This window comes from Lepisosteus oculatus, chromosome 3 (assembly GCF_040954835.1).
Source record: "Lepisosteus oculatus isolate fLepOcu1 chromosome 3, fLepOcu1.hap2, whole genome shotgun sequence".
NCBI classification, from domain to species: Eukaryota; Metazoa; Chordata; class Actinopteri; order Semionotiformes; family Lepisosteidae; genus Lepisosteus; species Lepisosteus oculatus.
In genome coordinates this window covers 59,900,671-60,044,849 of record NC_090698.1, presented here as the reverse complement: position 1 = coordinate 60,044,849, position 144,179 = coordinate 59,900,671, and the positions used below count along the sequence as shown (strand labels likewise).

The following is a 144,179-nucleotide window of genomic DNA, read 5'->3' as shown; positions in this document are numbered from 1 at the left end:
TAACATTTCAAACCTGTTTGGAAAGATAAATTTCAGTTTATTGCTCCTCGCTATTGATTGCTTAAAACTCTTGCTACACGCCATTGCTCACATTTGAAATTTTACATAAAAATGCTGTCATTAGGCCCTCGGCTATTTCATAGTGGCTGCATACTTAATTAACCATATCTAAGGAGCTGATGGTTGCTTTTTCTGATTTGTGATCTGTCAACCTTTTTCCACTGCACATTGCACCCAATAAGCTCATAGTACAGGTCATTGAATAGCTACTGAAGTATTTTTATCGAAATACCTGAAGGACAATTTCAATGCAATAAAAACGCCTGTCAAAGTATCTTTTAAGAAGAGATTTTGTGCATTGCAGTAAAGAAAATCAAAATAAGAGTGAATGTGTGTTCCAAAACAGTACAAATTTGAAACATTATGGTTTTATTCCAATTATCTCTTAATTATCATGATGTAATTCTGTGAATTTATAATTGTGCATTGAGATTTCATCTCTGCGATGACATTATCTTTTAATATTGAGTGATTGTTGTCCATAAGTATAAAATTATTCCAACACAGTTTCTTTATTAGTGCTACAATAGATGCCATTATTCATGTAAGCTGTAGTGGCATTTGCAAATAAGCTAGTGCCGCTCCAGCAAAGAAATTATATTGCATTTCCTTCATGAGTCTCAAATTCTTTCAAAGCCAAGATAATGTCTTAATTTCTAAAAATGAGGGATGGATTTACAGAATTGTTTCCTTAAACTGACACATCGGACCTGCTAATTTGATAAGTGGTTCTTCAGAGGAGCCTTTAAATAGAATTGTATTTGTGTAAATAACAAGGTTATATACAAGGTAACATTAAAATAAATACCATCAAATTAAATGTAATACTGATGGCACAAGGAAAAAAACTAGAAGCACACTATCTAAAATATTTACTGAGTGAATAGGATATTACACATACTATATGTACATCTAAAATATTCAATCAGTGAAATAATCTGTCATCTCGACCATATCTTTAGAATGCATGGAAAAGTGTTGGCTACAATCTTTTAAAAGCGAATCAACATTCATAGTATAGAATAATTTATAAATAATTATCTCTGTAAGGTGCCTCAGCCAGGTACAGAATTTCAACCAAAGATTCAACTGTCAAGACCAAGGAGATTTCAGGACAACAAGGATAAATTTGTATAAAGGCACAGATCAGGACAAGGGTATAAACACATTTCATACACCCTTAATAACTCTTTGAGCAGGGTAAGGTCGATCATTAAGAATGATGATTGTGATTATGGATATAAAACCATTTCAGAGGAAGGTTCATGATACACAAAGACTGAAAAGCACCTTCATTTAAAATATGTACAGTGGATGTATATCTGAGTGGATATAGATAGATTTTGATTCCAAGTGGAACTGAAAAGAAAATAAGCAGTGAGCCCATGGACAGTGCTGTGCCAGTGAAAAGTTGGAAATTTTTAAGAGACAGGAGATGGTCATTACAATGCCATTCTATCGCTCCAGATGAATGAGCCACAGTCTTTATTCATAATGCAGTTAGTATCCAGGTTAACAGGTATTACATAGGAAGCAAGGTAAAGGAGATAAGAGACAGTGACACAAAGGGATGATTAACATGGTGTAGTTTGAATGACTTGATTAGGTTTGAGAGCTGATGTTCAATGAGACTGGAAGGAAGTGGTGATAATTGATTTAATATAGTTAAGCTTGGTTGATGGCAAATGGTATCAAAAAGGTTAGAGTCAAAAAGACAATCCTCTGAGACCCAAAACAGAGAAATTGCCTAAACATTCTCTATACTGAAGAGGACTCTGACATCCCAAAAACAAAAGAGTCAAGGATAAAAAAGCTCTGGCAGGGGGGAGCATCAGTGAAAGAAAATTATCCAAGAAATTAAGAATGGAGGGGAATGTCTAAATGGAGGAAATTTCTGTAAAAGGTTTCTGAAAGTATCAAGAAAGCTTTGGGCCAGTGTCGTAGTCAAAAGTAAGATGGACTATAAAATAATAATTATTTTGCCGGTGCATCCTACAAGGTGCCTGAGGTTTTAGAGTAGACAGTCATAATTTTAAGGGCATTAGCAATGATGGTTTTAATGAGCTGAATTTGCATTCTACTGCTTTGATCAGTTATAATGAGGCTGATGAGGGTGTATGGCAGAGAGGAAAGACAGAAGCAGGGGTTATATTTGTTAATGCCTCGAGCAAGGAACTTACAGTACTATGGTATGAGATTGTTAAGGAGGCAGATTCAACCAGGATATATATTGGTGGCAATACTTAATAAAGGGTTAATTCTGAAGTGAACAAAGGACAAAATGGTAATAAGGGAGGCAGGGAAAGTAAGCATCAGGAGCCAGATGGGCTCCTGTGGAACAGGGAAAATGGTACTCAACAATCCCATTGATACAGGTGGTTAACACCTTGAGCCAGAAATCGGGAGCTGAAAGAAAAATGATGCCTCTATTGAATTCAGATGATGTCAAAAGATGGGGCGCTGACCAGAGGAGCCATTACTGTGAGGCAGGTATTTACAAGGAAAGGGCTATCTAGTTCACAGGGGAAGAAGGTCTGAACCTCAAGCTATTGCTATTATATTGTTATCATGAATTATAATAGACACAAGAACATACTAAAGTAAATGAAATACATAAACAAGCAAACAAATCAGAATTGCTGCTCGTACTTCCACTGTGTAATTAATTTTTGAGTGATCAATAATTTTTATTACACCTGAAATTGGAAATGATTCTATACAAGCCAGGAGCTTCTAAAAAGTTCAACAACTGAACAGTCAGTTAATTCCTTTAATGAATTATTTAAACCTACTGTACTACAGTGGTGTAAAATGCATGCCTTCATGAGTGAAGAGAAGTACAGTAGGTTAACTCAAAATCTGATTTTCTGAAATCCAGCAGATTGTTTTGTGAAGAATGTATTTCATAATCTTAATTATTCTTATTTTTAGACTATTAAGATTTTCTATATCTGGCATTATTTGCATTCCTTTTGATACTGCTGTTTTGGAGAAAATCGCTGTGATGCTGTAGTTATAATGCTTACTTTAATCAACCTTGAAGTACTTTAACTGTAAATTTCCCTCAGTGCTTTATGTGAAATTATGCAGTCAGAAAACCTTGTTAATATTCATTGTAGGAGGTGGTGGAGGAGGAGAATGACTAATAGAGCAGCAGTAGCAGTAGAAGTAAAACCAACATTTTGAAAATCTCAACACCATATTTTCAGACATAAAATATAAAAATCACCTTTCTAGGTGAGAACAATCTAGTGTAAGGTCAGGAGTTTGGGTGTGCCCCAAATGGGGACAGCCAATGGCCATGTCCAGAATCAGTAGAAAGTTAGTCTTTGATAAAAAATGGAGAAATATGCAGAGACTGCACTGCCTGCACTGTGCTGTGTTGCAATACATTTAACACAGAGAAGGGATCAGTGCTACTAAATTTTACTTGGGTTGCCTGTGAGATATGTTTTTAAATACTCATACAGTATATTTTGTTTAATAACTTCTCATGGAGAACATATTCAAGTCCTTTTATGAGTAGAAAATAGCATTTTTTTTCTATTGTCCTTAAAAGGGAAATGCATTCCCTATAATAACAAAATATTTTCATTGCCCTTATAGAAAAGTTCTACAAATTTCGAATTATGCACAAAATCCCAAACCTTGTGAAATAACTTTATTTGCCATGTTGTCGCAACCCCTGGTCTCACCACGGGCGAGATTTCCCACAAAGTGTGACGCTATGCAGCCCCATCCTGCTCACTAGTCACCGTGACGACTAGGGTAGTGCAAAGTACATCACGTCACTGGAGGTTTGTTGTCTCATTTATGAGTTGCAGAATATGGCGCTGTGGATACCTGGAAATTTAATCTATTTTGTGCTTTGTGATGTAGTTTGGAGGTTTTACAAGTTACTGTGTACATTTTACTTTTATTGTGGTTTGAAATACACTCATCACTGGTGATTATTTCTAATCCCAAAATACAAAAATGATGTTGCAGTTCCTGTAATATAAATAATGTTGTGCAAAGCAGGTGTGGATTGGATGATTAATATTATTTTTAATTTTGTCTTTAATCTTTTCTTAGCAATACTGTTTATCCTCATGTATTGTGTAAGTTTAACAAATGGTGGAGAGAAGCAAAATGAGGTGTGCTGGCCCTTGAGGATGAGGTTTAAAACCTACTTTTCCACAAAATGTATTAAACAAAGATTGTGTAGGTTAATTCAGTCCAGTAAACAAACATAAAACAAAAGATAAAAGTAGCTTCGATGCAGATTATAGAATCTTTTAGGAAATATTAAAAAAATACCAGCTGCTTTTACAGCAAAAAGTGTTTATGTATGTAATAGGATATTGTCATTGTCACACCACCTTCTTTTTCAACACAATGTCATGTGTTCTTATTCAATTCCTCTCTTCCCGTTTACTTCAAACAACATTCCCTTCTTTATCTCTAGCCTCTCCCATAGGAGCAAACTTCTCAGATACAGTATGTATATCTCACAATTATTTGCAAAAATGGCCATTGTGTAATATATTATGTTGTACATTAGTTTCTTAAACATACAATATTTTAAACATTTATCCAATCTGGATTGTATACATAATTTTGCTTTCTCTGTGAAAGTGGTCTCTCCCAGCTGGATTACCTTTTCCTTTAGGCAGAATAAAGCCACCTACTGTATTATGGTATTGTTCTGGTTCTTTGAGGTCTTTCACACAGGAAAAAGTATGTCTGTTGTTTTGCCACAGAGAACAAAAAAATCAAATTTATATAAGATAGTATTGCATTTATCCGAAAAAATGATTGAGTTTAAACAAAATAATTATGGCATTTATAGGAGATAGTATTGTGTTTATACGAGAAAATGATTGCATTTAAAAGAAAAATTTAATTTGTGAACAATATTGCCTGTTATATTAATATGGAACAAGTAATAGGTTTATTCCATGCTGAAAAAAAGAAGAAAGAGAACACAACGTTTCGGCCGTGGAGCCTTCTTCAGGTGTGAGCTCACACCTGAAGAAGGCTCCACGGCCGAAACGTTGTGTTCTCTTTCTTCTTTTTTTCAGCATGGAATAAACCTATTACTTGTTCCTTTGCAGCCTACGCATGCTGACGCAGCTACCCACCTGAACTGTTATATTAATATATTGCATTATACAGTATATGCAATAATATTGTCCCATGCAAAGTAACATTGACTTTAACAACAGTAGAAGATCGTCACACTCCTCCTTTTGGGAAAAAATAATCTAAAGGAGCCCGTGTTCTGTCTTTTGTGTATATGAAGTACAACACTGTATCAGCAAGCATTCCTGGGCTAAATGCATATTGTTTTCTCCATTTCTGTGACAAGCAGAAATTACACAGCTTTCCAAAAATAAAAACGTATTATTGATGTGAAACTGCAGAAACATCTGCTATATATGGGTTTTTGCTGACTCTTTAAGCATTGAATGGAATACATCCATGATAACTTGATTGTAAGACTTAATATCTACTGTTGGCTTACTGTTACTGTAATTGTTGGTCACTTGTTAAATCTTTAAGCACAAAAAACCTCATAAGCTTTTAGACTACAGTATGCTTACATCAAATACATTTGAATTTGGCATTACACAGCAAAATGCAGGAAAGTTTTATTTTGAAGGGAGAAGCAACAGCTTGTGTGTCCATTTGCACAGACATGAATGTAAATAGAGTAAAGCCAAACATAAAGAAGAAGAATTTCAGGATGGCACACAACCCGTTATACAGTTTGTACATTGTTGGATTGCCATTTAATGTTACCAACAATAACAGTTGGTATACTGTAAGTCTTACAGTCAACTCATCGGGAATGTATTCCGTTCAATGTTTAAAGAGTCCGCAAAACCCCATATACAGTACATGTTTCTGCAGTTTCACAATAAAGGATTAAATTCTCAGAGTATTACATACTATACTCTACCTATGCTTCTTCTTGCGGGCTAAAATTAGGAAGCATTTTCAGTCAGAAACTGGATGGTATTGTAACGCTTACGGCCGACAGGCGCTGTGTAAGAGCCGGCGTACCAGAGCGGGTGACGTCACCGCCCTTCCCTGTGATAGCAGGACCACAGCTACTGGGCTGTGGAGAGATCTCTCTTTGGCTCACGGGGCTAGGTCGCTGCAGAGAGACGCGGAAGTCCCGGGTTCGAGCCCCGGACGGTGCAGGGGCCGACCTAATGCGGCAAGGGCGCCCGCCTGAGCCCCCGTTGCGTTACATTGGTGTCAGAAGCGGGGCGGGATAGCCCTTCGCCGGGGACGGCGATTTAAGCGGGGGAGAGTGTAACGCTTACGGCCGACAGGCGCTGTGTAAGAGCCGGCGTACCAGAGCGGGTGACGTCACCGCCCTTCCCTGTGATAGCAGGACCACAGCTACTGGGCTGTGGAGAGATCTCTCTTTGGCTCACGGGGCTAGGTCGCTGCAGAGAGACGCGGAAGTCCCGGGTTCGAGCCCCGGACGGTGCAGGGGCCGACCTAATGCGGCAAGGGCGCCCGCCTGAGCCCCCGTTGCGTTACAGTATTATACTTTATTGTACTGTACCACTTTAGATTATATTCTTGCATTTTGTCTTGACCTGTTGCCAGGTCGTCCCACTGGGGATCACTTACTGTAAATGCATAAATTAGTGCAGCATAAAAAATATTGTACAACTGCACAATGGCTTAAAGAGGAGCTCCACTTGCTATAATGATGTACAGTAAGTTAAGTAATGCCAATACAACGTGATCATGCAATCGTTATTGTTTTATCTTACCTTGAGATATTTCACTGGATTTCATAATTAACTTCCACATTTAGCTGCCATTCATTCAGGCATCTTCTCTGGGTTTTGCAGCAGCAACAATATAACTCCTAGCGATTACCATAGATTTTATCCTTGTAGTTTTCCATAAAGAGCTATAATTCATGGTTACTGGATTCAGATGCACATTCTTTTGCTGTGGTTTTTCTGATGCATATAAAAGATTCAATGTTACATCCTCTTTCCCAACTGAAGAACAGCATGAACTCGCAGTTAGACAGGTTGTTTAAGCCTAATTTACTTTAGCTGGATAACTTAAGACAGAGTTTATCTTCATGAAGTAATCCTGAAATCATTTATGAGGTCAATACAACCCTGATAACCTGAGAAAATCCTGAATTAGTTAAACCTGTTTTGTGAAACAGCCCCAGCATTTGGTTGTCTAGGTATGTTTATTTATTTTTCCAATTTTTAATGGCATGGTGATGACTGTAGGACAGAGCCTGCTCTGTCACAGTCATTAACAAGGAATTGATTCAGCATAATATCAAATGCTCATAATAGGATACTGACTGTTTAAGGATTACTATTTCCCTTCATTACATAAATTGCTTTACTTATGAACCTAGTGGACCATAAACAATAGACAAAGCCATTTAAAATTACTCTAATGAGTTTGTTCACATATTTGTAATGGTTATCAGTACACCTAACCAATGTAAAATAGATTAATGAATTATGTAAATCTAAGATGTAATTTATGCACTTTTGTACCTTACATCCTTTCCCTTTTCACACTCCATGAACTGAGGCCACTTATGAATCAAATGTGTAAAAATTAATTTATGTAACAATTACCACAAGTCACAAATACATTATCACCTATTAAGACTCGCTGTTTTGTAAAAAAAACTCAGCTAATACAAAGGAGTTCAGAATAATTTGGAGTATACTTTCTGTACAGTATGTACATTACAAGCATAAGGCAATATTCTTATAAAATAATGAAAAAATGATATAGACATTTATAAAAGACATGTAAATCTATTATTGCCTTTACAATCAAATGTCTTCATGTAAAATTAAAAATAAGTTATACAATTTTTTAAGAGGGCTGTACAGTTCTGGTACTTGGAACCCCTATATCTGGAGGCTTTCAGATGACAGGAATACATGTGGACAGACCTGGGATTTGATCAGCTGTGTCTGTATAAGAAAGTTTTTTACTCTCTTTCCCAAACAGCTCACAGACTGACAGGATTCAGTGTAACAAATATCATCAGACACCTCAGTGACGGTGTTCAAATGAACATCCCAGGCATATTTCTGAGTGTCCTGTTCCACACAGATATAATTAACCCTTAACCTTCAATACCAGACAACTAGTTTATTTCTGTAGAGTCTCTCAATGTCTAAAGACCTACTGTATAAAATTGATTTTTCAAAACTCACCACACTAAAGCAACATAGGAATACCAAAGCTCCATCTGAGGTAAATTAGAACATTTACAGAATATGATCAGATTGCTCTAAGATGTACTATGGTAAACTATTATATTATTTATATTATTTCTAACTATTGTAAGGCCACCATGGGCGTGACATGGTTAGGGATGGAACTTCTTGTTGGGACATTGCATCTTTCCGGGCCTGCAGCTGTCAACACAGTCAACAGTGACTTGATGTGTGACAACTGTGCGTGGCCTTACAGGGGCATAAATAGGAATCACCTGCCTGCCTCAAGAATGCTGGAAGACAGAAGAGAGCTGGCAGCACAGAGGGAATAAGCCAGGGAGTGCTCTCCTGCAGTAGTATGCTATGAGGTGGATTGTGTGTTGAGCAGGCAGGTATTCAGCTAGGCTGGCAAGAGTGTCAAGCAGCTGGCATTCAGCAGGGCTGGCCGCTGCGTGTGGGTTTTGAAAGCGGCTCTGGTGGTGCAATGTAAGGAAGAGCAGACTCACAGACCATGGAGTGCTCTGGCAACCGCATTGGATTTTGAGGGGCACAGTCCAAGTCTGACTAAGATCTAAGAGCAGACTGGGGGGACCAGGATTGCCCGCAGCTGCTGTTTGCATGTTTTTGTGTTGTGAAAGCACCAATGGTGATTGGTGGGTGTCTCTGAAAGTGGTAAAGACACCTGCATGCTGACATGAAGGCACAGGGCAGCCAGCCTTAACACCAGGTGAGCTAGTGTTAAGTGGTAAGGCTCTAGAGTTACACTGAGGAGCCAGGTGCTCCAAGTTCAACCACCACGAAGATAGGTGCACTGACTTTAAGACATTAGGGAGCTGGGAGCTCCAATTCTAGTAGCAGACATGGCCGTTGCCATGTCAGACCGCCAGTAAGATAAGGGAGGCAGTAGAGCAAGACTGGCCAAATTGGAATGATTGAGACTCAGGTTTTCCACTGTTACTACCTGTGAGCGGCTAGTGTGCGAGACAGCTGCTTGTTCCCATTCTTTGGCATGTTCTGAGTCCGCAAGTGAGGGGGCAGGGGCTCAGGCTGTGTCAAGCTTAGCATGGAAGAGGCTGGGACTGATGCTGAGCGAGTGCCGAGTCAGTAGAATAGTTATGAAATGCCATCGAGGGTGGCGTAGCTTGGCAGACAGATCTCTGGGCCTGGGTGACCGCAAGCAGAAGCCTCAGCGATCTTCAGTCCAGCTATCACTCAGAAGGAGCATGAAAAGAACACGAATCGGAGGCAGGGAGGTTAAAAATGCCAGATGCTAGAGTATTACCCTGGAAGAGAGCCAAATACAACACTTTTCTCAGAGGAGAGTTGTGAAAAGGGGGAAATTAGCTCAACTTAAAGCAGAAAACTTGCCCAGGGGTCTGTGTTGAGTGTGGTGACGGCATAGACCTTCCTGGATCAGGCAGCAGTGCTCACCACTGTGCCACCCCGGTGCAAGCCGTAATGGCTCAAAACTATATCTCATATTGCTCTGCATTCAATGGCAGATGTGGTTTCAGAGTCCGGTAGAATGATTATGTCAAGTTAAACTCCCCAAACTCTACAGGATTTAGGTTTTGTGAGGATTTAGTAAAGTAAATTTCCCTACCAAATTATTAATTTTAAATTACTTATTATTACAGAAGTAATAATACAAAAGCATGTCTTTCAAGAGGGAAAAATAAGTCATTTAATAACAAAGGTCACATTAAGGTCGAGGACGAAACATAATACTATAAAACAGATTATATGCACACGGTAAGGCTTATGCTTTTAATCCATTAATCAGTATCATTTTGAAGTCAAGCATTCTATAAATGTAGGGATGGATAATAATGTTATGACAACAGAACTTTTCTTATCAATACCACAGACATCCCTCTAATGTATTTACATTTTTTGTACATATTTTATCATGTTTTACATTATATTATTGCATATCCTGTTGTTACAAAAACATGATTGTTTATCATTATAAACTACTTGGGTGGCATTTTAACACTAGTAAAATATGCATAACTGAGGATGATAAAACACTGGATGAAGAAGAGGGAACCCTATACACTGCTCCATGCCACTGCATAAGCTGTTGTTAGGCTGCCAAAAAAGTTAATTTTATTGCTAAATTTTAAATTAGAACTGGATGTAGCTATCTAAATCATTGTTTTTCTGTGAAACATTGTTTTTCTTGAGAACTCTGTGTGCAAGAGTGAATAGATCTATCACTCTTGCCAAATCAGAATGTTGAAAATAGGATACATACTGTAATTGTTTGCCTTAGACTTGATGTGATATCATTGCTATACACCTCATTTAGGAAACAATAAAGCACCTATCCTTTCTGAAACAAGAAACTCATGAATTTCCTACTGTTTCACTATAGCTTATATAACCTCCCAGTTTAGTAAAAGTAAATGTTATCTGGAAGCTTTTCATTTCATGTTGTCATGTTTTCTTGGTATCCAAGAATACATTTTCTATTTTTCTGAGCTGTAAATATTGCTTGAAGTGATAGTATTTAAGAAGTGAAAGGTAGAAGTAAATGAATAATGTCATTGTATTTCATACTACTACTAATAGTTGAGTAATAAAACAATGTGCTATTATACAAAAAATGATCATTTTTATTTGCACCCAGATTAGTCTGTTAATATTTCTCTTGATTTTTTTTTAATGAGAAAGCTACTGTTTGTTTCTTTGATTGGAATATTTTTCATAATGTGTTATTTCAATTCTTAAATAGTCATTTATTCTTAAACAATAAGCATCTATCAATTGAATTTTATGGATCATAGGAATAGTCATGCTGACACAGGTTTGAACTATATGCAATATGCAATATGCAGCTTTATGAATAAATATAATCTGTTCCAAAAAAGATCATATGAAGTGTGCAATTTATTAATATTTGCTTCCACTAAATCTTTGAACGTGGACATTTGAGATGGGTTCCATAATTAATCTCCCTCTGCTAAAATAAAGTTGGTAAGCAGGGAGTTGACCATGTTTGTCAGCATTTTCTTCAAGTTGAACACTTCCTCATATTTTTACCAGTACAATTGGAAAACCAGATCCAGACTAGTAGCCATCTTGAAACATCCCATCTACTCAATCTTTGCAAGGTGTCTCTCCAAGGATACCCTCATAGTTACCACTGTCTTGTTGGTACAGGCTTCACTGATGTGTCCTTTCACATGACAATAAACCATGAACACGTATTGATGTACTGTAGTTATTAGTGAGTAGCTATGATATCTTTGCAGCTAGATGTAGGATTCAGTATTTCAGAGTTCCCCAATAATTTAACATTTGTGTTGTGTGAACATGTATCATGCAAAAAAATTGATTCAGGTTGACTTCCCAATTTTGCAGAATGTTAAATTTGCAGTGTGCCGTGTTCTAAGAATGTCATGAAGGAAATTTCATGAGAGATATTAAATAGTACCCAGATCAGATTATAAAATACTTTAAAATCATAATGAATAGACTAATGATTGCATAAGAACATCAGGTTGCAACTAAGATCAAAACAGAGACTGAAATATCCATGGAGCTCTTGCTTAACCCTTTTTTCTCTATCTTAACATATATACTTCCCTCTCTTTAACTTGTCTTATCAGCAGTCAAAAACCCACAAAGTACACCTGACAAAGACACATGCAATTAGTCCTTTGAAATCCTCTGAAGGGAAAAGGCTCAGTCATAATCATTTTGCGCATAGATGTAGCTTCAGATTCAGAGACAAGAAGTGCATATTATAAGAATTATTGTGTATTGTCTTTCTATTCCATGATATACTTATAAATATGTATATAAAATACTGAAATATTGTCTTTCACAGTATTGCCAGCATATAAATGTTTCAGTTGCCCTCAGTTTCAATTTATGTCCTAAAATGTTGTATGAATCACAGTATAAATCCCCTTGAAATGATTTTGCTCTTTGCTCTTTATGTACACACAAAATTCTCTTTCATGAAAAAAACACTTTCCTTTTTTTAACTAAATAGGATTGCTTTAATGAAACAAAGTGCTGTCTTTTCATATCATTAGATGTTTCTTTTCTCGTTTTTTACAAATGTTATAATTGTGAAATTCATAATATGGTAATATACAGTATTCGTAAAATGTAATATTTAGAACTCACCAGAAACATCAGAGAAATAAAGATCACACTTAGAACCATTTTGGTCATTTTCTTAGGGTGAGTATCACCTTTGTTTACCTTGTTAAGTAATGCTTTATAAATATTCTAAAGCATGGTCTAAGAATTAAACCATTAGCTACCTGTTTCAATCTATTAATAATGGTTATGTATATAAAACCTCCTACAGTGTGTTTCTGAGATATGTGATATGAACATATAGAAACAAATATTATGTTCTGTACTGTTCAAATGAACTGTGTGATAGAAGATTAGAGGTAAAATAGGAAGATTTGAGAATTCTTATTTTAATGTTTTAGTTTGTCCACATTAATTAGTGAAAATGAATCTGTCTGCTTCTTCCTTTTTGCTCTGCGAAGCCAGCAACTTTCTTGCCTTGTCCCATTGTTCTGCACATCACTGCTTAGTTCAGAGTAATGCCAATTCAGCTGCTTGTGCATTAATAGAGTTATACTCTAATTTCATGGACTCTTAATTCCCGGAGTTTTTTTATGCTTATGCCTGCACAATGTTATTTTTCCGACTTTTTAATCTCCAGTTTCATCCTTTCTAATTGTTTAACAATATGATTATTTTTGGAAGAAAGAATCCTATTAGATTTCCCCTAAGAAATGCATCTAGAGAATTCAAAACAATAGTAGGACACACTTCCTTATCTTGGTCTTTGCTTCCAGGAAAATGTGTAATTGGTAATTGAAAAATATTCTAAAATCTTTATCTCATAACATTAATGTGTTAAATATCCATTTCCTTGAAGATTAGCTAGAGGGGTCTTAAGTTCAAACAAAAAAACAATGGGGTGTAACCTGATACTATTTTAGGCAAATATTCACATTAAAGAGATCATGCCAAAATACCGTATGACTTAAATATGAAATATGATATTCTGAGTAAACTCTAACCACTGGGTGAGTGATTCTCCAGAGTGTTTGTCAGATATGAGATTTATAAGAGTGGGATACAAGGAATTTTATTTATTGATCCTACTTTTTCTTATTTTTCTCTTAACAAAATTGTACATTATCCACTGTTCTTTTACCTAAAACAATTACCAAAAAATACTAATTTCTCCCCCATCCCTTATACTGAGCCATTTCAGAAATCTCTACTAAAACCAATTATTTCATTCTCGGAAACTATTGAATAGATTGTCACAAAAATTCACCAACAGATACAAAAAAGTACAAAACTAATACAAAAGTACAAACATGTACACTATATCTTGCACTAACCACTGAGTTATCATGCCCTTAAAATGTAGTTGGAAGAGAAATTCAGAACTGGGTAACTGTAATAGTGAGTAGGGCAAACAATGAGGCACTAACGACTAGTATTATACTTTGGTGTCCCACAGTAATTTTACATAGGCTTTCAAAAAATGTTGACAATAGATATTTTTGTAAATAATGTTTTAAATGTAAAATGTATAGATTACACATATTATACACATATAAAGTAATTTCCCTTATGGGATTAATAAAGTATCTGTCATATAAATTCTAGCACTCTGCATTCCATTACAGTGTGATTAACTACATGTACTCTATAAAACATTAATACTTGATTTTAATCTATACTAATTTAGTCATTGATAGCTTTTATTAATATAGTGTTTGACCACTAAGTATTAAGTAATATGTGATTATTAAAGATGTATTACATTATATTCATATTGATTCATGTATTATTTACATAGTGCATTCATAATCTTCAGGTGTAATAGACTTTAGTGTTTAGGGATATCATAAGATACTGTTGTTGGTGACATAATTAAGCCATGCATGTTCTCTTCTAGCACTAGAAATACTTATTAATCAAAACAAATTAAAGATGAAGACTTAAATTTGTATATTTTTTGGATTCTGTATTTAAATCTGAAGAAACTTCAGTGACTAACAGGATATGACTTCTTAATTGTCCTTGTCAGGTTTACTAGCTGACAGTCATGACACTTGCTGAGCAGAGCTGACATACCAAAAGCTGGATTATTTAAATAAGTATTGAATGTGCTCTGCAAACCATTTCTTCATGGGGTGTAAATCTTCTCATAATTAATCCTAAAGCTAGAAAGTCAGGCTGGAGACATTGTTTATTCTGGCATGTTGTCTGTATTTTTATTTATTGGGTTTTACTTAAGCAACAATCCTGGGTTAATGATATCCAAGTAGGTCAAAATCTTAATACATTTTGGAGTGTAACAGAAGCAAAAAATGTATGAACTTTTATATTACAGTGATGTGAATATTACATACACTTAATGCTTGTACATCATGAGCTTTTATCATCAATACATTTTGAAGATGCTGACCTACTTTATTAAAATGTAAATTGAATACAATGTCAGCAAGTAAGAGACATTGTATGTGTTGTATGTGTTTAGATATATACACATATAGATATACAATTAAGCACTGCCACTCAGATTCTGAAATGGTTAATCAATAATTTATTAAAATGAGTATCTAATTATAATGACACTCATCCCAACAATTTGATTTTAAGATGGTTTAGTGAAGTAAAACTTCACTAGGTATTGTCCAATTCTTGTCCTGGAGAGCTGTGCAGGGTTTTAGTTTTTATTCCAGCCGAGCTCATAATGAGATAAACCAGCTGGGACTGGCATAAATGGACTAATTTAACAACTTCTCCAGGCTTTTCAGGCACTGCAGTTTTAAAGAGACCGTCCAGGACCAAGATTGGGCACACTGCTTTAGTTTTGTATGCTTAAGCCTACACCTTCATAAACATACAGTATGTCAAGTGGTGTAGGGTTAAAATAATACATAATACATAATAGGACACTATACAGTACGTTAAGAATTCAATTTTATAGATCAAATATAAATATACCTTTTTAGTGTATAATTCACTGCATATCCACATTTTAATAAGATAATCATATTTAATAAATATAGTTGGTATATGTTGTATTTAGATTTACTCTCTTACACAGATGAAAAAATTAATTTTAGCTGGTACTGAAGCTGTTTTTTTGTAATGCAAAAATAAAGCAGCCTTCAAAGCACTCTATTTTTGAAGATATCCTACTGATTCCTCTGCCATACAAAAAGGATAAAGTGATTTTTAGGTGGCATTGCAGGTGGGGCTTCCAACTTTAATGAGCCTCTGATTTGTGATGCACTTGCAATCAAAATATGGTGGAAGAAATAAAAAAATATTGAGGAGTTGCAGAAATGTTATGAATTCCCTCATGAATCAGTGAAGGACCAAAGTCTCAGTACGATGGGATTTGGTTCAGCAAATTGTGGAACAAACTCTCAAGAGATAAACTTGGTTTATACTATTCTTTACATTGTTTTTCCCAAGAAATACATTGCAAGACATATGCATCTTGTTGTAGGGAAAACCGGTTCAGGGACGCCAAATATGTAAGAAAAGTGGCTCTCTGAAGGCACCAGTTCTGTAGGGTTTGGGCATTTACCGAGACAATTATTAATTGTAGCAGTAAATCACAAAGTTGATTCTTTTGATGGCTTTAGAATCCAACCATGCGACATAACTCAAACAACGCGCACACACAGGTACTAATACAAGAGGATACATTTATTAATACATAGAATATGCATATAAACCTAACAGATCTTATCGAGAGGGTTATCAGAATACAAAAGATATATATTCAATCAGTTACAAAGAGTTACACATATCAAGAGGACATACGTTCAGTATATCATTCATTTAGACCGTTTCGTAAAGTGAACTTGGTTACAACTTCTATATTAGATACTCAAACAAGTACATAACTCTTAGGAATTAAATTTATATCAACTGGTTTGGATAACAATTGAATTCTCGAGCTGTAATGCATTGAAGTTGAATACTCATCCAATCTCTGGGGATTCAGATCTCCTGCGGGCACAAAGAAACAGTTGCAGGCTGTTGCTGTCCAATCCGCGCTCTCTGGCTACGTGCCAGGCTGTGCTGTGCGGCTTGCGATGGTGCGCTGCTGATGCTCACTGTTGGCTTTAACTAGCAAAGTTTGTGCACAGGAGAAAAGATGACTGTGGGTCCCAGCAAGTCAGGAAGAGGACCGGTTCGTTCCTGATGAAGAGCTAGTTCTGAATAGTAATTCAGCTGTCCACAGTTCCGACCCGTTCACGAGGCCTGCTGCTGGTTACTCTCTGGCAACCTCTACTCTAGACTCTTAGAACAAAGGAAAGTTCTGGCACTCGGACACACTGGCCGTTCCGTGGTTGTCCGGGCTGAGTCTCAGGATGGTCAGGAGGCGCGCTGCGAGAATGTCCTGCCCTTGGGAGCCTTCTGCTCCTGGGCCGTCCTGCCCTGGAATTCTCCTTTGAATTCCCTTTAGAATTGTTGAATCTGAATCTCTCAGGCTCTCTGTGTTGCCTGTTTTTACCTGGAGGAACTTCAGCTCATTGATTGGCTGAAAGTTCCATGGGCATCAGAGTCCCACGTGGGTTACTCGGCCCTACCAGTCCCTGATTGGTTGATCAAGGCGAGATATGAGTCACTTACTCCTGACACTTAGTAATGCAGTCCAGATATCCAACTGGCACTCCCTAGACAGATAGGCGCCAATGGATGACCATTGATCATGATAGCCAGGCTTAGCTAAGTGCATCCCCCTTTGGGAGCTGTCCTTATCAAAAGAAAACATCTTGCATGAATTTTTCTCTGTGGCTGCACCACAGAGATGAACAGAGAAATGGGGCCTCATTTGGGAAGGCTCAGAACACTTAATTCTTTCTTATTATTAAGCCTCGCCGCTACATTGTTATTATCATGAACTTTGTCCATAAACCAAAATAATGTATATAAACATAAATCAAAACAATCATCATCAAATTCATATGCATTAATAATAATCAAGCTTTACTAAATTTATGAGGATCTGCATAACCTGATTTCACATAATAAAGTAATGCATTCATAATACTCATGTCCAGCAGCATTTTATTATTTATATGTATTATTATGATGTCACATCCAGCAACACAAAATGGTGCTCATTCAGTTGCAGTTCTGCAACTTTCATGTTACAGCATGCTCCATGAAACATGCCTGATAACTATGTGAATAATATTCAAAGAACAGAGGAAGCTATCATTTTTCCACCTCACTGCAGACATTTATGATGAGTTTCAAGGAAGGAGGAAGTCATTCAGCCTATCTAGCTGACAAGAAAATCATTCAGTCCGTCTAGCTTGTTTGGTAGTTATTAGCTGATCAAGAATCTCATCCAGCCATTTCTTAAAATAATCCAGGATATTTGTTTTGACAACACAGCTGGGTTCCATAAACCCACAAACCTTTGCGTTAAGAATAGTTCCACATAATTTCCAATTGTCTCCCTTAGTTTGTGATTTACTTTGAATCCTGAAGAAGCCCACAGAGTTGACTTGAAGTACCTTCAAGGATTTTGAATACTTCCATCACAGTTTTCTGCTTTGAACACTAAAGGAGCTTGTAAATCTGCTTCAAGAATATTTTTAAAAATTTTGGCACTATTCCCTGCTGATTCCACACCTATTCTATCCCATTTTACTTCTCATAAGTTCTGTCACACTCCATTATAGTTGTCTTAAAATTATAAACCTACATCCCATCCAGAGTGCATCCTGCCTTGCACCTGTTGCTTGCTGGGATAGGTTTCATCTTGCCCATGACCTTCATTGGATAAAGCAGATCAGAAAAAAGGATGGATATTTTGTACATCTGCAGTTTCGAAATATACTTCAAAGTATATCATGTTATTATTATAATTCCTTAAAGGCTCTCTGACCTGTGCTTTCCTTAATCTATCTTCATTGAAAATATTAGATCATTCCAGACTCCCTCTCTAGTTGGCGTGATAAGCTGAGTAAGGAAGCAATTGTTAGCAATTGTTAATTTGTCTACCAATTCAGTTTCAGCTGTTGCCATCCAGTTCATGATAGGAAAATTAAAATCACCTATTATATAAGACTGCATTATACTGTATATGGATTGGGCAGTCTGTAGCTTACTATATATATATTTCTGTATGTACAGTATGTTGTATTGATTCCAGTTCCATCATGATCACATACTAATTAAGTAGCTTGTAGGCACAAGCATTTATTTACCTGATCCTCTTATATTTTTTCCCTTGAGTTGTCTTTTTGGATCTATTCCCTGTGTATCTGATCAGCACATTTTATTCGGACCATCCAATCTTCCATTACAGTTGAACTGTTTCTGTTTTTATATATAATAGTTCCTAACCCCAAACCTAGGCATCTGGGGTATGACTGGTATCCATCTCATTTAGATGTAATTTATTGTGTCTGTACAGATGTGTCATTAGATTGGTTTTCTGAAGCAGAACAAGTTGAATTCCTCTTCAGCACACCATGTCCTTGGCTATGTGTTGCATTTTAGAGTCCCTGTTTTGAAGAACTGTACAGGTATGATTCTGGAGAAAAACAGTTTTAATCATGGTCTTTAGTTTGTTACCTTTCCTGTTTTCTTTTGTAAATTAAATATGATTCTCTTGGAAAAAGGTGCTGTTTATACCAACATCATTTTTCCTAACTAGAACAGCATATTCAAGGTTCTCACATGCATTTGCTAGGAAACTGTCTACTGTTTTAATTAGCTTCAGGGGAACAAGATCAGGGAAGCAGCTTAGTGATAATGACCCAAGGTAATTTATATGTAGTCTTCCTGAAAATAAAGTCTCCAATAACCACTACATCTCCTTTTTAGTTTTTGGTTACACTGTCGATATTTAAAGCGGATCTGATTGCTGTGTGAGTTTAAAAATTGTTTTGTTGGTCTCCTAGAAGGTGCTACTTTGATTTCCAAAATATCCTGTATGAAAGTGTCCCATTTGTGCCTTGCTTACATTTTTCCTAGTGCAGTTCTTTTTAAAAAAGACTTATTTGTACTCTTAGTAATGCAAAGCCTGTTTTCAGAAAATGTTTAGATACACATATGAAAACTACATATCATTTGCAATAAAACAAAATTGTATTATGGAACACTGCTGATTAGTTATATATCAATAAAGGGATTGCAATAAAACAACAGTAAGTTTTTATATGACATTGAAGAACAATGTGACCGTTTGAGCCCAAGAAAGGGTAAAAGTTGGAATTTTTAGAGTTTGTAAAAATTTTACATTACTTCATGAAAATTTAAACTAAAGCTTCCTACTAGCATTGGATCCCAAGGAAAAGTGCTTCATTTTTTCATCCTAAAGTCCCTGGACTAGGCTGCTACTGTAAATGACTGACTACCCAATCATGCAAACTGGATTTTCCAGACTCGTGTCTGCAGGTTGGGTAATTGTGATAATTTTGGAGCTTTGCTAGATGTTCAATGAAAACTCCATTCAATTGATGTGTATGCCTGTATCACATATGGAAAATGATTCTTTCTGAAGAATGGACAATGGCTAAAGTATATTTTTCTCAAAAAGTATTCTGTAAAGACGAAACCTAATTTTACTCTTTCCTTTGCATCAGAATCAATTAAAGTGAAGAGGTGAGCATCCCCCAATGTATGTGGGGGATTCCTGTGATTCCTTTTTTTTTTAAACAGAACTAATTGTGATCTTCTCAAGACTGAAAAATGAAAATCTATCCATTTTCTACCTGCTTTATCCAACAGAGGGTTGCAGGGGAGCCAGATCCAGTCCCTCGTGGGGCATACACAGACATGAACAAGAACACTCACACCAGCGACCACTTAACCTACCAGTATGGCTTTGGACTGTGGAAAGAAACCAGAGCACCCAGAGGAAACCCTCTTGAACATGGGGAGAACATACGAACTCCACACAGACAGCACCCCAGGTCCTAATTAAACCTCAGCGTTGTGAGAGAGCAATGCTAACCACTGTACCACCATGCCTCTCTATAGTATTTCTTATATTATTATTAGAAATTTGGAACCCAATTTGGAATTAGTTTTGTTTTTACAGTATATCTTAGCTTATAGTGATGACCCTTATACTCTCACAGGGAGAATGAGGAAGCACAGACAAGCTCCTCAAGTCATGTATATTCTAACCATGGTACGGGCTCTGGGCAGTACAACTTAGGGTCAGCTGGAAGAGAGTCGCATTCCTCCTAATGTCACCACCAACCTACCAGTACCTAGGGAAATGGATGAATCACTCATGTTGCTGGAAACTGAGAGCCCTGACCAATTAATCTCAACCTTATCTCTGGCAGTGCTGGACCGATTGTGCACAAGTGCTTGGAGAATCCGGTTACAGATGTCCATTGGCGTGACCCAGATTTGAACTTGAGGTCAAATCAGGATCACAGATCTCAGCCTGCGCTTGAAGCAAGTGCTGTTACAAGCCAATTGAGCCACTTGGGAGCCCATCATTATTATTATTATTTAAATACTCCAAATGTTCTTTAAGTGGAAGTCCTATTGATTTTGTGGTACTGATAAAACAGCCGTAAATCATTTTCCTTTCAGCACTTTTGATCTGTTACTGAAAGATATTGCTCACAACAAGAGAGTGAAATAATAAGAGACAATAATGTGAAGAGGGAGGATGGTGCAAGCGGAGTATGTGTGTGAGTGTGTGCATTGATCGTGGTTTGTGTGAATCATCAATGTATGAGAACATTCCAGAAAAAAAAAGGAATTTCCTGAGGTAACTGTCCTTGACCCGGCTCTTTAATCGAGTGAAATTTCATCACTTTATCTAATATCATGCTTCATGCTTCAGGCTCCCAGCAATTCTATTTTAGTGTGGTCTAATGGGCAGCTGACACATCCAATCAGCACCAGACTGTATAATATGTGCTGACATGCTGTGTGGTGAGCACCCCATTGAGAGCTGTGTATTTGTGCCTGACAAGGGAAAAAAATTTCTACCACTGGAGTCTCTCAAAATTTTTTCCAATCTCAGTTTTCAGGCCCTTTGCGGGCCACACATTCCAAAAGGCATCAGTATAATCACACGGGATCCAGTTACTTTTTCTGAGAAGCTGATGTGCAGTCCTGGTCTTAAGGTGTAAGGCTGTGAAGGCAATAGATATGACTGTTTGAAACATAATGCCTCATGAGTGCATTATCGAACATGTCATACAGACTACATCAGAGCATGTTTAGAGTTCAGCCGTAAATTTTGTTTCAGTGTTATGAGGCACCATATTTGCTGAAAGGTAAAAATAGTAGCCCTCCAGTTGTAAATTATATACTGTAGAACACTATCAGGCCATTTTGTTCTTCAATGTATATTAATTTTTATGACAGTCATTTGTTTTATGTGTTGCAGCACACGTTTACTGAATGATCTTAACTTGTCATGATATGAATTTATCCAGGTGCACAGTCATTTACAAACAGTAAAATGTAACAGAATGCCAATGGCTTATTTCAAGCTGGAGCACATAAAGGTCAACGGTCACCAGTCTGTTAATGAAGTCAAGAGGAAATATAAGAATAGTGGTTAGAGGAAACCTATTGGAAGGATGTATTTAAACTTTGCTGACACACTGTGCCATTCCGTCATGTAGGAGATAAATCATGCCTAAATGCATTTTTTTGGTCTACAGTAATATTATTCATATAACATGTTTCCTATTCTCCTAAAGATTTGCTCCACCTGACAAAGTGGAAACACTTATAATGATGCGCACTGCAACATATATATATATGTATGTATGTATTACATTATATAATAAATCTGGTTCAATTATAGAATTGCCAGCACTTCCATTAATGTACAAAAATATTCCTTCATTAAATATAGATTAGTCAACCTGTCTCTTAGTCCAGAAAATTACCAAAGAAATGAAGCAATCTTTAGAATTTACCAGTACGTGGCAGCTAGCATTAATGGAGGTGAAATGTGAAGGTGAATTTAATGTGTGGTGAGTGAGTAAAGGTTCCATAGATATATACATTTATTGTTTCACAGGTTAGCATTGGTCAAAGACCAATGCAGTGGTGTTAACACATGAGCCTAACAGAAAGAAAATAAAAGAGAAGGTATCAAAACAGATCAACATTTAGTGTTCTGCTCCTGAATGTGTTACTTCTCATACGCAAGTTAACCCTAACTCTCTTAGTCTCTATTTCTTATTTGATAATTACATTTTGTATTTTTATAGCAAAAATACAGGACACATCACATAGTTGTTCAAAGAACAACAGCCTGACCATAAATTCTAAGACTGTAGATAGAGCTAATTCAGAGATTAGTAATATGAGCATTTTACTTACTACTAGAATACTTACAGTATGTACTACAGAAAACTATAGAATGTGTAAATTTAAAGCTAAAAATTAGCTCCATCTTTAACACCAGCTATGCTGTTAAATAGGATACCCTGCCTGATCTGAAGAAACTATGGGATGAGATCAATTACTGTAGCTAATAACTATCAGCTAACAAATGGCACAGAACCCTTCCAAACATAATTGTTATAGCTGTTCAGTGGGTAGACTTTGTTGAGAATAGGTGTTATGGACACCGCTACACAGTAAATTTGGTAACTGTGATTAGCAGATGGCTAAGCCATTGCCTTTCTCAGATTACCAAGAACTGCTAAAGAGACTCAAAGCTCACATCACCCTCTAGCCAACAGACAGTGGAAACACTACCCTGTTTGCTAAAGCCTAGGTTCTCCTGTAACACCTGGCAGGGTTAAGACAGTTTGACCTATATAAAGCTTACACAGATGTTGGTTTTTCTTTCTAATACTGTTTATGAACATTTCATTGCCTAATTTGTTTTAACTTTTACTACTTTACCCATATACACATACAGTAGCTATCGTGCTACATTATACTCCTTAGGTGTTTGGACATGCAATTCATTTTAAAAAAGTTTGTGAGAATCTTAATGTCCTTGAATACTGTCAGAAAAAAAGTTTGTTTCAGTTCATAATTTAGACCTCAAAGTCAGAAGAATCTAAATTACGTAGATCTCGGACCGTCAGAAACTAATGGGATGATTTCCCGTCGTTTTCATCTTGATTCCAGTGAGAGATTTGAAAGAGGCATTACTAGAAAAAAGATTATGTGGTTTTTATTAACCCCTACTGTAACAGAGATTCTGCATTCATAAATTAATGAAAAATATAGATGAGTATTTCCTACAGTTATGCATTCAAAATCCTGAGGAAAGTGGTATACATTATGAAAAACACTCACACAAGATATCATTGAAATTCAGGCTCATTAAACTGCAATAATAAGAAAGAAATCCTGTCTGGAACATGTTGGATAAACCTCTGCTTTATACAGTATAAACTAAGAGGTATTAAGAGAGCACAAAATTAGAGTCGGAACAAATAGCATTTCTCACATTTTGTACTGCCTTTCAGTATAGTTTAGAAAACATAATTTCTTACAAAATACCACATTTTATTTCACAGCACCACAATGTGATCAATAAACCATGCATATCAGAAAGCTTTAAAGTATAATAAGTGCAAACTAGACCAGGGTCAGGTCGTGGAACCTATTTTAAAGAAAAAGACGTGTGTTCTAGAAAAACTAAATCAATGGCTTCTAAAAAAAAAGAAAAGAAAGAATTCATATAACATATTAAGGGTTCTACAATTCTATTGTATAAAACTAAAGGGAATTCTGTAAATTAGAAATTTAGTATTACATAATTGCTTTAGATTTTTTAGTGCACAGACGTAGACCATATGCTAAATAGTACTTGATGGATTTATTCATAGTACAAAGTTAATGTTTTGCAATGTTGAAACAATACTGCATTTATTTCCTTGGAGGGTGGATCTTAAATGTATGTTTTTGCACTGCATTTCTGTTTAATAGGACCTTTTTGGGAGATATGTACAGTATAAAGACAGCTGACTAGTAGCAGTTATATTTTATGTTTTTGAAGCAGACATACTGTATTCCCTTACAGCAAAATGATTCAGGAATACACTCAATTAATAAAACAGGTTTATTAAAACACTTGCATTTAGTTAATTCAGTTCAGGTTCTATTCCAAAAGGAGAAATAATTACCTCTTAATGTTGTTGGTGTATATATTCTATATAATATACAAGAACACTGATTAATTCTAGCCTTATGATCTTTCAGGAAATCTATATGATATGTAATTGATTTAGTTGCAGTTACAATTTTGTTATATATTATTGTTGTTCTCTGTAGTATCTCAACAGATGCATGTTTTCTTCTTAAAATTTAAGCAGCTCTATAAGTCTCTTCACCACAACACTAACATCAACCTGCCTCCTATTTATGAAGTAAAATTACTCACTCTTATGTTCAGCCTTAAAAAGGGGGAAAATACAGGCACACAAGCATAATAAAGAGCTCAAATGTAAAGCCATGTATCAACTGGAGAACTTATAACAGCCAATAGTTTTCCAAAGCTGAAAGTGTTTGAATGGGTTGACACAGAGGCTCATGGTAAATACACCAGGTCCAGCAGAAACAAACCCTGTGCAAACAAATCAAGCAGTGTAGAAATCCTTTGCTGAAGATGATAGGCCAAGTCCTTCACACTGACACCAAGCGTGAGCCAAGTTTTCATGTACTTTGATGGCTGACCTCCAGCTTCTGACATATTCATTATATTCCAGTGTGCTGAGCGCAGATTGCATTGAAGTGATGACAGCTACAAGACAGCCAACGAGGAATAAGGACATTCTGGCAACAGGTGGCCTTTCACTTGTACTGCAAAAGTTAATCTAGTTTATCATCAAAGTATATTACATTCAAGGGAATGTCATGATTCGAGAGTTCAGGCGACAGATCACATAGAGGAAGCATTCTCCCGTGGAATGTGACATTTTTTGACCAAAGCTTTCAAGCTGCTGCTATTGTTTATGTTTGATATTTTAACAGCATACAGTTCCTTTGTTTTTGAAGGGAAGGATTGAAATGTCACTTTCACTTGTCGCATGCTAAAACGTAACAAAATGGTGAAACTAAGGTGCAGAAAACTAACAATTTAAGAATGCAATATCATAAAATTATCTTAGGAAATTAATAAAAAAATTGGATAATTTCAATCATATTATGAATAAATTTGCATGTTATGCCATTTTTCATCTAAAGCAAAGCAAAAGCACAACAAATGAGTTTTAGTTTGCATTTCTGTTTCCATGTTTCCATTTTTAAGCTTTTATTTGTAATAATTTGATGTAGCAAGCCTAAAATAAAAATTCCAAATGGTTCCTTTTCGGCATGGCATAGCTGTGCAAATAAAAATTATATAATATTTTTACATGCCAGAGGCCTTAAGAATTTCCAGCATGCCTGGTTGTTTCTTTTCTTTTTGTCTGTGTTAAAAAAAATAACACCTGTAGGATATTGTTAATATAGGCTATTAAAAAATAGAACATTCTCAGATCTCAAATGACTCCCTTGTGAGTCAGACTAATCTACTTTTTTGCACCAATGGCAATTTTCAGTTTTGTTTTAATTAAGATTAATATGTAAGCATTATTGACAGCCGAGAGGTATAATAAGAAAATGTTATGCTATAATTGGTTTTACAATTGATTGCATGTAAACTGAAAAAAATCTTTATTAGGTGGGTTTGATGAGCTGGAAGGGACTTTGGAAGTATTCATTGAAGAGAAGCATTCATTGTCTGCCTACAGTATGTACTGTATGTACAAAGTATAATGCATGACTGCTCGATCATTGTTTATGCTTAATATACTGTATAAGAAAAAAACTTGGAAGTGAAAATGTAGAAGATTTGCTTTCTTGGTTATGAACATCAAAAGTTACGGTATTCGCAATACTACTATAACTACTTCTACAACTACAGCTAGTACTGCTACTACTCACCTCTTCATCTGACCTGCTACAGTATGTATTGGCATCCCATCCAGACTGTATGCGTCGGGCCTGTTGCTTGCAGGGGTAGGCTTCACTTCCCCCCAAACTGTGTATTGGATAAAGTAATTAGAGAATGGATGAATCAATTTATTGTGTTGTCTTACTTTTTAATAATCATATCCACAGACATTAAATGATTTTATACATAACACTGCAACTACAAAAAGAGAAATTCTATGGGAGTCTACTGGGAACAAATTTAGATGCAATATTTCTTTCTTTAGTAAGGAGTGTATCAGCTGAGTATTGCGAGAACCGTTTTGCTGTGGCATTTCACAGCATTGGTAATGATATTTCTAGGCAGTCAACTGAATACTAGGCATAAATTGTGCCAAGTCAGTCTGTAATCTGACACGTGAAGATGACCTTTCCAGACCTCATTTGAAATGTTGTATCTGTTGGTACTGACTGAGGTGGTTTGTCCCTCACTGTCAATGTCCCCTCCCTTAAACTGTACCAACTTAAGACACAGCACATGGGGAAACAAACATGCAAAAGGGCTCAAGTATGAAAAATATGGTTCAAAAACTAACTTTGCTACTTTGGTCTGTTGAATCGTTTACATTACTTCATGAAGCAGAAGCATGTGAGTGAAACCTTTATAGGTTCTAGTGCAAAATGGGTGTTGCGCTTATTATAATTATGACAAGTGTTGTTTATTGCCACATGTGTATCTTAATTCAGTAAATGCTGCTAGTTGCAGCAAAACCAAAAAGTAATTAAAATGTATTGAAAAAGGTTTGCTCAAATGAGAGGTTATCCATTCATGTCACTCCTGTTTGATGTCTGAGTCACACATACTTTATGCAAGAGATAAAAAGTGAAAAGAAAATAATATGACCTTACATTTAATCTTGGAGGATAGTGGATCCAGTATTACTGAGATCAGGCCATGTTTCTTGAATTGTAATATCAAGGCTTTTGACATTTAATATTAGCCGAAAAAATCTGAGGTTATATTAGAATTATATATTTTTTATTTCTAATAAAGAAAGTTGATAATGTAAAACAGCAAAAGATTTATTTTACAGATACTTCGTGTGACAGAATTAGGTTATGCCTGTACACTAATATATGAAAAGGCAGCAGAAATTTAACTGTTGGAATAAGAATAGTATTGAATTTGAAGAACTCTCAGAGGCAACATAATTTTGTTGAGATTAAATTAAATTCATTTTAAAATTAATATTATATATTAGTACCTTTAATGAACAGGATTTTTTTAGCAAAATCATGAAACGAACATACTGTAATGTTATTTCCAAGGACCTGACAAAAATGTAATGCACCCCTATGAGATTCAGAAGCTATTTCTATTTTTATGAATTGGAAAGGGGCAGCATGGTATTATTGCTGCCTAACAGCTCTGAGTTCAGGGTTCAATTCCTGGAGTGCTATTTGCATGGAGTTTATTCTTCTCCCTGTAATATCTTTAAATATTCACATGGATTTTCTCCAGGTGCTCCAGTGGAAATGACCAGCATCTGTGTATTTGCCCTGTGATGGACTCGCTAAACCTATGAAAAACCTGAATCAGAAAAAGTGGTTAGAAAATGGTTGGATGAAGATGAAAGTGTATTTCACACATCTTAAAAAGAACAGAAAATCTAGATTTGAAAATGTAAGATATCTTGAAAGTACATTTAAAGATTCCTGGAAAACATTTAAGAAATCTGAAAATATTTAAGGATATTTACAAAAAAATATATATATTTTTGATAAAATATATCAAAATGTTTAAACCTCTTTATACTGTAGATGTATTAAAATATACTAAGATCTCACTTGATTTTTTACAGGTGCTTTGCTTTTTCATTTTTGTTTTATGAAACAAAAATTGTTGATATATTGGCTTAAATTATTTTGCTCTTCAATTATTGTGTTTTTCAATTAAATGTAAGGTTATCTTGTTTTCTTTATTTTGTAAAGACTTGTGTTCAGTTCATTCAAATCAATGTCAAAACATAGCCTTGCTTTTGTATACGCACAATGTAGAATGTAGAATGTAGAAAGACATTGACTATTCTTTTATTTAAATCCCTCTTGACCCCTGTTTGCTAGATGCATTGTGAAAGTATTTCTAGACATATTTACTTTATTCCTCCTATGCCTCCTGCACCATTTTGATCAAAGTACAATATTTGAATCTGGTGGTACTGCTGTTGCTTATGAAAATAATCAAAGCAATGGTTCAGACAGGCAACTCACTTTGACCCATTAGATTCAAGATAATGTAATTCAAGATACACTTCAAAGCATAAACATGAAATACATTCAGGTTTACCTTAATGCCTATGAAAGGAATCATTCAAGTTTGATAAACTAGCTAATTCTTTGATACTCAACATTCAATAACAAGAAAAAATATTTAAATTTTAGCTCAGTCTAACAACAGAAAAACTTTCTTGAGTTTCCCAGTCTCACCTTAAGAGAAATGAAATGTAAACTTGAGAACATTCATGCTGTTTCTATGAATAATTTAAAAAATCTCCTTTTACCATATCCAGATGATGCCTTATCATCTTGGTGCACTACAGAAGCATTCTTAATTTATTTAGTCTTATTGTATTATAAACTACATGCTTTGTTGGCCACGTTATTACCCCAGTACAATGAAATTACACATATCTTACAATGACTTTACTCACCATGCTGTATGTGATATATATATACTGTAAATAATCCCTTATTTCTTAGTTATATGGAACATATGGGAAAGCAATATAATTTATAATATACTGAACTAACAGGGAAGAGATCATTTCCCAATGTGAGATGGACACATTTAAAAAAAATACAGTTTATACATTAAACAGTAAGGTAGAACAAGAATTTCTCAGTTTCTCTCTCTCTGCACATTAACAAACAAGAAGCCATATCGAAGGCATAAAAAGCAACATCCCATAGTGGCAATAAATGTGAAAGAAATCTCTGCAACCACTCAAAGGAAATGTCTTCCAACAGCAGCCATAATTTTTCAGGTTAAGTGAAGTTCACGACTCCGACTGGGAAAATAAACCAGTGAACAAGAAAGCTGCCAGCGTCTAAAAGGAAACCTTCTTAATGCCACTGCATCACCCAGTTCCAGTAAATTACATATGTACACTTATCACTGAGGCAACGTTATACAAGTGCTCAAATGCATATAAATCAACTTTACTATACAGGTGTCGTGGGGCCTCAAAGCCTGCTGGGGGATTATGGCAGCATTACACACTTACAAATGTTCATGTGTCAATAGCAATGAATTATTAAAACCTTTTTGGCTTTTCTGGTCCAAGACATAAAGTAAATTATAAAGGACTGGAACTGTGCTGTAATTAGTGATCAATTAGAACTGACAACAGTTTGAAAAAACAATTTCGGGAAAGCTTGCAAAGGCAGTCACGTCACCTCAAATTTATCACATCTACTGTATACAGTATGTACTGTATGCTATGATGTTGTCTCGGTGGAATGTGAATTTCTGTGTACCAAGATATAATCTAAAACCGGGACTGAGCCAAGAAGCATCATCTTCTTTAACCATACTGTGATTATGATTATGTGTATGTGTACGATGATTAAAAATAACATATCTGTTTAGCTAGTGAAATTAGAAGGGAATTTAATTTCTGCATATGGCAATGCAGGTTTATTGCAGCATGATGTTTCATGGGTCATTTGAAAACATATGCATTTGAAAAGCTTTATGTTGAAAAAAATAATTTCTTGTTTGTCTTCCCCAGTAACACGAGTCTTACTAAAATTGAGAGTGGGAGCACCAGGGGTCTCCAAGTAAATCAACACACAAATCATTAGCTGGAAACAAGGCATCCTCCAGGATTCAAGGAGAGTCCTGATAAGGGAGAAATGGGTCAAGTACTTTGATGTCAAAACGAAGTACAGACGAAGACGTGATAGAGACCTTGTACATGTAGATACAACATTTTAAGTACTGTTCTAAATTAACCTATTGTGCCACCTTCAAAGTTTCTTCTTGAAAAAGTCACTTTTTTTTGCCTGTCTTTTCTTGTCCCATATGACACCAAAAGTGATCTGGAGTTTTACATGAACGTTTTACATAAACGGACGGAGGTATAGAAAATAAATTTCCACACTTAAGCAACTGTCTCGATTTATTATGCACAGAGGATGCAATTCTGTCAACTATACTTACATTGTAAAAGTTAATAGAATGACACAGATTGTACATCCTTCTGTTGCCTGTGACAAATGAGTAGTAAAACAAGCATTGCAATTGTTCAATATAGAAAAGCATGCGAATCTGTCAGAGAGAATGAGCCACAACAACGTCTGCAGAGAATAGTGGGAATACAGGAAAATAGGACAATGTGGAAATGCCAAACAGACACATTCTCAAATCCGAGCGGATTCACTAGGCTTCTGAAATCCCTAAAACAATCTGTGAAAAATAATTTTACAGTATCCAATGGTTTATACAGGTACATATACTGAGGGACATTAAAACACAATTAATGGGCATAGGAATCAATAAGATTTGTGTATTAACCTTTCAGTACATAAACATAGCTGATGAGTATACTATACAGAAGCTTCATATTAATTTGTGTATTTATGCAGAAATGTTGCTGTGAAAAGTTTTTCATATTTTAGATATTTTGTAATGAAATATTTACAGGTGAACAAGTCTTTTATTTAACAATATTTCTTAACCTTTAAGGTTGTCAAGATAGACAATCAAAAAACTGAGGAACTGGATTAGAATATGGCAGTCGTTTTACTCCAGATAACCAAGTCCTAGAAAAAGGAACACAAAGAGGACAGGGGCTCTGGTCTATGTTTATTGACTGCCTGTAAAGTACTGTAACATTAAAACATGTATGGGTCACCGATGGCAAGGAACAGCTGTACCTTGATATTTCCTGGCCATGGTGATTTTACCATGGAAAGTCTACGAGATACTGACCAACCTACATGTCTCTCATAATCTTGTGGGGGAGCTGTCTTGTGTTGCTGCACATAATAACTGTATATTTTGTGGTTGAGGATCATGCTGTTGAATATAACCTGCAAGAGCTTAGCTTAGACCATGTTGGGTCATCAAGAAAATATTTTTTCAATGTCTAAACCCAATATTCATGAAGGATATAACTATATAACTCTGATTGCGTGAGGGTGAACATAGCTGCACTGGGAAATTATTTTTAGCTGTACAGTATGTGTCTGCCAGATTAGAAGGAGGACTAGTCTCAAGATGTTGTCCACTTACTGTATAACTGGTTAAGTGAGACAGCACCTTAAAATACGTTCTGCAAAAAGTATGAATTATTCTTCCTCCACCAAATGATCTAATTTTACAATTTAATTGTATACAAATTACACTGCCTGGTTTCATTAGATACAGGAAAAAAGGCATCAACAACTAGCACTAGCAATAGCTTTGGATGATTGAAAGTGATTGCAAAGGTCTTAAAGACATTCTAATACAATGTAACATATGGGAAATAGCTACTGGGTGGACACTAAGATTGTGTGCAATGGTCAAGGCACTGAATTAAGGCAGATTATTGCTTGTGCTTCATAGCGACCTGGAAAGATTCAAAATTAAATAATATGGCATTAACAGAAGCACATGCGCAGTCTCAGACCTCCCACATCTTCCAACATCTCATGTTTACACCATGATTCTTCTTCCCATATTTGCACTGCATTAACTGCAACAGAAAGAAAAAGATAATCCTCTACTGTCACTACCTCAACCATACTGTACATCTCCAATTTGGTCTTGACACTAGGGAATATTGCAAAGTGAATCACACTTCATCAAAGAGACATTTCATACTGAACAGTAAATTTACTGTAACACAGACCTGAAAAGAAATTTGCACTAGTTTGCCTCTACAGAAAGAGTCAAATACTGTATAAAAGGCAGAATCATCCAAAGACACTGAGTACTTGTTTACTTATTGTAAAGTGCTTTGACCCAAATTCACCATAAAACATACTTAAAATAAAAAGTGATTGACTGATTACACACATCTGTTTATTTTGTAAATAGCTCTACTGCTTGGGCAAAAAAGCCTGTGGTTTGTAAACTGGAGTGGATTATTGGCAAACTGCCATATTATATACATGACTAATTTTCAATTAAGAGTGCGGCTCATGAAATGAGTTAGTTGGAAGTTAAGTTATATGAGCAGCTCAGACTTTTAAATAAATAAGATGTGTAATGGCAGATTAAGCCTAATGGAGTAGGCACTTTGGAGCTGGCTAATTAGACTGTGGTTTACATATTAAAATGGAGCAAACAATGCTAATTGGAGCATCATGCTGTTAATGGAATGGAAAGGTATAATTTGGAATAGTAATCTTGATAATTTCATCAAGCTGTCAATGAGCAAAAAAAGTGGAAATATCTGCATTTTAAGAAAGGAACCGCAATTCACTTGGGATTATCTTTGAAAAGTCTTATTTTTTGAATCAACTAAATTTACTTGTAAGCTTTAAATTAACTTGCTATGCATTATTTTGATGAGAGAATTATTTTGATGTACAGCATATTCACAGACTCCCCAATGTAAATAACATTTTTGCAAGTATGTTATGGATTAAAAGATTTGATCATTTTAAACTTCCTGTTTTTTTTTATTTTTGCTGTTATGTATCTGGAGTTGCTCATTTTGAAAAGCAGACTATCAAGGTAAAATGTAAAAGAAGAATGTACTAATGTGTATGAATGAATGGGTTTACTTTGGTTTTGTTATCATAACCACATGTCTGGCTGAAACACACTCAGTATAATGAAATTAATAATAACCTTAAATACATCTCAAGGTACTCTGCAATAAAACAGTCAAACAAAAGAGAGAGGTGTACACAAATTGAAAAGCAGATCAGAATCTCCAGTGTAAAAATGAGTTTTAAAGCATAATTTGAAATTGCCAGTTTACTTGGAAATTTTGATGTGGAGATAATTCCAGAGCAGTTAAGCAACAGAACAACAAGCACAGTCTCCAAGTGTTCAGAGCATTGCACTGGGATCTTAAAGGCCAGAGGATGAAAAATGCAAACAATGTCTTGATGTACAGAAGGTTAACAGTTCACTGATGTGGTCAGGAGCCAAACAGTTCAAGGTCTTACAACATGAGCAGCAGCATTTTGAGTCTTATTCTGGAAGCCACAGGACGTCAGTGCAAGGAAGCTAAGACTGATTCATGTACGCTCATGAGTGTTACTAAGGGTCCGCATCTCAACAAATGAGTTCTCAACATGCTGCAACTTAAGAGGTTTGAAAATACTAGCAAACATTTTATTAAAATAATCTAATATACAGTACAGTATATGCAATGTTAGAGAATAAAAAAACAGTCACATTGAATATGAACATTAAACACAAGGTCAAATGTAAAAAGTTAGTTGCTAATCTATTTTTAACATCCTTATAAGCATTGTGACAAAGAGGATAGTTCTCGATTAACATCAAGTGTCATCAGCATAGATATGGCATAGCTAAGCAGAATCTGACCCAAAGGCAACATATAAATGCTTAAAAGAAAAGGACAAAGAGAACCGAACCTTGCAGGACACCAGATGTGACCAGCTTTGTTGGGACAGAACAACAACTAATTTGAAGAAATTCATTTCTGTCAAAATATTTAAATGCTAAAAAGCAGTTCCAGTAATAGCATAACCCTCCATAACCTATACAGAAAGATTATATAAACAACTGTGTTAAAGGATTTGTCAGATAGTGTCCAAGGCCCAGATTGGATAAAAACCAGATTCAGGAGTCATCAGAAGACCATTACCAGCCCTAACAAGCTGCTTTTGTATTATCCATTGATCTGAACCCAGACTAAAAATGCTCATACAGTTTATCTGCAGATATGTGAGCTTGTAACTAAAGTGCAACATCTTGTTCCAGAACCTTTTCCAAAGCAGTTTTCTCTTTGTTGTTTTAAGTAAAGAGAAATGATTAAATGAGACTAGCAGGGTCTGTAACAATAAAAAAGTTTAAAAATTAATCATCCATTTCAAGGCTTTGACAGAGACTTTTCTTATTCCTTTAAACAAAAGTAGAGAGCTAAATGGCCAACAGTAGCTTTTAAATACTGCTCTTCTCTGAAATATTTTCCATTTTACTGTACGTCTACATACAGTATTTTCTCACATTGAGTAAACTGGTAGCTGATACTTCAAAAAATCCTTTGTTTTCCAGTGCATGCAGCCCACAGCAAGGTAGCAAGTTTCTGTTAAAGATTTTTTTTTTACAGTTTCTGACAGATGAAAGCCACCATTAGGTTTAAGAGCCTACAAAAGAACTGTTAACAGCTACAATTATTTGCTGAACTTGAATTTTAATGGAGCTGAAAAAAATGTCATCTTTTATGAGTAATAAAACTGTGGCTAATGCAGAAACTGGTCTTGAATAATAAGACATAATTTGAGCTTTGCATAATTCATTTTTATATAGTTTAATCTATGCTTATCATTAGGCTCTGCATACATGCTGATTCCATATTAAATCGCAAGCTAGACAGCTCTTTCAAAGCACTTCTGTGCAATCATAATGGATTGCACATACTTAATAGAGATTCCTGACCATTCACAACTCCAGCCTTTACCTTCATAGTTATGTATACACTCATACTCAACAAGTTACAGAAGAAGTCTACAGACTTAATAAATGTGATGTCATTTTCACCTGGTCGCATATTTAAATCTGTAACTAAGATCATGTTTAAATTCTTCTAAAGAGGTCAACATTACGTATTCACACAACTGTCAATAACAGGTTTTCACACATTGAAGGGTGATGTATTCTGTAATGCTATATTGTTATTTCTTGTGATTATGATGCTTTACTATAAATTGTGATTATTTTATTTGGGTCATCTGGGCCAAAAGCATCTGCTGAATAAACACAATAATGATTGCAGGTATAACTTTATATATATATATTAGAGTCATCTTTCATTTGCTAAGATATATAAAACATTGATATGATATTGATATGCATTCACATTTTGTAATTTCATATTTTTCATCTCACTCTGGAACTTGAAAGTATAATAAGCTTTTTTAAATTAACAAGTGTTTCTATGAATTTCTTTTTTAAATGAATACATACAAAACTAGGAATTCTTTCAGCTTTCAAAATTTGGGGTAGAAACACAGTGAATGATAAAAGTACAAATTCTTTACTCTGTTACTGTGCCATCTTAAAGTGGTCAAAATCAAAAGATCGTTACAAATATGATACTCCCTAGTCTGAGGATAGAGACAAAAAGTCATTTTTGCATAGGACTTTCCTTCTTTAAAAGTCCATATTTAATATAAAAATATTATAGCCTTACATTGGTGCTCCTTTATGCCACAATAGATTTATTGTTTAGTTGTAATCTGACTAACCAGCAACCTCTAAAAACCTATAATACAGTTTTCTTGTAACTCAGACAGAAAATCATTTACTGGAGCTTGAACTCCTGATTGCTTTTGACATTTTTTAGCTGAGTTTGAAATGCACTTCAAACACCAGAAGGTAAAAAAGAATCCCATGGGTCATGTTCCATTCCTCCTGGTTCGAGAAATAGACATGCAGGTGTATTATTTAAAAGGTTGTCAACATAGGCTGCTGAAGATCATTCCTCCCAGCTTAATCTAATATTTACAATGTATAGTTCTTATCAACACTGCTAGACTGCTTTTAACCCCCTCCCATCTTTGATGTTGTAAACAAACTTTCAGATACAGTACCCTACACATATACTGAGACTGCAAAATCAAAACTACTATTTTTTTTGACAGTCTAAGTTTGTATTTGGGATTAACATAAATAAGTACAATCTTTTTTTATTTTGGGTCATTCCATGCATGGATTTGATCATATTATAACAAACATTAGTTATGTTAAGCCCAGTGACAATAAGTATTGGGATATATTTAGTGGAAAAGCCAGTATTTGGTTGCTTAGCCCTTTGAGGCACTAACTGAAGTCCCTTTGAGCTCACTAAATTCTTTTCTGCTGCAGTGCCTATGCTTTAGGTGTTCTGACAGCACTTTTTTCTTTTCTTCAGCATGTAAAATGCATGCTCATTGAATTAAAATCTTTGGATTGATTTGACCAGTTGAAGATTTTCTACTTTTTTTTCCTCCCCTTGGGTGTAACTGCCATATATATTTGGGCCATGTTGCCTTGTGTTTTACAGCCACATAAGTATAAAAGTATTTTTTCTGCATAAACAGACATCATGTTTAAAGAAAAAAACAGAAATAGTTTTGTTGCTGCCATCTTTAGTTACATTATCATCAACAAATTACAAATTAGGGGCTCTGTGCCTGTGGCTGGAAGGTTGCCAGTTCGTATCCCATAGCTGGCAGAGGAATCTTATTCTGTTGGGCCCCTGAGCAAGGTCCTTAACCCCAACTACTCCAGGGGCACTGTATCAATGGCCGACCCTGCGCTCTGACCCCAAGCTTCTCTCTCTGTCTGTGCAACTCATGGAGAGCAAGTTGTGGTATGCGAAAAGACAAATTCCTAATACAAGAAATTGTATATGGCCAATATAATGATCTTATCTTACGTGAGCCAGTTCCATGAGACAAGATTCACAAGCTTAACAGATGAGGTATTCTTAGGAGAATCTGCATTCATTATCTCTACCACACTCTCTACCACACCTTGCATAACTTTGGTAAAGGTTTGTCTCAGCCTCATCTACTCCCAAACTTTTGTTCCAAAATTCTTTGGGCTTAAATTTATAACTCTTAAGCAAATTTGAATCCTTTCTGATATTGGTGCTGATGAGAGGATTACATTTTGTGGTGTTACGTTTGTAACTCTGCTGATCCAGGCTGAATTTAATTTAAATGTGGTGATTTAATTGACATTTGACAGCAGTCAGAATTTCACAGTCACCTGTACAATCTTACTCAAGAAAAGAAAAACCACCATGAACTCTTCATACAAACACCTACTGTATGCATCAGAGGAAAATGGCATTCAGGACATCCTGCCACAACACTCATTTTCTATCAGTGTATGTCAGTGCTAGCTCATAATCATGCTTTCAATGTTCTTCAAGTTAGAGCATCAATGTTGCACTAAATGTTGATGCTGTTAAATGTTACCATAGCTTCAGGAAAGATAATGGAACAGTAAAGTCCAGGAATTAGAAAAGCAACAAACGACTATTGAAAGCGACAGCATTTACTGTGTTTTAATGCATCTCTCTTTATATATACTATACTGTATATATAGACGGATGTTACTTCTGCAAAAACCAATGGAACAGGAGTTTATCTAAAGGGGGACAACAGAAGCAGCACACACTCTGAGATGGGAGGAGATGATCCAGCACTCTAACACCTACACCCCTGAATCAAACTTGAGAGAATCAAAGACAGATAAGTTCAGCATGACACCGGTCAAATATTTTAATTTGAAGGAGAATTATGGATTCATGACTTGCCCATTATTTATGTGCAGATCCGTCAGTGATTACTGATAAATGATTCCCTTTAAGAACGTACTGTAACAAACTGGATTAACATCAGTTTTCCCAAGGCAAATGGTCTGATCCCTCACTTCTTATGCATCAGTCTGGTGCTCAAACTGGCATCATTTGTTTCTGGAGAGCATAAAGAAAAATGCAGTCTCATAAAAAAAATACATGTGTTTTTAGATGTATTTTTTTTTATTCAGCAGTGCCCATAGCTGTACTGTAGTAATGCACACCTAATCAAATGGAAGACCAATAATTTAAAAAAATGTGAACAAACTTATACTCTAGTGGATCAGAACATGCAGTTCTGTTGTTAGCAATACTGCACATTATACCTTTGTTTGCTAAACCAGGCAGGAGAGAAAACTGCCAAAGGGTGTCATAAGTTTGAGTCTTTCTTTGCTATAATATGAATCGGCAGAATCGGTGAGTGATGGCCATTAATGATGGTGAAAGTGTTAAAAGTATTTTTAGAAAAAAATGCTAGAAGAAGCAATTTTAAGACTTTTTATAACTCATATGTATGTTTTTTAAGAATAATAAAGATCTTGAAGTACGATTTCATGAACTATAAAATGTAGGGTAAAAGGGCCATTTCTTTAGATGTGTTGTTCTTACGATGGGTGTGAGATTACTGTATTCAAAGGTCATAAATCAGAGAATTTTAAACATCTTGAAAAGCAGACCCCTCATAATAATGTGATTTTGATACACAAATGTTTGGTACTTATCTAGTCTATAACAGAGCCTATGTTATACTATACTATGGAACAAGTAATAGGTTTATTCCATGATGGAAAAAAAGAAAGAAAACAACGTTTTGGCCGTGGAGCCTTCTTCAGCTGTGAGGGCTCTATGGCCAAAAAGTGTTTTCTTTCTTCTTTTTTTCAGCATGGATAAAACCCATTACTTGTTCCGTTGCAGCCTACACATGTTGATGCAGCTACCTACCTGAACTATATGTACTATTATTATAGATTATGAATTAGGTATTGCTTTTGAAGCGAATGTCATTTTTTCATAAAATGTACTGTAGATGGTTGTAGGAGCTTAATATTATTTAGTTTGTTATTCTGCAAAAAACATTATGCTTTTTATATAATATATAAAATATATAAAAACATGACACGTCTGGTGATTAGAGAAATATTACTCAACTTACAGTGCTTATGAGAATGTTTGTACTGTCTGTAAACTGCATTTTGGTCTTATTTTGGATGAATGTAGAGTCATCCAGAACAAGAAAACATTAGTTGGATTTTAGTATTTTTTAATCTATTTATAATATAAAAATACCATGTCATTAAAAAGACCTCCAGCAAACTTTTAACCAAACTACAGTTGTAAATATATCTTGCCACTTTTTTCTCATAATATTTTATTTAAATTAAATAAGAAAATCCATCTGCAAAAGATGGGTGAGATTCTTACTATTGCACAAAAGTTAATTTTGTAATGTCTGAAATGAAATATCTTCTGACTCATACAGTACACAAGTTTTTAATTCAATCAGCCTAGTTCAATCACTAAGGATGTTTCTTTGCTGAGTAAAACAAAGTAAAAACAGTACTGTCATAAAATATCATAATCATAAAATAAAAAAGGTAAAGGAAAGTACCTGAACTCAAAACACCCATGGTAACTCCACAGAGATTTTTAATAAATTGAGACACAGACTAGAAAAAACAGACAAAATGCATGTTGTATTAAAGAAACAATCTAACACCTAGCAACAGGTAGTTTCTCTTATTTTGTAAGCTTACAAGTTTCATTTCTTCGTTTATAAAATATTATTCTGATCAACTATTCAATACCAAAGCAGAATCAGGAGAACCTACTGAATAATTGTTTAATCATTACATACAGTAGAAAATCATTAATGAACAGAAAAAATGATGTGTAAAAAGGTCTTCAGGTAACAGTGAAATTGGTTAAAGTAGTTTTTTGAAGAGGATGATCATACATTGACAGGCATATGCAGAATCTTAAGCAAGACATATGTATTTGTTTTTTTCTGCTGACTTAAATATGTAAAATGTAACAAAGCTTTTCTAAAGTTCCTCTGTACAGTTGCTAAATCCAGTATATATGCACATCTGATGACCCTTAGTTGGGTATTTTGTTAGTGCATTAGGTAGTTAATAAATACAATATTTAAAATGAATGCCGTTTTTCTTTTGCCCTATAAATGCAAAACCCTTTTTAGTTAGTACTCTAATCTCACAAAAATATTCCCTAACTCTAAAATGGCATTAGGAAGAATGATGTTCATGATATTCCATATTGTTTCAAGGAGGAATGTTATTTAAGAAAGATGGGAGGGAAAGAATAAGGCAAGATTATAAAGAAAATGCAAATGTATTTCCTACAGTATATTGGCTGGACCAAATCACAGAGCTTCACTAATACATTACATTTTGCAGCCCAAGCTTGAATGGCACTAATACTTACGTTTCACTTTCAACAAATTTAACCATCGTTTAAAGCCATTAATGCTGAGCAATTATTTCATTGTTTTATAACAGAAATGCTTGAATCATCAAGCATTAATTTCAAACTAAATGGCTTAATTTGTTGTGTTGAAGAAAAAAAATCAATTCAAAATCAAATATTTTCTGCCAGGGATCTGACAATCCATATGTGTGAAAATCCTACTGTCCTTCTAATTAATGGGACACCTTCTTATAAGTTTAATAATATTAGATCTTTTTTTTTTATTTTATACCTGCCCAATTTGGAAAGTTGATTTATTCTTTATGTCTCGATTCACTCAGCACAGCTTACCAGCAGGGGACAGTGAGGATGGGCAGACATGCTCCTCTGACCCACCCAACCATCAGGTACATTCATCTTCTGACTTACTGCAAGCTCCACAGCGGAGACGTGGCACATCTTGCACTGAGGTCACTGCAAGCCTGCAGGCATCTGGCAGGCTGCAAGAGCTGCCATTTCAACAAGAGCCAAGAGAGTCCTGGCCAGCTAATCCTACCCCTGTACCAGGTCCCACTCCCAACTCGCTATTTTAGGAGTGTTGGTCACAGTCTGTTAAGGCTCAGATTCTCGACATATGGACTATGGAACTCATACAGGGAAGGCCCCAGCTCTCAGTTCAGGATATACAATAGCACTCGGTTTTCCCCCAGAATAAAAGCAAAAATATTTAATCATGCTTTAATAAATAAACAGAAAATGGAACATCTCAAGTACTGAACTTTTAGGAATTCACTGCTTTTTGACATAAGGCATCTAACAAACTGACAAAATAGCAACATAAAACAATAATTGCTCAGCAATTATTGGCACTGCGTGGCCAATACAGCTACATTATGCCACTCACTCAACAGAAAGAGTTCTTCTGATAGGTTCTTCAGTAAGCTATTTAAATAAGATGTTTGTATGCATCTTTAATAACTTCTATTTGAATCATTTTTATATATTTTAAGTGCATCTTTCTCATCCATTTGCTTTCCCTCAAGTATTCTGTCCCAATTTGCAATCCCATTTTATTCTCCACAATATAAATGGTAAATGTGTTGTTAGCATCTTCCTAAGACTTAACTCCCTTACCTTGTATTGGCACTCAAAGTCTGAGACACAATAGGTTGGTATGATTTTCACTTCTTAGCTGAAAGCTGTTTTGATTTCTTGTACAGTATATAGGCATATTTGCCCTAGTGGGATGAAAAGCATTGCACATATCATAAAACAAAGTATTCACCATATGAGCTAGAGTCATAAATTATAAATGTTTATTCACATAAGGACCAACAAAGAACTTGCAAAATTTTCATTCATGTATAGAGCTGAATGCTAAATACTGCAATATGTTAAGTATTTACTATTATCATTAAACCATACAACAGCATCGATCACTGCTCCGGCTGGGTGCTGTAATGTTATTTACCTGTTTCTGCCGATTTAAAAAGTGAAGCTAGAGTCACAAACCAAAAATATTTAATCCATACAACCTCCAAAAATGAACTGCAGTGCTGTTTGTGTCACTGCACATTACTGAAGAAAAACAAAACAAAAAGAACAGTTGATGTTGCATCAGAACTATATACATTGCAACTTTTAGTATCAAAATCCTTCAACATTGCAGTATTCTCTCAAACTTTTCAGACACAAAACACTAAGAACTTGGAATAAATTTGTCTACCACTTCTGGAACTCAAGTAGACAAGTCTATTGTAAACTGGATATTGTGGCTCTATATTCTAATATCAAATGGAGTACACCTAAACCAATACAATATATTACCTATATTAATGGTTTGATCTATAGCAGCAAAGGCACTGTACATCAGCAGATCCACAGACTTGGTTCTTTTAAGCATTCAATGCACGTAGTGTCCAGAAAAGAATATTTACAAATAAAATGGCAAAGAATATTCTGTTTTTTTGGAAAGGATTCCAAAGCAAGGTTCGTAGCACATTAGCCAACAATCCATGACTGCAGGGCGCTAATGATGATTTTGTTAGTATTCACTGGCTTCTGTAATTTGTGGTCGGAGATCAATTCTGGGTGTGGGAAGGCTGTCTGGGTTCCACGGGCATGAGTGTAATTCACAAAGCAAATCGATCGGCATTCCCTTCCTTCTGCTTACACTGTATTGTCCATGGTCTTTAATAACTGGAATGTAATCCAAATGGGCATTGCTGTGTAAATATTTGGCTTCTGCAAGAGAACAGCATTTCCTGCCAATGTCTGGAGATAATACCATCCTTCTGCAAAACTGAAAAGACAGGCATAAAGAGAGGTTAACAGCCAGTTATGCATTTTAATCCAAAAAAGGTGTAAGTAAAAGAAGCATTCCGTTAAGCATCTTATTGAGCTAGTATATACTTAAACTTTGTATTATCTAAACTGTACAGGCCATCATTTATTTCTTTCATTAACTGAAATATTTCTAAAACAAACATGTTGCATGTCTGCTTCATGTTGTGGATGAATCATATCTCTCAAAATGACAGGGTGGCGAGCTTATAAAATATCCTTCCAATACAAGATAACTGATCTCTATTTCTTAACAAAATGACTGCTGTCACTGTAATGGTTTAACCTTCATTTGATGATTAAATGTACTACATTCTAAAGAGAAATATAATACTTTATACATTAATTTAACTGAATGCAAACATTCAGAAAGACAGACACACAATGACTATATATAAGAAAATGTTGACATTAACACTTTTTAAAGACTTTCATATATATGCAGAAATAAAATGTGATAATAAACAACATTAAACACCTCACACTGTTGAGGAGTTTTACTGAACTACATTATATCATTTCTGAAACGAAGTATTGTAAAATGTGTACAATTTGGTAATCACACCTACAAAACAAACAAATAAACTACTATATTTAATTGCAGTGATTCTCAATCTATGGTCTGCTTCTTGTCCAATCAGCACACAACTGAGGCCCATCTGACACCATGTTAAAATAATTCAAAAGACTGCTGCATGGTTTGTTGAGTAATGCACTTGAGTATAGTTGTCATGTTGCATCAGTGTCCTGTCAGCAGCTGGGCAGGGCAGATGAGAGAAAATGGATCGCTTTGTTGTTTGTGGGGAGAAATGACATTCAGGACCCCTCAGAAGCCAATGAAAGAAAAAAGGAATCATAGAGGATATAAGCACCACACCCTGGCAGTAGAAAGGAGGAATGAAAGGAATGAACAAGATGACTGGAGAAAAATGTGTGCAAATTTAGAAAGAAACAGGAGGCCATTTTGGCAATAAACCAAATCATTCATAAGTTCTTGCATGGAACAAGATACCCCTCATGCTGCTGAAACTGATACACTGGCTTCTTCCAAGAAGTGGCTAGATGAGAATCTTGGATCAATTAGCTACTAAAAAACTAAATTAGTTAGGTGGGCCAAATGGTCTGCTCTTGTTTGTAAAGGATCTTATGTTTGTTTTGCTTATTATGTTATACAGCTCAGACCAAAAAACTGAGTCCAAAACACACAATGCAAAAAGACATCTAAAGTCAAAACAAATAACCATTTTTTAAGTGAAATCCAAGAAAAATCTGAAATCCCTGAATACAGAAAGTTTAAAATTAGTCTGCTTGAGAGACAACTAAGAATGAGCAGAAAGTGAGACCTTACAGAATTTCCCAGATGATTCCCAAATATACAACCCCCCCATAGCAACTACTATCTCTTTAGTGATTTGAGAAACAAAAACAAAATCATAAAATCATTTTTTAAAATATTCAGTTAAGTAGTAATATTTTATGCTGTTTGGCAAACGTGATGAAATGAGGGTTCTGCTAAATTTAGTTGTTTCTTTTACAATTGTTGGAGGTCTGAGTATGACTGCTAAACATCAAGGACTAGTTGTCCAAATGATAGATCAGACAAATTTGTTAGTATATCATTACAACGTGCCTAAAAGGCTCCGCACAATTTGTTAGAAGACAGCAGCATGAACTAAATAATGGACAAAGTTATTGAATTACTGTAACTAAAGAAACTTATTTGAAGGCTGACCTTCACTTCCATCATCTTATATTGTACATGTGAAAGTACAATTAGGCTCAGGTAAGGCTCTTCAACAATTTGTCACATTACCTCCAGAAATTGTAGAACGTTCTCTTTCTACAACTAAAGATTAATATCTTGTACAACAAGACAAAAGTTTCAAGATCTGACATTAATAGGGACTTTTTAACAGTAAGTGTTTTGTTTTGTCAACTTAAAATGGTCTTGTTAAACATTTGCCAGTATCCACATGGAAGGTACTGTATCAATTTGATCACAATGCTGTCAGATAACAATTAATCATATTTTTTCCTGCCTACAGGTTAATAGCTACATTTGTTACATTTATGGTACACATAGAACAGGGAGAATTACACACAACCCATAGAGGTAAAAAGTATATTGTGTTCTAATTGTATGTCATCTGGAAAGATGTGTGGATAGATAGCTAAGATGAGATAGAAAGACACAGTAAAAGTGAGAAAGACATGTTCCCTTTCCAGGTAACTGGAAGAGCTTCTCACATCTTCCAAGGAAAAAATATGGTTAATGAATTTTGTTTTCTTCACAGTCGGACTCTGAAAATGTAGCAGAATCCAAACTTCCAACCATATCTAAGCATTAATAATAATAAACAGTAATAGCAATATTAAATTAGGAACATACCTTTTAGTTGGTACCTTAATCAGCTGTATCCAATTCCATTAAACACTGGTTAGAAAATCTCCTTAAAAATAAATAACTGAATCTACTGTACAGAATGAATGTGTGTTCAGGTCGTGGAGAATAAGCCTGGTTGGCATAATCAGTCCATTCCACTTTGAAGATTTGGTATCACAAGTGTGTGCTGTACATCCGCAGTATCGTAGTAAAGTAAGTCAGGGCTCATGTAGTGGATTCTTTTTTATACAAATTCTTGCTTCAGAAAGTCCAGTCTTAAAGAACAAATATAACAAAGTGCTTCAGCAGGAGTCCTCTTTGTATTCACATCCTCTGTTTAATAAATAACTTCATAAACTGTGGCCTTCTTGTCCCCAGAGCCTGTGACAATATATTTATCATCCACAGAGATGTCACAGCTAAGTACTGAGGAGGACTCCTTAGACTAAAAAAAAAGGAGAAAAAAATTAGAAACAAGGCATATTGTAAAATGAAAGAAAACACAGTGCAAAAAAAATAATTAATGTCTTTCATATGCGAATGATTCATCTTTTCTTTCTTCAAAGGGAATAAGCAGAAACAGATGTTTTCAAACAGTAACTCGATCCCCCAATAGCAAACTTGTTTGTAGACTGCCAGAAATAAATGATTTAATAGATTATTTTCTCAGTGGTTGCTGGCAATTGCTCCCCTTAAAAAGTTAGTATGTTCAAAATATTATCTGTAATTCTTGGCAGGTCTAAAAGCCTTAAGTGGTTGCAAATGCATGAGAAATCATAAAAGTCTTTATTTTTCTTGGAACGGCACATCTACCCAGGCCAGCTCTGTGGAATCAGGGCGCTAACAAATTCACAACGTTTACAGCTTCACTACACGTGGTTAACATTACTACATTTTTATTATTATATTTATTACATATCCATACAGAGATGCTGTATTTGGATTATCAAAGTTTGCTTTGTAGATATTAAAAGTCCTAGCCACTAAACAGGCAAAGTAATGAAAAATAAGGCAATTCCACAGACAGTATTTATTTTTTGCCAGTGACAGTAGATATGATCTCAATTTTAACACTAGAAATGTATCAACAGATGTGCTGTAACTAAGCATAAGCCCCTTTGCAGGACTCCTAAAACTTCTTGGAGATTCTATTTAATTTTGGCAAAAAAAAATGTATTTTGCTCAGGTTAGTGTCTTTTACTAAATCTACTTTGTTAATAATTTCTATTGGTGGGTCTTTATCCAATTTTTTGCCAGGGGACAGCTTTTTAAGAACCTTTTTTTTTAAATAAGGACCCACAGTTCAAATACAAAATCCTGTGGTCTGGAATTATTCGAAATCATGCTACAATTAGAAACAGCTGAACTCAAGTGTAACAGGTGAACTGCTTATCCCTGACGAAAATGGGGAGCACAAATGCACGTTATAACTTTGTAGATAAAAAAAATTACAAATCATTAAGTATCGTTTCTTTCACAAATATGATGTTCCTTAATTTTAAAACATTGAGAACTGGTAAAGAAAATACAAAACAATTAACAAAACACTGCACATCATTAAACATTGATTAGAAATTATGCATAATATAAAAATACAATGTTCATTTTTTTAAGAAGTCATCAGACTATCACTGGAAGGTTATTTTCACATTTGTAGCCCACTGTTGTCCTGCACACGTGTGCATAATTCTAAGCCTTGGTCCAAATTTATTTCAACATAAAAATGTTATTATTCATAAGGGAGCTGTTTGACTAATTATGAATAGCCTAAATTGAATTTCATCAGGTCTCAGAAAGCATGCTGAATTTAGTTGAACCTGCAAAGTAGTCCTAATTGATGATCAAATATAACCAGATAAGTAATTTAATTTGTACAAAATTCTTCATCACATTGCTCTGTAAAAATACAAGAAAGTATCTGGTTTTTAAAACTCATAAATTGCAATGCACTTCCAACACCACTCATTAAATGGTGTTTCGGTTTTTTTTAAAAAGATTAAGCTCAATAAGATAATATGGTTTGCTTATTGCAAGTAATAAAGACAACATTAGCACAGGGAAAGAACTGGAAGAATTATTTGTGTGCATCGAAGTCTTCCCTTTGTTGCCTTTCATGACACCAAGTAAACATCACACCATATTCAAAGTCAGTATGATAGTTTTTTTTTTCTTTGAAAGATTTATAATGTCATCTCTGCCACACCATGTTTCACCAAATGCAATCTACAATCTGTGTGGCCTTAGTAACCTCAATGTGTTTCAACTCACTGACAGCTCACTGCAGTTGATAAAGCTATGCCAAACCTACACCTGTTGTTTCTACATGAGACTAGACATTTTGCCATTTAAAAAAAAGGCAATAATACTAATTTTAGATCATCACAACAACATAATTGAAACCGCCTTTTGTTTCTATTACAAAGTCATCAACACTGTGTGTTGATGTTATTTTTACCCATATTAATTTTGTATCGCCAAGGTTTCCTTTGACCCTTCCAAAAACATAAACGTTGGTGCCAAGACATTACCTGCCCAAGACGCCTGTATTAGTACCTTGTTATTTCACAGTCCACAGTGACACTGACTCAAAGCCATGCAGCAATTTGACAAGATGTGCTCCAAAGCAGCTTTCCTGACTCACAGTGTCATTATCGCTTCACCCCCACTGCTGCAAATTAGCTGGTGCCAGCAAGAGATCATAAACAGAATGCAGACGAAATTGCTTTCTCTGCAGCCCTATTTTCCAGACATCTTGCCAGAGAAGGTGTCACCATAAGCCCTTCCCACTAGCTGAAAATCAAAATTATGGAAATAACAGCAATGCTAACATTCATATAACATTCACAAATCACACTATAGTCTCATTAATTTCTTATTTGTGCTTCAGGTGTACTTACTTGGAATATACTTGCTCCATATGGTGTCCGCCAGGCATTCAAAAGGTTGTCTTTACCAGTGCTCACAAACCACTTACCTGAAAAGCAGTGGGATAAGAAAAGAATTAAACTCTTGCTCACACAGAATGTGCGTAGGAATTACGTGTCGAAAGACTAAAAAATACATGAAAGTCAAGCAGAAATGTTTCTGTTCTTAACAAATAATAATGTCTCTAAAGCTATACGAAAAGATTAATTTGAAAAATATGCATTAATATGAGGGTTCAATAAAGGGGGTACCAATGCAAAGCAAAATTTGAAACTGAGTGAAACTTAAATGATCATGAACATGAGAATCCGTTACGTTTATAGAGGCAAAGGTTTTAAGGTATTATTCAGTTGACTAATAAAACATGAAGGTCAAACCTGGGCAGCCTATAGTATATTAGTCACAAGCAATCCAACTGGAATGCATTTAAATACTCTAATATAAGACTCCACTGGACTATAACTATGTCTGACATTAGCCATTTAACACTGTGCTGCGATTTGTCTCAGGACAGAATAGCCATAGATATTAAAGCAAAAAGCCCAGACACAACCACCTCAGAAAAAAAAACAGAAAAAATTTAAACATATGCTGTAGAACAGTCTTGCTGTAGACCTTCTAAAAATTTAAACCAGCTCTAAGATTATTGAAAACCTTATCTCTTTTGGAAAAGTGGAGAGAATAAGCTGTAACTTGCTGAAGCCCATTCTTAGTTCAGCAGCTGTCCTTCAAGAACTTGGCTGCCTTTGATCAAGGGAAATCAGCAATGCTTACATTCTCCTGGTAAATCCCAGAATGGCATTTATCCTCAAACAGTAAAGAGAAAACAGAAACCTCCACATCCTCACCACACTAATTTACTGATGATAAAGTAATCCAATCAGCTGCACAACACTGAAGCGCTGCCAGAGGTTCATTAACACCTAAACTTTCATTATCTCAAAGCCTTGCTTTGTAATTCTGGACTCTCCTCCTACCCAACTCTCCTTCTTTATACGCTATTTAATTTAGTGAGGATGCAGTTGCTTAAACAGTTCATTGATGAAGCTACAGTTAAATGGCCTAAACAAAGAATAGTATATAATGATATGCTGAATAATAACTGTCAATTATTTTCTCTACATACAATATGATCCTGATACATACAGTATACTGTTGCACAAAAAAACCTAACCTAATAGGTCTAATGGATTTAATTAAACTTGACATGATGGCGTTTCCAGCATGAAACATAACATACTGTTAAACTAAAAACATTGCAAATCTAGGATCAGCTATCACCCAGACTGTGATATACTCTGGACAGACTGCTGTAGAAAGTTCCACCGCTCTGGAACTACTGCCAACCAGGTCAGGTTGGCAGGTGGCAGTTGTTTCTTGTTGCAGATACTGAAGTGCTGGTCCCACAGATGATCTACTGGACAGGTCAGCAAAAAAAGCTGGCCACAGTTTTCATGAAGTTGTGCCATTGTAATCCAAGCACTCTGTGCTCTTGCAGTGTTCTACTGTAATCGACAATTCCAGAATGACTTTCAGGAATGGCTGCTGACTCTAAGATTCGACCAATGTATCGCCGAGCAGTAAGCTTGCGCCCTCACTTTATCTGCCATACAGGCATTGTTGTGATAAAGGAGATGCACCAATTCCACTGTCCCAGCGGTTAGCTTGAGCTATGTAAGAGTCACCATAATCAGTACGAAACCTCCAGCCACGTTTCATCTTCTGTCAGGGCTTTCAAGGGCAAAACAGCATTCAATAGTGAATAACTGTTGGCTCACAGGAGGCAGCAATTTCATCTTTCAGCTGTCAACATGTTACCCCTGAATGGCCTCTGAGCATGAAGTTCATTTTGATGCAGATGGTGCTGATACATGGGTTATTTCTCCCCGAAATATTTCACATTGGAGCTACTGCAGTCTCAAAATGATAACAGATGAATCAGATGGACCAGGGCCAAAGTGGCTGCTCTGTCTTGCTGGATATGGTCTGTCCCTTATAGAGCTCAATTTCTAGTTCATTTGGAATAGATGTCAATGGTTGAAGAAGAACATATCATTCTCCGGGCAACTTTGCTCACACATTGCCTTCAATCATGCCAATAACCAAGTGTTCATCATTACCCAAGCTGGGCATGGTTGCATGTTTTGCCATTTTATGAATTCAATAAAACCATGTCTTTCAGAATGGCTTTAAATGCAGATTTTAATCAATTTTATACTATTCTTAATCTTTGGCAATTTTCTTGTGACCTTCTACTACTTAGCACCTGGAAGTGTTCATGACTTGAGCTCCGTATATTATGGTTCCTTGGAATAACTACCTCATCAGGGAACCTTTCTACTCAAATTTGAACATACAAATTAAATTCCTATTAGGCGGTTGATATTAAATTTTATTCTGCTGTGTTTTTACTGTGCAGCAGTATAAATAAAAAATATATAAACCTTTAATACTCCACAGAAAAAATATTAAACTTAATTAAAAATGCATATAAGCAGCTAAAAATAGATCCTGCCAGATACACACTTGTATTACAAACTATCTGCAAACCGTTCGAAATGTGAAGTATGTGTAATTACCACAGTGGGCAAATTTGAGTGACAGAACGCAGCTCTCGTGGAGATGCAGCTGGTACTTGTCTGGCTTGGTGACATGCAACACCTCAACATTGCTGTTCTCCATTCCCACAGCAAGCCACTCGCCAGTGGGGCAGTACCCCAAAGAGAAGATCTGCAAAACAGAAAATAATAATGGGACTCTCCAGAGGACCTTCATGTTTCAGTGCACATCTAATAAAGCCAGTTATAGGAAATGTATTGTTAAACAAGTAGATAGCTGTGTCAGTATGCGTAGGCTGCAAAGGAACAAGTAAAGGTTTATTCCATGCTGAAAAGAGGAGAAAGGAAACACAATGCTTCGTCTGTGGAGCCTTCTTTGGGTATGAAGAAGGTGTCACACCCGGAGAAGGCTCTACAGCCGAAGCGTTGTGTTTCTTTTCTGCTCTTTTCAGCATGGAATAAACCTTAATTTGTTTATTGTTAAACAAGTAAGAGTTGTACCACAAAAAGAAGAGGCACACAACTCTTGTGTATACTATGTGCAATCAGTAGTTCACACTATAGCAGATATTTATTTATGAAATATTTAAGATGCCATTAATTATTTACACAGCTCAAAGGGACAAGATTAAACAATTTATATTAAACTATTTTATCAAATTGTGTCTCAAATAATGCTACCAAGTATTTTCTTCTGAATTTCTGATCTCCTTTAAAAATTTGTGGGATATACCTGTTTTCTACATTAATGCTGAACATGAAAGTGATAAATGTTGAAACAGATTACACTGCAACCAAGAAATGGAAATAGATTCAATTTAGTGAAAATCTCATTGGGTTTTTTTTGAATCACTCAAATCTTATCTTTGCATTTACAATACCTTAGCTGATTTATCCTCATCACAGTTAATAAGAAGCAAGTGTAACAATGCATCCAGTGTTAAAACGTCATTATATTTCTATTAGTCACCTCTGAAAACATTGTACTCATCTGTGCATCAAATGTGGATGAAAAATTAACATGTTGCCAGTTTTAAATGACAGCTGAACTGTACTATAGAAAAAAAGAGCTACATAACACCATTCCATACTAAGACATTTTTCAGCTGTTAGCAGAATACTCCAACATCTTGAACAGATATCAACTAAATTCCTAAAGGAGAGAAGAAAATTCAAGGGAATCTAAAGCCTAAGGCAAAATTAAAGTTTTTCATCTAATATACTATAAGGCATTAAAAATGCAACAAATAAACACTGGAACAAACAGCATTTATTATGTTTTGTAATGTGTCTCAGTAAATATAGACATGAATGAGCGAAAAACTGAAATGGTCTATATGCTGTTATACCATGTCTGTCAGGATTGATTTACTCTCCTGTTTAGTTGTGTTTTTCCCTTCATACATAACAGTTCATAACAGATAACGCTAAATTCCTGTCAATAAGTGACTTGAAATTGAAACACAAAAGGATACATTTGTAAAATAACATCTTCTTCCAATGCCTGTAATATATCATGGTTCAGTTACACTCATTCCCAGCCTAGGATTTGCATACGAAAGTGTACCTGTGAAGTGAAATCGTGCTGCTGTAGCTGTCTGCCTTCTCTCAGGTCCCAGGACCTCACTGTGTTGTCCAGGCCTCCCGTCCACAGCTTGGTGCCGTCATTGGAAATATCAATACAGCTGGCTCCATCCGTGTGGCCCTGGAATTGCCTGATAATTCCAACACAAAAACACAAATACAGAAAAATGCCTTGTCTTTCTACACAGAAAGTAAATGTGCATTTCCTAATGGAAGAATTGGACTTTGCAGAGTAAACAGGGAAAAGATTTAACAAATAAAATATCTTTGTGGTTTATGATTCTTTTGAATCACTTTTATTTGGGGGGCATTATCTTCCAGCTTACCTATTACCCACTGCCCCTCCCCCAAAGCCTCATCTCTCACCCACCCAACCACGGGCGGGCCCAGAAATCCCCATCAGCACTACTAAAGTGCAAGATCAACAAGACTGTGATGGCATCCAGCACACCAGTATCAGACAGCCCTTGGTGTAAGAAATACAATATTTTTATCTTGAAAAATTGATTCAGATACAGAAGAGCTGTGGAATCACAATGATATAAAGACACCATTATACTTAAGGTCCTCAGAAATTCCTTCCCACAGGAAGCTATGTAAAATCAGAACATTACCTTAATGTACAATCCCCAGACTACTCAAAATATTCTTTTGATGGAAAGTTGAACAATGCACCATCACAATTAGACACCACTCCCGTCTTTCAAACTCAACAGAATCCAGAACATAAAAGAAATGAACTGCAAAACTATCTTTCCTCTTCTTTGTCATCCACTACATGGATCTGGGTAATGTCCCATACTAGTACTCCAGCTCTCCCTTTTGCCCCCATCACAAAAAGAATGAGAAGAAAATATTAAATAATTATGTAATTATTAACGATATACCCACTTACAACTGCAAAACAATATTGAAAGAAAGCTAATGAGTCCAAGCAAATCAAAATCAGATTGCTCTTTATTGGGAACCAGATCAGTGTAACTCCCACCCCCCCACTGTAAATCAGTAAATTCTCCAGAATCTGTTGGGAAAATAAACTATGACAATGTCCATTCACTTCTATTTATGACCACCACTTAAAATGACTGTTCTGTATTGTGGGGCAGCTTGAAATTCAGCTAGTGGGATTTTAAAAGATCTCTAGGAAGAACCTCCATAAATGTAATGAGGTCTGTCGGCCTCAACAGGAGACTGCAGGGACAAAGGACAGACCAGCTTGGGAGCTTCTTCTGGATGTCCTGGTAAGTACTGTATTATCTCCCTCCAAGCCTTAGGCAGACTGACCACTTAAATGTTGCAGCGACAAGATCTGTCCTCAAAGTGATTTATTTTGTTCTGAAAGACATGTTTTTTACCCTGTCAAACGTCTACTTTTAACCTATCAAGGCAGTAAGCTTTTCCGATCACTTTAAACTGGACAGTGAAGGAGTGCCTAAGAGAATGGAGGACTATGCTGCTCTCATGCACTGGCTCATTGATGAGCTTATATCACATAGCGTAGTATCGCTTTGGGCAAAAAGAGCTCCCTTGATCCAGAACCACCAGCTCCAAAATGGATTTGTTTAACACACTGGATGTCTAATGTAGTATGAAGCCACCCCTTTCCTGCTAGTTGTCATTCAGAGGTAAATAAAGGGAGAGGATTCTACAGGACATTCAGACAAAACTGAGCTAGGGGGGAAAAATAAGAGGAGTGAAGTGAAATGGGACCCAATATCATATTTCACTTACTTTAAAAGCAGTGTGGGTTATACTTTAAAATAATATTTGCTACTTGGTCTTGTATATTACAAATATTATACATTTAGAAAAATACAAACATTTAGAGAACATTTTGGAGCTCTTTGTCTTAGGGTGAAATTGAGGTAAAGCAGTGAAATGCATTAATATCCTGTATTTATTACAGTTCAAGTGGTGAAATATGTAACAGATGGAAAAAATAGGAAACGCTGAATTGTCAACACCACTTTGGGCATTCATGTGCAATCAAGGTCACTGGCTACTGCTGCCAACCCTGTCATGATGGCTAAGTCAACAGACCCGGGAGAAGAGGTCAGCCAACTGCAGATATGGCCAGTCTTCAGATGGGCAGGCTAACAGTGTGGCTTCCAAAAAATTGTACACTGTCGCATCAGCAGAATTTCTCACAGAAACTTGATGCAGTTAAGCATATTGAATTCTGCAGACCTCCACCATACAACAGGAGGAAAGCAAATGCAAATTAAGCTTACAATGGAAATTCTGCTTAGAGCAGAAAAGAAAACAACTAAAAAGGGCAACTTGCATAGTTTAATGATTGGGGGACCTTGTTCATCCAACAAAGAATTACTTTGCCTTCAAAATTCTCTGAAGCTGCAGTGTGTTGGAGGAATAGAAAATTAGTTTGTTTATATGGCAAAATCATTGAGACATTCCAAGAAAAAAGCATATGATTACAAAAGGGTTTCTCTACAAACAGAAAAAAATGAAAAGGCTATGATCAACAAATTCAGCCCTAAATGTAATAAGATCAAGAATGCTGCTGAGTTGGAGATCAAGAAAAGAAACTGCCTAGTCCCATGGTTTTGTGTTTCGCACATGCAGTCACCAGAGGAAAAGACTGATGAACTGATGAACTGTGTACAGGCAGGTAAGGATGGCATCAGCATTTTTCGATTAATGCTAAATTAGTCAATGCAGAGCAGCCTCTAAGACGGAAGATGAACCATGGATATTCCATGTAAAGAAAAAAATACATTACCGACACTGTCCATTCACTCCCCTCACGTCCAGCAAACCCTATCTCCAATATGGTCAACTTTCAGTTTAAGGCAGGAGGCCTCACCTGACCAGAGTCTGGTTGTGAAGGTCCCACACTGCGATGTTGCCATCACTGCAGCAGGAGAAGCAGACCTTCGAGTCGGGACTGATGGCCAGCGCGTAGCAGGCGGGAGCCGAGGACGTCAGCTCGGCCTTAATGCGCGGGGTAGGAGCTGCCAGATCCCAGATGGATAATGTACTGGCCTCCCCACCAACAATCAGGGTGCGTCCATCAGGGAGCAATCTGCAGGAACGGATGTAGTTATCTCTGTTCTGTGGAGACAGGACCCATCAACAGATTACTCACGAGGAAAGAAAAACAATATTAACATGAGTGCAGGAATCCATAAAAGTATTGTTTTCCCTCCTTGTCTTAATGAGGCATTTACATTTATGACAATGATAGAGTGGATTAATGCCAGCAAGGAAAAAAAAAAGACACTCACACAACATAAGGGAAATGTTTAAACATTATCTACTTACTCAGCACAGTAAGACATTTAATCTTAATTATCATCACAAAGCATAGACCCAAACAAAATTCTAATACAGTCACAGTGGTTATAAACATTCTATTTTTTATTCACAAAAGCATTTGATTGAATGTAAAAATGTACAAGATATGATTTTAAAACTGAATTTAGTGGCAATAAAAGAAATAGGGTTTTTGTTGTGTTCCCAGACAACTGTGAAAAGCAATCCCTTAAGAGTTATTCTAGTTACAGTCACATTTTACTCGACAGCATATGAAAGGAGCCTCCTGTTTTTTCGTTATTGTTTTCATGTTGGCTTTGTCTAACAAATCTTTCCTGCGGCCTGAGGTGTACATGCTATTACAAATTCAGGTGCCAGACGAGACATTTTATTGATTTTATTAAGAGCGGGTTCTATCCATCTCTCCATCTGGCAATGGGGATGGATGGGCTAGCAGAGCTGACCCCAGGACACCATATTGACTTACTGCCAAGACATCTGCCACTAGGCTGCAACTCCATGCCAAAAACAACGCTGAACCTAGACCCTGGCTCAAGTTGGTAATTCACACCATGCTGAGAGTTTTAATTTTACTGGAGATCTGAAAACATGTCATCAGAAGCCCTTAATAACAGTAAGAACCATGCTGCTGCAGGTAGCATTGGTGCAACAGTAGGTGGCGGTCTTCGCTTTGGACCAGACAATTTCAACAAGGTCCTGTCTACTTGGTCATTAAAGATCTCGTGGTACTCAAATACAAAACAATAGGGGATGTTAACCTTGGTGTCCAGGCTATATTCCACTCAAGCCTTTCACAATCTGGTCTACCTAAAACTCCCCTTTAATTCAACTTGAGACGTAGTTTCCTGTATCTTCCTTTATCTGATGTGCCCCAAAGTGAAATCACTGAAATGGTGCTGCTCTTTCCTAGGAAAGTAAATGGGTTCTCCTCTACATGTAAAGCGGTGCTTAATTTGGAAATCCTGAGGAAGTCTCAGTCTTCAATCGGAATGGTAGAGAGCAGATATTTGAGGGGCAACAGAAATACTGGCAATGGTAACTGATGTACATAATTATTAATAACAATGTTACTCATTTTAAGTATATTTTCAAGCCATTACTGTCAATAACATTAACTAGGTTAACCTTAAAAAAAACTTTTAAATTAGTCATTTCAAATGTCACAATCATTTGCTAGAAGACCTACTCTTATTTTTTAAAACATTTCTCTGTCAAGTCTGTAGGATTTCAAAACCCGACTGCGTGACCACCCACTAGCCTATACTATATACAGCCCATGGGTAATCATGCTTGCAAAAATATATCTGGGATAAAATTCTATTCCTTCTTTATGTTCATAAAACCATGATATAAACACATTTTTGTTTAAAAAAAGGCATGAGCAGGTGTGACATAGTCAAGGCAGTTTTTTTTTACATTCAAATGTGTAGTCTCATGTAGTACTAGCCAGATGTTAGCAACACACTGTACTTTTCTGAAATAATTTTCTTCTCATTTCTGAGGGGATGTAGTGTTGAATGTTTGAGAGTGCACTACTGGAATGCAAAATCCATCCCGTATGAATTCCCACTTAATTCCTGACAATCTATGCTGGAGGGGTGTGCAGTAAAACATGAGGCTCCAAGTCCTGTTCTGCTGTGTTGTTTTATTTGCTTCATTTCAAGTCTTTTATTGAGGTATTCAGACACACTGCACAGTGCACAAATATATATTTTTTGCAGAAACGTAATGGTCAAGTCAAAGAGTGACTGTCTTTATAATTATTTTAAAATTGTAAACATTGTAATTTCTTTCATGTCACAAGACCAAGTTCTGTAGTGGTGCTGTCCTGAATCCTCAAAACTCTCAAACTGAGAGGCCTGGGGCCGAGCTCCAACACAAAATTAAGCACAGTTAAACAATCTGTGATTCTTTGGGATGAAAAGTGCTATATAAAGTCAATTAATTATTTATATTACACAATAAAATTACATATGGCCCTTACTGTACAAATAATAGTGTTAAGAATCTAATACTTTTTTAAATGCATTTAATAATCAGTCAGATTCAGGGTTTATAATAGGTAGCTGAAACATAATCACATCCCTATAAAAAGTCTATTAGCCATTCTAATTCATAGTTGACCCAGCCAAAAACATAACTTTTAGTAACTTACCCATGACATTAACTATTAGCTTGGCTTATCCTAACACAGCAATCAAGAAGAAAGCCTTTTCCTTTATATTATATGACTTTTAATTGGATGTTTTTCAGCTGAAATACAGTTAACAGATTTAAAATTGACAGTGCTTAAAGGTGAGATCAAAACACACAGTCTTATGCAAAGATATCAAATCATATTTAACCTAAATACTAAAAAACACCATATACTTTTGTATTTAACAACTAAACTCGTTGATTACCTAGTAATGTTATGTACAAACATTTGGTAGGGTAAACTAACACTTCTGTATGTTTCAAATAGGAGTTAGAACCTTCAGAGTTACTTATGATTCTAAATTTATATTAAGTGAGACAGGACGTGGCATCTTATTCTTATGGAAATAAACATGTAAACATGTAACAAGAAACCTGCATAAACACATCCTCTATGTCCTAAACATACTTTAAGACAGCGTGTGATAAATGCAGATATGTAATGTATCATGTGTAAGAAATACCACAGGACTCCATGCTATTTTCTTTTACAAAAGAGACCTTCGGAATATATAGCAGTTAAGTGTAACCACACCTATGTATTATGGGCACAAGGAAAGACACTGTCTGAAATTTAAATGGTGTCTAGCTATGTAATTCACAGTTTGTTTTTGTTCTGGGTTCTCCAAACAGCCTACCAGGGAATTCAGACTTTTGCTCCCCATGAAGTTAAGGTTGGCCACACCTTATTCCTTTTTGGGGTGTGGTTTTGTTCTTAAGAGTGCCTAAATTAAAGTTTAGGATTAAAAGGCTGGAGCCATGAGTGGGAGTTTTGGGTGGGAGCATGCTGATGTTATCCTCCTCATTAGCAGCAGCTTTCCAGCTAGCTTGTGTGGGACCACCATTATGCCAGTGTCTGCCTTGATAATCCTGTGTTCTAGATTTAGCTACCTTCATGTGCCAGTTCAGTGGTTGTAATAAAGATAGTTACTAAACACCAGCTGAGATGTTATTCTTTCATTGCAAAGGAATGAAGCAATATGGTTAAAAAGCTAGAAATGTATTGGTGTTGTCCATTAGGGTTGCAGAACAAGAAAACAATTTTGGTTATTGCTCTCTCTATTTAATTCAGCTTTAATTCAAACCATTGTCATTTGTTGTCACGACTAATGTATTAAAACAGACCATTCCATGGCTCCAGTTTCAGTACTACAGTAATACATTCTTTTAACAAATATTAATTATTTACTTTATAATACTTCTTTTTTTTTAGAAAAAGAAAATCCAAAATGACTGCAATCCTTGCACAAACTGCAGATCTGTCTGTTAAAACACCAAGGGATAAAGATGGATTTTTAAGAATTCTTATTAAAAGAATTCTTGTATAAAAAATAGTAACCTTCAAATAAGTCAGCAAAATGATGTTCAAGTATGTATATACAGAAATGTATTGTACAGTTATATTTTTAAAATCATCACAAAACATCCTCTACTCTAACTAGATCTTACAACTGTTACAAATTTACAATATCTGAGACCTCTTTACATTTCAAACACGTTCAAGTTTGCAAGAAGTCTTAATTATGTTCTATTAACTAAGCAAATCCACAAAATTGACTGAATTTCTCTTAAATTAGCACATTTTCATCCCCATCATTTATGCTAAAGCAATAATCTGTTCTTAATGTTATGATGATACACTGGTATGAAAAATTAACACACACAACGCATTCCGCATTTCTTATTAAAAAGCACTTCTTGAACCATCCTTTCCTCTTACACTGCTGAAAAGGGAGAAATCATCACACTTTCTGCCGCTTCATCCCTGTGCTTTCGGGTTCTGCTCCCTTTCAACCACTGTTCACATCTGTTAGCCTCAACTGTGCTTTGTGGTTCTGGCTTTCCGCTTTTCATCTTGCATCAGCTGACTGCCTGTGACCTGCCTGCTGCATATTCCTTTCACAACGTAGGCAGGGCTTTTGAAGCAAGTGAGACAGCGTGCACGACAAAAGAGGAAGGGCCTGGTCTAATTTAAGCTGGCATCTCGCCACATCACTGTAGCACTCAGCAAGTACTCACCAGGCAGTCCAGCTGAGACACTGGGCTCTTGTTGCCAGGGTGACTGATGTCCCAGACCTTCACACAGCCCTTGCCGCCGGTGTACACGTGTCTGGTGGGGTTGCTGATGGTAACGGCGCACACCACCTCTCCGTGACTCAGGGTGTTGATCTGTCGGGCATGCCGCGGGATCCCTGGGCCAATCAGAGCGTCGGGAGGGAAGGGGACGGGCTGCATCTGGCCATCGGCACTCACATGAAATGAATAAGCTCTGTGGGTAGTGGAGAGTGGAGATTAAATCACAGGGCATGCAAAGGCAAACCTGCAGCAAAAGCAACTTTCCATTCATTTTATTGGAAGGATCCCGTCATTCTCCAACTTCAAACTGAATCAGTTCACAAATACTGGCAGATCATTTCTGAAGAATAATGTGTTAAAATATACTATATCAAATGGAGAAATGTCAAGGACTATTGAAACCAAAAATACAAAGATATTAAAGATGGTCTTTTCAGAAGTGACCACATATGGAGAAATAATCTAAAAGATGTAATTAATAAATGGATGTATGAGATTTTTAAAATAAATTCAATTGGTAATAAGGTAATTATATTCACCACCTTGCTTTAACTATCAAAGACAAAGAACGATGAAATACAACAATGTAACAAGCTGACAATGCATTAACAGTTCACAATAGTTTTTTTTACAAACAATTACACAGTTTACTACAGTAGATACACTTGCCCCTGGAATCTGAATTTATCAGAATTCAAAAAGGACGACAGTAAAAACTCAATTGCAGACAGATACACTGAATGTACTTCATATAGGTATTTCATTTTTGGAGATCTGTGATTTTTCACTTCCTTAGGCAAGTATTTTTATTATTCCCAAATGCAGACTAAAAGAATTAAAGATCCAGTAAATGCTTCTTAACTCCTGCCAGCTTGCACTGAGCGCTGGTGGTAACAGAGTGAAAAACAATTCTGGTGTGCCTCAAATGCTCAACATTTAATGGCTTCTGGCTTTAGTAAAGAAAAGAATGCCTTTGCATATTCTGGACATGGAATACGAGCTGACTGCACTTGAACTTATCACATAAAGCATGTGTTTCTTCATCAGCTTGTCAGTCACTGTTGTGATTATTCTCACTGGACCAGGCTCAAGCCAAGACTACATTTTTATGAAACCAGTGCAATGATTTTGGTTACATCAATTCACTTCTAAGCAGGCTTTTATTCACATTACAGATCAGCCACAAATTATAGTACAATATTCAGTTTGTTGTAGACTAGTATTTTACTGATCCTTCCCCTTCCAAGATTTTTCACACTGTTTAAAGTTTCCCTTAGCAAAATGGAAAAGGAAATTCTATTGGAATGTATGTCAATTTCTGTAAAGAAACATCTTAGAACATGAGAGTCATAGCAGAGGGCCTTACAACTTTCTGCACTGTAGCATAAGTCTTACACAAAGATTGACTTGAGATAATCCAAATTTAAAATGTTGAGAAAGGCTTTTATTTATATATATCCTACTACATAGCTGAAGAGAATGTGCAGAAAATCAATTTTGCTCAGTACCATATCCGTCTATATCAGTCTCTATTCACACATGGAAACCCTTCAACTGACAATTAGATTTTCAAAATGAATAAACTATAAAACAAGATACTTACGGCTTTCCCCCAGGGATTCCTGACAAATTTGGAGGGATCCCAGGAACACGCATGTGATGATGTGGATCAAAGCCAACCTGCAGTGAGTAGAACCAATGTCCAATTTCTGGTTTCAAAAATACTATCTTAAGTTAAAGCACACTGGGAAAAGTGCACTCTCATGATCGAAACTTCACATTCCTTTGTATTTTACATATAATTTAATGAAGATAAAAGCACCTTTAATAAATAACAGAAAAAAACAAATTAGAAAAAACTGTTTTATATCAAACAATGGCTAATGGATTGTTACATTTCGGCACAATCATTTCTGAAACAAACTTTTGAGTTGGAAACTGCCATCATATTAGTTTATGACAGAGAAATAAGCAGGTTACTTTTGACAGGAATGGAGATTCCACTCAAACATATAAAGAAATCTGTTAATAGTGGCTATATTGATTACTGGCAACATCTTGCATTTATTATTTATTATGTAATGTATGTCCACACTTGTTTATAAGTGTAGAGTAAATTGGTGACAAAAAGAGCACACAACACCAATTTCACATTATATGACTTATCCCAAATTATTTTAACTTTGGTTGTTTGTTCTGGATATAAAACTACAAATGTGGTCATGGTGAAATCTTTAAATATATGTATTTTCTACAAGTATTAGGGAATGTACAGAAAGATAATTGCTGCTTATTATTTTCAGATTATTTGTTGTTCAGTGTTTCTTTGCTATCTAAAGGATTAATGTTGCTTATAAAAACTGAAGTATCAAGAGAAATATTCATCAGTTGTAAGCACTGGGATGGGCAGTCCAGGCCCTGTAGGCTGCTGTGTCTGCAGGTTCATTCCAACTCAGCTTTTAACAGCCTAAAAAGGATTGTTAAGCTTAACACTGTTCAGTTTAAAGGGACCCAGGAAACAATTTCTCCCAGCTCTTCAGGTGCTGCTGCTTTGAAAAGAAAACCTGAAGCTTTTGGCCCTCCAAAACCAGCAATGTCTATCCCTGGTAGCAGCACAAAAAAGCCTGTACCAATCAGTTGTAGATACAGATACAGTTCATTTCTAATTAAAGAATGCGACTGTGTTTTGCATTCTACTTGGATTTAAAGCACTATAGCCATTAGAAACACACAAAACAACCAGTATGTTTTCTGTACGGTTTATGAATACCCCTCCATTTTCTAACTTTTTCATCCAATTCAGGGTCGTGGGGGAGGCGAAGCCTGTCCCAGCAAGCATAGGGCACAAGACAGGATAAATCTTGTAGGGGACACCAGTCCATCACTGGGGACACACAGGCTCAAACACACTCACACCAGGGCCAGTTTTCCCAGATGTCAATTAACCTACCAGTACACCTTAGAACTGTGGTAAGAAAGCGGAGTATCTGGCAAAAAGCTGTGGAGAACATACAAACTACACACAGATAGCACTCAAGGATTTGAGCCTAGGGCCCTAGAGCTGCGAGGCAGCAATGCTAACCATTGCACCACCAAGCTGTATTCCAAGAAACCCAGTTTAGTATGAATGAAATTCTCCATTATCTATTACTGAAAAATGAAAAAAAGAGTAACATGCATTATACATATGGCCAAAATGAGCAACGCAATCTAATTCTCCCACATTTTTCAACTCGATTTGTCAGCTTTCCTCCAGCTCCCATAGATCTGGGTTCCTGGACACTTACCACCTGTGACCGGCCGTAGGCGGCTGCTGCAGCTGCAGCGGCTGCAGCTGCGCTCATCTGAGGAGAAATGTTGTGTAGGCCAGCATAGGCAGTCCCTGGGCTGGTCAGCTCCCCGTTCATGCCAGCATGGGGCACAATGCCAAAGGGAGCAGGGTAAGGGCAGGGCACTGCCATGGGTGCCCTGAGACCAGGAGCTGGAAAGGGAATGTGGGGGGAAAAAAAATAAGAACTAGAACATTTACCCCCCCCCCCCTCCACACACACCCAAACAGCACAGTTCACTGTGTTTCCGATGTTTTAGCACATACATTAAGCAATGGACTGTCAGTTTCCATGTGCTCTCCTAAATGCTTTCCTAGGGTAGATGTTTTGGATTTTAGAAGTTGCCACATCACTGGAAACTGTAGCTATAGTGTGGTCAAGGCAGAAGGTTTTCGTAAAAAAAAAAAAGAACAGATAAACGATTCTCCTGGATGATACAAAAATAGCCCTCATCTTTCAAAGCCCAACCTTTTCCACATTAGTTTCACACGTATGCAGAACAGACTGATGTTGCAAAAGTCAAGACAAAACTTAACTTCTGAGTTTAAAAAACTGTCTACAAAACACCTGAACCTTCTCGAGACCTTAAGCTCTTGGATGTCTAACTTATGAACTCTTCTTTTGCCAAATATAACTCCATGCTGCTTTCTAGAATAAGGTTCTGAACACAGAAATATATTGCTAGGATACAAGAAAGGTTATTTAATAAGAAAAAAAAGACTAAAAGATTTATCTTCTTTCATAATGAAATCTTCAGAAATGTAAGGTAAGTGAACTGATGTTCTATTTCATTTTAGTTCTGCAATGTTTTAAGCTTCTTATTTTTTTAATATATTTTCTGCAGCCAAGTTTTAAAATATGTATTTCCTTCAAATCATAGTAATAACTAACTGCATGTTAAGTAAGATCTTATCATCTTGTATATTCTTTTTTTACATAAAACATTCCTTCTTTTTTACATTAGGTCAGTCAAAATGTCAGTTAATCAAAAGTGAATGAAGCGCTAGAATGTTAAAAGAAACCCAGAACAATTTTAGAAAGCTAAGATGAAGATCCTTAAAAATTTAAGTCTCCTGCTCTTATGATACTTGGTCCCAGATGAATTACAGCTGAATCAATGCTTTGTTGGAATTTATTACCCTGTATTAAAGAAAGGCTGAAAGGCCAAGTAATTTACATACATTTAAAGATGCAAACTACAAAGTTTTCTAATCAAAGACAGACTAATCAAAGAATGGTTCATTTTTACATGAAGTGGAGGTAAACAGTACTCAGGCATTAGTATTGTGTGTAGTGGAAGGAAATACTGATCTGTTTTTGTGTACATTAAAGCAGTAAGAAGGATTCTCAAAATTATTACAGGAGTTGAAGTAATGATCTGGGACACAACTGAAATTAACTATTCTACCATCCTGGATGGGAAATCTGCCATCATTGGCACATACAATTTATGATCACAGGATTGATCATTGGGGGATACAGACCAACAGCTACTTGGGAAAGAGACAACTCTTTTGATCATCTTAAAGCTCGACTATGTGCAAATAGTGAGAAAGTATGGACGGTTAAATTCAAGAAAATGGAGGAATTTTGTTCATCACAACTACTGCCTTCAAAACTATTTATCGAGAAGAGGCTTTCTACTTCAGATGACAGTTTTCTAATGCCTTGTGGAAATGCAGCAGACATTCTCTACTGCCAACAGGCAGTTAATTTGCACAGCTAAGCTGCTCCATTATTCAAGCTTGCAAAGCAAGAGAGCAGCCATACAATACCCGACGCTTTCTTGTTTTAATTAAATAGCACTGAATTCATCTAAGTACAACTTTAGCAAGCTGAGCTTTCTGTAATGCTAGACAGGTTTGCCAGGAAAGCTGGTACGCGTAACACCCCAGACAGTGGGAGAACGCTGCCAGTAGCTTTGTAACCCTCTGCAGCTTAGCAAACACTGAGCTGCTTTTTTTTACCTAATGGGTCAACTCCTGGTGGTTTGCCAGGTACAGCCCTCAATCCTGGGGTGGAATTGCTGCCTGGAGTTGGAGCATCTGAGCGTGGAGTTGGTGTGCTTGACTTCGATACTGGAGTGGTAGATTTCTCATTCTAAAAAGGCAAAACAACCAAATAAAATCCCAATATAACAGCCTTGATTTGGACATTTGATAAAGTGGAATTTTTCTATGTTAATCTAAACTCACATTAACAGCACTGTGATCACTGATGTGTTTTTTGCATTTTGTGTATAGGTACAGTGTACACTTCTATTAACTACAGCTATAATGATGCCTCCCCCCAGCCAGCACTTTGATTTGTACTTAATCACCTCTTGTTCTTAAATCGGTTTCCTAACAGGACATCCTTTAAGATTTTCTGGATATAAATGAGTGTATTATGAGCTTATCTAGAAATAATGCTATCCACTTCACAATACTTGATGAGTCAAAAGCTGTACAATAGCAGTACATTAATTTAAAACAACAGCAATGTAAAAAAACAATTAACTTAAAGTACCTCTGAAAAAAAGTGACTTAACAGAGAACATTTAAAGACAGCAGATATGTAACAAACCTGCTGGAATAAGTCATAAGGGTGTACCACATAATACTTAGTCTAATGTTGCTGAACTTACAAGATTAAGCTCTTTGGATTTTGAAGAGGGTGTACTACTGGATGAAGCAATAGAGGCTGGGCTGATGGGCGCATCTTTCTTGATCAGCCGGGTCTTATCCAGTCCGTTCTCTCTAGGCGAATGTGCTGGGCTTCCTCTTGGAGAAGCAGGATCCTGAATCAAACAAAAAAGGGCATATTGCACAGAAGGGAAACACCATTTTCTGTGCTCATGAAAAAAACTCTTCCTGCTGCATTTCTAATTTCTATAGAGGATTTCCTTAGATATTCACCATTTAATGCTGTGTTCATTCTCAAAACCTCACAGATTTTCACAGATTATAATGCAATGTACAAACAGTAGTTTGACCTTTTTTCTGCTCTGTACTTTAAAAAAGGATTGGGTCTTAAAAGTAATAATTATTAGCATACCTCATTGGAAACATCAACAACCAAATTGTCATCACTCTTTTCTCCATCACTGTCCTAAAGTCAAGAAGAGAAAAAAAAATTCAGTCCAGCACTCCTCAGACCATATATGCAATGTCTTTTTCCCTCCCTCATGTCATTTTGCTACACATCCAAACAAGGAAGTGAAAACATGACATACTGATCTAAGACTCCTGTCTGGTTTCCATTCCCCCTTCAGAAATCAAAATTCATCTACCGTGACACTCACATATCGGGTTGCCAAGTCTTTGTCATCTGTTTTCTGTTTCTTGCTATCCGAGGAGTAATCTGTCGAGTTCCTGTGTTTCTCTGTGGCTCTGAAACTGGCTGAAGGTGACACTGAAGAGCTCTGAAAATGAAAATAACTGTAATTTAACTTTTACCCACATACACACCATGACATACCTACTGTACAATGGCGAACAAAACCCTCAATTCTTGTTGGTTTAATAATTTCAGAGTGCAGTGGAGATCATCTGACAAAAAACATGGAAAATCAAACAAGTACATTTTGAACTTTCAGAATTCAGACATGGAAGAATAATTTGACTACAACTAATATAAGAACATGAGGCTGAAATGTCACTCCTCATTAACAATTGATCATGCAGGTCGTAATGGTAGGAATATTTTCATTACCAACTATGGATTAAAAAAAGTACAAAAAAGTTTAAAAAAAAGAAGTGGATTGCTGCCATTACAAGCAACAATATCAAGATAGTAATAATCTCTTCAGACAACTGTTTTCTTTTTATTATAATAAATGTATTGCTCCCTTAAAAAAATGGCTTTATTGTAAACACTTGATTTTCATGTACTGTATGTTACGGTTTACAGTGTTTTTTTCATCCTCACATAACTAGCTGACAATCTTATAAGCACAAAACAAGTGGAAAACAAAAAAATATGATTCTTCTACAACGACAAATTGCAAGATTCTGTGGCAAAAGAGGACAAAAGGAAGATTTCTTGAGCACAGGCCTATGGTTGTAGACACTTCGGTCTGGTTGACCCCATGCAGTCTTCTCTGATGAGTTCAAGTGACAGTGAGTGGCTTGGCCTCAGCACCCAGCGATGCTGTGATTTAGCTCCCTAATAAAGCTACACTCCTCACTTTCCTGTGAGCCAGATAAAGAAGTTAATTACTGTGGAAGCTGACAGTGTTTAATTGGGCCATGTGCCAACAGACACTGCCTCCAGCCGAGCAGCATTTCAGGTAGGGGGCCATCAGAGTATCTCTATGAATCGAAAAATGCTTTGAAATCCTTACAGGAAAACACAGCTAGGAAGCCAGTTATGATTAATGACAACACAATAGTTATTTTAATTATTTAGGTTTTGTTTTAATACATGGCCAAGTGTACACATACTCCATGCACATTTAGGAACATAAATGCTCTCTGGTACAGTTCCAAGGTTGCACAAGGCTACTGAATGCTACCTTGCTAGACATCCAGACCTATTGGCAATTCAACAGCAAGTTTGCCTTGAAGGATAACAATCAGGGTTACATTCCCTGTGAGTGACCAACCCCTTTTTCACTCTGGTGCAAATATTTTTCACCCAAAGAAATATAATAGAAATGCATTTGATGTGTTTTCTGCAAGCAAGGAATTGTCAAAGTCCACGTATATTTGAAATTTAACCATATTTCATGTAGTTAAAAAGCCTCACATGTGTCTCTTTGAGGCATATTCAGAATAATCTGCTATTTGCAATATGTGCTTTTCATCCATAAAATAAAACTTTTTTGCATTATATCTCAACAAATGGTGAAGCAATGATCTGGGGTATATTAGATTAATATGCTAATTCAGCACTTCCATACTCAGGAGGTTCTGAAGTAAATTGCTGAGTGTGAGTGATGGTTTTATTCAATTTACTTTAATAAAAATAATTATATTTGTACTTTTTAGTGTTTATTAGTCCAAGCTAGCTATGGTAAGTATAAAAACAGATCTAGCACTGGTAAGTAACGTACATATCAAATAATAATTAAAAATACTAATATTACGTCATTAAGATGTATATGATAGTAAAATAATAGCTTATTATTTAAAAAAACTAGATATTTTAATCTTTTTTATAGCTCTTTCATGTAATATAGACACTATGCACAGTTTGCAAGCTATTTTGGCTAAGCCAAAGTTACCAGGGTCTAACAGAGAAATCTTTATGAAAAAGGACTGGCATATCCCATAACATGCTGTAAAAACACAGAAAAGAAGTCTCTCCTGTTAAGCTGAAAGTTAACATAAGGGAAAAGGTGGATGAGAGGAAAAAAATCCAAAAGGAAAACAGCAAGGGATGAAAAATTACAGTTCCTTAGAAAGAAGTGCACGGGAAAATACTGCAAGCATTTTTTTTTACTAACAGCTGAAATGCTGCCAAGCAAAACCAAAAATCAGGACATTCAAATCACTCACAATATATGTACCCATTAACCTTCAACAAAGTAATAAGCCCATAAATTAAACCCTCATGTAAGTCTTTCATTAACATGAATCTAAATTAATTTAATTACATAATGACAGACTCAGGTGCTGCTTGACTACTGTTTTTCTGGAGCTCTGCCAGAAACAAAGAATATAATACTGCATATACTACCCATATTTCCTTCCCTGTTTACAGCTTTTTTAAGATAAGTGAAGAACTAGGTTCTGCATAAAGGATCCAGTATGATAGGCCTCTTGACCATGTCACTGAAAGGCCTAGACATTGCACTGGGAATAGAAATACTAAATGGTAAGATGAAAGACAACCTTGAGGAAGTCATGACAAAAGAGAACCCAAGTTGCAAACAGTCTTCAGTTATAAACAGTATTTTCCAGCAATGAAAAAGGTTCATGGCTCAACGGCTCATACAATATGAATAGCAGATGATGTGGGCATGAAAATACACAGACATATTACAACATTAAAATACGCAATATTCCAATATACAGAAACACTCAAACATTTAGAAGAAATTCTTTAATATTAAGAAGATATCCACTTTAAAGCATCAAAAAGTATCATTTGTACAAAAACTTGCACCATACACCATACAGTTGTCTGATTTTTTCTGCCATAAAGTAACTGTGCAGGTATATCAGGGTTAAATACAATCTTCTTTGGACAAACCAGAAGTACTTTTTCTTCAATTAGAAAAGCAAAAGCCTGCTTTAACCTGCAAGCTCAGTGCACCAACACATATGTATGCATAAGGTATCGACAGCAGCAACCTCAATTTTAAGAAATTTATAACTCATGAATAATAAATCATTTGAGCTGCATTTGCAAAAATGCCTATAGCTTTTGTATAAATAAATGTCATCTATCACAAAGAACTCAGTGCTGAGAAACTATAGTAAATTCTAACCACAAATCCTAGGTAGGAGGTTCATTTGAAGGAATATCACTCCTGTTCTATGGGCTGAATTATTGTAGTTAGGATCCCTAGATGCAAGAAGAGTAAGGAAAGGAGTAGTTACAAAGACTTTTAAAATTCCAAGAATTTAACAGTTTTTTGTAAAAATATATACAGGAATTTCATAAAGTGTAGGTCATCTGAGGAAAGAAAACATTGGAAATCTCTGGAAAACACCAGTCTGGAGCTTAGATTATTAGGCCTGGCTACTATCCATCTGGAATTAGATTTTTTTTAAAAACAAGCTAAGAATATAAAATTGTTTTAAATACAAAAAGGTTTGTGTTAATTGTCCCACTCCTACTTTTCATTATAAAGGGCACTTCACAAAGTATTTCCAGTTTAAATATGACAAAACTGTTTTAGATAAATATTTTGGTGGCTTAAATAAAATCTTTGCCTGCATTCTTGTGAATTACTGCAATAAGTCTGGGCTACACTAAAGACAGTGGACACTCAAAAAATGAGCTAATGAATCATTAATGCTCCTGCTTCACTAAAAACCATAACTCTTAAAAAGCATCATTACTGGGACAACCTACAAAACAAGCGCACTAAATCCAGTTTAACTCAATCTGATGTATCATATATATATGTAATGAAACGGTAGGCATATCTTTCTGAAGTGCATTTAACATCTTGAATTAGGTTATATCACATCCAAAATTAATACTTATTCTGGTGAAGGTACAGGCCCTTCTGCCACAGGCATTCTTATATCACTGTAAAGGACAGAACGATTAAGTATTTAAAAAAACAACTAAACTTTGGCTCAGGGATCTGGAAAGGCTTTTGAGATTCAATCAGAAACCTTTATTTCTAGGTGTTTAATAGTGCTTTTCCTGCCATGGTTAAAATGCAGCCACTGTAATTCAAGAGTAGTGGCAAAGACCTCCAATCAGAAAGCTTGCTAGACTTCCAGAAATCAAACTGCTGCAGCAGCAGCTGTGGTAATACTTCAGTAGCTACAGGCTGCAAAATGGTTAGCTCTGGGAGACAGCTGATCCCAAGGGAAATGGCTCCTTAGATAATAATGCCACACAGAACAAAACGGTCCACACATCGAGCTCCTATCACGTAGGCGCCATTTTTTCCCTCCAAATGTAGGTCGCAAACACCATGGGAACATTTTTCTTGTGCTATCTGCGACCTGCCTCTTTCTTGCAGACAGCGATTGAAAGCAATTACTGGGTTTCGCTCAGCCTGAGCACCCCCAGAGAAGGGACCGAATCTGATTTATTCTTAATAGCCATGGACCATTGTTGTATAAGTGTGGTATCGACTACATTCAGCACCAAGTGGCTAGCTTCAGCGCCATGCTTACATCTACCTTATCCACTGTTGTTCACAAACACTAAGGTATAGATTGAATTGAATTCCTAAATCATGAATTGGGATTATTGGAATTTTCTGGTAAAGGAAATGTGAGCTGCAATACATCATAAATTGACAAAAACTCAAAGGAAACAGAGTTTGAGCTACATAGGTTATAAAATTCCCTTTTTATTATCCGCTGAGATATATATACTTTAGGACTATCTGCAAGCTTTCAGATAACACTACAACCATCTATCTAAGTTAATTCATAAAGTGAGTGTTCTGTGATGGAGGGGATGTGGGTGTCAAAAATGGGTCACCTTTGATAAGCCGTATCTCATGAATGGGATCTCACCCAGACCTAAAATTTACACTGTAACCATTTCCCCCACAGGCAAACATACATAGAAATGTTTATCAAAATAAATGGAGGTGAGGTAAAACTGATTGATTTCACATGGAACTACCTTAGGCTAGAACTTGACAAATTTCCTCACAGATACAACTGTAATGAGAAGCTTGAATTCCTTTACTGTAGAATTTTGTTTTTGAGGTGGTTGTGCTGTACTCTAGAGACAGTAAGGAAGTTTAGTTCTAAATTAAATCACAGCAGTTATTGTATAGAAGTACAGTAACCCTCAATATCCCAAAATGCTATTTCAATTTTTTTATACAGTCAACTAAATTACATACAACAAATCCATCAATATAGCACTGCATGAAAAAGGACTTCAATGTTAGAAAGTCTTTGTAGGCTGCAATAAATATAAAGCTACCAATTATATTTCTTGATTTTTAGAGTGTTTATGTTTACTGGACATAACCTCACATTTGTGTCTCATTTATTACAGAGCTGCCATATTATAAAGGAGTTATTTATAATATTATCTTATTAATTTAAGACATATTAAGTGCTTTAAACCCTCATTGAAGGTACTTAACATTACCATCATTCAACAGCAGAACCTGTAATAACATACTCAAGGCATACAACAGTGTCCTCCTTAATTAACAGCCTAATTCATGGCCCATAGGTCACCATTCACATCTAACACTTAAGGTAGTTGTTTTAACGTGTATATGAATGCTCCAATAAATGAAAGAAGGCCCTAAGTCAATGTTGGTAGTCCACTGCACTAGAGGATTTATATTTGTTATACTTCACAGATGTTTCACTATTAACAGATCTTTGAAAATTTGTCAGTGCAAGGTGACTTTGCAAATCAAAAATAAATTCAATCACAAAGTTGTAAAAGATTAATATCCATTTAATTTTATAGGAAGCTTTATGTTCTTTCCAATGACACACAGTTCTCTTTGTTAGGCGGTCTATTATTAAAAACAGCAGGCAATTGCTGTCTAAGCGAATGCCATGCAACTGTGATGCCATTCAAGCATCACGAAAAGTCAAGCATTCTAAAATGTCAGGTTTTCAAAAGATTCTCCATCACTAGGTACCCCAAGAATACAGAGCAAAATAAGTTATATTCTGATGAGTTAATGCCCCCTATATGTACAACTGAACAATCCCAACCTTGAGATGAAAGACAGTTTTGTTTTCTCTTCTGTTTTTGAATAATGTGGATGAAACAATGCCTTAAGAGAAACGTGGTGTTTTGATTGTTCCTCATGTTGTCTTTACTCACTGGGCACAGCATACCCTTACATTCTTGTAAAGAACAGAAATTATGTAAATCTATGATTCTAAAGTTCTTGTTTTTAGCACATTCTTACTGAAAACAAGTATGGTATGCCATACATTCTGTAGAATAAATGACTGCAATTGTGGAACTGAAGATTAGAAAGTGAACAAAATTTAGCATTGTGTGTGCCCGAGTAAAAAAAAAGCACTTAAATCTTCTGACAAAGCTGATATATTCCTTCAGCAGTATAAACAACAATCTGGGAAGAATTGCTCAATTCTCAGGCATTTGCCGTCTTTGTGCTGTTACTCAGCTCCCTTCTCTCTCTAACACAAGCCACTTACTCACAATGGCAATTCAATCAAATCAATACATTGCATTGGATAAGTGCGCATTATTACATTACCAGTAGCTCTGTATGATCTCTTATGCTAAGCAGGTGGCAACCACCTTTTAAAAAAACACTATTACTACTAACCATTAATCACTTTTAACAAAACAGAATAAATCAATCTATTTAAAGTGCTACAATAAGTGTGTATGTAGCCTTGAATATGTCTGAGTAATAAAAACAATGTCATACATGTTTATAGCACTTTTCATCACAAAGGATCCCCAAGTGCTTTACACACAGAAGGGGACCCACTTCACTGAACACTGAAGTGCAGCACCCACCCATTACATGCCAGCAGTCCAACTACACAACAGATCAGGAGAGCGTGTGAGAAATTGATTTACCAATTGAATTAAGGGGGAACTTGAGGAGGGCCAGATTGTACAAGCACGGAGTGGAAATGAGCCAGGAATGACCATGCAGTCAGCAACTCAGGGCATCTCAACCACAGGACGGTATTCCTACATGGAAGCAAAGTGTCCTTAGCCACCATACTGCCACGTTGGTTTGGAAGTCCTGGTACAGAGTGCCTCCAGCTGGTACATCAACATCATTTGTAGCAGAAACCTGGATTTTCTTGGAGGTCTCCTATCCCAGTACTCACCAGGCTCAGCCTTGCTTTACTTCTATCTCTACCAATGCCAGCTGAAACCAATAACTGTCAATGGTTTGAGGCTGATGAAGGGTTTGACCTCTATTGTGTCTGTTCGTGATTCATGTCTTTACCTTCAATAGAAATGGTATAACTGACTTGTTACAATTTTAATTTTCTACTAAATTGTATTTGCTTATAACTTTTATTTAAATTCTGCTTTAATTGAATTGCTTTAAATAATTAAATTAGTATGGATTTAAATTATGCTGAATTCTCTGGATTATTAATTTATTAATGAAAATATGAAGAAGTGCCTATTACAGAGTGTGCTATACATTGAAGGAACAGCTACTATTTCAACATTTGCTAATGATTTATTTATAATTTTTATAATTCTCCCAAGTTAAAATACTGCACATATATAATTTTAAATTCTTTAAACATTATCTTCTAAATGCACTTCAAACAGCATCTCATTAAAATTTTCTAATTATTCAGAGAACGGTGTCAATAACATTTCATTTGAAACATACAGAAGTGAATGAAATTTACAGTCTGGAACAAGTCATGTTTGAGAGCAAATCAATCACACAAAGGACTCTGAATACCCTCCTCCAGTTCAGTTTTGCCACACTGATGGTGGCAAGATAACTGAGACAAAAAGTGATGGGAGCAGCTGGGTCAGGACAGTAAGAACAAGAGAAAGGCATAGGCCGTTGAGGACAGCACGCCATCTCTCTCAAAGGCTATGAAAGAAATTATGTAAAAGTTTATTTTAATTCTATATTAATCGCTGTGTTACCTCAAAGACTCGTGGTTCTGTTATGGATACAATCTTTAATTCTGTCTTACCCTGAAAAGTTAACAAAATATTTCAATTTCCTGTGTATAAATATATGTCATTCTGAAGAAGATTTAACTCTGTTGGAAAAACAATAACTGAACAGGAAAGCAAATCAATCTTGGCAGATATAGTATAACAACATATAGACCAGTTCTCGCACTCACATCTATCTCAGCACAGCACATTAAACCTAAACAAATGCCATTGGTCCCTATACTCATTTATTATGTTTGTACTGCATCATCAATATATATTTTATGTATATAACACACACAGAAATACCTTTTATACATTTATACAGTATACTATAACCAAAATCCTGTCATTTGACAGCGCTACAAATCAGTGCAATGAAACTCCAGACTGTCAGAAGCACATAACAGCTGTTATTTTGTAACAAATAAGCTGCCTGTTCTGAGCTGGTTAGAAGAGGAAGCAGGGCAGAATTTGAATGTGTTCATTTTTAAACCCAACCTGTGCTGTAAGTTTTAAAAGAATTAAAAACTGCCCCAGTGCAACAAAGATATTTTAACTATATGATCCAAGCCTTTTTTTCTGGGATTTTGCATTTGAATGGTGCACAACGGTAAGAGCAGACAGTTTTAGTTTATAATAAAGAGAAACCTTGAAAATAACAATTATCCTCCAATAGCTGCAAAATAATGAGAACTAGTAATTGTAAACTATTGTCAAGTTAGATATTCATCGGACAATGAATCTAGAAGGAAGCAAAAAAGTGTATATAAACATACCCTTCAACACCTTCCTTGCTCCTGGGTCCTGTTACGCTTCTAAAATTACCTATTTGTGAGTCCTCTTTCTCCCTCTATTGCAATCACTGTTATTGTCAAGCACTCCTGTTATCTCAGCCTTTTGTTTGTTCCCATTTGTATCTAATGCCTTTGTCAACAACCAGAGAAAAGGAAGAGCAAACAAGCAGCACAAACAGCAGGTCTAATGGCACCAAAGCTAAATCCTCACAATTATCCACCCAGCTGCTCAATCCATGTTCAGACTGTTTTCACTGACAGCACTGTCAACAAAGGCAGTGAAACCCAATAGCTGTGTGGGTCAATACTGTCACTGTAAACTCTCTGGAGCAGGAAATGCTATTGTTTCAGCAAATTCACAGGATAACTCAAGCACAGAGGGAGTGTGTGTGTGTTAGTTTTAGGGTCGACTGCCTGTGAACCATTCACCACTTCATGTTCTTCTTACAAGGTATTGTTGTGTGGTGGCTAGAGGTTAATGCAAGTCTATCGACAATTTGAAAGTGTGTGAAAAGGCACAGGATATGGAAAGACACAAATCCAAATGCTTCCACACATTGCCAGAGCAGAGGAAATAAAGCAAATGAAAATGCTAAAGACACGACTACAAAATAGTCAGGAAGGTGATGGTACATTGTCTGTCAGCCAGCAGCAATTTTCATTCTGAATAAGTCGTCAGTTGATGTTAAGCTGGAATCGGTCAATACACTTGCATAAGGTTAAGGAATAACATGCCATGAGCAGCAATTAAAAGAGGATTGGGTGCCATTGCTCAGCATTTCAGAATGTGCAGTAGTGATATAATGATAATAAATATTATGTTAGAGGTCACTATGTTTATACACTTGTAAACTACAGCAAACCACACTGGATTTGAAAGTGTGACTATAAGAACCTGACTTCTAACAACACTGTTATGTATAAGTATATATAATTTCATCTGTACCATCAAATCTGACTACATTGCCTACATCACTTTCAAAATACCTTTATTTCTTAGGAATCATGGGATATTAAGTATATTAAAATGAAAAAAAAATAGTTTTCTTAAAGAAAAAAACAAAGACACAACCAAGGATAATAGAAATACCAAAATTTCAAGAACTTAGCAGCAGAAAATGGACAACAATGGTGAGAATACCAGCAGGTTCAAATCTCTAGGAGTTTTTTAAATAATTTCTTTTGATTATTTTATATTTAGGTCATGCTTCAAGATATTTGTCAACTTCATAAGAAACTAACAATATAGTGTTCCAGGAATTTATATTTATATCACATGGAATATCACATTTATATTCTATGGAATGCTCTGAAAATACCACATTTTCTGTAGAAATTAGCAGGAATGACTACCAAAAAAGCAGTTGGACTTGATGTATATTACATCATGACAGAAAATCAGTTGAATTTTCAGATTAAGCTAAATTGATCTAAACTGCTGATATACCTACTGTGCCCTGTGATGGACTGATGTCTTGTCTAGGGTGTGTGTGCCCTGTGATGCACTGGTGTCCTCTCCAAGGTGTAGTCTCTTGCATCCTATGGTTCCAGAAGGTTTTAAAAGGCTCTGTAAGACTTAATGTTGCAAGACTCTTGCAGGAATAAGACGCTTCTCTGTTAATTAATCTGATGGATTGGATGGATGAAAAAACAAAATGGTTTTTCCAAAACTTTACAACATTAAATTCTTGAAACGCCATACACTATGACTACATCTACTGTTTATTCATTTTCTTTTTAACAAGGAAAAGGAGCAGCAACATGTTGTGTCACCTGATTGACACCAGCATCAACTGAAGTATTCAAATATATTCCATTGCTAAAGGCACAGTAGCATAAATTACGTTCTTCCTAATCTGCTATTCTGTAAGAGAAGAAAGTAAGTCAAATTTAAAATCCTTTAAAACCCTATAAAAGCTTTAAAACACTTTTTACATATTTGTACATAGTTATTCCATTCTCATAGTTAAAACATTTTTCCTGGAGAACAGTATATCACAGGCAGCGCATTAAAATAGGTATCTAAAATGAATCATAAAAAACAGGCGCGCAAAATCCTAAACTTTTATCCTACATATAAATCCTTCATATTTTGATTCGAATATAAATTGAAAACAAATGTATAAAATGACATTAACATGTCTCTGAAAATAAACTTTAATGAAAATATCAAAGTTAAATTCATATAGATTATATTTGAGATGTTTTGACAAAAACCTAACTATAAGTTTTGAAAAGGATGAAAAATACACTCCATATGCAATCTCATAAAGATGACTAAGGCTTGATGTTAATGTTTGATGCTTGATTTTTTGTGAAACCTTGGTTCATCTTCTATTGCTATTTATTCATCTTTTCCTTTAATGTATCCCAATATGCCCTGCTCTGTCTGGTCTGTTCCCATGGACCACTGTGCCCAACAACTTCATTCATCATTGTCCTCCTGCCAGAGCTACTGTAGCTGAGTATAGAGATGCTTCTGTGTTTAATGGCTAAAAAAAAAATCTGTAACACCCCATTACTGTATGCTCACAAAGACTGGAATACATAAAGAGGACATGCAGGCAGTATGAATTTCTAAAGAGGATGCTATAAATTTCAACAGCAGGTTTTCATTTATTATTTAATTATATCCTCCTTCCAAAAACTCCCACAACAGATGTTTACAGCTGCAGAACTGAAAACATCTGTCAGTAGCCATCTTTGGGGACTGCCACAGAGAGCATGCTGGAGTTTTAATGGCAATGAAGACTCTTTAATTCACACTTTACTGCACAGAAGAATGGAAGGTCATTCAGGAGAGGAGAAGAAAGGGGTTAAAATATTTCACTAGGGTGGTCCACTGACAGGGCCACCGTTCGTTTACAATCACAGCCCTGGAGGTAGAACACCTGAGAGTGGAAATACCAACAAAATGTGAAGGAAAAAAGGAAAAACACAAACATCAGCTTCTAACAAAGACAAGTCTTTCAAATGCAGCTTGAGCAGCTGGATGTTAGTAGTGGGGAGGGACAGAGAGTTTTAAAAAATTCCAATAAAAAACAAAAGTGATTATTTATAAATTTATCCTACTTTTTTTTTTTGCCAGACAGACCAATAAAACCTCCACTAATGCCTAGATTTACTAGAAAATTTTCTATTCATTTCCCCGCTGTAGCAGAAAGTAAGCTAATAACATCCCACCGAGAGTGCTGTCAGGCTAAATCCCTCAACCTCTGAAAGCGCTGCCTGGATAAATCTCACTTCACTTTTCCATTCCACCAACCACTTAGGGCAGGGCCCTGGGGAACTCTCAAGCTTATCCCTCCTCACGCAATGTCACAGACACAAGCCAGAGTGGCCCAATCAGTGCAGAGAAAAAAGAATAAACTAAAGAGATTAATTCACAGATGTTCATGCATTTCACATACGCCGTGCCCTGTGGTCCGTTGCTAGGGCAACGGTAGACCACCAGTGTGCGTTTTATTGGCTTTATGAAGTGCATCTCAGGGACTATAGTCCGAGAAATGCTGCTTGATAATAGTGAGGCTTTCAGAAACCTTGTTCTGCGTTTATCCACATTTAACCCGCAGAGCTTTATTAAAGAGCATTGCTATGCAATTCCTCAGGACAACAATAGGCAGAACAGAGATGACAACAAAAAATATGAGGTGCAGAGGGGGAGGATATGGTAATTGCTATTGTGCAGGTTTTTATTCACTTGACATTGTTTAATATAATTCATTTTAAATTCTAAATCAAAGCCCCTTACTTTAATCCGAACCTGCAGGTTAGAGGGTTAAGGGTAATGGGGGATCTGCTTGCCTTTTAAACTATTGGGTCTTAAGAAAAGGGAGAGGGGTGTTTAGGAATCAAATGGATATAGCAAAATCATCCTTCGGCAATTAAACGCTTCAGTGACTTGAACTGGTTGCTATATAGATATGGTGCTAAACCAAGTCTTAGAGAGAATTAGCTCTGTGTAGCAGAGGCAGGCTTACCATATGCAATACATTAATTCAAAAGTAAAATCTTATAGCTGTGCAAGACTAGAGGCAAAAAGCTTACGTTTGATTATTTTGTTATTAGGAAGGATAAAAACTGACAAGCAGTAGAATAACAACACATTTGAAAAATCTCCTTATGTGTTTCAAAACCTAGGAAAACTTTGGTTTTGCCCTAGTAGAATTATTGCTTTCTTTCAACCTTATTAAAGACGGATCCGGACATGCACAGCACCTGGAAATGCTAAAGATTGTTCAAATTCACGCATTATCCACAACATGTGGCAAGGCTTAGATATAATTTATTATTGAGTCATAAAAGCACAAAGAGGAAGCATACCAAATATGTTCTGATTGTCTACTCAACAACAGCAAGAAATTTCAGGAGGAGGAGGTCTACCCAAGAGGCACAAAACTGAAGATGCAATAAAACAAAGCAAAAATGTCTATATTAGCCCTCTGATTCTATGAAACAGATGTGACAATTCATGCATACATAAACATACACAAAAGCATACGGTATTCAATTCCTGATGTATCTGTTAGTGATCATTTTAATTTGACTACATTTTTTCCATGTTAATTTAATGAAAGGCATTTATCATGTTGTCCGTATAGCAAATATTAAATATAATATTGTTTAGTCAACAAAAAAACCCTAAGGAAGCATTTACAAATAATATTAAGGATGTTGCACAGCACAGCCAGCTACATTTGTCCACTGACACAATACAATGGGTCACTGACTTTGAGAGGGCAATGTTGGGAGACTGTAATACCTCAGCCTACAACATCCCTCTTTCCTTCTGCACAAGGCATCACAAACAGGTTTGAACAAGCCTGGTCTGGTGGTCGTGAGGTCGTGTGGGGATGGGGAGAGGGGTACCTCCCAGAAGCCGAGTGTGAATTATCCGTGGACTTATTGAAGGCGAGCAAGATGGATCGCTAAGGGAGGGAGGTGAAGAAGCAAAGCCTAAATGCAAATCACAATGAAAATCTCACAGGAGGAAGGGATACAGAGAGAGACAGTTATTTCATGGGAAAAAAAGAAAAAGGCAGCTAAACCCTAAGCAGGAATAAACTCTTATTCAGAAGGCCTCCTCTTTTCTTTTGTGACATGAGGCTCTCTGACTGACAGGAAGCCAAGGCCTTGTAATAGGATTTCCATATTATTTCCAACACCTGCCTAGAAGTTATTTGTTTATGTTAAAGGGGTCAGAAACAGCTCCTCAATTCAGACATCTGCTTCTAGGGCACTTCTTAGGAGACCATGGAGAAAGCGGCTTTGTTACCATGGAGATCTGCTTTTTCCCACTCTTTCACATTATTGGATAGTGTACTGTTTCTGATTTTATTTTGCCTTTCAAAAGGCCAAGTGTCTGTCAACTGAGCAAATCAACTTTTAAGCCCACTACATTAAAAATCTTATTTGATCCCTTTCCCAGAGCTGTCAATTAAACAGATTTTTTTCCACTGTTAAGCTGTATGCAATTAATTGAAATGCATACACTGAATACCCAAGAGTTTAGAAGGGAAAAAAATACTAATTGCACAAAATGAGTACATTATAATTGAGTGACACTTTTTTCCAAGTCAGAGGTGATATGGTATGGAGATTCGGGACCTTTTGTTTACTTTCAATTTATTTCGATGATACAATTTGATTTTTGTTAGTGAACCATGACATTCTGTGGGAATTATATAACATGTCATTTTTAATGCTGCAGGGGAAAGGTGTACGCGCTGTCCTGAAAACTACATCACAGGCTTGAAAGAGCCAGCATCCAAATCGCCCACCCTTTTCCTGTTGTCTCATTTGTCTAACCAATTCAACACACAACTGTATGCTCAGAGCAATTCCAAAAGAAAAAAAAACACCTAAGTGCAGCACCTTCAAATGGTTCCCATTCTTTATACAGCTACAGTTCGATATTTTGAATCAAAGCTTCCAAGCTGGGTTGGGTAATAATCTGTAAGTAATACAGTCCAGGCTATAGTGTTCACAGCAAACCAAATTTTATGAGTTCACATACAATATTATCTGTAAATGACAATTCCTTGCAAAAACCGCAAGAATAAATCCACCATGTGGGACCACCTCATGCGGCGTTCTGCAACACCCAAGTCAGAGACGCTCGTTTTCATTTGGAGGATGTTTATCCGTGTGTGTCTGCTTTGAATTATACACTAAGTAGAAAATTGCTTAATATTTTATGTACATTATGTACAATTGCTGGAATGAATAATTTATCTTGTGGCAGTGTACAAAACAGCTGAATCGTATTATACTCCAAACACTGAAAAGTGTTCCTTTATATAAGCAGATATATAACATATATTCTGTGCACCTTAATACCATATTATATATAATATGAAATGCAATACTATAATCCATAATACCCAACTCTTTTACAAAATTGTAGGACCAACTGATATGATGCAAAATGTTATTACCACAACTTTCAACAATGCTGTCGGTTTTTCCCCCTCTTGTGGCATAAAGGCATGTGGGGCATGTATGGCTGCTTTCCTCATGAAAAAGATTCATTGTCATCTTTAATATATCAGCTGGCTGGAGCTAATCATATCAAATGTGATTTACACCCAAATACACAATTGAGAATTAGCTGAATAGCCACTGCCACAAGAGCCCTAGTGAAAAGCTTTGACCATGGCTTCTTTGCTAATTCAGTATTCATTACTGTTTGAATGCATCAGTCCTGCTGAAATGAGGCTTGCTTGAAAAATAGCCTCTCAACTTGCAGCTTGCTTTCATTTCTAAGGAACAGAATTTGCATCAAAGCATGTGGACTATGCGGTGTGGGTGTAAATCTCAACTTTAATCAATAAAAAGTAGCACTCTATGTAGTTTAAGTAGTTGAAGATACATTCAGATATGAATGGAGTAGCATCATTTTAAAAAGTACACGTTCAGCAAGGTTCACATCCCTTATTTCCAAATTGCACATCCTGAGCATTGTAATTTATTGAACAACTTTAAGGTGCTACAGCAATAAAAAAACATCATACACCATGCTAAAAATTAGAGATTTTGTATATACCTACCACACTTTAGAAATTTACCACACAGTAAATGTGTTAAAAGTCAGTTCATTTAAGGAGTAACTACAGTGTGCACTAACTATAAAAAAGGAATTATAATCTCCTCATAATCCACTAATGACAAAATGTGAGAGCTGAACAAATGTTTTCTGCTTGGGGGACTAATTAAGCATGGCACAGTACTGACTCAGATTTTACAGCCACACATTCGGTTGTTTCCAAGATACATATGTAAGTTTTGCATTTCCTTGCTCCAAACTGCCTCTTTAAAAAACTCAAACATCAAGCACAAGCTGCTGAGGCATCCATGCTACAAACAGAAACAGGTTAAACTTGGTTAGCACCTTTAAGACGAAATCCAGAAACGTTATACTAATTTGCGTGTGTGAAATAAAGATAAAGAACAGTGTGGAAAAAACACAAAAAACCTAAGAACAATCTTGTTGCACACATATATATAAGGTATCAATGAATTTATCAAGAACAACTGTAAATTTCAAAAGTCCTCCTTTATTCAAACATGATCATAACTGCTGGAGGAAAGGGGATTATGGATTTAAGTCCCTATTTTGCAATTGGGAAAAATGTGGCAATGAAAACTTAGTCCATCACTGTGTTCCCTCTAGATTTTAGTCTACTGCTATCAAATTCTGATTCCCCACAACAACAAGATAAATTGAAGCATGTTTCATACTCTTTAAATCACATTAGTCAGTCCTACATCATTTTTTACCATAAAGCACCACAAAACACCCTTTTTCCAATGATAAAAGCCTTGTACTTAAGATTCTGATATTTTGACAGTCTGGATAGTTTTTAAAGTTTGACGGATATCATAAAAAGACATTTCCATTTTGAATTTAAATGACCTTTAAGCCTTAACAATGTATCGATGTATTAAGCTTAAACAAGAGCTAATGAGTCAAAATGCAGAGGTGTACAGGACTTAATTATGCAAAATATGCTTCCAAGATTGGAAAACCAAACCATTCACATTGAACCCAGTATCTACTGCCTGAGGTTTAATTATGCGCTCTTAAAATGTGCTGAGGCTTATACATCTCATCGGTATTAGCAAACCACGCCAAGCAATCCTGCAGGAGCTGTCATGGGGATACGCTATAAGCTTCTCAGGCACAGCAGTAGTAGCCATAGTAATGGGTTAATTGCCATTGGAAAATGCCCCCCCACACACACTTCTGTCACTCAGTTATTACTATGAGGGCAGAAAAATACTGAATTCATAACAATCCCAACAATAATAAATAAATAACAGTGGTGTGTGCACTTTTGCCAAATACACCATTGTTAAATGGGTCACAGTTTTTTTAAAGTATTGAAATAGCACATTTCAAGGGCTCCATATTTAAAAGGTACGAATAATGGTAAGAATGCAAGACATTTATTCAATAGCCTTTAAAGTGAAGAGCTAGAAGAAAAAACAGTTTACAACACAATGGTAGACTAGAAAGACTACACAACTAGAAGTGATAGGCTCATACAGCACACAGTGCCTTGCTAATTATTATTAGTTCTGCTTCACCGGACAGTTTCGTGATTAGATTGTAACAAATAAGAATGTCATACCCAATCATATCACTAATCTGTTCATATTCACCACCTGAGGACTGCCTATGTCCCCAAGATATTTATTCATATGTTCCACAAACAAACAATTAGAACACATTTTCTAGAATTAAGGTACCTGTTAGGATCCCTGAATTCATTTGGCCAGAGGCGAAGATCAATTAATATATAAATAATTGCTGTAGTGCATCTACTGGAACAGAGACCTTTAATAAAACAATGTTTATTTTCGTCAGCAACCTGTGATAATTTACCATGCTTATCGTGGCCTCCTCTATTTTTAACATCTACAAATGTATCCTACCTGTTAAATGTAAATAATGACCTGCACGTTCACAGATTCTGTTAATTTATCACTTGATAATTATGTGCTAGCAACTTTTTCTCCCTCTGGTTTAGATTTTTCAACCATTTCATGAATAACACATGCCCACTTGATAAATGTTGAAGGTATAAATCTTTCACTTCAGAAATGTCACAGGTCAAAATTTTGCCCTTTAAGCCTATCATTGGGCTGCAATGCATTTTGAAAAATACAGCTGTATTGCAATAGTTTTGGCCCACAAATTCTAAACACCAATGCTAAGGCTCATTCGTCAGTCTTCTGTTTCTTGAAATTTGGATCTTTGTGTGTCTGAATGCATCTTTAATTGATTCCATTATGAATTCTGAAATACACATTTCACATTTGCCAAGGTACATTTTTTAAGTCCCTTTCCAGCAATCAGAAGAATTTTCTCATGCAGTAAGACAAAGGAATCATGCCCGGCACCCAGGCTGAGGAACAGATCAAATCTGCTAGGCTGCCATTTTTACACCAAGTATTCATTACTTACATCTACTCCACAGGACAAAAGTAGAAGCCTTATGAAACAGATTGGAGAAACTGGTTCTACCGCAATCATAACTCTCCCAGGAATTGTAGTGCTGTACAGTGGCCTCCCCAAGGTGAAATTATTAATACAGGTGTCTTTCTGTAGGGTTTTCCTTGAAGGTAGGAATATATTAGAAGGGAGTCTCTGTCTGTCTTCAAATCCTGGCACTGTAGACTGCATTGGAGAAAAGGGTTTCTACTGCCTCAGTACAGATCATTACAAAACATTATGCCAGATTTTCTCATACTCCACAGTATGTTTGACCCTAATGATTTTTTACAATTTTTCAAGGGTTTGACACTGACATCTCCATACCTGCAGAGTTTTTTTAAGCGTCCTTTACTTCTGTCTACACTATCACATAATTCCTTTCAACATTCTTAGAATTACAAGGACAATCATGAATTAAATGGTTTATGTGATGGTCTAGTTCATGCTAAAACCTTTGATACGTTAACTTGTTAATCCAGCAGAAATATATATATATATATCCAGATATTCAGAGAGTTAAGAGAAAATAACAATGTTCCAAGAGTTGAGCTAAAGATTTGTCAGTGGACAATGTGCACATCAGAAGAATAAAAAAACTACAGGCCTTTTTTATTTCTTGGCAATCTGCTTAAAAGATTTCCTGTCGTGGAAATAGTTAGAATCAAAAGTGATATAATAACATAAGACAATAAAAAAAGGTTACAAAGGGAGGGAAAGGGTTTTAGGATTATGTAAAAGCCATGTTGTTGATGCTGATACCCAGTTTTCTTTCAAGAAACAGATGAATGACATCCTAAGATCAATAAACTACAAAAACTAAATGGGTTAGAAAGACTGACTCTTCTTGTTTGTTGATCACTGGATCTCATCTAGCAATTTTGTAAAAGAAGCCAGAGTATGAGTATACACAAGATGGCTGTGTAGCTTCTTCCAGACTTCCCAAAAATAATTCTGCCCCCTTATTCTCCCCTAAAAGTGCCCCCTATTCTCAGTTTTGAATGCACCTTCCTCTTTTGTCTTTTGGTTCACGTTTAGTTGCTAAGTTTGAAAAACTCTTGTCAATGCCTTTGAGGATTTTGAACACTCCAATATTCACCATTATATTCTTCAAAAAGGGGTCCTTAATGTATCAATGTATCATTGTACCCCTTATAGTCTTATCCATCCATTTCCTAACCACGTCATCCAATTCAGGGCCAAAGGGGAGCCAGAGCCTATCCCAGCAAGCAACAGGCACAAGGCAGGATATACTCTGCAAGGGATGTCAGGGTGCAGACTCTCACACCAGGGACAGTTTTCCCAGAAGCCATTTCACCTACCAGGATGTCTTAACTCTGGGAGGAAACCAGAAAACTGACCAACTTGGAAAGAAAAAACAAACTCTATCCAGATAGCATCCCATGTTCAAAACTGAACCTAGGAAGCCAGTGCTGCAAGGCAGCAATACTAATCACTGCACCACCGTGCTGCTCTAAAATAAAAAGACTCATTTGCTTTTGCAATGTCAGTATACGACTGTTTTAAGACTAGAAATGTATCTAGTCACCCTTCTTCATACTGATTCCAAAGCAGAAATATGTTTTGTAACACTATTACAAAACTTCACACAGTATTCTAAATGAGATCATACTAATGCACTGTGCAATGTTATCATAACATCCCCTCATTTAAATTATACAATATTTCCAAACACTGTCAAGAGGAGGAACATGATGAATTAACTCAAGCCTTTTTCACTATCAGCTTCTTCAAACTCAGTGTTTCCAGTCTTATATTTATAGATTATATTTTTGTATATTTTTATATTATTAGTATAATGTGTTGCCTGCATGTAGTTCTCTGCAGTAGCACAAACATAATATTGTTAATTCAAGTCTTCAGTTTTATCTACATCATCTGGAATTTCATTGCTGCTTCTACAAAGTTTGATTGTCCTCCTTTTCTAATGTAATCTGTGAATTTGACTAATTTACCAACTTCACCAGAATCTAGCTGAGGGGTTCCAGCCATGGCCCTGGTAATACACACTCTTTCTGGTCAAAACCATTACTTTCATAAGCATGTTAAGGGTAGACGTTTAACATTTGTGATTTATATGTAATATATAACCTCTAACTGAGCAGATCAGCTGAAATTAAAACCAGCTAGTGTATACCACCACTACCAGGTTTAGGAACCTCTGATTTATAAGGATACAAACTGAGAAGAGCTTTGATCCTATAACAGATCCATGAGGTACTCCACTAATTACACTGTTCCAATTTGAGCATTCACATGACCATTATTCGTGTATTCTTTGACTACCAAGTTGAATATTTCATTACAATTAACAAAGACAACAAAGAAGACATCAAGTAAAACATGGAACAAAATTACATCACAGAACAGATATAAACTGCTGTGAAGAACCCTGGAACTACAGACGTGCATGTCCTGCACCTGCATTTAATGATAAATAAACTTTGATTGATTTTTTAAAATACTGTAAAATTGTTTACATCAATGTACTTCAGAAAAACATGCTTTCAATTTTGACATTTAGGAGATAAAACATTTGTAACATTGTATAGAATAAGTTCTTCATCAGTTTGTTTACTTCAAAGAAGATAAAAAGTTACATGCATAAGACTTTAAATGACACCGAAGAAATCAAATAAAATCTTTAAAGTGCTCAATAAAGAAAAGAAAAAAAAAAGTTTTATTCACTCCTTTTATATCTTAATAATTGTATTCCATCTCCAATTATAGAAAAACCTCAATCACAAACTTACTCCATTTTGCAGCACACTAAAATGTTGGCTCCCTCACATTTCCCTACCCTCTAACTGCAGCACAGACAGACCTACAGACTTACTGGTACATAAAGACCAGACATATGTCACCATTACACACCCTATTCTGTCTCATGATTCACATGAAGAGAGATCTTCAAACCCACTACAGTATTTACTACAATTAAACAACAGGAGACTGGGGAAATCTCTTCTGTCAATAAAACATTACCTACAATGCAGGATAAACGCAAAAACAATCAGCCAGAGAGGTTTTGGATGTTTCCCCAGATATTAGAAGCTTTTAGAGGGTGAAAAAGGAAACAATAAATACATTCAGGAAAGAAGTCACGTAAATTTTCCTTAGTGGAGGATCAAAAACCAGCTCTTTATTTCACATAAGCACTACTTGTTGGCATATAGACAAGGCAAGGGAGGAGGAGAAAATTAAATACAAGTAAGAATTTTGTGTCATAATCATTACCTGCTAAATGGTAAGGAGCATTAACCTGCAGGAATAAATCACTTCAAACTCAATGCCGACAGTGGCTGCAAGCAAGTGGCACTCTCTAGCTGTTAAGCATCACTGCAAGCTTTATAGCAGACAATCATAAAGAGCCTCTCTTCGCGCACAGGGACTAAAGGGGCAACCGATCAATAGTACAAGCGACAAACTGCTGCTCCGGGCAGCAAGGAGAACATTTAAAGAAATTAGCAAACTATTTTACCTTGATAGCCTGGCAGTGTTCCCTTAGTGCTAAAATAAATTACTCTGATGTTTTAAAAAGTCAGCACAGCAAGGAAATGTCACGGTTTACAGGAATTGTCTTAAATGATATAACAAAGCAGAACTAATAAGCCTGCCTTATCACTAATTCAGCTCATCCAGAGGGTAAATCTGAACAGCAAAATTTCACCAGAGACAAGTGGTGTTGAATTCCAAGCACCAGTGATTCCCTGGAACGCATTTAAATACAGTTAATACTCAAAATGCACAGTTCAACACCTAGGGGCTTATGTAGTCAATCATTAATTTTACCAAGGAAATTTCAATCTCTGAACACATGCAACAGGTTGAAGTAAATATCATTGGGGAATGTCTTTCTGAACCGCCTTACGCAGCTAAACACTTCAACACAGCACAGTCTCGCCATTCACAATCATAGTTTGGACACCTGTGTCACGGAATTGTACACAGTTTCCTATCACATATGTATTTAGAACACTATATAGTACTGTACACTTTCGGATTAAAGTACAATAGTATTTTGTTTCAACTCTCCAAAGATGGAAACAAAAAACGATTTTAGCAAAGAAATCTATTACCCCTGCTTAATTTACTCTTTGTAATTTGAGTCTTTTGTATACAGTTTTAAAGGCCATGCCAACTTAAATTGCTAGTGTAATAGCCAGCCATTTGAATTTAATCACTTTGCTCCTCTGCCAAATCAGTGATGGAGAAAGACCATTTTAACACCATGCGGTATTGAAATGACAAAGTTCTATCACTGCTAGTGAAATAGCCTGGCAGCTACTTGCAATTCAATGTTAGAAACAATTAACTGTGAAAATGTGCTCTATTTTTCAACATGCGGAAATTCTCAAAAATCCACGTAAAGCAAAAAAATCCACACTTTTTTCACTTTTAAACCTCTAACAGTCTGATGCAAAAATCTAGGCTAATAACCATGTTAAGTGTATCTCTACATACATAAAAACCTGTAAGGTAAGGAGGAAGAAACTGAACTCCACTGCACTCAGATCCTAATTGCTACTTGAAGAACCCTGCATTGACACAACTTTGTTTAATTCTAAACAAGTTACAACATCATAATTCTCAATAATTTAATTGTTAAAGTAATGTTTGTTATTACTGAATCAATATGAACTGAATGAAAACAAATGACTAAAATCTAATATTTCTGAAAAAAATTAACATCTCTAATGATGCACTTTAGAAGTTAACCTGCATAAATATGGGGTCTCTTGGTTCTTTTATACAACAATCTTTATTTTTAACCAAATAAACACATTAATCCAATAATTCATCAAACATTTAAAAACACAAGAAATCTACACTTACCTTCACTGAATCTCTATCTGTTTTTGTGGTATAAAATGCAGCAGGTTTTGAAAGAAAAAACAAACATTAGATTTTAAGCTGGGAGAAAAAATACAAAGCAAATACGTTCTTTCACATATTCTCACAATTTTAATGCAATAATTTTCACCTACTTCATGTGTGTCATTACGATGCTATATGATTTACAAAAACATAAATGGAAAACAAATTTACAGTGATAGCGACTGTTTTGACATAAAATTCCCTACAAAATATGTTTGTATTGTGTAAAATTCTCACAAAATGTATCAAATAAATCAATTAAAAATGCTTATAATTAGAACATTTAAATAGTATTGTGTGAGGAATTAAACCAGTTTAAAGTAGCAGCAAACATTATCTGGACTTTTTGGTTAGATCATACTGTACTGTATGCAACATGCCTGATTTTTAGTTGTGTTTTCACAATTATTTTCTATGGCCATTAACCGTTCAGCCCAATAAAACACCATTTTGAAAATAATTCACATAGCTTTTTGCTTGGAAGATACACTGAATAAGCAAATTAGAAACAGATTATTTCAGTGCATTGGTAAAGTGTTATATGAATAATTATGGACTTTGTCAAGTAAAGAATTCACATAGCAAATATAAGTGAAATTAATAAATTATAATTCACAAGACCAAGAAAAGCATTAAGCTAGAAGTGCTAAAAAATACTGTAGATTTTCCATTTCTAAACAGAAACAGTAAAGTACAACAATGAAAAGACTATCCTACTCTTTAAGGCTGCTGGACACAAAGAACACTTAGCTATTTGTTAATTTCTTTGCAGGGTTTTTCTGAATTACAATTTAAAACTTACATTTTCCTCTATTTCTTACTTAATTTTTTTTATTACCAATGGCTGATTTTACTCAATTTTATCTAATTTCTCAGTAACAAAACCAGATGAAAGCAGCATTCAAACATAATTATATAAATTGCTGAAAGAAAGAAATCACAAGTAATAAAACTAGGGTGGAAAAGGGTATCTGTTCCTCCTGAGTATTTGCCAAGCGTAATTTGACGATGGTGATTTTTTCTGTACTATGGATGACTTAATTGAAAGTGGTGGTCTTTTGTGTGTGAACTAGTTGCTGTTAGTGTTAAATTTTCAAATAAGAACACAGGAATAAAACTGTAAACATTATATAATTAAGTATATTCTACTAGTTATAACTGCGTGGTTTGCCCTTCATGGTACCGCACTCCCAGGTTTCCAACAAAGGGACAAGTAATTAGCAATCACAACAAAGCATGTTAATTCTATCACAATTCAATTTAATGTGCACTAACAGCCTTCTTTCACAATAAATGGCAGTCATTCTGGATAACTGGAAATGACAATACATATAAAGTGCTGAAACCCATCTAAGATTTCCACTGTACACTTCCTGGCTAAAATGCTAAATACTGCAAAACAAGAGCTATGAAAATCTGAAAAACACAAATTTTAATCAGAATATTTTGGTTTCTGTTTTCACTCCCATTCACAGTGATTAAGCCAGGTCTTCAGAGACTGAGGATTATGTATCCTTGCATAACGCAATGGTACTAGTGACAATGTTTCTTGTTGTAGTTCAGATGGGTAGCTGCGTCAGCTTTTGTAGGCTGCAAAGGAACAAGTAACAAGTTTATTCCATGCTGATAAAAAGAAGCAAGAAAACACAACATTTTGGTCGTGGAGTCTTCTTCAGGTGTGAGGTAAAGAAGGCTCCACGGCCGAAACATTGTGTTTTCTTGCTTCTTTTTTTCCAGCATGGAATAAACCTATTACATGTTTTTTGTTGTTCTGGCAGCACTGTAAACCACTAGGACATACTGGAGGATTTCCTTACCTCTTTGGTGATCGTTGTCATGGTGTTTCTTCTCATCCTTGATTGGCAACTGTGGGTGGCCACCCAGAGCACTGGACAGGGCCAGGAGGCCGGCGCTGCTGCCGACAGGAGGAATGGTGGGGGGCTGCAGGCCTGTGGGATGAGGCGTCAGAGGCACTGGAAGTCCGTGTCCATGTGACAGATGCTGAGCCTGAAGCTGCTGCTGCTGTGAGAAAAAGGGCCCAGATATTCAACCCATTCAGCAAGAGCTCACACATCCAAACAGCATACAAGCTGCAATATCCTACACTGGGTCTCATGAACCAAGGCCTCTTCAGCACTATCATTAACACCATAATTACTGATAGTTACAGCATGCATGTATTGTGAGGGGAAAGCAAAAAGAAAAGTCAGAAACATTTCACATCCCCATGGGTAGAAGAAATAATTTGGTAACTGTTTTCTGCTTATCCACTTCATGTATTTAAACATGGTTGTGTGTAAAATAATAATAATAATAATAATAATAATAATAATAATAATAATAATAATAATAATAAACATTATTTTATATAGCGCCTTTAAAGGTGGCTTCTCAAAGCGCTTTACAGGATGACAATAACAATAAATAAGAAGACTACAACAATAAATAAGAAGATTTCACAAGATAGGACACAATTATAATTACAACAATAACAATAGAGGAGACCGTGGAAGGTGGTATTAAGAAGAGCAGAGGGGTGAAGAATGGAACCAGTTAAGTAAAGGCTTTTCTGAAGAAGAAGGTTTTGAGTCTGGATTTGAAGGAGTTTAGAGAAGGTGACTCTCTGATATCCTTGGGCAAAGAGTTCCAGAGCTTGGGGGCATAGCAGGAGAAGGTCCTGTCGCCCATACAATGTAGCTGGGCTTGGGGGACAGTAAGGAGGGCAGAATTTGAAGAGCAGAGGTTGCGAGGTGGGGAGTAGGGCGATAAAAGTTTAGACAGGTATTGAGGTGCCAAGCCATGTAAAGCCTTATAGGCGAGCATGAGGATTTTAAAGTCTACGCGGAATTTGACCGGAAGCCAGTGCAAGGACTCCAGGATAGGAGTAATGTGAACACTTGCACTAGACCTGGTCAGGATTCTGGCTGCTGAATTTTGGACATACTGCAGCTTGTTCAGAGTAGATTTAGATACCCCAGGGAGTAGAGCATTGCAGTAGTCAATTCGAGAGAATACAAATATGTTGATCAGCTTTTCAGCCACAGTCAATGACAGCATAGGGCGTAGTCTTGCGATATTTCTAAGGTGAAAAAAAGATGTTTTGACAGTATGCTGTACTCCCTGATACATCCTGGTGTATGATTTCAAAGAGAACAAAAGCCAGAAAAAAACTACCTCAAAAGGGCATAGACACAAAATGCCTTTTGTAAGCGGTTTTGGGCAAAAAAAGATAGATAAACCTTCGATAAACCAAAAGTTGGGGCCAAATATATTTTCAGCACCACAGCACAGCATACAGCGTGAGTTAATTTCACAGACCGAGAAAAAGAAAGTGAGTGAGAGAGAGAGAAGGGGAAAAAAACTGAATTAATAACCCAGAAAGGAAGCTGGTTGCAGCCACCATTTTAAGCCCTTTAAGTGTCCTCAGCGGTACTTGAGCAAATTACTAAAGAAAATCTAATGTAGCGAGGCTTGGGTCCTCCTGTAGGCTTGCTCAATAATGCTGAAATAATTGGGCACTCTGCGCACGTTTAGTGCTGCTCGAATGAAAAGCTAGAGGCCTGCCCTTGTACTCTTCTCTAGCTGCCGAGTCTGTGTTGTGACAGGTTTATTTGAGTGGGGCTGTGATGCATGCACCAGTAACTGTGCTGACAAGAGTTTAAAGTCTGTTTTACCAGTACATTGGCAACACATAGAGAAAGCCCTTGAGAAGCTAGAAATGGAGTGCTTGACCTCGGCTGAGGCTGCATGAAGCTCAGCGCTGTACTAACCATTGCGGGGTAGATGGTTTGTTGTTGCTGTTGAGGGGGGGAAAATGTAATGTGGGTTAGTTAACGTGCTTGGCACCACTGTTTTGAACATACGGTTCAAAGAACAGCATCATGCTTATCATGACATAGCTGGAAGGGTTAAAAGACCATTTCCAACAGTAATTCTAATCAAGCCTTAAGCCTGCTTAAATCTGCCTTGAAGTTGTCCTGGAGGGTCAGTCCTTTCTTAAAGGAGAGAAGTAGCACAGCAGGTGTGCTCTCCCTTGTTTATACAGTCTTCTGAATGCTTATCAACCTGTGGCTTTAGGGCAAGACGGAACTTTTCCTACCTAAACAAGCTCGCTACAAACAATTTTCTATCAGTTACCCTGGGTAATGCTGTCTTCAATCAGGGTATAGTTAAGGTAGTACACAAACACACCTCCCAACTCAACATCACCACTTATATATTCTCAAATCCAAACTGAGACACTAATCTACCTTAATCACAAGAACATGGCTGGTATACTTATTTTGATATTTTAGATTTACCATATTTTAGATATATGTACACAATATATCACCATGTCTATTCATGTGGACAATCTAAACCAGAATGTTCTGAATGCCAAACAAAATGGTTTATGCATATTAAACCACTGATGAGAAAAAATGCCCTTCATGCTACTGCGCCTCTCAAAGAACCTCTTCCTAAGCCATTATTTCTCCAGGCAGATATGTCATGCTATTAAATTGCTAGTTATAAATAAACTACTTGTTCTGTACACTGTAATAGAGGAAGTCATGTTACAGCATGTTTGGATACGCCTTTCCCCAAGCGAAGACACAATCTCATACCCTCCCCATACAGACCTAACTGAAGGAGAAGTGACTCTTATCTTTTCTCCTGGGTACCAGTACAGTGCCCACATTATAAAAGATCTGTTTATATACTGATGTTGTTGTTTTTTTTAAGACACTTTATAAGTGATGTATTCCTACTGTACATTCATCTAACACTGAATGGCTTTTATAGTTGTTTTACACTGCTGTGCAAAGAAATGTGGAAATACCTTAATGTACAGAAATCCAAGGCTACATCCTCAATTGCTAGAAATTGTTTAGAAAAACTCTGTAAGCTATACGTCAAGGACAGAATAAAACCTGACATGTTACTTTTTTCATATACTACACAAGAACTTGTACTACAGGTAAAATACACAACAGCTATTCACACTTTATGTACAAGCTTAAAAAACAACCTTGAAATGTAATGCTGTCAAATGCAATTTGATAATGATGGATGAAGGTGAAAGAATACTATTCTGGTACTCCTAAAAAATGCAGCTTTTTTTTAGGCAAACGTTGTTTTCTGCATCCTCCTCTTAATTTTCTGATTCAGTTCGAAAGCCTGGTGACTGAGGTTAGGACTCTAACCTCATACCTAATTACTATGTGACACTGACAACTCTGTACACGATGTGTTATTGAACTTGGTATCTCTTGGTCTGTATCATAAAATTCCATTCCAATGCTGGCAGCACACTAATAATAAAATGTCACAAACATTACAAGTCTTACATAATCACAATAGGTCCTTAATAATGGAAAGTCCAGGCTATGGCTGTGGAAGTATCATCCAGGGTGATTCTACAACAACAATCTGACTTCCTCAGGTGCCTACTAGAGCTTGCTTTCATGTTACAATCTTCACCATACCTAATTCATCAGTTTTAGCAATTCAACTCGGATTTCACAGTCATGTACGGATTATACATAATATTGCTCATCACAAACTTTGAGGGATATATTCAGTGCAATCTTATGGACTGCATGTTTTGCTGCCAGAATCTGGTGTATAATTGACCACTTGTCTTGTATAATTTCTCACTGGCAGAAGGAGCTTATAAATGTTTGACTAACATAGTCAACACCATACCCCACCTTTGTTGTTTATCCCCATATTGTTGTTTATCCTCTGCTTACATTTTTACATTTCTCCATGTTTAAGAGAATACAAACAGTGCAAAGGTAACAGAACATTATTAAAAAGAAATTATAAAATTTACTCTTTGAAAATCCTAAACATCATATTATGAAACTTGCTTATCATATGCTTTGTTACTTTACATAGTGTAATAAAGCACTTCAGATTTTCAAGAGCTTTATCTTAAAGTGCAAGTTTCGACACTTTGCCGAACACTTTGAATAGGGAATCTGAAGTAACCGAACAATACCAATTCAGAAGTCAAACTCACGTCTATACAATACAGGGTTCTCTTTTCAACTGCAGGTTTATCATCTGTAGAATTCACTCATACAGTTTCCATATTGGGTACCAGTCTTCCCAATCCTGTGAAACCTTTGCTCACGCACATTTCTGTCTGTGTAATCATTTAAAAAGCGTGCAACTTCTCCACCAGCTCTTTACTCTGTGCTGTTGTCTTGCCTCCCTCTACACCCAGCTAGCTGTTCTGTTGTGTATTTTTCATATAAGAGTGCTGTAGTTTCAGTGCTCTCAAGTATGTGCAATTCTTCTGCTCAAGACATTTTATTGTACTACTGAATTAACAATATTCTATTATCGTCATATATTGAAGGACAATTCACATTATTTGTCACATTTAAGGGAGAAATCTCCAATCTGCAGGATATGTTAGGTGCAATTTGCAAGGAAAATGTACATTTTATACATACAGTGCATGAAGAAAGTATTGACCTCCCCTGGACTACTACCACATTTTGCTGTTACAACCTCAAAAAGAAACACATTTGAACAGGTTTTTTTAAAAACAAATAACAGAATAGGCTTAATATTCTCATTCACAATCATTTTTAACGTAAAAGAAACATTTAATGAAAAAGGAAGACCGAAAAATGCAGCATGGACAAGTATTCACCCCCATGAGGCCTTAAGAATTTAATCTTTAGTTGCTCCTCCTTTTGCAGCAATTACAGCCTCGGGTCTTTTGCAGTATGTTGTAACCAACATCTTGTGAGTTTAATTTTAACCCACTCTTCCAGGTAAAATCGCTTCAGCTATTGCAGGTTGCTGGGGGAGTGGTGGTGTACAGCACTCTTAAATTCCTGCCACAGATTTACTATGGGACTTAAGTCTGGACTTTAATTGGGCCACTCAAGGGCTTCCAAGTTCTTTTTAAGCCAGTCAAGGGTTGCTTTGGCTTTGTGTTCGCACTCATAGTCCTGTTGAAATATGAATCTTCATCCCAGTTTCAGATCTTTGCAGTGTTCCATGTTTTTCTATAGAAACTGCTAATTAAACAATTCCACAACATCATGCTGCCACCACCATCAATGTGGAGATGGTGTTTTGTGAGTGATGATGAGCAGTGCTCTTCTTCCCACAAACGTTTGGCATTGAGGCCAAATAGTTTTTTTCTCAGACTACAGAACTGTTTTCCACATTGTTTCAGAGGCTCCTACATGCCTTTTTGCTTTTTCAAGACAGGAGTTCATGTAAGATTTTTCCAAATATGGCTGCCTCCGTGCCACTCTACCTTACAGCCCAGATTTGTAGAGTACCTGAGCTATTGTTGACCCACTCAGGTTCTCCCATCTCAGATATGAAAAACTGTAGGTGTCTGAGGGTTGTTTTCAGCCTCCTGGCTGCTTCTCTGACCAACGTCCTGCATGCCTGACTGGTGAGTTTCGGAGGAAGACATGGTTGTTGAAGATTCTGAGTAGTTTTGTGTCCTTCACTTTCTGATAATGGATTTAATAGTACTCCGTTGAATACTCTGTGCTTTTAAAATATTTTTATATCCCTCACCAGACTTATGTCTGTCAAAATCTCTTTTCCTTAGTTGTTGGAGAAGCTCCTTTGTCTTCATATAGCAATGTCCAGTAGTGAGAACTCACATTGACAGGTATATTCAACCTTACAAAGACAAAGCTGTTCAATCTGAATGGTTAACACTTTAATGAGACACAGGTGTAATTCATTTGCACTTCATATTGTGCAAATACTAAAGGCAACTGGCTGAGGCAAAGTTTACTACAGAGTGTGAATGCTTAATACTTTTCCAATTAAGATTTTTAGGGGTTTTATTTTTACTATTTTGTTTTTAGCTCCAAACTTTTAAACACATTAATATTGCAGAAGTTGCTGTATGGACTGAAAGGGAAACAAAAGGGAACTTTTACTAAAATATCACTGCCAAAATGCCTCCTGATCACAGGTTGGACTATCTAACAATGTACTTGGTGACCTATGCATTTTATAAGGTGGCTGGCATAAAGAAATATTGGATTTAGAGTAAAATCATTTCAGTAAAACCCACATAATCCTCCTAATTTAGGCAATGGGAAATGCTGTAAATTATGCTAAAGAGAAAAAAACATTGCTATTGTCCATTTATGTCATATAATCTTTATAATAAAAATAAAATGCTTTGTATCTTTTTACAATGTAAACTACTGGGAATAGGAAACATACAATACATTACAGATTCTCAACCACAGAAGGCTTCAATTTTTAAACTGGCTGCAGTTCTGTTAGTCTGCTTCCAAATAGAATGACATCAGTCAAAGTAGTAATGAAAACATTAAAAAGTAGCTCATTTAACACCAAAAACTAGCTGCACTAGATATCGAGCAATTTTAACATGTGTGCCAATTCCTATAAACACCAATTTCTGCAAATGATATGGTGTATTACATTATTTCTGAAGAGATACAGGGCAAGTGTTAATGATCAGTTCTGGTTATTTTCCATCTCCAGAGCTCTGCACAAAACCTTAGTTTAGCAAAGTGGGATAACAAAGCCACAGATGAATTAACCTCTAATTGTCACTCCTCGTGCAGTATGTACACTCAAAAGCCCATTTCTCTGGAACAGCTCCAATTTTCTAGTGGAGTGTTTCCAGGGATTCTGTGTCACCATAATCCCCTGCTTTCTCATTACAACACTGAAAGCTCTCTGCCAGTATCCAAACAAGCCATACAACATCATCAAAACCCAACCAGGAGACACATCTAATCTTCACAAAGACAGCTTGATCTCTTAGAGCTATTGTGACAGAACAAATAAACAGTCAATCAACAACCAGATGGATTCATAAACGAAAATCATAATTTCCAGGGTCAAAAGATATGTACCATGAAAGATGATTCTATCAAAAAACACGAAAGCAATCCTGCCTGCACCCCATAACCTAACCAATTGTCTTGCATTTCTCAGACAATTCTTCTGTGAAAATATTTTTCTCAGTGAAAAATATGTAAAAAGAAATGTTGTCTAATGTCTTTTCTTTTTTAAAGAAAATGTGAGCTTGAATGGGATTAATACAGAAGGAAATTTGTTGTCACCTATGAATATTAGTGTACGGCAAACGTATAATTCTAAACACATAGGATAATTCCAGTGTGTGCAACATTAAGGCTGTGCTATTAAATTGAAATATTTTTGATATATTAAATATATGTAATTACTTTTAATGAGATATAAGGTCACAGAAAAAGTGTACTATAAAAATAAAAAGCAGCAAAAGCCTAGTTCTCACTACCTTGCACTTCTGCCCGGAAAAATATTTCTTAAAAATGCTCCTGATTTTCTATGAAAAAAGCTCATTTTCACATCAACGGTTTTATTTCAACAGAATACAATGACAAGATAAAGGACTAGTCATAGCTGGATCATGAGAACAGTTTAGCAAATGCGACCTTGGGAATTGTTTTAAGAAATATTTACCAGTGAAGGCACTTTATATAGTGAGGGTACAAGAATTGTACAATTACCTTTTTTATCTAGCAACACACATACTAGATTGTCATTTAATGGACAACTTTTATAAAATAGATTCCTTTAACAACGTACTGCTAACCACAGCTAGCTATTAAGTAAATATCAAAGGCAACAGCAGTTATCATAAAGTTATTTTCTTTGCTTTCTTCTTTTGTTTGAAAAAGAATGCTAATATATAAATAATGTCATGCACCATACTTGAAGAACTGAAATATAGAATACATTAATATCACTGCACAGAAATATCTAAACATTTATATAAATGTAAACACTCAACACAATGCACACATACGCTTTATATTCCTGTGATGTCTCTTTTGGATTCAAAGTTTAATGATCTTTCAGTTCATTATGAAAACATGCAGTGAACTCATCTACATTCTAAAAAGACAAGCAAAAATCAGAATCAAGTTTGTTTGCTACATGTCTAAAGTTCAACTTGTATATATTAAAATATAGGACTTAACATCCTGAAATGTTTTGAGGTGACCAAAAGACAATATAAGAGGAAGAAGAAATATTTTTCCTTTTCCCCACTCTGGAAATACAGGTAGACACGGGAGCTGATACTGGACTAGTAAAAAAAACCTTTGAACATTGTCCTCTTTGTTCAACAGAAAAAATGTAACTCTACTGAATAATTCACTAGCCTTTGGTTCTGCCGATATGATATAAGAATGTGAAATTCTACTTGAAACAAAACTTACAATTACTACACATCACTACATTACAATCTTGTCAAGTAAAAAGCACTGAAAAATTATGCTATTTAAAAATAATTCATAAACAAATTCAAAATCTTGGTTTTAACTATGTTCCCTCTTATTTACTTTCTTAATATATTTAGAATGTTATATTCAACAAAATATATTTAGGAGTGCTTTTCACAAAACTCCAAGCTCTCTATAATCTCTATACAAAGAACACAATTTTCTGTAATACAAATACTAAATAGGTGTGAGTACAGAGGAGCCCGAAACTTTCAGTGATAAACAGATCTAAACCGCATCCATAAGAAACACAAATTTGGCATAAGAAAGGTCAAGTCGTTTCTATAAAATAAAAGGCCGTAGTCAAGACAAAACTGCTCTCTCAACTGGTGATTAATCAAAATGAACCTTTTCCCTATAACAATTACTTACATCATAACACAAGAAAAAAAGGTTTATCTTGCCTGGCAGATACCACAGACCACAATTATATAATATAAATATTTTCACAAATAAAAGGATATAACCCATTTTCTCTTCAAGGTTGGTCTTATCAGATCTCTTTACCTAGTATGTTTGTCGTTCAAGGACAGGGCCAAAGGTGCTGGAATCCTGTCCTGTTAAAGATGACACTCATTCACACAATGATATTGTTTAAGGTAGAGAGTGGGCAGATCATTCTATACCGTCCAATCACCTGTTAGCCTTTCAATTTCATTACTGTATTGTACAATTCATACTTGCACTTTACACAAGGGGTGGTACAACCACAAACAAGGGTTTAGGTTTAATAAATGCAGTCTACTGTACTACTACTTCCACTTTTCATGTGCTTGCAAGACTAGAAACTGACTTTCAATTGAATGGAGTGGTAAACAGACAGTTCAGCGGCTAAATACTTATTCATATAGGTATCCTCAACAACCCTGTGGTGCAAAACAATATTATGCATTTGGTAGCAAAATAATTGAAAGTGTTATTTTGTTCAGCAGAGGAAGGAAAAAAAAGACCTAATGGCTAAACATTTTATTGATATTGGAGAAAAGGATTGTAGGACTACTGTGACTGCTTATAATAAATGCAAACTGAAAGGAGGATCAACATGTAACTGCCTTAAGCACATCCATATTGGCCCGCTGATGTTGTACACTGAACTATAGATGGACAGTCCCGTCTTCCCTCGCCAATATTCAAGTTCACTTACGTACAGGGGGGAGGACAAACAAATGAATCAGGTTTATGGAATATAGAGTTGATACTGTTTTGTTTTAGGGTGTAATTCTAAAGAACATCAGAATCTTCAAACAACCAGTCGGAAATACATTAAGAGTTTTTGTGATCCTCCCCCCCCACCACAAACTAGCTGAATTGATCACATTTAAATCTAGAGAACGTCATAGTCCATATTCTATTCATAGTAGTGCTACCGTACACACAGTAAGAGCCTTGAGGCCAGACAGCTCCAGGATAAATGATTGAAGGTTGGAAATGTCAAACCAACAGGAACTGATGAAGTCTAACATATGCCATGCTTATCCTTTGGGGAGCTCAGATGTAGAAGAAAACAAATACAATCATTAGTAACTAGGAAATCAGCTGGGGCAAAGCAGTAATGAGAATCCATATTTTATATTTAAATCATAAAGAAATAAAATGGCTATATACGATAGGTTGGGAGGTAGTAGCTCTGGAAGCTCAGATAGAAACCTAGGAGAGGGTTAGAGGATCTACCAACAGAGGCTGAGATACTTAAATGCTAAAAACCAAGCATTCAAAGAATATAACACCGCACACTGATTTTTCAATGTAACCATATCCAGTGGGAATAACCTCATTCAATAACAAATAGGCATTCGGTGGGTGCTACGTTTCAGGGAGACAAAAGAAATCCACTTTCCAGTCAGTATACACTCATTCATAGGATGTCAGTTCAATGGCTTAATTATGATACGTGAACAATCATGGGAAATGTCAGTGTCATTCAGAAACTGAAATGAGAATATGTCTTTGACCTTATATCAACGAGGTTCAATGCAGACATCTGTTTAGTTGGCATGAATTGAGAAGTCACTGCTGAGAACTGCAGTCAATGACACAGTTCCAGATAAAAACCTGTGGTACTAAGTAGCTTGACCCAGAAGTCTTTGGCAGTGTTGTCTATGCTGTTCTAATCACTCATTTTCTCTGAATATGTTGGACTGAAACCCATAAATGATTTATCCAGCTGCCTGTTTTGTCTAGTTAAAGCAGTGCTTTAATTCTGGTCAAAGCTTCTTTTTACCTTCAAAAATACAATACGCACATATAGTACACAGCACATATCATCAAATTAAAACATTTGTTTGTTTAGATTGAATGTTACGGTACAAATATGTAGAACCTTACATTTATCTATATTGATTACTAACTAAATAGCATTGTTAAAACCTAAATTAAGATATTCTCTAGCCAAAACAAGGTCTTCATCAAGACAGACCTTCACATGCAGAATTCACATTTTTCCTGGTTTGCTGGTTGGAATGCAGCAAATCTTATAATATTTGCTAATGATCAATTTGCCAAGAACAAATCAGAATTGTTCCTTACAGGTTATTGCGAATTCCCACGGAACCTTACTCCCACTGTGCAACTAAATCAATGCTCACAACTCTAACTTACAATCCACTTATAAATAAAAAAAATCTTAGAGGTGAAATTAAACTTCTAAATTAAACAGGAGAAATATGACCGACTAGGGTTATACTCAGGAATGCACAGAAGCATATAGGGTGTGCCAGTTGACTATATTAATGTGACACCACAGTTCTTTATATTTATTTTGAAATAGTGCATCAACAGTATTTTAGATATTATTTTTCAGCCATTTATGTAACTGTAACAGCCAGGCATTTATTGCATTTCCACTGAGGAGTTCAAGGTTCAAATCTTGCACCTTTGGTATCAAACAAAATGATGCTATAGTACATATATGATAGTGAAGAATAATTGTTCTACTGTTGCAGGAAAAGGCCAGGCTATGCACTTTTAAAAACATACAATTATCTTCAAACTGTTCTATTCAACACAGGATCATGGCAGAGCCCATTCTTGGAAGCAATGGGCACAAAGCAAGATATACCCTGGACACCGGGCACACAGACACACCAGGGCCAATTTTCCCAGAACCCAAATAACTTACTAGTACGTCTTTACACTGAGGAAGGAAAACAGAGCACCTGGAGGAAACCCATAGGAACACAGGGATAGCATACAAACTCCATGTTGATAACAACCCAGGACTGGAATTGAACCCAGCCCCCAGTGCTCTGAGGTGACAATGTTAATCACAGCACCATCGTGCTGCCCAACTTAAATATATATCTTATGAAAATCAAAGGTCTTTTCTGCAATTCCAAAAATTTTCAGGTCAAATTCTGTTTTTTTGTTGCATCGCCTTACTTACACACAAAACCTGGAGTTATCTACACATTAAATTGCATTTCATAAGAAAGGATATGAAAGATATTGTGTTGCCAGCTGCACGATTATGGTTAAGATTCAGTCGATGCTCTTCTATATTTATTACATTTTTTAGAATTCGGCAATACATATGGTCAAGATGCCTACAGGAGAACAAAGAAAGAATATGTGAATTATATCTTGTACTTCTTGGGATATTAATATAGATTAAGAAGACAGAGACATGGATTGTTTTCCACTCTCAATTTTGGTAAGTGTTTTTCTTTTGGTGATAATTCTTTATCTTTCAGTAAATTAATGTATGTTAGTCAAATTTCTCTAAGTTTGAAAGGCTTTATTTGTCGTGGACATTTTTTGGGGAATGGAATTAGTCCCATCAAGGCAGTCCCCAGAATTTAGGTTGTGCTATTGATTGGTTTTGTCAGTATTTCCTATTGAGAACTCTATTAAAGAATGACTGCATAGCATGACAAAAGATATTGCTGGCAAATCTGTTCAGCCTTGTCACTTGTTTATAAAACAAAGTGAACTGCTCAAATTGTAAGCAATAAGCATTTAAGTACTTTCGCTGTGATATGCTTAATAAAGTATCTAATATTATTCTAGAAGTTCACACAGAACACAAATGAAAAATTTGGAATACTAAAAGAAAGAACAATTTGAATTGCATTTGCTCACATAACATTCAACTAGATTTTTTGGACATTTCTCCAGCCCAGACCAAAAAATTATGAGTTTAAACCCATTAAAACCTAATGTTTTTCTGAACTGAGAGGAGAGAGATTTAATCCATTGAATTTTAATACTTCATCTTGAGCTGCAGGAGGCAGAGAAAGCCCAAATGAATTGTTCCGTCAACCCCACTGAAGCATGAACATTTTAATCAGTTTTAGTTCCTCACTGTTCTCGAACATAGTTTATGCAATCATTTTGAAAGCCCTTAACATGGTAAGAGGCAAAAAGCCACCAAGCCTTGTTATTGCTTGGAAAATTGATGGTGAATAATTTTCTGAGACTTCCCACTATTTTAAATGCTATGCACTAGAATATGCAAGAGGCTCCTGAATTGATTACTATGTTATCTCTAAACAATTCAAAGGCACTTTAAAAAAAAACTATTATCTGACAAAACATCACCCTTTGGTTTTCTATAAAAGAACTACCAGGTACAAAAAATATTTAGATTTGAGAATCTATCAGACTTCATAAATGTAAAACCGCACAAATCTGTTTAATATTGTAATGAATTATGTACTTTTACAGTATAGTTATGTATACTGTACTGAAGAACTTTCATGGCAGTTATCTATTAAAATAGCAGGATGTATTTGTTTTTAAGTACTGGTTTGAAAACCTGTTCACTTAACAGAACATGTTACAATTTGTTGCTCTTGAAACTCAACATGACCCACAGAAAAATTCATTATAACAATGTTTCATTCCATTAAACACAACTGTTTTATTGTCAAGAGAACAAGCAGTCTCCAGGTTCCAAGGCTGGCTTCAATATTTTGCATTTAAATTCCATGGATCACTGACTCACTTCATTTGCTGGATTCATTGGCATAATTTTAGGAAATAAAAAAGGCACATTTCATCATATCCTATTCCAATGCACGGAAAAGTACTACTGTTTTACATCTATAGGTATGTACAAACAGGATGTTGGTTAGATATTGCTTCCTTGCAGTGAGGATTGGAATCAGAACACTAACAATGTCTTCAGAGCCCATCCTCTAAATTTATAAGAAGAAAATAATACAAATGCAACACATTAAAATAATGGTAATGTATTGCTTTAGTATAGCATTTTTTGTTCCAAAGTGCTTTAGACACAAGAGGTGGCCCTTGTGCTATGGAAGCAGAATTTTCCATTTGTAGCCTGATTGTGGCAGATCAGAGAAACTAAGAGGGCAACATAGTGCTGCAGTGGTTAGCATTGCTGCGTCACAGCACCTGGGCCCTGGGTTCAATTCCTGGGGTGGTATCTGCATGTTCTTTCCTTGTAGATTTCATCCAGGTGCTCCTATTTCCTCCCAAAGTCCAAATATATACTTGTAGATTGACTGGCTTCTGGGAAAACCGTCCCTGATGTGAGTGTATGTGTCTGTTTGTGTGCCCCCCTCAATGGACTGGTGGATGATGGATCTTGCCAGGATAGGTTCTGGATCCCCTGCGACCCTGAATTGGATGAAGCTGTCAGAAAATGGATTGATGGATGAGAAACTAAGCAGTGCTGTGTCTGATTAGTACTGGGACACTGCCGCTGAAAGTGGTGTAGATGGCATCTGAAGACTGGAAAAACCACAGTGGATAAGATGCTTCAGGGGTGGATGAGGCAGATCCACTTCTATATGTAAAGCTCCTTGAGATCCTTTGAGCAAATGGAATTTTGAATAACGTTATATAAAGGCAGGAATTATTCATTCATACAGTATGTCCACCACTAAAGTGCAGCACCCACCTGGATGATGAATAGCAGCCACCATGTGACTCAAATTCTTAAAAATAGTGAACATGAACACTGCCATGGGATCTTTAACAGCCAAGTAGACCTTAGTTGAACATCTCATTCAAAAGACAACATCTAATAAGGCTTAGGGACGCATCATACTGGGGCATCAGATTAGAAATTCTGCTAGCAGCAACCAGAGGTTAAACCATAGAGGTTTCCTAACCTGGTATTAACAAGACCAGCCTTACATAGTTCACATGTCTAATAAGATCAGGTTAAAAAACGGAAATTCTACTGTCAAGTTTAACTGATCTAAAATACAACTAGTTCACTCAATAGTAAATGCACTACTTGTGTATTGTCTGAGACAAAGCAAAAAAGCTTCGGTTTGATGATAATCACCTTCTCATGTGGCACATATCATTCACAATGAGCAATGATGAATGATACTGCTATAAAATTTTTAATGTTGTATGGGAAGACAACATAAAAAAAACTTCAAGACATTCTAATTTGTTGTCAGAACACTGAGGTTAAAATAAGATAAAATAAATGTGTGCTTTGTTGTAAACTCAAATCAACCTGGAAAAAAGACAGCCAGCTACAGGTGCATGTATATACTGTAATTCAAAACTCCTTTAAAAATCTGGAGAGGCATTGCCTGAGGCTCTTTGGCAGAAATGTTTCTTTTTACATCGCTGGGGGACGTTTCTCTAGTTTTTGAGAAACTGATGTCTTTTAAAACTTCTTGTTTTTTTAGTTTTTAATATATACCTTATCTGTGTTTAGTTCAGACAATTTCAAAAGACTAAAAGAATATTGTGTGTGTTATTTTATATATAGATTTATTTCTAAATTTTCACTCTTTGTCCCATAAAACAAACTAATGATGAAGATAATTAGGCTCCATCTTGCTCCCAAAGGCTCACAATGAAGAATTATATTCTTGCTTTCTTATATGATAAATGCATATAATAATTAAATGGTCCTGTTTAAAAATAATTGTTACTTTTTGCCCTACTTCTTAATGTATCTCAACTATTGCCCTTCATAGAAAGCAATATGGTGCATCTTTTTTTTCTGTTCCAAAAACACATTTTATGCACAAGTAATGATGGCAGGATGCTGTGGCTTTAGATCTGCTCTCAACACCCCAAACCTCTGTTGCGTTTTTTTTTTAACGCAACAGAGACCTAATTGAAACACTATCCTCACTTTAGATTGATTATTCAGGGACCCTTATCCTCATCTTCACTCAGCAATTTGAATTTTAATCAAAGTAAATGGAATAATTAGCATTTCAAAGTGTTTTTGATACGATGAATAAAATAAAAGTAAAAGACTTTCATGTGCAAGCCATAAATAATGTAAAGTGCAAAACAAACTGGACAAATACAACTTTTGGATCTTTATTATAAAGGAGGAAAAACATCTAATGTAAAACACTTGCAAGCACCTGCTGGAGAGCTGTCCCTGTGATTAATACACCATTCAGATAAAACACCTTCGCACCTTAATTCAGCCACATTGTGTGAACAACCAGTTCTTTGATTCCTTCTTTTGTTCCTTGATTTGTGGTACAAAATAACTCCATGAAATGTAAAATATTGTTTTAAGACAGTGTTATCAAGGTACCAGAGCAATGATGGTGTCCTGCTCAGCATGGAAATTAAAAGAAATCATTGCTGAACCTGTTCAGCTTTAAAAAGATGCTCTTTTTATTTTTGTAACCGAACAATATTAGACTAACCACCTGTCCTTTACCTCTAAAATGTATAATCCTCTATTTATTTTTCTCCTTCAATCTGCAATTTGGAGCAAAACTTTTTTTTTTTACACAAACAGTAAAATCACCAGATGTTATTGATTTACAAACGCAAACCAGATATCCTAAACGCATTTTGCTAAATAGGCACGAATATTCAATGGATGAAAACATTTTAAATAGTAAAACCGAAGAGTCCTCAGTTATGTTTTAACATATTTATATTTTGCAGTTACATTTGTTGGTAAGAAAAGGAAGCAATTAATGACATTCATGACTGGTCAGTTTCCGCGCATGCTCCACACCATACTTTTTCAAAAACATTTCTAGCGTGTACAGGTACCTGAAATGTGTTATTTCGTCAATTAAAAAAAATAAAATCCAGCCGTACGACGTACACTTTCATGCATTTTTCTAGTCAGGGTGTTCTGCAACCACAGCATTCACAGCAAGGATGAAGTGAAGCATAAACGTATATCTGCAGTCTCACCTAATAACATTAATAGTGTTAATCCACTTTGCTGACAATTTCAACTCTGCGGCTTTGAAATGCCGCAGGAATCCACACTTCAGAGAACTGCTTTTAGGTTTTGAAATCCTACCCCCTCTGGCATCTCGCAAAGAAGGATAAAGAAAAGAATCATATTCCCATGGTAACACAAAGACAGGAAATGGTCACGTACCCCAATGATGGCGTTCAGCTCTGCCATGGTCACTTGTTTGGCTCGCTCCACTGCCTGCACCACTTGCTGCTGGTGCTGTTTACAAAAACAGATCAGAAAGGCCACGGGCTTTTTCTTCATTCATCAGATTACAGTTCTCAGAAGGTATAAACCATTCCATATTATGCTTTATGATCTAACCCCGCCGTGGTAACAACATCTGTATTAATCTAATTTCATTAGTTCAAATCTCCCAATAATCCAAAACAAATCTGTGCCAGATTCACATGAAATGTCACTCCTTCATAACCAGGGAAGATAAACACTCTTAGAAAGAACTGGAGGATAATCCACTATTTATGAAATATATACTCTATACACTTCTTTGTTTTCCTACATGCTACTTTTAGATATTAGGTGCAAAACGCATTATCTCCTATAAGGCTTGTGGATTTAAAGCAGAAACATTAGCGATACTTTTTTTTCCCCTTTTCTGTGGTATTTGTAATGTATTTCCAGGATAAAAAACAACAGTACCTGCACATTGGTTTTGAAAACCTAATGGATGTGTTCATTTCTAGTGCTTCATCTCAAGATACCCTTATCAGTTTCGGTTTGTTCTAGAATACACACTTAGGTCATCTACCTGATTCTCAATAAAACCACTTCAGTGAAGCCCACTTTCCCTTGTTGTATTTTAACAATAAAGGTTATTGGGGATTATTAATAAAACCTACCATCTGTTTTATCATTGTGGTAAAGGCTGTCACCATCTCCTTGTACCTTTATCCGGTTCATAAAAAAGGCTTTGCTGCCATAACATGACTGAAAGCTACACTGTCAAAAGGCCCTGTCTCAATTGCACATACATCCAAAACAAATGAAAAAAAATATGATACGGAAAATGGCATCATGTACTCAACTGCTGGTGATAACATTGTATATTATACCATACCAAAATTTTATTTTCCATGATTAGTGAATTGTTAACTAATCATGATCTATGATTTTTTAATCAATGCTAATTTAATGTGTTGTAAAGTGTTATGATATGAAGTATTGTTGCAAAATCTGAGAGTAATTTTATTTTCTGATGGTAACATGGATACAAATCCACTTGACTGAGTTAGTTATCTAAGGTTAAGGTAGGTGAATGGGTACTGATCAAGTTGTTTGGTTTCATTTTACCAGCTTGTACCTTTAAATCTCAAAACAATTCTCCATGTTTTGATCATCATACAGGACAAAGGCTTCAGCTCCACAGGCAAAACAACTTCAAGTCTTTGTCAGCAACTGGACAGCTAAACAAAGATTAAAGACTGGCACAATTGTACATTTCCTGTGTTTTCAAAATGCCCTATATTTTTGCTAACTGGATCAGTACAGAGATCTGTGGAATTTCATTCCAAGATAAGCCTGTTGCCACTGTTTATGTAAGATTTTATGTTCCCATTGCTTTCATAATACTGTTTAACACTGCCGCCTATCCCTTTCATATTGATTTGGCAATCAGCTACATTTGCCCCTTTTCCATATTATTGATCAGTTTCATAATATTTTCCATAACAATACACTTCAAAGTGAATCTCAAGAGTTTTTAAACGCACATTACTCCTTGCCACCTCTAACTCATTTTGTGTGCCAATACCTACTGTGCTCCTCAGTCACAGAAGAGGCACCAATGGTTATGGGTGAGCCTTTCCCAGGCCCCCCACTCACCTCTGGGTGTGTCTCTAATATGTCATTGAAAGTAGTGAAGGTGAAAATGTAAAAAACTAAATATTTGCTTTTTTTTTCCCATTTATGTTCTGGCCATGTTTTGGCACTTTTTTTTACAAAAGAATGTGGGAGTTGGGAACAAGCCACCCATGCATGTTGCTGAAGGCCTCTTCCAGGAGACAGTTTGACAAGATCCTTGGTTAGCCGTCGTGTTTGCAAACTCTATATCCTTAGGTTCTAACAAAAAACTAAATATTTGCAGACATTTTTCACAGAAAACAACAGAAATTAGAATGGTTCAGAAACATGCCAATTTCTTTTTTTTGGCACAATGACACATGTAAATAAAAACACCTGTTTCAATGCTATAAAACAATTATAAGGGTATATAACTGAATAACTATTTGTTCTGATAAGTATTTGCAAATCTTTTTACTCGTGTGCAGTATGTTAAACAAGAATGAAGACGGGAGAAATTTCCTGAATGTTTCTACAGCAAACAAGGATAATTATTAAACACTGACATTAATATCAATTTCACTCATTTTTTAAAAATTATGTCCATTAAACCTGCGTAGGCCAAATATTCCACAAGCTCTTCCCTTAGGATAACGTTCTTGGGTGGAAAATTTCAGGTTCCTTTGCTTTTCCATCACTATTAACTTGAATTCCACACTTTCCACTGCGTACTTCTTTCTATGTCTTTTGACTTGGACAGTCATCAGCTGACTCTGGTTGCTTTGGCACATTGTAATTTGCAATCACATTCACATTATGACACAATAATGTGGTTGCATAAGTGAGATAAAAATGTGGCAACAGTGCTTTCATTGGTGATAAGGCCATTACATTTTTTTTTTAATGAAAAGCCCTACATGTCCCAAAAACCAAAAATGTCTTTAAATCACACTTCTGGATCCTTCTGGCTTGTTCTCTTCTGCCCCAGTACTGCCGGATTAGATGGTGTATTTTGAAATACAAGACTACACACAATGGTGCTAGAGCTTATTCGCGATAACTACCCTAGCTGAACATACACAAGAATAAAACCCAAGAGTGCAGTAAGAAACAGACTAGGCTTTTAACATCAAAGGCAATGCCTTCCTCCATTTTCATTTTTGTGTCACCTGACAAGGCATCTAAAAGTACATCCCTCTGAGGCCTTACCTCCTGCGATAAGAAGGGAATAACTTGGGCACAAATAGCATTCAGTCTTTTCACAATTTCCGCCTGCAAGAAAGAAATGAGGCCCATTAGTGTCAGAATAAAATGCCTTTAAATATGCTTTTCATATATTTATTAAGTTTTCCAGATAAAATGTCCACAGTCTCACAGCAGCAGCTTGTAATTAGATTTGGCACAGAACGGAACTTGACAACCCAGTTGTGTATTGCTCTCCTGCTGTAACTAATTTAATTTCTTTACTTTAAACCTAATATTTATTGCATAAACTGGCATCATCACCATGGTTTCAGTTTTGAAAAATGGGGATTTAGTTTTCTGTGATACTATTTCATTTTCTAATGTTTATTTATTAATTTGCAAATTTTCCTTTAAAAAATAATTTCAGGTTCTAAGGGTAGGTGTGTTTACTGAAGGGCAGTAAGAGCTTAAAAGGGCAAAACATTATAAGAAAATATTGTAATCATATTTTAAGTAAAATAGCAAGCGGTTTCCCCAGATATCATTCACAATTTGATCAGTAAACAAACAGCTCAGTTGAAATGAAATTTAAAATCTTAAACACAGCATGATGAGTGTACTCATAAAAGTATCTGCTGTAGACAATAATTCACAGTGGCAGTCAGTGTCAAAGTTTCTAAGGAAATGTCATTAAAGTTTAATTTTGTTACTGTATTTTATACTAGATTATGTTATATAATAACTAAAATGCTTCTTACTGGCTTTGTAACAAATACTGCAAGTAAAGATGTAATTGAGACTGCAGTGCACCTACAATGTTTAACATGAGAGGTTAATTGTTCAGGTGTGATTGAAACTTAGGACGCACACTACTACAACTTTCCTTCTATGGGAAAAAAACAACCATTAATCATTAAACAACATCTAAATTAACAATGTCAGTAATAAATATCCAAACAATGACTGTTCTACACCCCCCTCTAATTTAGAAAAGGATATCCATAAATCATGACTCAAGCATACATAACAGATAAATATTTACTGAAGTAGGTTTAAAAGACATAGCATATTGAATTTACAAATGTTTCTTGTTTCTAGCAAATCTAAAACTGGATTCCTTAGGTATGAAAGAATCAGATTACAGAATCAATGAATTTTTCATGGTCACACTAATTAGGAGGGGACAAAGGATCCGTTATTTAATAAAATTAGGCTGACAATTCCTTTTTTTCAGAGCCTAGGTTGCCTCAGAAACACCACTTCAACTCAGGCTATCATCTAATTTTGACCCCCTTTTTCCACAGCTACTGAGACATCTTCAAAAAGATCAAGTTTGTAAAAAAATAAAATACAGTTTTTTCACCTTAAATGAAGACTAAATATAATGGCTATGAGCCCAAACGTTTTTCTCTCTACATGGCCATTAAAGGATGTAGGTTATTGCTGTTGTCACCATTGATATTTGTCATTGTAATGTAATTAGGGGTCTAAAATGATGCATTACAGCCCTCGGCGCGGCTTTTATTAAAATCTTTTCTTCTGCTCAGTGAACCGCAACCTGAGATCTGATGAGAAGCAGACAGACAGCTTAAGGGTGAGGAGCAGATTCATCAAAGATGTATTTTTCAGCTTTGGGGAAAAAAAAAGAGGAACAAACAGGGGGATAAAGAGAGAAAAGATGCCACACAGCGCATTTGAATTTCATTCAGCCACTTGAAATTCTGATGGCGTCTGATGAATCTAGCTTAGACAATAGATCTCAAACTTGTGAATCACGTGGTTCCAACAAGGCTTTCTAATCTGCCATCGGCTGGTTGAACCAGCAATGTTACCAACACTGATGCCTGGAGTAAAACACAGAGGCTAAAGGGGTTATGGAGACAGCCCCCACCCCCTTCTCATTTTTTTAAATAAATATACACTGGGGTACTGGTACTGGTTGGAGGTAATCAGTATTTTTAGAGCAGTTTAAGTAGATTTGGAAGCTTCTTAAAAATTAATACCGTCAGCAGCTCCAACAACAGCTTAATAAAAAGGGTCATTTGTTCCAGCTGAAACGAAGAGGGCCAGAGTACTTTGCTCAGAAAACAACAGAAAATCCTGGCTCTGCTGTCATTTCATTTCCTGTACAAGGGTGTAAATAATACTAACACATAAGAGCTTTTTAAGGGAATAATTTTCCTCCAAACACCTATCAGAAGTGTCTGTGCTCATCCTGGGGCTATAAGCAACAGCGCATTTATTTTCCGTCCCTTCAGCTTTCTTCCTGTCAAAGGATTGTCCGTTTCATTTTCTCCTGTGTCCCTTAAAACGGGTCACTCCTGCACAAAGATCAGCAGCCCTTATAAAATTTGCTGGAATACCACAAATGTACAGCAATAAACATTTATCTAAACATATAATACTGAAGGTAGATTTGGATTCCTTTCCAACCTAATGCTATTGGTTATTTTCATCAGTAGAATTAACTGCATTAAGATCATAATACAATATTTTATTCCATTCAGAGTAGTTTCATCAGAAAAAACAAACAAAAAATCCAACTAAGTGAGTAATTCAATTTAGGTTTGAAAGAATCCAGACTTTTCGATGCTGTAAGATAAAATACCAATTTGTCTACACAGTTTTGTGTGGATTGACAAATCCCAAACTAGGAAACCTGAAAAATATTGCTCATGGTGAATTAAAAACAAAGTGACTTATTTTATCTGTTACAAACTAATTTCACAAGGTATTCAAACTTACAATTTCACAAAGTTCACAGGTATATGCTAAATTTCTTTGTTTTTATTTCCTTTGTTTTCTCTCAATCAATAAATAACAGACACCAAGATCCCTATAACATTATGTGCCTTCTTCAAATTTTCACTGCCCAAGTCATTTGTATCCATGCAACTTCATACATATTTTAAGTATGGGATAGTAGTATACAGTAAGTCAAAACTACTGCACTCTTATGTGTTAAATTACTGGTTACCACTCATTAAATACTTTAGAGACATCCAGAGTGCAGTTAATATACAGACAAAGAATTTTGACGTAAACCTCAAAAGGAAATAGTACTGAAATAATACCTTGATATTTGAATCATGGCCCTTATACCTTCTGAAAATATTTTAGTGTCCCAATACACTCATCGTGTATTTAGAAAGCAACACTATTAGTACTTGATTGGCAATAAAACTGGCAATAAAACAATGTTTCCCTGCTGTTGTAGCTGGGAGATTTAAACAATTGCAGTTTTTTAAATATCTGAGGAACATGCAAGAAAAGCCCACTTTCCATTTTTATCCTTAAACCACATCCACATTCCAACATAACTAAAATAAGCATTAATTGTGCATCAATAGGCCTAAGCTGCTTTTGCTTGAGAGAAGTGTCAACCAAGTTTATCAACAGAGCACTAACGAGCATCCTCTAATTAGGCCTGCGCATACTTAATAGCAATGCCAGAACAGGATCTCATTTTTTGTTTGTGAACTACATGCTACATTATGCATTGTTTTGTGAAGTGGCAATGCAATCTTCAAATTTAGAATTTCACAGAAGAGATTCAAATTAATGTTGCTCTATAACTCGGAGATAATGAGCTCCATATCTGACTACAGAAAATTGATTGGGATAGAGATGAAACCTCAGCAATAATTATTCCAACTTGCAACCCTTGTGCAGCCCAGATGTACAATGTTTTCTAAACACAATCACTTTTTTGTTGGAAGGAATAATTATAAGATGTGACAGTGCCAGAATACATTTAATTACTCTATGATGCTTATTAATTCTGTGGCAACACACATCAGTTAAATGGAAAACAGGACCCCAATATTCCCTCCCTACCAGTGCAGGATTTCTGAATGCCAAGGTATTAGCCAATTGTAAACTAGACTTGTCTCTCCATAGTTATATAAACAGCACTTGGCAAAAACCCCATTTGTGTGCACCAAACCTTATGTGTAAGATAACCTATTAACTCTCATTTGGAATCTTAAAATACAAGAGAATAGTTGTTCTTTATATTGTCTCATAACATATTTATATTAACACAGATTTTTATCAATAAAATATTTTTCACTTCCCCTTACGTTTCCAAAATGGGGATGCATTAAAGCAGAGGACTTATAAACGCATGAGAGAAAATCAAATCAAAACAGGGTTAAATGTATTCTTTATATGAAAACACTCTACACCATCTATACTTTAAGGGGAAATTTATGTATAAATAGATTCATAAACACATTCTACATTTACTGAATATGGAGACTAAACATGAACTATAAGAAAGGAAGTAAGGATATTCACCTTTGTACAGAACTCCTTTCCGCAAACATTTAAATGAGCGACTTTGTCGTTTTACTTCTAAAATATTTAAATTTCCTCAATATCTTAGCAAAATGTCAATGTAAAGATACATTATTATTTCATCTTAAAACTGCTCATATGCAGCACCCTTCCTAACACCAAACTTAATATACATTTGCTCCCATTTCTGCATGTTCACATTCCTCTCAACATACACCCTTACAATTGGTTATATACACAACAAATCCTCACTGTTTCTGCTTCCCTTGATTTCTATTCTCAACTGATCTCTGTATAAAGCAAAACTCTCATTACCCAGCAACATCAATCTTTGAATCGAGGCCCACGTGCAAAATTAGTGTAGTTACTTATTCAGCACAAGAGAGTACATACAGCAAGCACATCAGGAAGACTAATATCAGAGTCTGTGTAAGCAGTATATCAGGAAGGCTGGATTTTCAGAATCCAATTTACTAATATACTTAACAGCTTCTGTGTTGCTTCTACATCCAGATAAGTCTCAGTTCTGGGACAGAGCTTGCTGCCCTTGAGTGCCATATCACTCTTGTTATGAAGGCCTCTGACAGATCACATTGCAAGTAATCAAGGACAAACTATGATATAAGAGATGTTTTTCTCCATTACCCCATTTAATTTCAAATCTACAAGAATAAAGAAAAGGGTGTTTTTGCATTCACCCTATTAGGAAACTGAGATTTTTACCAATTTCCTAATGACATTTTTTACATTAAGTATATTATTATACTTATTATTTAATAATAATATTATTATATTACCTATTTTTTTAAATATAAGCAATTACTCAATGCAAGTATATGCTGTCTTTCTTCTAATTTAACAGCACCCTTTTGAAACTTGGTGTAGAGCACTATAGGAAAAGCAACTTTTCAAAATCAAGTGAAATCTGATAAACAGATATAATACAAACGTACAATTAATCAAATATTAACAGAGGAATCTTTAATATATTAAAGAATAATAACAAGGGAATCTTAAGGAAGAATTTGGGCATTTTTGGAAAATAAATCCATATAAGGGGTGCAAAATTAATACATGTTAATTACAGGACCACTATACAGTACATCTACACTAACTACAATAATCACAGTAACTAAGATTATTTTCAAAGTGATTCAGTAACTGCTCTAATTCAGCAACTTTCTGAATTTCTGGATCTTTGTAGAGATGGCGTTTCACTGTTTAAATAATATTTTATTTAAAAGTTTGTCACCTTTCACAAACGGCATTTTAAAATGTAAATAGCACATCCAAAATCCTTATAATGTACAATGTTTAGGGGATAAGAGGTGAAATGCTAGACTGTTCTTTACAAATACATGTTGAATAAATGTGTAATATCGTTCCAGCTCTAGAATTTAACTGCAGCCCAGTATCCATATTCTTAAGGCCTTCAACCTGCAGAGGTAGAGCAGCAAGACAGAGGGACCACAAAGCCTGCGCTGTGAAATTGCAGTAAAACAGTAATTCACCAAGTCAGAAGATGTTAATTAGTTACTGGTTGCAAGTTGTCAAGGCACCCTGGAGTGTAAAACATTTGTTCAAAAGCCATTTGAACAGGACAAAACACAACTCTTGGTCCCCTGGTTATTTAAATAATTATCTTGAATAACCGATATATAAAATTTCAGCACCGGTTCAAAGAACACTGACAGCATCAAGCCTGGCTCTGTCTCAATGGCTCTGACTATGTAGTCAGATCTTCTCATCTTGTGCTTTTTAAAAAAAATAAATCTCATGAACAAAAGAACACTAAGCTGTTCTATACCAGGAGGACATAAAATACATCTGAAAAATAGTCAGAAAACACACAAAAATGGCAATGTATGAAATTGCCCATCTCACTGCAATAACTTCAGGAAAAGTACAGTATCTGAAAAAAATTCAAACCTAATTAGGGATTTAAAGCAGATTATTATTTTTTTTAATTTTATAAAAGCATAACATCACTTCATGAAGGATTTAAATTTCGAAATACTTTGAGGATCTCGTTTATCAGCGGGTTTAACAAATTCCCTCATTTTAAGCAACCATTCCACATTTGGCCAGTGTTTAAGTGGAGGGGCTTCATTTCAAACTATAACTGCATATTTTAAAAGAAATTAAACTATTTAAAAAACTATTCAAAATGCGTCAAATACTCTGTTACCTATAATAACCAATGAGAGTTTGTGGATCTAGAAAAAAAAACATATTTAATAATAAAAATACTATAAAATCACCTCAAGTCCATTTCACAAAAGCACTAAGCCTCATCTCTTATTAAACATGCACAATGTTCGCAGCAAGTAAAACATTTTTGTCACACAGAGGGAAAAAACTGTCACAAAATGGTAATGTACTGCATTAAACATTTTTTTAGATTGCTCTGCACTTGGGAAATTAAATGAAGTGAGAATGGCAGTTTTACAAGCATGACTTGAAAAACTGCTCTTGACCATTTATCTATTGGGACACTTCTCCCTAGTTGAATTGTGTGCAGAAGCTCAAAGTACATTGAGTAAACATGCCTAGGACATGAACACAAGTAAAGTGTAAAACACAACAGGAAATTTCCTGCAAGTATATAACTGTTACCTGACGGATTTTCTTCCCTGGTGACTGAAACGCTAAAATGGCCACAAAATTCCCCTAGAAATACGCCTTTGGATTAGTCATCTTGTGCTGCATCCTGTTCCTTCCCATTTCAAACATCAAATCTTTTTTTCACAAGCTAAAAAAAACATAGAAGACTATACTTTTCGCATTTCTTCTGGGTGTCTGTGTGACAGACATCTAAACCACAGCTCTGCACAAGCTGTATTTTTGGAGCTGATGCTTAAAGCCACTAAACATTGTGATCAAGTATGTGGTTTACCAAAGCTATACAGAATGGGCTCTAAACGCTAGCTTCGTCCTTTGACCATTTTACTCACATTTTACTGTGGGTACTGCCCTGCGTGTTCAATGGGTCCTGTGGGTGGAGAGAGTGCTTCTAAAAGCTGAATAATAAATGATTAGCTATCATGAAGACTATGCCATAATCCCTTAAACAAATCTAATCCCAGAGCAAAACCATTGGAATGTGGCAGCTGTCTACATTTCTGCATGCTGCGTTGTAAGTTTGCTGTTGTAAAAGCGATTATATTTTTCTGGTTGGTTTAAGCTATTTGCAATAACAGTTGGAATGTGCATACTTGTGTATTTATGTTTACATAAATAAATGTGACTGTGTGTATCATAAGAAGAGGTGATTGGATTTCATAAATCCAGATTAGGTTTAAGCACCTCTGTAACCCTGTAAAGTACTCAGTGCACTCTGAATGACAAATATACACTACAGTAGCAAACCTATTAGGAGAGAAGGACAAAGTAGCATACTAAGTATTTTATGAAGCTAAAACAAATCAAACATTTAAATATAACTCTGCAATGCAAAGATCAAGGTAACTAAAGATATAAGATTTATAACAGGACTAAAAAGTAAAAAACTGGGAAGAGTTTACAATTAAAGTTTATTTTCAATCAGCTGATGTTCCTTTGGGTCTTGCCTACCCTGTAATGTCCACTGATAAAAAAGGGTGAGGCACTATATGTTCTGAAGCTACTACACCAAGATCTGAACTCCAGTAGATGTCTGCTAGCAATCCTACAATTAAAAAAAAAGGCCAATCAGCACTTTAGACAGTGAAAACCACTTACCTGCCTTCTTACAAGAGCCACAAATACACTTTGTGGGCAGAGTCAAGCATATACAGTATATAAACTGGTAAAATACAACTTAGTGACTCAGTTATTTGAGGTTATTACTTCAAATTGTTCTTCTTCAGCCCCCTTCATGTCCCCTGAACAATTATTGTGAGGACGCACCTCATTCTTCTCTCGTCTGACCTTCGTACACATAAATGTTGCAAACTTCAATGTGCATTTACAAGAAATCTTTCGATACGGGAGCAATCCCCATCTGCCATTATTAAAACACATTACATGATGAACATCTTTTCATTGGCCATTAATCAATTGGGTAAAAGTCTTTCACCCTTGGAATACAAAATGCATAAATACACGCAAGCACGCACTATAATCAATCACTTCCATTTCGACTTGCTCGAGCTCTGAAGCACTTATTTTATTACCTCTCAGTACTTAATTATTCTAAGCTTCCTCAATACAAGGCAGCCTTGATTTCACTTATTTACACATTAACTCTGCCCTTCTTTTGGCAAATCCAGTCTATTCCCAGTACCACGTAGGGCCTTTTATCTGCCCTGGACAGCATTTTCTCAAATAGATGAAGTAGATGCCGATTGATTTGCTGTCGAGCGTGGTAAATTAATAGCAACAAATTGCTGAGGGCCTCCATCTCACTGCTCCACCATGCTTCGGCAGTTTTGCTTTATTTGCTCCATGATGGGCAGCAGTCAGGCCTCTTCAAGTCAATTTCTTCTTAACAACCTGCAATACGTTTCAATAGTGAAAATAGAGCCGTTCCTTGTAAGTCAAAAATCAATACTCCTATTGCCCTTAGAAAATGCTAAACAAGCAGTATTGGCAATCCACTTGGTACTAGAGGGTATCAGATATAATGCAAATCCATACTGCTTTCCTCCTCGTAGTTATTACAGTTTGCTAAAAGGGTTCCTAATGCCATTTATCATCATTTACGATCGACTGGTAGAGCTATGACTATGATATCCCATCAGCCAGCCGGGCCCTTTCATTTCTATTCAATTAATATTTCAGCAACTCTGCTGTTGCCCGAGTCTAGTACTGAAATTTACATTAGTCTGAATGGAGCATTTCACTGAGGCAGAGCAAAACAATTAAATTTAAGGTTATGTTGCCTGCTGCTACAAAAGTATGAGAGGCATGCAATATTTAAAGAAATAGTCTTGATTGTGACAATCCTACATAACAAAAACCATACACAGATATTCAAGAAAGGCTGCCCTTTTGCATTCTGTGCCAGAGTAAAAGATTTCATTTAATTTTGTGCCACTCTATAAAGATTCACTTTGACTGGTAATGCCTGTGTTCCCCTTGTCATTTGTGAATCATTTCCGTTAGCCCCGAAAAATCTGTTTTCCATTTTGTTTTTTCCAGAACACTCAGACACAATATATTGATGAATATATACAAATACTTAAATATAATTTAACCACCAGCTGATAAATACAATATTAATTGGTTAGCTTGCAAAGTCACAGCCTTGACTCTACAGCAGAACCGATTTGTTTCAAGCAAAAACAAATGGTGGAAAAATACTCCAGCTCTGGGCAGAAAGGGGAAACAAGAGCTTTTACCAGAGAAACGTTCATTCAAGTTTTAAATTTCAGGGACACCAGTTACTACCAAACCTCTAAACATCAAAAGCAACCTCCCTGCACCACCCCCTTCCTCAGAGACACAAATCTAATAAGTGAATAAGCCTAACTTGATCTACACAACTAGACCCAATAGTGCCGCAGGGCAATCTCCCTGCATTAATGCCTGTTTCCCATTACAAGGGCAGCCAAACAGTATAGGAACTGAGGTTGCCTGCCTAAGAAAACAAATAAAGACAGATATGCCTCTGTGCTTAAAAGGATCTGAGTTTTAAAGTCTGTGCATGTGTGCGAAAGAGGGGCACTGCCAAAACTGACTGGAATTTCAGAATGTGATAAACCACCAAAGGGATTTTTGGAAATGACTTACACTTAAGCAATCTGAACGCTGGCCAACTTCAACTACAAATTGTCAAAAGAACTCTAAGAAACATGTAATATCAAAATTCAAAGCAAACATATGCCAAGCCTGACAGGCTGTGGTCACCTTAACAAGGCATATTAACTGCAATAACATGTTACTCAAAATGACCCGATGGTCTTCATAATCAGTGAATAACTAATACACATCATTTGCCCAAAGTATTTATTTTAATGCACTCCTAAAAAGTGTCTTGGTTAAATAATGCCTTTTAGTTTATAAGTGGTGACATGCCTCTTTTAGGATTATCCCCTGCTTTTACTTTTGAATGTTGTAACGTTTGCACATTTACATACAAGTTACTGAAAAACCTCATTAGGTTATACTTCGAAAAATACTGAGAGTGGTATGCTCATTAGAGCCACATAGATGTACGTAACTGACACCAACAAGTTTTAAGGTTTGTAACATTTCCAATTAATATATGGAAAAGTAGAGTATTGTGTAAAACAATACTCATTAAGTCCTGAAACTCTGTATATTCTTAAACAGAAAAACAAAGAACAAACTGATGAATGTTCAAACACTGATAATACTGTGGAGCTTAAAAACATATCAAAATCTATAACAAATGTCAACACAAAAGCAAATAAAAAAGTCATCTTCAAACACATGCACAATTCCTGGTTCACTGCACAGAAAGAGTTAAAAAGTTAAGAAATTAAAAACATGTTCACAAATATTTGTTCTGTGGATGACAAAGGTCAGCAGTTGTTTTTAAAGTTATGCCCCAGAGAATGTTAGATGGTCATGTGGAAACCTCTTCATTTTCACATCGGGGAAAAGAGTCCTATAGCTGCTTCACCACTGCTCATTACCATGAGATGATCCTGTGCTTGAACTAATGACCATTCAACTGTAATTAATCTGATCTTCATTACCTGCCTCTATGTCCTTTTTTGTGTTAAGTACAATTTCCCGATACAGCTGATGTAAGTAATGCCAACAGTTGTCACAAGTACACCAGCAAGCAGCTTGTGAAACACCACGAAAAATGCAGAATTTTCAAATCCCTGAAATGCTGTAAGAATTCACAATTGGCACCTACATACAGAATGACAGTGAGATGACAATCAGACAGGGAAAATGTACTAGTGTACTGATGGAATGAATGCTATTAATTCTGGAGTTGATCACAACAAAATTAGCTCGCTGTACAAGGAGGATATCAAGTCTCCAAATCAGTGTTTTCAAGTGCAATTCCTATCTGCTAGAACACCTCATAACGTAAGCCATTTTGAACACTTCTTCAAGAAACGACAGCGGGCAGTCAAGCTATTTAGCCATATTCTGCTACGTTAAAATATATAAATCTTAACAAAAACATACCTGTTTGTGCATTTCTATGTTCAGTCCATATGACATCTCATAGTACTGTAAAAGAAATTAATGTTTAAGCAAAAAAAAGTAACTGGAATTTTTGATTCAATATAATAAATTCACTTTTGATAATTAGTACATTGTCTTGATACTGTATATGACAATCTCAACCGGCGGAAATACAAAATCCAACACATTAGGGAACAGCTAAGAGAGACAGGACAATCGTGTCCAATGAGATCTTCCCTTTTCACAACATACATCTGTCAAAACACTAATACTTGCTTCATAACCTCAAACAAGAACTCCAGCGTGCTCACACAAATTAACCACGTGAATAATTTGTGATGCTGTTTACTCACCATGACGTAATGTCGCTGCATTTCAGTTTTCTCACTGGCAAGCTTTTCGCACTCCAGTTTCAGACTATATGGAAAATTAAACAAAACATTAAAAAGATAAACTAAGTATATATGACATCTTATGAAGATAAACGTCATAAGCCTTTACTTCACAAGTAATGGGAACCGTATTGTATTGCGCGAGGATAGTCGGTGCTTAGCTACTCGATAAGAGGATTTACTGTACCTCTCGCGTTCGTCCCACCCACCAACAAACAACCCCCCTCCTTCAAAACATTAATATGAAGAAGAACAAACATTTAATAGCGCTTTAAGTAAAGAGAAATGTAAAAAATAGAAGGTAAATCGAGACACTTATGACAAGTTATTTGACGGTGACCATATGATTCGACATACTCTTGCGTCTGAAAAGAGTTCTCCGAGGACTCGAAGCTTTTGAGGACGGAGCGAAATATTGAACGATTCAAATTAGTATTGTGTAATAAACTTGTAACTTTCAATGACAGGTAAATAAGGAATACAATATAGCAGAGAAGGGGGAAGGCAGACTGTTTTATTTTATTTTTTTTAAGTGTGTTACATGACTGATGAGAAACACTGGTTTATTCGGTTGGGATGTAATGGGCGATGCAGTAACAAGCAACAGACCACACAGTGTCAGCCTGCATTACAGAATGATCCCGGGTCAAACTGGTTTCAAAAGGGTTAGTTCTATTAAAAATTAATCAAGTGAAATAATTTAGAAAACAACAGACTGGACATAATTAACAACAGAACGTTGAGAAATGCAGAGCACTATCGGAGTGAAATGAAAGGAGGATTAATCCTTACCTTTAAAGAAAGAAAGAAAGAAACGGACCATAAAATAAACGAAGTTTACCTGTGGTACTGAGCCTGTAAAAACTGAAACTCTTCTTTGATCCTGTCACAGGATTCCGATATGGTGAATTTAAAGGGCTGCGCAGGTTGGTGGGGAGCCTGGAATTAAAAGCGCAACAAGAGAGTAAATGAACAGATAAATACAACTAAAAATTTTAAAACCACGTAAAACCGAATACGACATTGTACAGTCCGCCATAATAAATGCTATTTATGCAAAACGTCGCTGAACACCGTGCAAAACACAGTGCTTCACATATACAGACCTTACGGCTGGTTTCCCTGTGTACACCACAAACCAGAAAGGTTACCAACAACTAAAGACGCCAATAAACACTCGTGTCTGAGAGTCCTTCTGGGCAAAATATGCTGTTGCTGGACTTTCTCGTCGTTTAGTTGTTTGGAGTTGATCATCCATGCGATTGCTGTTGCACAAATCAAAGCTGCTGTGGAAAATCACATTCAAATACATTTCTAATCGCTTTTCCGTAGTCAGCGCTGAGACTCAACAACGCAGCGATTGTCCTGTGCGGAAACTGATACAAACTGATTACGTGTGGATACCAACAGCAGGAGAGATGGGGTTTTTTTGCGCTCGGATTTTATATACTTACTGGGTGCCGTGCCTGAGGGTACATCTTGCTCAGATCTCGAATCATCAAAATGGTATTTAATCCTTCCACAATATTCGAAGATGGAAAGGCTACAACTTATGCCGTGTACATAAATCTGATGGCGCTCACTCTCACTCCGCTCTCTCCGTGCAAAGTGCCGTTTCCTCTACGCCTCATGCGATGCCACTTTGTATCCAACTGTATCCCTTCGCAAAGAGTGTTCCAACATTCCCATGTGTTTTCGCGGATTTTTAAAATATATAGCAGGAAGTACACTCGCTTCCCATGTAAATTCGACAGGTTTCTGTCAATAATTCAGAACTCCCAAGCGCTTTCTTCTCGCGGCGAGTTTACGCTGGTTGCTCGGCGATTTAAAAAAAATCAAAATTCCGACTGGAATCCAGTTTTTAATGTGTGGAAATTCACCTTCGCGTGACAAAAGAGCATTCCATTTATCTTCCAAAAGATTTTATTTCAGCTTTAGCAAATAAGATTTTTTTTTCCACCACTTCGAATAATTTTGGTTTTAATTTGCAGTCTGTTTTCTCGAAGGTATACTTCTTGTTTTAAAAAGAAACTGAATATTTTTTATTATTATTGATCATTGATTGCCATTTTACACATTTATGAAAAGCATATAGATCCCAGAGACTTGAGAAGAAACGTCTGCAAAGTACTCCCGTTACAGCTCTAACAACAAGCCTTCTGTAGTGACTTCTTTGACCAAATTTAGAAGCAGCGAGTCATTAGAATTCTGATATATATTCACAACAAACAGCAATGGGACCAATTGGCTTCTGGGTAACGTAGTCTCTGGGCAAGTTCCATCCTGAGATTTTCAAAGCAAGTCCATCTTTCTTTTAACTACATTTTCCTTATGGCTTCGCGAATAGTCCCAAGGCGAGGCAACGGGCTTCGAGGCGGAGCAACTATGGAAGACAGCCAATCATCGTAGAAGGGTAGTATTGGCCTTGCCCACCTAGAACGTCAGTCACTACCTTCACAACCAATCATGAGCCCGAGGTGGTCCTTCAGGCTGGACCCCACGTGGGGAAATGATGTGTGGAGAAAGACTATCCAATAGAAGCTTGACATCACGCTCCGCCCCGTGTAAACCGCCCCCTTTTCAGTGACGTTTCGCAAAGCGAACTGGGGAGCAAGGGTAACATTTGTTCAGCTGTCAATCAAAGTAACGTGGGGTCATTTCGCTTGCTGGTAGTGAAAACGACAAGTGGAATCTCTCCCATTTTGTTTCGTCTGTCCTTTGCCGACTACTAACACCGATCGGAATTCTGGTTAATTAGGGTTGAATGTCCCCTTAAAGAGACAACACCCCCCCCCTCTCCATTCTGCTGCCGCAGCGCTACCAGAGTAATATATAGACGGTCCCCTAGTAGAAAATTGCATTATAGCTAGCCTTCGCTTGGCATGCTTCAATTTTAACAATTATTAGATAAAAACAGGAAAGGGCGGAATTGTTAGAGGCCCTGGCGACTTCAAACTGGTGGTTTAATCCAAGTCCTGTCTTGCATGAAGGTGATTTGTTCGGGCCTTGGGGATTTTAAAATATGTATACTGTTGTGATTTTGCAAGCCTGTTGTCAGTTGGTTGGCAGTGGAAGTATAATTGAAACCATTTTAATAGCATTGCACGTAAGGTTCAATAATTGTCAGTCAGATTAAATTTTTATTATTGCGACGACTGAAGACCCAACTACACAGATATTATTTTCACTGCGCATGTCGTAGCAAGGCAGTCAAGGGTTTAATAATCGGAGGGGTTAAGTGAATTAGATTGAAAACAATGGCTCTTTAATGGGACTTTCGATATTCATTTCACTATCACTGAAGCTAAAAAAAGTTATAAATGGGTCAATTCTAAGCCATCTGGTGGGGTCTGGGTCATAAATACACATTTAGACAATGAAGCATTTTCTTTGACTTTTTTTTCTTTCGCAGCCCATCTTTAGCAGTTTGGCGTTGCGGATTTGCAATACAACCAGGGTTTTGTTCCTTTCGGGAGAAAAACAACTGGGATGAAATCCGGATTTGTACCCACCCACCACCAATCATCCGCCGCCGCGACCCATTCAATCGGCAATAATTTGTTGGTTTTACACCCCTCCCTCTTTCAGCGCCTGGTTCACAACTGAGTGATTTTTACCTCCCACCCGGGGGTTACAGTCACTTCGTGGTCGGACTATGATGAGCAAAGGAAGTAATTGAAAAAAAAAAACAACGACTTTTCGTTCTTTAGTTGGGATTTCAACTCGGAAAAGGGGACCCGCCCCTCGTATGTAAATATGTTATTCACACCAATTTAAACAATTATACATATGTTTATATCATTGCCTAAATTCCTACCAACCTCTCTTGGCAAGGGAAAGATAGTAATTCAGATCCATTAAACCTCAATATGTAATCTACTACCGTTAAAAGGCCAAACATTTTTTTATATTTCAAATCTATTGACTCTAGTCTAATATTTATTTAAATGTATACCTAAATTATTAAAACACTATATATACATACACATTGTGGGGAGGTTTTTTTAAATTAGTTATCAGTGTTTTGTTTTGTAAACATAGGAAAAGAAGGCCTACATCATGTCTTTAATTCAGATTTGTATTACATTGTGAGAAATATAACATGAAAGACCATACGATTAATACACCAAACATAAGATCAACCCCTTTAGAAACTATTTTCTCTCCTGTTTGAGGTCTGTAATATGTCTGGGGTCTGTAATTAAAATGTTTAAATATTAGAGCATTTACTAAATAAGCAATAATATTGATAAATGTAAAGTTCTGAAGATGGATTCATCCAAATGGAATATACTGGTAATTAAGAGTGTTTCCAGTATTACTAGTACACACAGACATGTAAAAAATCCTTACAAACATTTAATTAAATTGGTCTATTTTCATACAAACCAATTTTAAGCTGAGCTGAGCTAGACATTTCATTATCAAATGGATGAAAAAGTAAAGATGATAGGCTCTAATTTGTGGCATATATATTTTTACATTCATATTATTAAGTATATCAGATCATCTAGATTCTGGTACTGTTAGGATTTAGTCAGTTTCACAGAAATACCTTAACAGGAAGGCTAGCAAACACTGCAGAAACTGAAGAGAAATTCAAAAAGATTTAGATCTGGGCTCCCCTAAACAGGTCGTAGAGAGAGAGTCCAAATCAGCTAGTTGTATAGGTCAAATTCAAATTCAGCATGTCTTCCAGGTTAAGAGAAATATACTACACTGACAGACAGAAAAATGTAATATTTTTCATAGTCCTGGAAGGAGCGGACTATGAGGAGTCTGGAACAAGCTGTCTCACCAATTTATTGTTCAACTAACAGAATCCCTGTCCTTAAGAGCTGAAGTGTACTCAGATTTTGGTCCCGGGTGATCTCTAAATTATGTAATTTAACAAATCACCTGCTTAATTACTCACAATCCAATTGATCTAAAGCTTAAGAGGTTAAACTTAAACCACTTCCAAGGCTCAGCAAACACCTGGCAGATGACATTAAGTGTAGTGTTACACACAGGTAGCAAAAACATGAACTATGAGTGAAAAAAGACTTCCAAAAGAGTTCCCAAAGAATTTTGGGATATAGTTAAAAGCATAAATTTAAATACTTGCTGTTTAGCTCCATAATTGGGGGAGAAAATGTGTTGAGTGATATCAATATAAAGTATATTTTCTAATCAGTAATGAATATATAAATCTTTGATCAGCACTAACTCAACAAACACAAGGAAAACTACTGTACGCACACATTTCCTGTGGCAAATTCAATTCCAATTGCCAAATACACAGTCAAACTTAAATCTAAGTTGGTATCCAAAGTTTTCTCAATTATACAATTAATTGAGTTTTCAAAGTGTGTTTATGTTGCCTTATGTGTAATGTTAGTCATACGAGCAAGAGCATAATAAGAAAAGTATCAAAATAAGCTATAACATTATTAACACTTCTCAGCTCTTCATTGGGGACTACAATGACTACAATACATTTGCTGATTTGCTGTAGTTAACTCAAAATATTGTAACTGGTGCAGGCACAGAAAAATGCTATTGGGAAACACAGTAGCCCCCAGGTAAAAATTAATCCAAGATGTTTTACTGTATATATCCAAATTGCTGTGCTATCGCTCTTGCATTTGCAGGTTTATAACATTACAATTGACATTTTATGATGTTTGCAGCTGATTTACTGTGTGATAAGCAGACATTTACTTCAATATTATTCGTTAAGGACTCCATTATAAGATGCCCCCTTTTTCTTATAGTTAATTCATAAGTGCAGCATGCTTTGTAAGATAGACAAGATTATTGAACAAGTTTATGAATAATTACTTCAATATTTTGGGGAGAAATTCATCATTCATTTATACAACAAAATCTTTCCACTAAATCTGTGATTAAAGGAGAAGTAGGGTGATGATTTCTGAAAAGCTCCATGAAAAATATTGTTTGAATGTGAGAAGTGTCTACAGTGTGGATGAGAACCTTTAAGATAAATACTTTTAGAAAAGATGAAACATGTCTTGAAAAGGAGAGAGGTGTTGAGTCATTCCATATTAAATCAATCGCCTGGTGGCCACCTCCCCTTTGATTTTGATGAAAAGTGTTTGTCCCCTGGGGGAAATTGTTAGACTGTGATTTCTGGACCTGAATGACTAACCATTCAAGAGAAAGAGATTCATTTTGCACCCCACCCACCCTACCATAAGACATCCATATCCTCAACACTGATAAACAGGGGAAGATAATTTGGATATTCTTTTAAAGTTGGATAGTCAAACTATTTTACATATTCTGTAAAAAAAATGAAAATGGTAAATCGTTTTCACATATATTGTAGCTTAGACCCTTGTTTACATCTTGTAAAATTTAGTGCTTGTCCCTCAATTGGTTGAAATTAAGCCTTGTTTAGAAAAGGAACTAGTGCATAATTAACACATCTGGAAATGTTGGTGAATATTATGATAACAAAACTTTGTTTTTATCATTACATAAGCTGTTTACTGGGATTGCAGATTTGTTCTGCAAGGATAACCTTCAATCATACTTGTATTGTATATGACAATCCCACAGCACATGACAACAAATTAAGTCATTTTAAATATCAAAGAAAATCTGTAATGTTTTAATTAAGGACTTGACAAGAGAAGGGGTGAGGATTACTAACATCCATGGACAAGGAGTCTCACAATGGAAAAGTAGGAAGATATTCTGTGTTGGTCTGATTATTTCCTGGAAAGGTCAATAAACCAGCATAAAATAACTTTATGGCACTTGTTGGCATGTAAAGGCAGCAAATCATGCATTTTTTTGGTTGGTTGTTTTTAGCCTTCTACCCTAATAGGAATATTTGAAAGATATACAATAAACAGTTTCACTGGTAGCCAGTTCATGGATGAGGATGGATGTACAGTAACATGTTCAATACAGACTATACTAATAATCCCTGAAAATGTATTGAGTATAATTTAAGACTTTACATTTTTAAATTGTGCTTTCTTGGTGTATTGCATGGCTTTGTTTCTGTCATTACAAAAAGAAAAGAGCATACAACGGATCTAACATTATTGTAAATAAAATTAGCTGTAAGCAAAATAACAAATAATCTTTCATTCAGAACCCTGAATATCAATGACTCACGCAATCTTCGCCTTTGCTAGAGCATTTTCCTTTTACATATGCCGTCATCTGACCCCTGGAACCCATGTCTTGCTTTTTCTTGGGTTAAATATAGTGTAAAAGACAGCTGAATTTCTAGAAACATGGATTCTATCATATGAAAGGTAATGGTTCACTAAGCAGCATGTACACTTCTCTGCTAGAGAGACATCTTTAAATCTTGCAGTGTAAGATGGCATTTGTGACTGCTTTGTTATTTGTTATCTCTCTGCCTTTGTTGTATTGAAGAGACTTAACTGCCCCATGGCCTGGACATAATGCTTGAAAGCCTTCTATTCAGCTTTTCATTTCCAGTACTGCCTTCTGATTTTCAAACTTCAAAATAAGGATAATTACACTTTTTAATTTAAAAAACTCAGAGTAGGAAGAAGTGATAACATTAGCTTATATCTTTATATTTTATGAAACTAGTGCAGATCTTTGGTACTACCAGAAAATATTATACATATGTGCGTTTTTGCCAATGTGTGGATGTATGGTCCTGCTTAAATGTAAGGTTTAAAAAAGAGTGGACTATTGAATTCATCATCAACCATTTGTCTGTTAGCTGTAAGAACGTTACTATGCATCATCTCTATGACAAAGTGCCAGGAATACGGATTGTGCAGTAAATAAAATTTCATACAGCTCCAAGCAACTAAAAATACTGCCTGACATATCAAAATGCCAATCAGAGAGGCTAACGATAACATCGTCTGTGAAACTGTATCCTTTAACAACAGCCAGTGACTTCCTGCAATCAGAACGGGTGTTAGCATGGGGCTTGTTCAAATAAAAGTCACTGGACTGAGGCCAAACAAGGAAAAAGGCAATTGATAATGTGGTTTCCAGAACCCTCCCATCCATCAAATATGTCACTCCATAATATTTTATTTCCCTTTGGAAGAAAGATCTTTAGAATTCATTGTGTGCTCTTAGGAACAAAGTGTCCTTGTGCTCTTAGATAGAGCTTCTTTTTTCACTCTATTGTTTATTTACCCAGCACAGATCATGGCTTATTGTAATACATGCTTAACAACCTTCAACCTGTCATGGTGACTATTTTTTTGCTACTTTAGTTTCATGGATAAGTCATATTCCATTACTCAAAAACATAATAAACAAATTAGAAAAAGGCAAATGCTTTAGCTATTGACCAAAAAGGCACTATTAATATTTCCTAAAGAACAAAATGTATAAATATATATTTTCAATCAAAATAATGAAGACCATTAATTAAAATCATATCCCAAATATACAAAAAATGTACCTACAGTATCCATAACAATATCATTAACCCTCTTTAGGGGATCTCATCTTTTAAAACTAAAGTAAACTTCCCTGAATTAAAGGCTCATAACCTTTCCAACAGTATATTGGTCATTTTATTAGTCCATTAGCAGCATCATTAATAGATGTTATAATTAAAACAAGTAATTCACACTGAATTAACTATTTTGGAATATATAAAATCAGTGCAGATCATTATAATATTACGCAGATCTGAACATGACAGCTGGATGCACACATGCTGCAATATCCTGACCTCAAGCAACTAGAGGCACAGAGTTTTCAACCTTACGTCTCTGGCAAAGATAAAGCAGAGTCTTAAACTCTAAGATTGCGTCAGTGGGCTTCAAGTCTTGCTGAGGGGGTGTTTTCACTCTGCACTGAGGAAAGCATTGAGCCCTGCAGAAAAAAACAGCAGCACTGAAAACTGCATACTGGGGCTCTTTCACTCATTTCTGGGCAAAAGAGATGCCTTTGGCCTTCCAGGCCTGCCTCTACCAATCAGGGCCAATTTTATGTACAGGTCATCTCAAGGCTTAACAAATACAAAATAGATTGTGCTTGTCATGAAGGATAAACTCTGCTCATGACCACAACTCTTCCTGTGGAATGTAAACAGCATTTCTGGTTCACCACTTGTCACAAACATGATCTTCAGTTCCTAGAGAACGTTCATTTTCCTCATCATGTCTAGACGCTGTATTGCAACCTCCTAATTATACCCTGTACTTGCAAATGCCTTTAATAGCTCCCTCTGCTGGCCACTGGAAGAACTGTAACCCTACCTAGCTGAATTAAATGTTGCAGATGATGAAGCTCTAATTACCTTCTCGATTTGAATCATTCTGTAAGCAAGTGGACATACTAATAGTACAAATAGCAGACATTCATCAAAAAGTAATCATACAATAATACTCCTGTAAATAATCACTTGATGTGATGATTTATTGATGCTCTCTATTCTGTTCTATCATTTACAATCCCACTGCAGTGCATCAGGACTCTGCACTCAGCACTGGGATATCATGGGCCTAATCCTGGGTAGGGCACAGCTGATGGACCTTTGACCAAAATATCAGTAATTTACTGTTACACCTACTTCACTGTTCTAGGCCAAATACTGTTCTAACTGAAATGCTTAAACGTTTGAGAATTCGTTTTTGTTGCTCAAAAACAGCACATTCGTAAAGACAAAACAGTTCTTTGGTACATCAAATCAATGCTTCATGTAATAACTACTGTATGTGATACAGGCAATGCACTATTGTAGTTTTGTGTTGTTGTGTAATACAGTACGGTTCTTTTTGGATGGCCAGCACTTTGAAAAGCTCAGGTGTTGCATTGTACTAAAACTATCCATCCATTTTCTAAGCGCTTTATCCAACGCAGGGTCAGGGGGGAGCAGGGGCCTATCCCAGCAAGCAACAAGTGCAAGGCGGGATACATCTGGGATGGCCACACACACGCACACCAAGACCAGCTTTCCCAGAAGCCCGTTAACCTATTAGTATACTGTTTGTTTGCACTGTGGGAGGAAACCTGTCTTGTTCTTTACAAGGTGCGACATAAAACAGGTAAATTACCTTTGAATTAGGTGATTTAATACTCACAGTATGCAGCAAAGTCACTGAAAAGTATCAGGGTCAGTCAGGAATGATCAATTAATGAAAATAATCCCAAAATGTTTAATCAATAGAAAATCTGTATACTGTACTTTTTTTTAATTCCACACCATACTTTCTAAATAGAGTGCTAAGTATCTCTAATTGCTTAGAATATCATAATACATTCATAAAGAAATAGATTTCTTGAAGCCTTTTGTTTCTGAAAACATAACAAACATAATTGTAGTATTTTTTTTCTGAGATAAGATGGTAGCATGGCTTTGATTTTTAGCATTGTCATTCCCTGGTAAATACATCCATTAAAAAAAATGGATTATATTAATTTATTTTGTTTCATAACTGGCATTTTCAAACATAATCACAGTTACTTTTTTATATACTGTACATAGACTGCTGAATATTGTTAAGCATTTTACTTTCACAACGGCTCATAACTTATTCACTAGTGTTGAAATAAATACAGTAAAAAGAATCCCTGAGCAGGTGTATCACCATGTGCTAAACACAGAATTAAACCAGGTAATGAATCTCTTTGACAAAGATTCTCCTCATTAGCATCCTGTGACCACAAAGCAATTCTATATTCTTGTGGTTGTTCGAGTAACTGTTTCCTTTCTATTCATGCAAGTCAAGCATAAGTGACCTACATATCTCACATCAGCATCATTTGGGGAATATCAGTAATATAAGATTTATACTACAGTAGTTCAAGCCACAGGCAGCGAGCATCATCATTGGTGGGTGTCTCTTGCCTGATTCAGCAGTGAGCTTAAGGAACCATCACATAAAGCACAAATAATAGCTAGTTAACAGTAAATATTGGATAATAGTTTCATACAGTCACCTAAACATTTCCTATGTAAGGAGGTCATCGAAATAAAAAAAATAAAGTGCATTGGTTTCAATATTTTATGAAGGAGTTATTTCTGAAGCTTTTTTTAAAGAGATAAAAACATGTGGTCGATATTCTAATAAATCATACTAAAAGCAATGGAGAACATTACACGTTCCATTGACTGGCAACCCTAATATTTAGCTTTCACATCTACAGTATATATTTCATACAATCAACAAAGTCAGCTTTTCCAAAGTGTGCTTTCCACATTCAGCACACGTTTTGCTATGTATTAGTACAATGCCAAAAGCAATTAATATAGGTGTTGACAAATTTCCTCACACCTGAATGAGACATTGTTTTTCTGTCTTCATATCAGTGAGGAAATAGCAACTATTTGTTTCTTTTAAAGAAACTGACACAGCTCTCTACCCAAACCTGTGTCCGTATACTGTACACATTAACACTGAGATTAACACTGAAATTTGATTTGATTCCTTCTGATATAGAATTCAAGCTTTTCTATAAAAAAAAGTCTTCCCAAAGCCTCGAGAAAACGAGGTGCTAATTTGCAGGACATAATTCTAAAATAATCAGAAAATAAATCTGAAAAACACCATGGGCGGCATGGTGGTGCAGTGATTAGCAGTGCTGTAACCCTCTGGGGTCCTATCGGTGAAGAGTTTGAATGATCTCCCTGTGTTCACATTGGTTTCCTCCAGGTGCTCTGGTTTCCTCCCACAGTCTAAAGACATACTGGTAGGTTAATTGTCTTCTGGGAAAATTGTCCCTGGTCTGAGTGTGTGCATGTTTGAGTGTCTGTTCCCTGCGATTGATAGGCTTCACATCCAGGGTGTATCCTGCCTTGTGCCCACTGCCTGCTAACACCCTCTCCAGGATTTGGAAAGCCCAAATACAATAAATACATTATTACCTTAAAAATACTTAAAAGATTTTAAATGGCCTTTATTCTGAGAAAGAAAAGGAAGTTCAAATATTTGCACTTTAGCTACAGTAATGACAATGATGTTTAGAAAGAAAATTGAAAAGGTTACACCTGGAAATGGAGATTATGTGTACAGTATATTTCTTCATTAAGAAAAAACTAAGAGAAAAAATGTGAATTGTACCAAAAGGCTTCTGACAATACTACTCTAAATTAAAAAAAATTCCAATCATCCCTTTTCACAATAAGCAAACCATAGGGAAGTACTTTTAGTTCGATGATGTATGATTTAGTTTTCAAAATGTGTTACTTAATCCTTCATATAGTAGAGATGTTAGTATCATAATTCACATATTAATGTAAAATCTTTTAAACTCAGCTTTATACTGACACACAACCAAGATAATATTCAAGTCTAGTACTAGTAAATTTGACTTTGGATGTAGTTTTTTCTGAATTTTGTTCGCGGGAAGATAATAATCTATTATAAAGTAAACCTGATTCAAGTGGCCCAATTGTTAATACAGTCCAATTCAAAATCACGTGTGGTGTTTAAAACTGGCAGCTTTGTGACAAAGATGCAAGAAGAATTTTGTTGGCGTCAAGGTTTTTTTTGGCATCCAATTCCCAATCTGGTTATACTCACCATATCTGTAATATACAATTGTGCTTTTCACATCTCACATCAAAGTCACATGTGAGTTTCACACAGGACAAAATGAGGAGGTGTAGGCAGACTCTGTGGACTCACCTTTGAGTCACCCACCTTGCCCTTAAATATGAAACGGGCATACAGACTTGTACTGGAGGTTCAGCATCATTTGATGTAAGTGAATGCACTGCAAGGAGACCACAGGGGTCACTGTTGCTGAGAGCCAAGAGAGACCAAGTGTTACATTGCACATCCCTCCTTTAGAGAGCGCTCTTACCCCTTTCAGTTACGATTAGTTTCAATTATTACCTGGTGAGTCTCATTTGCTTTTTGGTTAAAAGCCTAGCGTCTCTGCAGTTCCTGGCTCAGTATTGGAAGATGGACGCCACAAGGTCTGCCTATTTTCCGGGTTGTCCGAAGCCAGGCCTTTTCCCCGGCATCCTGACCGCCTCGGTCCGGGATTCAGAGCTCCTGGTCTCGTTATGTTTTTAGTACCTGTTCCTGTACCGGTTCCGACCTAGCTCCTGTTTTTAACCGTTTGTCTTGGATGGATCTCACGGCTCTTGGATTACAGACTGCGCCCTGATTTCCCTTTTGAATTTCCTTGGACTTGGTTGCTTCCGCATTTCCCTCATGCACCTGCTCACTACAGTCACCGATGTCTTGTCCACCCATTCTAACCCCGTTGTACCTTCCTCCATCGTCCTTTACGGATTATACCCTCCACATAGGCTCTTTAATAACGCACTCCACGGGAGTCAGAACCGGCTCCCGTGACACCTAGCCGACTACTAATCCCATTGCAGCCATACAATTGGCTGAATACCTCCGCTTGGGAAAACTCAGTCACAGTCAGCTAGTGACCCTGCATTTATCCAGGTCAACACACACCCGGGCAGGCAGCTCACTGGTTGAATCACTCCAGAGTCCCTCAGAAAAAGACCTTTTAATAGAACAATAAAGCATTGCACACAATTCCAAATGAATCATTCAGATTATGATTTTGTCAGATGTCAATTTTGCCTCCATAGAAATACTCAACTTGCAGTCATTTCAATCAGGTACATTGTCACAGTCAGGTCCTTAAGTGTTGAGCTCATAATTAGAAATATCAATATAGTCATAAAAGAGCTGGCTACAACAAAGTACACCAACGTTGCAGATTGTAGGGGATGCAAGTTGAGTAGCTCCATTCTACATCTTCCCTTATGTTGTTCATACTTTGAGAAATATTAAAAATATACTTTAAATGAGAAATGTTTACTACGTTCATAAAAATAAAAAAGGAGGCTATGAATTTGTTAAATAAAAGGTGCGTTCATTGAACAAATTAGAAGCGAATTCATAATGGTGCTTTAAAATAAAGCCTTCCTTTTGGGTTTGTATAAACATATTTATTATCTACTTTATTTTTCCCCACAACATTTCTCTGTACCACACCTTATAAAGCCCAAATGTCAAGTGAGGGCTGCTTTATATCATGTTCTGTCAATCAGAGCAGGACAGCTTTAATGCATCTGTTGCTGGCTTATTGGCTTTTTCATGAAGAGTGTCTTTGGGAAGAGTCGCGAATAAATAAAGATCCTTTTGGCAAGTTTCTCATTTGTGGCTGAGGATTCACGGCAGTTTTTGAAACTTCATTTTCAGGCTGATACTGTGAAGATTGCAACTTGATAATTCTGTGTGGAGCAGCTTATCTTGGAGGATTAGGTAAAACACGGACTCACTATTAACACAGGTTTCATTCTATTCATCTGGGCCAGCTCAGTCACTCACTATCTGTGCCCTTACATATGTCACTTAATCTTATCTAGATCTTTTCAGCTCCTTCTGGTGAAGCTGTGCTATCCAAGCTTGAGCTTTCTACAATTCGCTATTCTCAATGATATTGCTGACTTCACTCCCCTCTGCTTGACTTACGGGCATTTCTGCACTGCACTGCTTAATAATAATACCAGGCAACACATGGGGTTTTCAGATTTAATGAAAGGTGTATGAGCTGTCATAATAGAAAGTGAAATTCTGTACCCTTAGCAGGCCGATATGCGTTACAAAGAAAATGTGGCATTTTTTAACAAGACCTCTTTGAAATTACTATTTAAAATAGTATCAAATGCAAATTTAATTTCTAATTCATGTATCCCTTTTGTCTACACTTTAAGCATATAGGAAATAGGATTTAGCTTATTTTGGTTTGTATGGTAATATCTAAATTTAAAGGCAAAATTTATTTGAATATTTAAAGTCATTATAAATGATTGAAGGACGTGGACATATTCCAGCATGAATGGAGAAAACGGTACTAAAAGTACTCTACACTAGCAAGCAACAGTCTTTATCATATTCCTGCAGCTTTCCCAAAGTTCATTCTGGTACACAGATACAAAGACAGAATGCAAGTAAAAAAAAACAGTTTGAACTTTAAGTCCTACCAGAAAACTAAATTAACTTTTATTCCTGTACCAATATTCTTTGTTGCTATACTATGGTTTGATGGTTTGATACATTTTGATTAATCCCTCTGCCTTGTTGATATCATTATACACCACAAGACCAGCATGCCTGTGTGTGCACATATTCTTCAAGGGTATGAATAAATTTCTGTTTTTTTTTTTACAATAGTAAATCACATATACCTCAGTAGGCTGAATAATGCCTTCAGGCATAAACTTTACTGATGACTTTCCTTAGTCTTATTTATAACACTTGCATAATTCCCAGAATGGAGAGTATACATTTTCCTATAATTGGAATATACTAAAGCTTCTATATTAAAATGTTGATTTAGGGATGCGTTTAATTAGCACTCTCCCATGGAACAGCGAAGCAGAAGATGGCTATTACTAAATAGTATTAAGCTGGAGCACTTCCAGGAAATTGAGTTTAAAAAAATACACAAGCCTGTTTATGAAGGACTGTCCAGAGACTAAGGTGCAATCACTGATGCTTATTGTGGCAGCACATAATTCAGGATGGCCATATGTATTAATGGTTATGAAAACCAGATTATATCATTAATTCCCTACACTTATATAGCGCTTTTTTTAATGACCATAGAGAGTCAGGAGCTCAGTATCACATCTCTTCTGAAGGATTGCACCTTTTTACAGTAGAGTGTCCCTGTCACTATCATGGGGCATTAGGACTCACATAGACCACAGGGTGAGCGCCCCCTGCTGGCCTCACTAACACCTCTTACGGCAGCAACCTTAGTTTTTCCCAGGAGGTCACTCATCCAGGTACTGACCAGGCTCACACCTGCTTAGTTTCAGTGGGTTGCCAGTTGTGAGTTGCAGTATGATATAAAGGCTGGAGTTAAATATATAGACTCCGTAGACCTACTGTATTACCTGTCCATTTTTAAAGACACACCTAGAAAGACAGTTCTGTCAGCTAACAAGATGATCATAAATAATATTATGTAATATATTGTTTATTTGCACACTTACGTGTACTAACTAGTCAGGCTTTGAAAAAGAGCATTTGATTGAAAATGGATGAAATATGAAAATGGACAAGAGTAAATTAAACATTATACCCAAATACATCTCTAAATCACAAGCATGGTTATAGAGCCAAATTATATAAACAAAACAGAAATTTATTGAGCTATAATTGCATCCTGATTTATCTCCAGATGTGCCCTTTAACATTTATATTAAATGTGTTGACCCCCAATTTAAATAATTATTGTGTTATGTGGTGGTTTTGTCATAAGCATCTTACTGTTAAACATTTCATCAGCGTTAACACAACCATTCTTCTTGTAAAAGATTTCAATCATATAGAATTGCCAACTTGACATGGTTATCCAGTCCTAATTTCTGCTAATCCTTGAAAAGAAAAGTGCTCACTGCTCTAAGTGCCGAATCTGGCTTGAGTGATATCTGCTACCAGCTGTGAGTGACACTTGATACCAAACATAAACGATATCTGATATCAAGCAGCACCAATGGATGACACCTGATGACAAAATTGAGTGCAGAACAGAACTAATTGAGGGGATATCTACCAAGTGATTCCAGTAGGTTTGAGGGTGGCATAAAATGGGCCCTGTAATTGACACTCTGGAACTTGGTAATTGCAACAGGATTGTCAAACATGACCTCAAATGCTACTGTGAAAGATGTCTAAAAAACAGTGAAATGCACAGATGACTCACAATGCAGTCTTTCTTTTGAGTTCAGTTGAAATAGATGTAGTAAACGCGGTGCTGTGTAGAAACACTGATGCTTTCTTTTTGCTTCACAGATCGGTACTGTGTTCTCTCCATCTCCCGACTCCCTTCTCACTCTCACACTTCCTAAATTATTTTCACTAATTATACAGGCATTTTGTGCCAAGAGATTACCACATTCTGAAACACATGTTTTAGGGTGAAAAAAAAATGCAGAGCTTAACACCGAGGATGTGCTTAAAGGCTAAAGCCTACCAGCCTAGTTGCAGTCTTGCATTCAGAATTATTAGCAGGCTGACTTTTAAAGAGTCATAAATCCTTTCTCATTACTAATGCACTTTAACTAATCCAATCCAGTCTGTTGCATTTTTCCACAGGTGTTCCCTGGAGCGCTCAGATTGTGTATGCGATAAGCAGGTTTCAAACAATGGGCAGCAAAATGTCAAATCTGTAGAATACTAAGAGTTAATTTCTAACTGTTCTTCTTCCATACTAGCATATTTTGTAAGACTTTGTAAGATTTTAAATGAACAACCTGAATTGTCACCCATTTTGATATGAAATAATATGGAAACATACAGTACAGTATTTACTTGCTCATAATTAAGGATGAGTATAACCAATTACTTTATCACGTTTTTATAATATATATGCATCTGCTGAAGATGCAGATTAACTATTTTAAATGCCTAATGTATCTGCTGAAATTGTGTCTGTGAAAGTACTGTAATCGAGATGATGGACACCTATTTGCATATTTTTGACATCAAATATAGGAGAAGAACTGACCAATGTAGTTGCACTACGCAGAATGTTTCTCATTGTGGTCAACTTATGACAATTTTTTTCAAAAAATATTCTTCCAGTAGTTTTGTGGATCATCCAGCTGTACTCTGGCAAATGTGAGACTTTTCCACAGCACTGCATTGTATTAACATATTGCCAAACACTGCCTACTAAGAGAAGAACACAATCCCGATCAGCAAGCATGATGCGAGTAGTATCAAGGTATAGGGCAACTTTACTGCCTCAGGACCCAGAGAGATTACTGTCATTGACAGAACCAAGAATTTGCCATTGTATTGACAAATTCTGGATGAGAGTGTCATCTATTTATCAGCCAAAACTGAGCCAAAAGTGGGTCATATAGCAAGACAATAATCCTAAACATACAAACAGTTCTACAACAGAGTCGTTGAAGTAGAGGAACTTTTGCATTTTGAATTGGCAACGTCAAAGTCTAAACTTCATTGAAATGTTATGATAGGGCCAGAAGCGAGCTATTCATGCAAGAAAACCTTCAAATGTCCGTGACTTGAGGAATTTAAGGAAGATTCATCCTAATTTCACAAAACCTTCAAACCCTTGCTTGCCATAGAATCAGGAGTCACACCAGAATTACCACCAATAGTGCTAACCCAGTTGATCAATTAGTTACCATGACAACATGCTATGGGTGAAAATCAGTGCCACCTGTTAGACTGTAACTTCCTCTGCTATTTTAGTCCCACCTCTGGAATTGCAGGTCCTTATTCGATTTCTGGTCTTTGTGTTCTCTATTCACTTACCTCCCGTGTCTGGGCCATGTTTGTATTGACTTTGATTTTCTGGACTTTCCCTAAACTGAGCCTTAGTGTTTGTTTCCAGCTCTGACCCTGGCTTACTTTTGTCAATTTTGATTCTGTATTTTCCTGTGGTATTTTACTCCTGTGTTTTCATGGATGTGACCTTGGCCTGTTCTTGGTTTACGACATTGAAGTGCATTTCTGCATGTCTTACCGCTACACCTGCACTTGATTCCAGTCTTCAGCCCTGGATCGCTCCTCCTTTTTAACAGTGAGTACAGTGGTATTACAAAGCTGATGCAAGAGGTCAGGAGGAGCTCAGATGGTGTTTAGCAGCCTAGGCTGCTGCCCGTAGGGTCTGCGATCCTGCGGCTGCTGTAGGACTCTGGTCTGGAGTGTGGGGTCTACTGGCCGGATTCTGTCTCTCTGGAACCATGGGCCTGGGAAGGAGAGACCTTTTTCGGCAGGGCGTGGGGCTGGTTCAGGGCCTCCTGGTGTGACCGGGCACTGTTTCTGGGGGTTGTGGGATCCCCTAGTTCTTGGCATGTGCGCAGCTGGGTGTACTAGCGTGTGTGATGTACGGAGGTACAGCAAGGTCGGTGCAACTAGACAGGAAATCTAGCGGAAGTCTTTAGTGCTCAAGGAGATGGCACCAGTTAAGGAATCTAAAGGCTTACATACAGTACTAAACCTATTCACCTGAGAATAATTATTTTGGATTATTGGATTATTTTGTAAATTAAATAATCCCAGCATGTTTTATGTCTTTGTGCTCTACTTTTAGTCTTCTATCAAACTTTCAAGAAGATATAATTACATTTTTGGTCTTAAATATACAAGAATACAGACCAATCTAGGGGTATATGCCATTTTTATTTCTGAGCGCTGTAGTTGAAATATAGGATTTAAATAACAAGATGTTATCTTAAAATTATTAAAACACCCTAATAAGACCTCATTTAGGTTACTGTGTACAATTTTGGCTTCCATGTTACAAAATATATATTGCTGCTCTGCAATTAATCCAGAAGAGTGACTGATTACATTCCAAGACTCTCAGGAATGTCTTACTCTGACAGGATGAAAGAACTAAATCTAAGTCTCAAAGACAGATTGATTAGGAGGGGATCTACAGTGCATGATTGTCCATATGGAGACTAGCATGCCCAGAGAAAATGATTCAAAATCCCTTGAATTCCTCTCTTAAATTTTCACATATCTACCATGTTGCACTTGGTCTCCTTTATGTGCCCTGATAACATCCATTCATAGGGTTTGAAATAATTTAAGTGATATAGTAATGGGTTTCATAATATTGGTGTGGTGATTTGGATGTTAGACAGAGTGATAACACAATACACAAAGGTTCCTGTTCCAGACTCCTGTTCTTACACTCCTTCAGTACAACAATGTTATTTAATGAAACAATAGATAAGTCAGCCCATTCTTTTCTTTACTGATATGATATTTATAATTATATACAATACAGAAATGGTTAATGTATTTTGGCAGTAATCAAATGTCTGATGGCTTCCAAAATCTGCTTTTCACATTCAATCTTCAAAAAACAAACAGAAATGTAGAATATGGTTACTTTGTTGCAATACTCAACACAGGACCTATCAAATTGCAATAGCAATGCTTTTTTTGTTTGTTTCCCTTTTGACTTAGAACCTTTCACATTCCACTTCTGTATATGTATCAAGGTTATTGATTTTTTAAAAATAAATCAAAGGAAAATGATTGTGTGCGTGCACGTGCAGTGTATCTTTATGTATGCCATTCACGATAAAGAAATATAACCTTCAGAATGATGACTTTTTGCTGGAGTTAAAATTTGCTCCGTTTAAATTGGTAACTATAAGTCAGTTAGCAATATTGTATGGAGACGTAGATGTGAATTCTTTATTGTGTTACATAAAATAAATTTTGATGTCAGTACAGATTTTGTTACATTTCAAGAAGACACAGCACTGTGTCTATTGTGCATAAATTATTTGGAATAAAAGTCTCAGATGGAATCATTGATTCAAGGCAAACGGCCTGATCTGATTAACTGCTCTGATGTAATGAAATCCAGCAGTGTAATCACAGAAACATTAAGCTCCTCATGTAAATCTTATTGCACTCTGAAATGTTTGCTTAGAGACACGTTATGCTATCAGGGCAACCTGTGTAATACAGCAGTATTTCACATTGTGATAACCACAGTATTTGGGACGGTTGTTAGCATCAAAGTAATGAAAGCCTTTGGTTTTTCAGAAATTAAGAACGTACAATGCAAGATAGCAGTATATTAGCATATTCCTTATATTTAAATGCTAACCTAATCCATAACAGTTCAGGTGGGTAGCTGCGTCAGCATGCGTAGGCTGCAAAGGAACAAGTAATAGGTTTATTCCATGCTGAAAAAAAGAAGAAAGAGAACACAACGTTTCGGCCGTGGAGCCTTCTTCAGGTGTGAGAGAGACAGGGCAGTAGGCAAAGGTAAAGTAGCGGGAGAACAAAGGTTGAGAGGGAGGAGGAGTGAGAGGCGGGAGCAGGGGACAGAAAGAGAGGCCAATCAAGAGGTGTGAAGTCAGATTTTTAATCCATAACAGTAGGATCATTTCATTTGTACTATGTAAAATGGGCCATTGTTGTGGCTCCGTGGCTAAGGATCTGCGCCTGTGGCTGGAAAGTAGCCGGTTTGTATCCCGTGGCCGGCAGAGGAATCCTATTCTGTTGGGCCCCTGAGCAAGGCCCTTAACCCCTACTGCTCCAGGGGCGCCGTGTAAATGGCTGACCCTGCTCTCTGACTCCAAGCATCTCTCCCTGTCTGTGTGTCTCATGGAGAGCATGTTGGGGTATGCAAGAAGACAAATTTCTAATACAAGAAATTATATAAATTATTTTATATGGCCAAGAAGGTGTTCTTATGAAGAACAGGTCTGCCTTTAAATATCATGATTCGTTTAATTCTAGACTACCACAGTTAAAATATTTATTGAGAATTCCTAAATTCCTAAAATGTGTTTCCAATGAGACTAATTCAATTCCAATACTTCCAATGTCAAATGTTTTGATCTTAGTTTTAAAGATATGACAGAAGAAGTAGATTTAGTCAAATCAAAATAAGGACAAAACTAGAAAAGCAGTGCAAAATTGCCATGATGTTGTTGGGGGTTTCTTTTAAATAGTTGGGTCTCAGGAAATAGACACTTAGTCACATAGTAAAACATTGTACTTCTTTCTTTGTAGTGTAGATAAACTTTCAAAACATAAACAGAACTTTTGTCCTTTGCAAGCTCTAACGATACTCTTCTCATAAATAAACATTCTATTAATAACCAAAGCTGTACATCTTCGATACCCAGTACACAATATAATGCCCATATCAGTCATTTGGGCAGGTGCTTCTTTTCTTTCTTTGTTTTAAGCAGGAAACAGGAGGGTGCGTAGTACAGTTTGGTGTCCTTCTGCTTCCAGGATC

The 144,179-nt window shown here is 36.2% G+C and overlaps 1 protein-coding gene across 4 annotated transcripts; it reads right to left on the bottom strand.

Annotated features, from left to right (window-relative positions):
* Positions 1–40,862: 40,862 nt before the first annotated feature.
* LOC102686925 (transducin-like enhancer protein 4) lies at positions 40,863–124,883 on the bottom strand. Of its 4 annotated transcripts, none has more exons than XM_006626887.3 (21): positions 123,923–124,882; positions 123,310–123,407; positions 122,430–122,493; positions 122,077–122,121; positions 110,710–110,772; positions 107,845–107,919; positions 91,077–91,281; positions 89,218–89,234; positions 66,122–66,241; positions 65,875–65,928; positions 65,465–65,617; positions 64,806–64,938; positions 62,797–62,990; positions 61,113–61,189; positions 59,453–59,702; positions 54,768–55,015; positions 51,927–52,074; positions 50,381–50,531; positions 47,774–47,850; positions 44,883–45,321; positions 40,863–42,452 (listed from the first exon to the last, which is right to left on the bottom strand). In XM_006626887.3, the coding sequence occupies exons 1-20, from the start codon at positions 123,965–123,967 to the stop codon at positions 45,214–45,216; spliced, it is 2,325 nt and encodes a 774-aa protein (XP_006626950.2). In that variant the 5' UTR covers positions 123,968–124,882; the 3' UTR covers positions 40,863–42,452; positions 44,883–45,213. The 4 variants fall into 4 exon arrangements, with proteins under 4 accessions (XP_006626950.2, XP_006626948.1, XP_015223583.1 ...); XM_006626885.3 differs by having other exon boundaries at positions 91,077–91,278; XM_015368097.2 differs by lacking the exon at positions 107,845–107,919 and having other exon boundaries at positions 123,923–124,883.
* Between the last annotated feature and the right edge of the window lie 19,296 nt (positions 124,884–144,179).

Excerpts from the sequence above, each read along its gene's own strand:
- LOC102686925 (XM_006626887.3), bottom strand. The coding sequence starts at position 123,967 with ATGATTCGAGATCTGAGCAAGATGTACCCTCAGGCACGGCACCCA. Across the intron at positions 123,408-123,922 it reads ACCCTCAGGCACGGCACCCA|GCTCCCCACCAACCTGCGCA; the intron begins GTAAGTATATAA and ends TTTTAATTCCAG. Across the intron at positions 91,282-107,844 it reads AGCTGAACGCCATCATTGGG|CAGCAGCAGCTTCAGGCTCA; the intron begins GTACGTGACCAT and ends TTTTTCTCACAG.